General features: G+C 41.5%; 1 protein-coding gene across 1 annotated transcript; it reads right to left on the bottom strand.

Moving 5' to 3' along the window:
• Positions 1-43,112: 43,112 nt before the first annotated feature.
• LOC310875657 (uncharacterized protein) lies at positions 43,113-127,904 on the bottom strand (the record flags this gene model as incomplete). Its single annotated transcript, XM_083788949.1, has 19 exons — positions 43,113-43,260; positions 45,524-45,579; positions 45,782-45,937; positions 112,132-112,261; positions 116,117-116,373; positions 116,479-116,696; positions 117,168-117,420; positions 118,187-118,204; positions 119,251-119,562; positions 120,069-120,179; positions 121,136-121,405; positions 121,713-121,843; positions 122,411-122,630; positions 122,977-123,091; positions 123,661-123,792; positions 124,242-124,338; positions 125,697-126,333; positions 126,990-127,103; positions 127,875-127,904. The coding sequence occupies 19 exons, from the start codon at positions 127,902-127,904 to the stop codon at positions 43,113-43,115; spliced, it is 3,405 nt and encodes a 1,134-aa protein (XP_083645075.1).
• Positions 127,905-144,179: the final 16,275 nt, after the last annotated feature.

The raw sequence follows: 144,179 nt of genomic DNA, 5'->3' as shown, positions 1-144,179 counted from the left end.
GGAAATGTTTTGAAAGGGGAAAGATCTTTTTTTTGGAGGGGATGACAATTTTCGAGGGGGTGACAAAAATAAATCAAGGCTGTGACTTTTTTTTTTAGGAGATGAAAATGTTTTTAAAGTGGAAAGATATGTTTTTTGGAGGGGATGACAATTTTTTTTTAGGAGATGGAAATGTTTTTAAAGTGGAAAGATATGTTTTTTGGAGGGGATGACATTTTTTTTTAGGAGATGAAAATGTTTTGAAAGGGGAAAGATATATTTTTTTGAGGGGATGACAAATCTTTTTTAGGAGATGAAAATGTTTTTAAAGGGGAAATATATATTTTTTGGAGGGGATGACTTTTTTTTTTTGTTAAAGTTTTTTTTTTTCACTTCCAAGTTTTCTTTTCAAACTTTGAAAAAAAAAAAAACTTTGAAAAAAAAAAATAACTTTGAAAAAAAAAAAAGTCATCCCCTCCAAAAAACATTTTCATCTCCTAAAAAAAAACACCTCTTTTTCAAAGTCGTGCGCACGACTTTGAACTCGTGCGCACGACTTTGAAGTAAACAGAAGCACATGGCTACCTGTCAACAGAAGCACATGTCTACTTGACCCCCAGCGACCCCCAAATGGTAACTCTGTCATTCCTCTACCATTTTGGACGGGGGTGGTCTCATTTGAATCGTGCCGCCCCCCTGGAGGTTTCTTTGGGGGTCTCGAGGTTCGGGGACCCCTAGGGACCCCCAGGGACCCCCAAATGGTAACTCTGTCATTTCTCTAGCGTTTTGGACGGGGGTGGTCTCATTTGAATCGTGTCGCCCCCCCTGGAGGTTTCTTTGGGGGTCTCAAGGTTCGGGGACCCCTGGGGACCCCCAAATTGTAACTCTGTCATTTCTCTACCGTTTTGGACGGGGGTGGTCTCATTTGAATCGTGTCGCCCCCCTGGAGGTATCTTTGGGGGTCTTAAGGTTCGGGGACCCCTGGGGACCCCCAGGGACCCCCAAATGGTAACTCTGTCATTTCTCTAGCGTTTTGGACGGGGGTGGTCTCATTTGAATCGTGTCGCCCCCCTGGAGGTTTCTTTGGGGGTCTCAAGGTTCGGGGACCCCTGGGGACCCCTGGGGACCCCCAAATTGTAACTCTGTCATTTCTCTACCGTTTTGGACGGGGGTGGTCTCATTTGAATCGTGTCGCCCCCCTGGAGGTTTCTTTGGGGGTCTCAAGGTTCGGGGACCCCTGGGGATTAATAATAATAAAAATATTAATAATAATAATAATAATAATAATAATAAATACGATGACGCACACGCACGCACGCACGCGCGCGCACACAAGCACCCGTATACGCATGCACGCACGCGCACACGCACGCACGCGCGCGCACACAAGCACCCGTATACGCATGCACGCAAGCGCACACGCACGCACGCGCGCACACGCACAAGCACCCGTATACGCATGCACGCACGCGCACACGCACGCACGCGCGCGCACACAAGCACCCGTATACGCATGCACGCAAGCGCACACGCACGCACGCGCGCACACGCACAAGCACCCGTATACGCATGCACGCACGCGCACACGCACGCACGCACGCACCCCCAGGGGTCCCCGAACCTCGAGACCCCCATAGACGCCCCCGGGGGGGCCACACGATTCAAATGAGACCACCCCCGTCCAAAACGGTAGAGAAATGACAGAGTTACAATGTGGGGGTCCCTGGGGGTCCCCAGGGGTCCCCGAACCTTAAGACCCCCAAAGATACCTCCAGGGGGGCGACACGATTCAAATGAGACCACCCCCGTCCAAAACGCTAGAGAAATGACAGAGTTACCATTTGGGGGTCCCTGGGGGTCCCCAGGGGTCCCCGAACCTCGAGACCCCCAAAGAAACCTCCAGGGGGGCGACACGATTCAAATGAGACCACCCCCGTCCAAAACGCTAGAGAAATGACAGAGTTACCATTTGGGGGTCCCTGGGGGTCCCCAGGGGTCCCCGAACCTCGAGACCCCCAAAGAAACCTCCAGGGGGGCGACACGATTCAAATGAGACCACCCCCGTCCAAAACGCTAGAGAAATGACAGAGTTACCATTTGGGGGTCCCTGGGGGTCCCCAGGGGTCCCCGAACCTCGAGACCCCCAAAGAAACCTCCAGGGGGGCGACACGATTCAAATGAGACCACCCCCGTCCAAAACGCTAGAGAAATGACAGAGTTACCATTTGGGGGTCCCTGGGGGTCCCCAGGGGTCCCCGAACCTCGAGACCCCCAAAGAAACCTCCAGGGGGGCGACACGATTCAAATGAGACCACCCCCGTCCAAAACGGTAGAGAAATGACAGAGTTACAATTTGGGGGTCCCTGGGGGTCCCCAGGGGTCCCCGAACCTTGAGACCCCCAAAGAAACCTCCAGGGGGGCGACACGATTCAAATGAGACCACCCACGTTCAAAATGGTACATCAATTACAGAGTTACCATTTGGGGGTCCCTGGGGGTCCCCAGGGGTCCCCGAACCTTAAGACCCCCAAAGATACCTCCAGGGGGGCGACACGATTCAAATGAGACCACCCCCGTCCAAAACGGTAGAGAAATGACAGAGTTACAATTTGGGGGTCCCCAGGGGTCCCCGAACCTTGAGACCCCCAAAGAAACCTCCAGGGGGGGCGACACGATTCAAATGAGACCACCCCCGTCCAAAACGCTAGAGAAATGACAGAGTTACCATTTGGGGGTCCCTGGGGGTCCCTAGGGGTCCCCGAACCTCGAGACCCCCAAAGAAACCTCCAGGGGGGCGGCACGATTCAAATGAGACCACCCCCGTCCAAAACGCTAGAGAAATGACAGAGTTACCATTTGGGGGTCCCTGGGGGTCCCCAGGGGTCCCCGAACCTTAAGACCCCCAAAGATACCTCCAGGGGGGCGACACGATTCAAATGAGACCACCCCCGTCCAAAACGGTAGAGAAATGACAGAGTTACAATGTGGGGGTCCCTGGGGGCCCCCAGGGGTCCCCGAACCTCGAGACCCCCATAGACGCCCCCGGGGGGGGGCACACGATTCAAATGAGACCACCCCCGTCCAAAACGGTAGAGAAATGACAGAGTTACAATGTGGGGGTCCCTGGGGGCCCCCAGGGGTCCCCGAACCTCGAGTCCCCCATAGACGCCCCCGGGGGGGCCACACGATTCAAATGAGACCACCCCCGTCCAAAACGGTAGAGAAATGACAGAGTTACAATGTGGGGGTCCCTGGGGGCCCCCAGGGGTCCCCGAACCTCGAGACCCCCATAGACGCCCCCGGGGGGGCCACACGATTCAAATGAGACCACCCCCGTCCAAAACGGTAGAGGAATGACAGAGTTACCATTTGGGGGTCGCTGGGGGTCAAGTAGACATGTGCTTCTGTTGACAGGTAGCCATGTGCTTCTGTTTACTTCAAAGTCGTGCGCACGAGTTCAAAGTCGTGCGCACGACTTTGAAAAAGAGGTGTTTTTTTTTAGGAGATGAAAATGTTTTTTGGAGGGGATGACTTTTTTTTTTTTCAAAGTTATTTTTTTTTTTCAAAGTTTTTTTTTTTTTCAAAGTTTGAAAAGAAAACTTGGAAGTGAAAAAAAAAAACTTTAACAAAAAAAAAAAGTCATCCCCTCCAAAAAATATATATTTCCCCTTTAAAAACATTTTCATCTCCTAAAAAAGATTTGTCATCCCCTCAAAAAAATATATCTTTCCCCTTTCAAAACATTTTCATCTCCTAAAAAAAAATGTCATCCCCTCCAAAAAACATATCTTTCCACTTTAAAAACATTTCCATCTCCTAAAAAAAAATTGTCATCCCCTCCAAAAAACATATCTTTCCACTTTAAAAACATTTTCATCTCCTAAAAAAAAAAGTCACAGCCTTGATTTATTTTTGTCACCCCCTCGAAAATTGTCATCCCCTCCAAAAAAAAGATCTTTCCCCTTTCAAAACATTTCCATCTCCTAAAAGAAAAATGTTATAGCCTTGTTTTTTCCTGCCAACATCTAAAATGTTTTTCCATACCAGAAAACATAAACCACCATCTCTTAAATAATCTACCTAGAAATGTCCCCTAGGGGGCTCCGTATACCTCAGTGTGTCAGGAGAAGCAGTAATGCTTGTGGTAGCTGAAGCCAGGTTTCAATGAGAGGGTTTACAAGCCTGTGTGAGTGAGTGAGTGAAAGCACGATGTGATTGAGAATGATGAGTGTGTGTGTCAGTGAACGAATGAATGGCTGTAGTATGCTTCATACAAAATTAACTTTAAGAAGGCTCTGGCTATGTTCAGGATAAATATCACTAGTAGAAACTATTCTACAAGTGATAGTTATATGGGTGATTCGTACAGAGCTAGGTATTAGCATATCGGGGGGCAATTTTGGCATGCTTCAACATAAGGTTTTGGGCTGTAGGGGAGGGGGTGAGCCGACGCCTGAATCAACACTGTTTCAGGAGGAAAGAGCCCTTTATGACTAGGGTTAACCTTATCTCCTCTCCTTTCATCTTAAGAAACCTATTATGAGCAGCTGTTTATTGCTATAGTTAAGTTTATTACGTCCTTTCTGTAGTAAGATGGCATGCAGCAATACTAGCTGACAAATGTTTTTATATTTTAGCCACCAAATGGCATATTTGTTACAATGTATCCTACATCTCGTTCTGAGAGGTTTTTTCATGTCACTTTAAGGTGATGTGTGGTTGACATTTCATTTGGGGTTGCATGTGAGGGGGTTGAGGGACAGTGTAATAATCATTTCCACCACGTAGTGGGTTATCTGTCCATATGTTGACAAAACGTGTCATCACTTCTCTGTGCCGAGTACATGTCTGTTAAATCCGTTACTAATTATACATCCCTCTGGGGTGATTAAGTAGTAACGTTTTTTGTTTTTATTTCTTTCAGTTGCATGCATGGTGGACAATATGTGGGTGAGTATTGGAAAGGCCTTCACTTTGATAAGGTTTTTGCTTTAAATTTGAACAACTGGTAGAAATATTCCCAGGTGTTTGGTGTGTATACTCAAATTCATAGTATACATTTTGATTAGGAGGCCATCCGATACTCCATTCATAATATAGCCACAATTTTGTAACTCATTTTTAGCCCATAATTGAATTATAGTTGGACTTTTAATCCCATTCTCACGTTTTTCTTTTAAAAAGTATAACCATTTGGGAGCCCATCTGGAAATTGGATATACGTGAGTTTTGGGTGTATGGATTCCTTCCCGTCTTTTGTTTTAAATTTCTATATTAACTTGCATGGGTGGTGGTGATGTAACTGGACATTATTCTGTCATTTTCAACTCACAGCATAACCTCATCTTGAAACATTCAGTGTGTGATATGTTCTAACAATTTGTCTGATTTGTTTGTTTTTGACTTTAAATAGGGGTTACTGTGGGCATTTGATAACACAGTAGGGTTGTTGGGAAGTCACTAACACGTGTGCTTTTCCGGTTAATGACATCCTCTGTTACAGTAGGTTATAGGAGGAACCTTTGAGTTTCGTAATAGGTTGATTTGGTTTCTGTCTCAGGACACCTAAATTTTGTTGCTTTTAACTCCGTACATAGTTACGTATTTCTTAATCTATTCATGTGCATTGTATATAGCTGTACAGTTCACGTTGTACATGCTTTCTGTGATAACACCCTTAATAACTGGTTTTTAGGTTGACCGTTGTGAAATCTGTGTGTTCCCTTGGGGTGGTGACAACTAATATATGAAGTGATTTTGTATCACGGGTAGGTGTGTACTTATAGTAGCAATAAAGTGGCTATAATTGTGATTTAATATTCTCTATACTACTTAAATAGCTTCAGTATGAATAGGTCAAATACACACGCATGTTCCTTCCAACCACAGGATGGACTGAGGACTGAATTATCAGTATTAGATATGTTCTGTAAGGAAGGCCCCAATGTCAGTGAGTCAGTGCCGGACATGAAGCAACAGTGCATTGACATTGTGGACCACGGCAATGATGTGCTCTCAGCAAAGGCTGAGGTGCAAGTTACATCAAAGCAACAGCCAGAGGACAGCGACGCTCAACGCTCTGTTAAGAAAGGGCTGGAACGGGTACGTTGCCTGAAAGAGGACTTGACCAGTGAATTACGGACACACAGACAGTATATGCGTTCTATGGAGACACGTTTGAGTGTACTTCTGATGAAAGAGGCACATCTGCTCCTTGACCTGGGTGACATGCAGGATGAGGCTGCGCACAGCCACCGAGACAGTTCACATGGAGGTGACGACATCTACAGAAGCTATTTTCCGGTGGCTGCGCCAAGGGGCAAGAAGACTTTGATTATAGCTCAAGTGGAGGGATGTACGGCACATGCAGGGGATGCGGTCCCGCAGCCTCAGACCTGTGCGGGTCCACCAGTCGTCCAGGCACCTCTCAGGGGGGTGGTGCCACGTGACGTGCCGCTGCTTGCCAACCAAACTGTTTTTCCTAGAGATTTCCAGCCTCATCAACGGTGTCGGCGTTTTCGCAGGTGTCAATACAGCGGCTGCTTCACATGTGGTAGTTTGCTGCATTTGGCACGGTATTGTACCGGGCATGGACAGCCGTTGCAGGGACCAGGATCTGGATGGCGTGAGAGGCTGGCGCCCGTCCAGCCGTTGCGAACCTGTCGGCCGACACCACCACGTGACCCCCAGTGAAGAGTTCCTGCAGCTGGAGTTTGCAGGGCGGAGATCTGTGGTCTACAACTAGGACGGCTGAGGTAATCTGTGTCATTGATCGTCTATTTTGTTTGACATTTTTCTGAAAGGACTGTTGACTGGCACATGCCGTTCCCACAGGATTATCTGGGATTTTATTCTTTTTTGGACATTATGGTCGGGAACATTTGGGGCGAGTGTGTTTTTACTGCTTGTGCGTGACCAAGAGCTCACGTTCCCTTTTGTGACTCAAAAAAGAAGATTCCATCCCTCTGTGTTCTTACATTTTACTTTAATATAGGTATTTGGTAGTTGTGATTTTTAGTTAACAATAATGGCGGTTTATACTTCAATATAGGTGGTTGGTCCGGTCAAGGGGGGTGGCAGGTGTGTGTGGTTATTTTCTCTGTATTTTCCTGGGGATGTTAGATTCCCAGGGAAATAAGGGGGGGTAGTAGTATAATTTTATGTTAATACAAAACAGTGAGATTGAGGTCAGAGAAAGTCACACTAAATTGTTTAAATTGTTTTAGGGTTGTCAAAATAACAAGGGGAACATGCTATGATTTGCAATTGCGTTGATGCTTTGAGGGGAATTAAATTACATTTGAGATATATAAATGAGAAGTTAAAACGAGGACTAATGTGTTAACACACTTTCTTGATTTTTGAATGGATGACTAATATTCTAACCGCATGATTTGCAAGGGGACTTTTAACTTTCTTTGGAGGGGGGCAGCATGTCACCCTTTTCAATAGGTGAACATGGGAGAGGGTTCCATTCTGGTCATCTACACCGGAGTGATTTCCTGCTCCAGGGTCGTGTCAACAACTGACAGCTGACAGCACCAGAAAGGGGGAGTGGCAACCTGACAGCATCCAGGGGGGCGTGTCAACAGGCAGCTGTCATCACAACAGAATGCTTCTCACCTAGCCTCTACCGTCAGATCGACACAGCAGGTGACCATCACAGCCATTGAGATAGTTGGTGAGGTGTCAACCCGACCATTATCCTGCAGCTGTGATTCCAAGGAGCACCTAAGTTCTCACTGGAGAAGGGCTGTTTGTTCTCTGCAGGCTGAGGAGGAGGGAGAGTTGAAATGCGGCAGCCATGATTGACACAGCTGTACGCAAATGTGCTGTCATTCAGAGCCTTGTGATGCTTAAAAGAAGTTGTCTTCTGCCTACGATAAGTCCACTTTGCCCGGCCTCCCCGAACCTGAGAGATCTGCGTCCCATCATCGGTCAGTGCAAACCTGTGCTGAGTTCTGTGAGATCAAGGATTTCCCCAAGCGTTGTTATTCTATAGGCGAAAAAATGATTGTGGGAACCGATTCCTACCGCGTGTCTGACCGTCTGAACACTTTGCGTCATGGAGAAAAAATCGTGGTTAATCTGAAATTGTGACTAATGTTGTACAATGTTGTTTTAATGTTTTTATGTTTGTTGTTTTCTTTGCTGATACAGTTCGGACAGATTTAACAAAGTACTGATCTGGTACTATTTTTAGGGATGTTTGTTTTTTGTTGTTTAATCCATTTCTTGTTTTGAATGATTAACTTTGTATTTACAGGTATTTGAATTTGATTTGGTCTAAATAGGATTTTAGGAGTTTAATTTCTATGATACAAGGGGCTCCTGAGTCAAGGGGGGTCCTAATTTGAGTTGTCTTTCACATCGGAACTATGGTTTAAGGATTAATTTTGGATTTTGGGAAAACGAAGAAAAAAAAAGTGTATTTTTTGGAAATATTAATTTTGGACATTTATGAAATATGAATTATGTCTGGGGAATATGTAATTCCCCAAGGGGGGCTATGATGTATATTTCCATAAGCATATGCCTTAATACATGTAATAATTGTACACCTCATAACACTTCAGCTTACAGTTCACCGGGACAGCTAGTCAGCTGAGCTCAGAAGACAGCTGTTACTATACTGCATGTGGTTATTTCAGTCAGTTTGCTCAAACAGTGATCCCTCGAAGATAGGAGAGTTATTTATGGAGCCACCTGGGATAACAGAGCTTTATTTTAGGGGTGTAATTAAACCCCAGGGTCTGTGTGAACTCTTATCTACTGCAGTTATAGTTTCAGCAGTCAGAGCTCATCTCTGGGTCATATATATACTCTGTTTTGTCTGTCATAAATACAACATATCCTTGCCAAATATGCATCTAGAACTAAGAATACAATTATATCTAATTATTTCATTACATGGTAATCAATGTCCTGTTTATTTGATATGGTACATACATTTCATTCTTATAGTTACATGTTTAAATTTGTTAAACAGTTCTCATCAAGATGTCTGAGTGTCACTCAGAATAGCCCTAGTCACTGATTGGTCAGGAAAAGCAAGGACACTTTAAGTCCCACCTCCTTGATGTGAGGAGGGACTTTTTGACTTTCTAAGTTTCTGTAGTATAAATACAATACGTTTTTGTCTATACGGTGTGACAGACAGATACAAGTTGATTCGAGTGGACTTTGTCGTGTGTCTCCATTCTTGTCGTGGGCCGTTGTCCCCACGTTGCCTTGTTCATTGAGCCGTGCTTGTGTCAATAAAACTGCGATACAACACTGGGATTGAAACTTTGCCTGGTTCATTGAGGGTCGCCTCACTTTGCTCCTCTACACACAACAGCGCCGTGATCCAGAAACATCATGATCATTAACAGGTGATCTGTCCAATGCCAGACAACCAGTGACCATTAACACGTTTAAACTCTGCATTTGAATGCATTGTCTATAGTGATTGAAACATCAGTCATCATCATTTAGCCTGTTTACATTTTAACCTGGGGAAATAATGTGGGGTTTGTTAATTATTTAGCATTTGAAAAACATTGAATAAAAGTGCAGTCATCATAAATAAAATATGACATTGTAAAATATGTGAAGCCCTTCACATTGTGCCTACTATTTATGAAGACTGTCAAATTGAACTTACATTGCAACTTAAAAAAGATAGTACAGGAGATGCTGAAGTATAAGACTATCTGCAATCATTTAGGGGCAGTTTGTGATTTGGAAAACAAATAGACCTAACTGTTTCTTTGTAATGATGTAAATCACAGTATGAGCAGTTGTTTCTTCACCAGAGCTGGTTCTACTTGGTTCTGATGTTACTGAAAGAATGTAGAGCGATCCTATTTGACTCAGCTGAATTAATTGATATCCACTTATATTATTCAATCAATACTGTTAGACATATACCATCCAGATACTCATTGCATGTACATAATATCTATAGCATATCATTTGTGAACCTCAGTCTCCAGTAGGAGTCCCAATGGAGAGAGTTTGGTAGGAACTACTCCTTTGTGGTTTTTAAGGTTTATTATAAACCAGCTGTTTTTATGCATCACATCAAGCAGGTATGCTGGCACTCTTATTTATGTTACAATTAAACACTGTTCTGTTTCCCACTGCATTTGATTGAGTTTGACTTTCTTTCTCTTCTCTGATGTAATGTTTTATTTATTTTGTTTCAGTTATTTGTTTCTGATTTACCAATAACTAAATAATCATGTTTTCTATATTATATGCTTTGACTCTAATTTGGGATTTATGCTGACTCCTGCATTTATTTTACTCACGTCCACATAGCCTAATAGGATGTACGTATGTCCATACATCAATGTATTATAATTTGGATATAGTTTAGCTTCATTAAATATGAAGCTTACAAAGCAATATCACAGTTAGCAGATTATTTCTAGAATGTTGCATATAGCATGGCCTGAGGGAAGAGCTACAGAGGGGTGGAGCACATAACCGAGGGAGGAGCTAGAGAGGGTGGAGCACATGCAGCAGTGTGTTAGGTTGTGATTGGTGGATACATGTCTATTGTTCTTTTTGGCCAATCAACACCAAGCAGTTAGTGGTTCCACCTCAGACTCTCTAGTATAAGATGAGTTTTTAGTTGTCAGTTCTCCACAACTCCTCCAGGATATCCATCATTTCTGATCACATCTGACTGTGGACTCCAGACTTCAGCTGAAGATGAACTCTCTCAACAATGATGCTCAACAGGGAGGACCCAAGGACCATCAAGACCTCTGTAAGTTACTTATTGTGTCTATATGGATATACAGCATGCCATAAGGATGTTTTTATTTTGTTGGTGGGCTGGTAAAAATATCAATTGTGGTAATTATCTAGTTTTTGCTATTTTACGTTTATGTAGTAGTGTCCTCTAAACAATATTTAATTTGTCTTTGTCCAGTGTTGCGTCATCAGTCTGGCTGAATCACGAGCCAGTTTATTATAACTCTGTTCATCCCCAGATGTTCACACTAATACTGTATGTACTGTACATCACATGATGTCACATCCAGGCTTATATAGCTCTAGCCTCTAAAGACCTATACTGTGCCTGTAACCTGTGTTGTTTTCGTCGACTAAAACTAAGACAAAAAATGTTCATCGACTACCTTTTTCCACTGACGAAAACTAAATTAAAACTAAGCTACGAGGACTGAAACTAAGACTAAATTATACTGACAATGTTGTAGACAAATACAAACTAGACTAAAATGCTAGGAAGGGACTATAGTGGACAAGAGATCCAGTATAAGTCATTTTACACTTTACACTTGGTTGCATGCTGAAAATAACCAATATACAAACACTAAAAAATTCCAGGTGACTAAAATGTGACTGAAATTAAATTAAAACTATTGAAGAGACTTTGACTAAAACTAAAATCAAAATTTGCTGGCAAAAACAACACTGACTGTTAATCTGCCTCCCGTTTAGTTATACAATTAGACCATTCGTCCGGAAACAGTGTCACGAGCAGTGGTGGAAAGTACATTTACTTGTTGCGGTGCAACACATTGTGAGCTTGTAGATTGGCTATTTTAAAGCAGTTTTTAAACTGGAAATGGGACATTCTGCAATATGAGTTTTTTTTACTTGTATTAAGGATTATTTGGATGCCGACACGTTCTACTTTTACGTCCAGTATGTGACAGTACTTGACAGCCATATAAAGGAGCATTCAGTGATTTGGGGGAAAAAAAACCCAGTAATTCCCCCTTCATATTACTGTTGATCAATTGTACTTTTAACATAATTCACATTATGAAACAGTAATAAAAAATGTTAGTGAAGTAGGTATGGAGGCATGGGAAGACCTCTGTTACTCAACAAACAATATATCAATGATTTACTAGAGCCATTTTAACAAAACATATCCCGTACAGCACCTTTAACATTTCACAAAGGAAGTTCTGTAGTTCTGCTGAAACTCATCAGAGTCAAAGAGGTGTAAACTGGTCTCAGTTCATCCATAATGTGATCATTAACAGGTGATCTGTCCAATGCCAGACAACCAGTGACCATTAACACGTATAATCTCTGCATTTGAATGCATTGTCTATAGTGATTGAAACATCAGTCATCATCATTTAGCCTGTTTACATTTTAACCTGGGGAAATAATGTGGGGTTTGTTAATTATTTAGCATTTGAAAAACATTGAATAAAAGTGCAGTCATCATAAATAAAATATGACATTGTAAAATATGTGAAGCCCTTCACATTGTGCCTACTATTTATGAAGACTGTCAAATTGAACTTACATTGCAACTTAAAAAAGATAGTACAGGAGATGCTGAAGTATAAGACTATCTGCAATCATTTAGGGGCAGTTTGTGATTTGGAAAACAAATAGACCTAACTGTTTCTTTGTAATGATGTAAATCACAGTATGAGTAGTTGTTTCTTCACCAGAGCTGGTTCTACTTGGTTCTGATGTTACTGAAAGAATGTAGAGCGATCCTATTTGACTCAGCTGAATTAATTGATATCCACTTATATTATTCAATCAATACTGTTAGACATATACCATCCAGATACTCATTGCATGTACATAATATCTATAGCATATCATTTGTGAACCTCAGTCTCCAGTAGGAGTCCCAATGGAGAGAGTTTGGTAGGAACTACTCCTTTGTGGTTTTTAAGGTTTATTATAAACCAGCTGTTTTTATGCATCACATCAAGCAGGTATGCTGGCACTCTTATTTATGTTACAATTAAACACTGTTCTGTTTCCCACTGCATTTGATTGAGTTTGACTTTCTTTCTCTTCTCTGATGTAATGTTTTATTTATTTTGTTTCAGTTATTTGTTTCTGATTTACCAATAACTAAATAATCATGTTTTCTATATTATATGCTTTGACTCTAATTTGGGATTTATGCTGACTCCTGCATTTATTTTACTCACGTCCACATAGCCTAATAGGATGTACGTATGTCCATACATCAATGTATTATAATTTGGATATAGTTTAGCTTCATTAAATATGAAGCTTACAAAGCAATATCACAGTTAGCAGATTATTTCTAGAATGTTGCATATAGCATGGCCTGAGGGAGGAGCTACAGAGGGGTGGAGCACATGCAGCAGTGTGTTAGGTTGTGATTGGTGGATACATGTCTATTGTTCTTTTTGGCCAATCAACACCAAGCAGTTAGTGGTTCCACCTCAGACTCTCTAGTATAAGATGAGTTTTTAGTTGTCAGTTCTCCACAACTCCTCCAGGATATCCATCATTTCTGATCACATCTGACTGTGGACTCCAGACTTCAGCTGAAGATGAACTCTCTCAACAATGATGCTCAACAGGGAGGACCCAAGGACCATCAAGACCTCTGTAAGTTACTTATTGTGTCTATATGGATATACAGCATGCCATAAGGATGTTTTTATTTTGTTGGTGGGCTGGTAAAAATATCAATTGTGGTAATTATCTAGTTTTTGCTATTTTACGTTTATGAAGTAGTGTCCTCTAAACAATATTTAATTTGTCTTTGTCCAGTGTTGCGTCATCAGTCTGGCTTCCCTGCTCTACCAGAGGTGAAGGAACACATAAGCTTGGCTAAGCAACAACACCACTGCTGTGATCAGTGTGGTAAACGCTTCCCATCAATGTCCAGCCTTAAAACCCACCAGAGAATTCACACTGGAGAGAACCCCTATGGATGTGATCAGTGTGGACAACAATTCTCTCTTTTGGCCAACCTTAAAAGACACCAGATAATTCATATTTATCATTTAGACGATTTTTGTTGTATGTCGGATGTAAATGTCCGGATTAATTGAAAATGGAGAACCCTGGTGTACAATTTTGTTGTTTATTTTTCCTCGTATCAGGTTTTTTGTTTTGACCTGTACTTTTGTTGAACTGTACCCATTCTACAAACTGAATAAAATGTTGAATCAATCGTTTGTCCGTGCTTTACAAAAATATAGAATATCATTAATTGTTGTTACTCAACACTAAAACAAACTGCCTATGTATTTAGTTACGATGGATATTCCAAATGCTATTATGAAAGGTTGTTTTTTCTTCCTGTTTTGTTCTCCTTAGTATATCTTTAAAGCTTGGTCTATAGTTAAACAAATCATCTTAGTAAATGTGTAGATGTTAAAATCCCCCAAACATGTTTGAAAGTGAAACATCCATTTAAACATGCAGTCTTTGTTCAGTACCAGGAGTCTGCCCATCGCACAATCTCTTTGGTAAACATGTGGGTTGCAAATTCCATCCTAAAGGAGCGAGAACCCTCCAAAGATTTATCAGCTTGTGTTTTAGTTAAATTTCTTCCAGTTTCCCTTACAGTTTCACTTATATTCTGTATGTATCCTATATGGAGACATGGGAAGACCTCTGTTACTGAACAAACAATTATCAATGATTACTAGAGCTATTTTAACTACACATATCCCTTACAACACCTTTAACATTTCACAAAGGGTAATATTAAGTTCTGTGTGATAGACCTAACAGGTGATCTGTCCAATGCCAGACAACCAGTAACCATTAACACGTTTAATCTCTGCATTTGAATGCTTGTCTAGTGAATGAATCATAAGCCATCATCATTTAGCCTGTTTACATTTTAACCTGGGGTAAGAATGTGTTTTTATTTATTTATTATTTAACATTTGAAGAAAAACATTGAATAAAAGTGCAGTCATCACAACCCTATTGAAACTAATTCCACAAACCAGAGTGCTCCTCATTCCATCAGAGCAACCTGAACAATGTTCAGGTTTGTCCAGGTTTCCCAGGTTTACACAAATACAGTTCTTGCTGTTATTGTGTCTCTGTTGTTAATAACAATGTAATTGTGAATATAGGATATATATGATTATTATTATGAGGATTTATCCTGACTTATCCTGATCATGAATTAATAATACTGTATGGACACATGTTTCTGCACAGGCCTACACATTACACAATGGGCTATGAGACTAAGAGGATTTGACAATAATGTGTTGTTAGGCCTTGATCAGTTTTGTACAGAAACCAGACCACTGTCTTCTATACTAAAGTGGAAACAAACTGAACTTACATTGCACCGTAATAAAATAATAATAATAAAAGTACAGGGGGTGTGGTAGTATACTGATATACATGATGTGAAGGCTTGTGTACTATTTATGAAGACTGTCTTCACTGTCATTTTAGGGGTGAGTGGCAGTTTGTGTTTAGGAAAACAAATAGGCCTAACTGTTTTTCTTTGTAAGATGCTGGGATGTAAATCACAGTATGAGCAGTTGTTTCTTCACCAGAGCTGGTTCTACTTGGTTCTGATGTTACTGAAATAATGTAGAGCAATCCTCTTTGACTCTGCTGTATTAATTAATATCCACTTATATTATCCAGATACTCATTGCATGTACATAATATCCATAGCATATCATTTGTGAATATCAGTCTCCAGTAGGAGTCCCAATGGAGAGTGTTTGGTGTTTTAAGGTTTATTATAAACCAGCAGTTTTTATGCACCACATATGGAAAAACTTGGTTGTATAGATCTAATAGGTCTGTTGTGACAATTCTCGTGCTTTGGGTTGGAATGGTTAAGCATGCAGGCCTATGCTGTGCATTAGACAGATATTGTAGTGGATGTTTGGGAGGCTAAGAATAAGCATGTTAGATGCAGGGGCGCAGTCAGCCAGATATTTCGTGAAGCCTCATTTGAAATCGGTAGTTCATATAATGGCCTGTTGTGGCGCTGGACTGGACCCAAAAAGCCCCATAGCTCCATAGAGGCCCATGTATTTTGGCCCAACTTCACCTAGACTGTATTACCTTAATAAACATGGTCATGAATACTTTCTTCTTCCAGTCACTAGTTTAAAGTCTCATTTCTAATGTCATAATATTCTTTTTGGAAAATTATGGTCCCATTAATTAAAATAATGACCATAAAGTCGCGTATGTTCTGAGGGGCGTGGCTACCGTTACAGTCTATGATCGGGATTCCCCTCCCACTCGAGAGTCTTCTCCTCCCACTCGAGTCAAAATAAAAACCAACGGAGAAGAAGGGGGGAAGTCCCGCCTCGTTGTCTGGGCAGCCAATGGCCAGCTGGACCCAGCTGGACCTAGGATCTAGAAAGATGGCGACTTACAGTGCAGGAATAACGTGTGGTTACTTTGTAACCTATGTTCTCTGAGTGAAGAGACTATCTCTCCACCCAACATATTTCATATGTATGGGGAATGTCCCCACCTCACTTGTGACGTGGATATCTCTTTAAGACACCCCAGTTGTACTGGCACGCACGGGTATATAAGGCCCAGGTGTGCGTGATTACACTGGTTTACTTGATCGACACCGCTTCTGAGCGACATCGAGGTGGAGAGATAGTCTCTTCACTCAGAGAACATAGGTTACAAAGTAACCACACGTTCTCTATCGTATCAGAGACTATCTCTCCACCCAACATATTTCATATGTATGGGGAACTCTGTAAGACACCTCGTGAGGAAGCGAAGCAGTCCCAGAACCCCAAAGACAACACCAGTGGGCTCCGACCCAGCACATACTGAATTTGGAATGATTTATCATGTATGTTCAATGTAATGTATTTACAACCCCTGGAACGGCCGGACAGCCAGACGCCATCCGCCGCCAAATGCTCAGGCGCTAGGATGCCACTCAGAGCCCGGCCCCGCAAGACGCTAAGGCCAGAGACCACAGGGGTGAAGGGCCGCCCAAGCCAACCCACCAGACGCAAGGTTGGCTTGACCGGTGAAGGTGACAATGACACCCACCGCTGAGTAGCATGCGATACCAACTCCCCGAAGGGAGCGAACGCTGCATGTTCAGCCGGTATAACCGGGTGAATGTACATTAGACGGAGTAGGCTATGTCGCCGCTGTGCAGGTCGGTCAGAGACGTACCTTTCCACAGCGTCCCCAGGTGGAGTGTGCCTGCCCTCCAGGCGGCACTGGTACTCCTACCTGTTTGTGTGCTGGATAACCTCTGTAATCCATGCACTCTCACTTGAAGCACTCAAAGAGCTGGTTCGTTACTCTGTGGGCCTTGTGTGGCCCTGGCATACGAATCTAATGCTCCAATAGGGCAGAGTGGGGATCGACTCCTTCTCTGTACGTCGACTGTCTGTATGACGATGGTAGGACAGAGCTCAATCACCTGATTGAGACGTGCCCTTTTGTGAACATTGGGGAGAAAGGCCGGTTTGGGGCATAAGACTATACCATCATCCGGCATAGGCCTGCAGAGGTCATTATGGAATGACAGAGCCCGCAACTCCCCCATTTCTCCTTGCAGATGTGACGCCGACAAGACTGCTGTCTTGAGCATGTCACGCTCACTGACTAAATGTTGTAGAGCCTCCAGAGCTAACCCCAGATGGGCCTGATTGGGTCCCTAACCTGAGCTCCTCTGGGCCTCAGGGCACCCTTCAACACTCGGTCAGCTGACTGTTGGAGCCCTGTTCTCCGAACCGGAATGATCCTTATGTCACATCACAGTTTTACAAGTCAAAAGTGGATGGCCTTCGTCTTTGTGCATAGTTCCCATCGCGTTTATGCTGCGGAGCTAAGCACACACCCAGTGAGAAGGGTGCTGGCTGCCACACTGATACCACATAATGGTAGAACCTGATAAATGCTGACAGCGTCAATCAAGAGGCTGTCCCACAGATCTCAGATTTGAGGGCACCTCACCGTAAGCCCATGCGGCAGCGAGGCCCTGTGTGGAATGTGCACATGTTCCTGTTGGGGCTGGCCTGCCTGCCCACCTATATGCCTGCTGGATTGTTTCACAAGCCAATGAGTGAAGTCCAGTCTTGGAGACTATCTGCCTAAGACAGTTAGGCCCATTTACCCTGCTTCACCACCCTGCTTAGGAGGGTGGGAAGGGTGAAAATCAATAGACTGACTGGCTCACACTCCGATCAGGCCGTAGGGCAAAATGCAGGGATTGATGGCGACAACACCTAAGCATTGCCATGTAGGAAGCGGCAGCACCCCTCACTGACAGGGACATTCTTGTGGCTGACACTGCAGTGCTAACAGCAAGAATGCTGTCCTGTCTCCACGGGCTTAATTGGCTCATGCCGTAAGGCAGACAGTACCACTCCCCGAGGAGGGACTGCTGGCCTATTGTGTGAGGGATGAACGGTATGAGGACCAACTGGGTGACTATTGTGTCGCCCTTGTGTGGGACAGCGGCCCGCCATGTTGCCAGATCCCTGGCCTAGCCACACGATTACCTCTGGATGAGGAGGGAGCTCAACCGGTCTCCAACACACAGAATTACACCCAGGTGTTTAAACGGCCATGCCGTAATACAACCTTATGGTGGTCCTGCTCACCCCTGACAGTCTCGTCACATTCTGCTGTGTGAACAGCAGTGTGCATTCGCTGGAACAACGTGGAACGTGTAAACTGACGCTGTCAACGATACGCCCACGTAGTGCATGACTGTGAATGACAGATAATGCACTGGCCGCATGTTCAGAAGAGCCGGAGGCACAAAGTGCACCATGATTGCCCTCAGCCCTAAGGGGCGGAGGCACAACCTGAGGGTGGCCCGACTCACTAGAGCAAGGGACAGAGTCCCTGCTTTGCCCTCTAACACATGCCGAGGAGCGCTGCGGACTGTGAGAGTTGACGCCTGCAAGGCCTCATGTCGAGGTGCCGGCCTAGGTACCCAAAGTGCTGCAGGTGCCTGGCCACGTTGTTGTGGCACTGCACCTCTGAGCGAGCACACACCATTCAGTTATCCAAATTAGGATGCAAAGGCCCTCCCGCCAAGGACTATGTCCAATCGGGGGGCTAGACATATGCCGAATGGGAGGACACGGGACTCGAAGGTTCTGTCATCTAAGACAAGCCGGTCAGTGCGTCAGACCCGGGATCTGAGAATAAACATCCCCGGTCGAGCATGACAAGCCAGTCGCCTTGGAGGATGGCCTGTAAGACCCTCAGCCTTTCCTTGCCAGGAGTGCTGTAAGCAGCACCCCACCCTCCCGAAGACATAGTGGAACCCACCCAGGGGTCCACCTGAATTGTCTTCCAGGACAACCGCTGTCCCGAGAGACAGCGGGTGGGGTCTGGGGCCTTAACTGTCAGGACTGAGGGATGGGCTTAGCCCGCCGAGCACATTTTAGCCATACCCTGCCGGTTGGCCTGTAACCGGACCCGTAGGTCCCTGGAACTGCCAAACCTGACTGGGGTTGCACAGCCTGAGGGGTGACCGAGGCAGGCTACTCATGGCCTTGCCGGAGCATTCCTGCACCTCCTGTGCACCTCCACAGCCTCCTTGGGATGCTGTAGCAAAGCACTGGCCTTTTGGCCAAACATGGCCGACGGCTCAATAGGCAGCGTGGGGGAGCTTGTCCTCCTATCGCAGCTTGGCCTGGGGCTGCCACAGACGGCGCCTCACCAAAGGGCATCAATAGCATTGCCCGCTGCCTGGGGAGCCTGAAAGCCGGTCGCTGCAGCTCCTAAATAAGGTCCGGGCCCTTATGGTCACATAAGCGCCGTATATAAGCCGGTGCTGAAGCAGTGACAGAATAGCCCTGTGTTAGCTAGCTGCGCCTAGATAGCCATAGTGCATTCTCGGGATGAGAAGGAGCTTACTTTGTGGTTTCGACCCAGTAACTGGATTATACCATGCAAGTTTACACCTATAGGTGCGTGAACGGCCTTGCCGTGATGCACCGTACAGAGTATTCCGCCCGACAGCCGCGGCACACTCGAGTTGCCGAAATTGGCGAAACTACATCACGGACGCGTGAGCTGACACTGTCAGCAATACGCCATATATACAGTAGTGTGCAAATGGCTGTGATTTCAGGGCTTGCTCCTGGCAGACTCAGCACGTCCTGTCTGTGTAACTGAACCAAGTTCCACAGACGGAACTACACCACGGTCACGTCAACTGACCGTATAGTGCGCTACTACACCTGAACGCGGAAGCTGGCTGCCACGGCAGCGATACGCTCATCCTGTCTATGACAGGACCCACGGTTCGGAGGATGAGCTTGCTCCGTGGTGTTCCCCGTCCGTACGGGTTCTACCACGCAGTCTACACCGGAGTGCGTGAACGGCTTTAGCTGCAATACACTCAAGTGAGCTCTCTCTCACGAGGTGAGGCAAAAAAACACAGCACTAAAGACGCGGAAGCCGCCCCAGCGACAATACGCCTGTATACTATACAGTGTATAGTGTGCTGTGTTAAATGAGCTTGCTCCGCGGCTTCCCCCGTCCGTACGGGTTCTACCACGCAGTCTACACCGGAGTGCGTGAACAGCTTTAGCTGCAATACACTCAAGTGAGCTCTCTCTCACGAGGCGAAGCAAAAAGACAGCACTACAGATGCGGAAGTCGCCCTAGCGACAATACGCCTGTATAGTGCGTTTTAATGCTATAGCCTGGCCGGGCTGTTGTTTTGATTGATTGATTTACTAACAGTTTGCAGAATTACAGCACATTTCAAGTACGACTCAATACAAATACTGTTAACAGTGAGTGGACGACACCATAAAGCATAGGGCCCACCATTTTCAATTCATCAAAACATTTAGAGACGTACGAATATACACAACTATATTCACTGCGCACTCGCAGGTCCACTCCAGCCCACAGAATATGCAGCATGGATGCGTGAATTGACGCCATGCCAATAATACACCCGTATAGTGCGTTTTATTCCACTGCCTTTAACCCATTCTGACCTGAGATCAGATTCTATAAACGTCTTCTACATCCTGACAGTTTTCTGATAAAGCTATGTTTCTATGTCAGTCGTTCTTCGATTTTTCAAAAATAGCAGACCTACGATATGAGCTTGTAGATCTGCTATTTTTCAATAGCTAAAGCATTACATGATGCTGACACCAAAATGGGTGCCCGGTCAGAATGGGTTAAGGATTACCGGGCCACTGGTCCTGTCTGTGTCACTGCACTCAGATCGACAGACAGGCTACACCACAGGAGCGTAAACTGGCGCCCCACCAGCAATACCCCTGTATAGTGTGTTATATGGCCGTCGGATTCCTTCATTCATAGCCTCCTAGCCTCAACTGGCAAGAGGAAGAAATTCATACAGGAGTCAGGATCTTCATGAGCTGCTATCGCATGACCAGGGAACCCACAGGTCACCCACTGGTCATGGCACATATGCCATGGGCATATGTGCCCCACACAGCCCCAGAGAAACCCCTGCTGTTTCCATTTAATTCAATACCTATATACACTATTATTTTAATATGTTATATTAAATGAATACAAATTTAACTGTTTAAACATGCTCAAAAAACGGGGAGTATAGTAATGTGCTTGAGAAGTGAGGGCACAATTTACCCTATGTGCAATTTACACTGCTGTCTCTCAGTCACATATTGATATTCATGTGTTGTTGTTTTGTTTTGTTTTTTCTCTTGGTAACATGTTTCATGTGGACCCCAAAAGACTAGCTGACTGCCATGGCATCAGCTAATGGGGATCTTTCCAAATAGAAAAATAACTAAACAACAGCCACTGAGTTTCTATGTCTCTCTCTCTCTCTCTCTCTGGAGGAGGTTGCACCTGAATTTCCTAGCTGCACTGAGACACAGAGTGTTTGAGTTGGAGACAAACACTCTGCTCCAAACGTTTTGCATTATATAGTGTATATACGTATGCCAAATAATAAATTCCACTGTTTGGTCCACTAGAACAGTCCGCTCGACTTTCCAGGCAACAATTTACCCTACGATATATCACCGTGCTCTGGAGACCAAACTTTGTTTGTTGTGGAATTAGCTCGTCCTGTCTATGACTGACAGGACCCACGGTTCGGAGGATAAGCTTGCTCCGTGGCTTCCCCCGTCCGTACGGGTTCTACCACGCAGTCTACACCAGGGTGTGTGAACGGCTTTAGCCGCAATACACCCCAGGGAGCTCTGTCTCTCACGAGGCGAGGCAAAAAAACACAGCACCAAAGACGCGGAAGCCGCCCCAGCGACAATACGCCTGTATACTATACAGTGTATAGTGTGCTGTGTTAAATGATAAGCCTATAGCGGGGCTGATGTTTCGCTGCGCCAAACGCAGGTCCACTCCAGCCCACGGAATATGCATCACGGATGCGTTAACTGACACCAAGCCAGTGATACAAACATATAAATGCGATTATTCCGCTGCTTTACAGGATTACGGAGCCAATGGTCCTGTCTGTGTCCCTGCCTACAGGTCGACAGACAGGCTACACCACAGGACGCGTAAACTAACACTATGTCAGCAATACGCCTGTAACGGTGTTTTGGCTGGTTACCCTGTTTTTGTTTGCTATACGTACAAACGAGCTGTGTGACAGCAATCCAGAGAGGAGCGATCCACGCCAGCTCTCTAACCTGCCTCCAGCAGTGGATTAATCCGGCTGCCAGAACTCGTGAGTAGTTGCTTTTCAAAAAGTCTAAAAAATGCAGTTATTGTTGATAACTTGCTCTGCACTTCCGTTGAGGAGACCACGTCTTGGACTGCTCGGTGGAGATCAAAAAAGCAGTGTAATCACGCACACCTGGGCCTTATATACCCGTGCGTGCCAGTGCAACTGGTGTGTCTTAAAGAGATATCCACGTCACAAGTGAGGTGGGGACATTGCCCATACATATGAAATATGTTGGGTGGAGAGATAGTCTCTGATACGATAGAGAACAAGAGTTACACTCTTAACAAGAGTTTATTCTGCTTGGAGTCACTTTAATCTCTGCTAGTTGTTAAGAGCTGAACTTCTCCTTTCTACACTAGCTGAAGCATTTAGTTTTGGTTCTACTTTAAACTTTAGTACTTTAGCTTTTCGGTCTTTAAAATAGATCTAGTATCAGTTTGTTTGAGCCGGTTTTGAGTTATGGCTTTACTACAAACATTGAAGTCCATGGTCAACCAGAGACTATCTGCTGCTGCTGAGGAGATATTTGGGGTCATTGGAAGAATTCTAACAGAGTACGAGGATGAAGCTTTCCACATCAAGCAAGAAACTGACCGCCAATGCAGACTACTGGATATGGTTTTACAACCAATCGTCAAACTACACAGAGCAGGTTGGTAAAACCTTTACTACGTTAACCTTTACTATGTTAACTGTTAAAGGCTTGAACATGTTTGAACACAGTTGGAACTCAATCCATTCATGTTACGGTTAAACTGACAGCAATAGGTTGTAGCTAATGAAAAAATATATTTGAGGAACAGGGAGAGGCTTGATTTAGAAGTGAAGCATTGTTGAGGTAAGAAACAATCATTTGTGTGACACTGGAATCAATACAAACATTAGGACAGATATGGAAATAACAGCAGAAGTTTCATGTTAAAACATGTAATAATATTTTTCTCTTCTCTATCTTCTGTCTAGACTCCATACACCTCCTTGTGTGTAAAGAGGAGGTATTCACTGATGAACCAGAGTCTCTACAGATTAAAGGAGAACAAGAGAGAACCTCCAGTCTGATCAAAGAGGAACCAGAGTATCCACAGATTAAAGGGGAACACGATGAGCTACTTCAAAGATCAGAGGAGGATGGTGGATCAACAGAGACATTACTATCTGTGAAACATGAAGATGATGAAAACATGCTAACAGAACCTGTAGCCAGCACCTCATCTAAAAGCATGGAAACACAATCTGATGTAGAGGACTGTGGAACATCACAACCAACTAGTGATGACCAGCTCCTCTCTTCACACTGTTCTGAATCGGACATCACTGAAGACAGTGATGAGTGGGATGACACCACGGATGACCAGTCTGGTTTAAACACACTGAAATCACACAATACACAACACATGGGAGGAAATAGTTTGTCTTTGAACAACAAGCTGCTCCATGACCTCAAATCATCAAAAGAAAGTCACTCCATGAGGAGTCACACAGGTAAGAAATGTTTTAGTTGTGCAGATTGTGGCAAAATGTTTAGCCTAAAGGCAAATCTGAAGATGCATGCAATGATTCATTCAGGGGAAAGGCCATTTGCTTGCACAGTGTGTGGCAAGGGTTGTATTCATACTGGGAATCTAAAACAACACATGATGACTCACACAGGGGAAAAACCCTTTACGTGTGCAGTTTGTGACAAGGGTTGTACTCTTAATGGGGATTTAAAAATACACATGAGGACTCATACAGGGGAAAGGCCCTTTGTGTGTACAGTTTGTGGCAAGGGCTGTATTCATAATGGGGATTTAAAAATACACATGAGGACTCATACAGGGGAAAAACCCTTTATGTGTACAGTTTGTGGCAAGGCCTGTCGTCGAAATGGTGATCTAAAAATACACATGAGGACTCATACAGGGGAAAGACCCTTTATGTGTACAGTTTGTGGCAAAGAATGTAGTCAAATGAGTAATCTAAAAAAACATATGATGACTCATACAGGGGAAAGGCCCTTTACGTGTACAGTTTGTGGCAAGGGCTGCCGTCACACTGGGGAGTTAAATGTACACATGAGGACTCATACGTGGGAAAAACCCTTTGAGTGTAAAATGTGCAAAAAGGGCTTTACTCAGACTGGTAGTCTAGAAACACTCATGAAGACACACAAAGAGGAAAAAGCTGTAAATGATGATTGGCTGGCCAGGGGGAGGCAGTTTAGAGACCAGGATTACTGCATGTTTTTGTGAGGGTACCTACCCTAGGGGACACGGGGAGAACATGCAAACTCCACACAGAAAGGCCCTTTCGCCAACCCCGCCTTCGGGTATGGGCACTGATGACGCGGAGGAGGAAACACGCCGCCAGCACCCACAGCGCCCCGAGCGGGAATCGAACCCAGGACCTTCTAGCTGTGAGGCGACAGCACTACCAACTGTGCCACCGTGCCCCTATGATTGCTAATGAGAGAGGCACTGATCACCCCATAGTGATGATTGGCTGAGCAAAGTATATATATTGAAGATAAAAGTGAGGGCAGGAATTTTAAGACGCCAAAACATATTGTGTTGATTTTATAGCTTGAGATTAAAATGTCATATTCATTCATATTCATACACTAGTGGTGCAATTGTACCTAGTATATTTCAATCACTTAGTTAGACTTAGATTTTCTTTATAGAATGCATTGTAACAGAAAATGTGTACTATGTCATACCTACGGAGCCCCTAAAGTGACATAGAGCAGATATATTTTTATGTCGTGCGAACGTCATATATGAAGTGGGCACGTCATATAAGACGTGCGCTCGAGATCCTTATGTCGTTCAAACGACTTATTATGACGTACGCTCGAGATCCTTATGTCGTTCGAACGTCTTAACAAGACGTGCGCTCGAGATCCTTATGTCGTTCGAACGTCTTAACAAGACGTGCGCTCGAGATCCGCATGTTGTGATCACGAGATGATAATGGAACTTCAGCATTGGCATTAAGGATGCAACGAGCAAATCCACTGAGCTGTTCAAGCTCTTCTTCTACAACAAAATTAATCTGTATTCATTTTCATACTTACAATGTATAGATCTATCAGACTTATTGCAAATTGAATGTAGCGTTAAACAAACAATGCTGTCTGAATTCAGTTGATGTTAAAACTCCATGCAGGCTGGCTATAGTTTACCTGGCTACTTCCAGGCAGGCCGCCAGTGTAGCTTCCAATATGACACATTTAACTGTTTTAGCCACCATTTTTCTACCGGGAATGTAGGCTATATGCAATCGATTGAACATGTAGCCTACTGATAATGCCACTATGACTATGCTAGTATATTTCCAGCCTAACGTTAACGCAAGCGTGGAAACACGTTAGTGGAAACATGCAACTGCAGAATACCAAAACCCGGGCCTCGCCCCAAAACACAGTCGCCCCGGGGCAATTCAAAAACGTTACTGTAATATATTGGGTTCTGTAGTATTTATGAATGGACACGGGCAGTGCTTCTGTTTGGATGCCGGGTTATTTACTGAATGAATACAAGCGGGAGCATACATAGGCTGGTGCACATGCGCAGTTGTGCTGGAATGCACCATCAACAGTTGTCAACAGGGGGAGCCCTGGTATAGCATAATATGTATTAAAGCCAATACATTACAGTTACCTCAGTAAACTATGCCTAAAACCTAACCTTATTCCTAAACTTAACCTCAGTTAAATGGTGCCAAAACTTAACCTTATTCCTATTCAGTAAAACTGTGGCTTCCCCCCCCCCCCCCCCCTTTTCCCCTCACTGTATCTGTATCTTTTCCCTTTTTGCTTCCTTTATGATGAATTCCTGTTCTGCTCATTAACTATATAGAAGTGTCTAATTGTATGTCTCTAAATGTTTTGATGAATTGAACAATGTGGGCCCTGTTGTAAACAAGTGTAATGCTTAATTGGGTCGTCCACTCACAGTTAACAGTCTCTGTATTGAGTTTGTGCTGGAAATGTACTGTAATTCTACAAACTGTTAATACATATTTCAATCAATCAATCAAAAACGTATTTCTAACCTTATCCCCCCCCAGTAAAACATATGCAAGAATACAAGAACTGCTGGCACGGGGGGAAATGGGGGTGAGCGTGTTTTGGGGCGAGTCTTCCGTCTACCAGTGTGAAAACACGCAAATTACGCATAGTATCGCCGTAGTCATGGGCTGCTTAGGTCAACCATTAAGTTGATGGTTTGTCTGTGAGTAGCTCTGGTCCAGAAAACTCCTAGGCTATGGACCAGAGCTAGCCTACGAGCATCCCATGAGCATGATTATAGGCTATACTATACGTAATTTGACTGCAAGTTCACTGGCTGAAATGACAGTTCAGAGAAAGATGATGATTGCTAGTCGTGATGTTAATGTGAGTTACGTGACACGCAAATTACGCAAAGTGTAACCAAGGGCAAGGCCCATTCATCAGGCTTTACAAAATGTGGGATGAAACGTGTTGCCCCATATCAGACTATTAACACATCAATGTTACTCTTAGGGACATGGAGTGCCATCCTCTGTTGGAGTTCCTTCGTGAACGGAATATTGATGAACAAAACATCGCCAGGGTTCATGAAGACAAGGTACATTTATTTATTTTCAGTTAATACTGTTCAATTTGCTGCTGTTCCCTGTCAATTGATCTTAAGCTATATAATTCCCCTATTTATGTCACTATAGCGTTTTGTGTAGGCCTATGTTTTAATCAATTGTTTCTTGTATTAAATCAAAAGTTACAGAAACGAGTCACAGAAACAATAATACAGCTCAAATTCTAGTCTTGTTTATTGTCACAAAACCAAAATATATCTAGACAAAATACCACAAATTGCTGATAAAATGTTGTTATGCATTAGATTTTTCAATAGGTAATGATTAGCTGATTAGACCAGGGGTCTTCAACAGGGGGTCCGGGACCCCTAGCGGGTCCTCAGAGAAACTAAGGGGGTCTGCCAAATCTTTGTGTCATGGGGAACATTAGACAAAAATAGCAGTTCTACAAGCTCACAAAGCCTGGCACTGTGAGGCGTTGTGAGCTTGTAGATCGGCTATTTCCGGAGAGTTGGTGTAGAGCAGTGTTTTTTTTTTTTTTTTTTTTTTGGGGGGGGGGGTCTCCAGTTAAAAAAATTGGGGTGGTCCCCAGTTCAAATATGATTATTTTGGGGGGTCCCCAGTTCGAATATGATTATTTTGGGGGGTCCCCAGTTCGAATATGATTATTTTGGGGGGTTGCGGCCTGAAAAGGTTGAGAACCACTGGTGTAGTGCAGACCAAGTACAGAGCCGACGGTCAAGTTGACTAAATATTGAGGGTTTAAACCTTGAACTGTCTGAAAATACACATTAACATGAATCCAACATATTAATTGAAAAGATAATTTATGACTATTAAGCTATCTATGCAATCTATGAAAAAGTTTAATCTGCAACGCAATGTTATAATATAGTGGGGGTCTTCACTGCTTCATATCTCTCTGCCTGAAAATGTTGAAGACCCCTGCATTAGACTAATGGGCCATACTGTTGAAGAAGACCTTGAGCAGTTTAGCTGCATGTCATTTTAAGCCCCCATTTAATTACACATTTCACAAACACATTTCCAGAAAACACAAGCTTATGACGGAGCACTTCCCCCATTTCAACCATATCTTCATATCCTCACTAATGTTCATTATACAACAAGTATAGCCCATAGTGTAGCCCAGAATAGAGTCCTGGGGTACTCCGGTCAACTAAGTATTTTAAAACTAAACTCTTAATTAGGCCTATTTTGGACTTAATTAACCTTTACTTATTTTTCACTCTAGCTTACATTCTTACTTGTACTTTTTGGACTGTACCTAATTATGCTAATTATAATAACAATAATAATAATATTTATTATTATTGTTATTATTAAGTTTTGATTTGAGTAGTTTCCACACAAAAAAAGTAGGGCCTAATCTTAAATTAAAAACACGTGTTTAATGTCGTCCGTTTTTGTTTGTATATCATTGCAATAAAATGTGAATGCATGATGGAATTACAATTTGTAGTCTAACCTATACTAACCCTTTCAAACCTTTACTTTCCATAGATTGATGTCTCTGTGATTCTGTCGTAAGCAACAGTCTACAGATGGACAAACAGAAAGGAAGAGTAACTTGTTGGAGAGATTAAGATCAAAACTCTGTAATCCAAATCCAAACCCCAAGGAAATGCAGAGACATGAACTTTCAAAGAAATATGTGGGAAACTCAAGTGCCAAGAGGATGGAAAGGCGAGTGGAAATTGGCTGGATGAACTACAGTGAGAAAGACCGAGATTTTAAGCAAGTTAGATCAACAAAAGGAGGAGGGACAAGGCATGTCATCCTAGGCAGACATATAACAGTAGAAGAAATCCAAAAAACAGCAGAAGAGCTTTTTTTTCCAAATGGAAAGTCTAAGTATTTGCAGCTCAAAGATCTTCACTGTGACATTGGGGACATCTCTCAGAAAAGTCTTGACCCGGGATGTACTGTTGAAGACTTATACGAAGCAACTAAGGTGAAAATGCTCAGGCTGTATCTTCTCACAAGAAAACACATGGACAATTCTCATGTATCAGATGAAGAGGCACCTGAGATAGAGGCTGTGTCAGCTGTACTTCCCCAGGCTGATAACCAGCAGTTGCTAACAATTGACATGACCATTTTAGCGGAGGGACACTTTTCAGAGACAAATTTTGACACAGAGGATCCACAAGACCTAACTAGAGTTAATGCAGTCAGAGGAAATGAGTGAGCACACAGAACAGGCCATGGCGATGGGCCACTGGCAGGAGACCCTCCAGGGACCCCATCAGGCAATTCAACTAGGAGAAGATATCCAGGAGCCAGTGGAGTTCATCTTAGCCAATGCACACAGCAGTCCGATCACTGTGAGAAGAGAGAGAAGTGACTCTTCTGATAATGAGGTCATAATTGGAGCAGGATTTAATGAATCACAAAATCTAGATGACACTATTCCTGTGGATGATCCTGTGGTGGATAATTATACAGTGGTTGTAGTGCGAAGAGGATTCGTTCTCACTGACCTAATGAGCATATTCAGTGACCCAGCTATTATGGAGAAAGAATTGTCTGTCCGCATGAAACTTCCCAATGGACGGTTGGAACTGGGATATGGCAATGGTGTTTTCCGTGACTGCTTATGTGAATTCTGGAGTGAATTCTACAGCAGGTGCACTTTAGGTGCAGATGTCAGGGCCCCCTTCCTAAGACATGAGTACCAAATACATGAATGGCAATCTATTGCAAGAATTCTTGTTAAAGGGTGGCTTGCCGTGGGGTATTTCCCCATACATCTATCCCTTCCATTTCTGGAGGTAGCCTTCTATGGTACCACCTACAGCAGTATCAGAGATTCATTCATGCACTACATATCAAAACAGGAGAAGGAAATCCTTGAGCAGGCATTGGACAACTTTCAATCTGTTGACCAAGAATCACTCATTGATACCCTAGATGCACATGAATGTCACCAGATTCCCACAGAAGAAAATCTTTCAGCACTTCTGTCACAGTTGGGTCACAAAGCCCTCATACAAACTCCTATGTTTGTGATCGAATCTTGGAGGCCTATTCTGAGGGATCTTGCTGAAACTTTGACACCACAGAGACTAGCAGAGGTCATGCTAGAGCGAGTTCCAACACCTAAGCGTGTGAGAGAAATCCTGAAGTTTCCAGAAGCCATGAGTGACACAAAGAGCAGAGTGGCAAGACACCTTAAGAGATATATTGGGGAGATGGATGACAACACTTTAAGGCTCTTCCTCCGCTTCTGTACTGGAGCTGATCTTCTATTGGGAAAAGACATCACAGTGTCCTTCATTGAAACCAGTGAATTCCAGTGTCGCCCCCAAGCTCATACATGTGGATGTTATCTCATGCTACCAGTCAATTATCAGAACTACCCAGACCTCCGCAGTGACTTCAATAGCATTCTGAACAGCGCGATCTGGGTGATGGATATTGCGTAAATCATGAACTGCCTAACTACACAAGTTAGTGTATGCTGTCTTCTGAGAGGGACTAATCACAGTGAGGTGTATTACAATACTGTAGCTATTCATTGACAAATAAGGTTGCATAAAATAAGCTATCGAATATGGCTTTATAAGGGATTGACAGAATGTTATAATCCGGATATTCAGGGCAGGCTACAGTGTTACTATAGAAATGTATATATATTACAGCCAGGTTGCCAATTTAAGTATGAAGTATACATCTACTGTAGATGCATTGATGTAGCATACAGGCTTTTACTCAGTAATTTACGAAATTTAAGGAATGTGCACTAAGGAATGCACATGTGACTTTGTAGCCTATTTCACCAGGTCAGTATTTTGTGTTTGGTGTGGTTGTAGTCAGGTTCCAGACTGCTGCTACTGTACTTTAGTGCCTTAGTTCTCTGCAACCCTGTTTTGTACCTTTTGCCAAAGATTTATGTTAAGATAATTGTTTATGTTCAATTTAATGTTAAAGTTTTAAGAAGTACATGCAAGTATATCCACTCAGCAGGAAAAACACTGAGAAGCACAAAACGTTGCAAATATTATTGATGTGCTCAATTTATTTAGTTTCTCTTTCTTGAAATGTCTGATGGTTATCACAAGTTTCATGAAGTTTACACATTAAATAGTTGTAACACATGCAGCCAGGTAAGACAGAGTTGGGTATCACAAGTTCCATGAAGTTTACACATTAAATAGTTGTAACACATGCAGCCAGGTAAGACAGAGTTGGGTTATCACAAGTTCCATGAAGTTTACACATTAAATAGTTGTAACACATGCAGCCAGGTAAGACAGAGTTGGGTTATCACAAGTTCCATGAAGTTTACACATTAAATAGTTGTAACACATGCAGCCAGGTAAGACAGAGTTGTAACACATTTACTACGAGACACTGAAAGATACTGTTTGAACAATGACTGCTTAGACATGGATTCATTATAAGTCTACGACATCTTCATAGAATTCTGAAAGCAAAGGGCTTCGCCGTCGTACTTTTGCTGACCTTGGGACAATTATAGATTTCATTGTCAGTCAACTAGATGGCCCAGGGCGTCTCCATGGTTACCGTTGGATGCACACTAAATGCTTGGAAAATGGTATTCGAGCCAGAAAAGAGGATGTTCGGATGATAAGATGAATGTTCCCTTCGAGTTCTAATTATGGTTGAATTGTTTATTTACCTGAAATGTATAAACTGTAAAAGAAAATCTAACTAAAAAAATTAATATAGTTATTAGAGCTTTCAAGAAGAATACACAATCAGGTGCTTTGTACTGATAAACAGCTGTTATACTGTATGTGGTGTACAGTAAACTCACTGATCTGGAGGCTTTATGGCTCATTGTGGAGAAAATTGTTTTAATTAGTATTGATGTGGACATTTGAACCAATTTCAACAGCTATTACATTCTTCTTGAAATGTCTGGATTTTTTTACTATTTTATTTTGTAGTTTGAGGGGTTGGTGTGATGTTAAAAGTTGTAACAGACTAATGCACAGTTTTACTATTGGGGGTCTACATAGAGTGATTAGACATTGACAGATACTGACATATCTTATATATTTTTTATGACTCATTAGGATGTCATTAATTGCCTTACAATTGTTATTGCTTGCATTTAATGTTTTATTTTTTTACATATGTATGTACATTACATATCCTTGGGCAGAAACCTTGTTTGTCCATTCAACTGTATATGTTTTCATATTATTTTTTACCTTGTGTGACAAAGTAAAATAGTGAAAACAGCAAAGTTATTTGGTATTATAATTATTTTCAACAAACAAAATATATAACAAATATTCTAAATTGTCGCCTATTGACATGACCCATGACAATGACACCAGGTAGAATGTGGTTTTATAAATATTGAATCAATGAAAAGTACTAACAAGAGCTTGCGACTACATTATAACTGCATTGGATCCATTAGAAGACATTCAGTTTTATTGTTTTGGACATGTATACAAGATTTCTGCCCAACAGGGAAATTGTTCAAATGTTACTGTGACTCAAATTCTTAGGTCAAGTGTTCCTCAAGAAGTGAAACAGCACTTTATAGTTGAATGTATTCAATATAGGCAAAAAATCTGCAAGACATGATGTGCAATGCTGCACACATTATATAATTGAGCACTTGTATAATTGAGCACTTGTTTATGCAGAAATATGTTGATGTATGTATTTTTGACCTGTATTAAAATATTTACAACTGCCTCTGTTTTTGATCATGTTATTATAAGTTGGCTAAACATAAATTATGTTTATTTTTGATTAACAGCATAGTGTATAACATACAGTAAGTAACAAGGCTTTTCACTTCATTCTTCAATGTCAACGCACTTTCATTGGCATTTAACTGATTTATTCCTAAGACACATACATTTGCAGAACATTAGCAGAATTTTGATTTAAAAGGTAATACGTTTGTTAAGACTGAATAAGTCATAAGTTATCTCAAGTATGAATATAGTTACATGTATGTATTACATTTATGAATTCTTTAATACATTAATAAATTAGTAAATTGAATAATATCGAGTAATCTATATTTAGATTAAAATTAACTAATTATATATATATATACTATATAATATACCTCGTTCCTTGGCTGCTTGATATGGAAAATAGGTTATTGATTCTTTGAAAGTCCTTAGAACAGGGGTCTTCAACGTTTTGCAGGCCACGGACCCCCTAGTTGAGAGAGAGATGAAGCAGTGACCCCCTCTATATTGTATAACATTGGGTTTTCAGATTAAACTTGATCTGCTCTTTTTTGCCAAAAATAGCAGATCTACTATACAACAACCCTTGCAGTGCGAGGCGTTGTTGTGAGCCTGTAGATCTGCTATATTTGGCCAAAGTTCTCCTCAGAAAAGGGATGCTTTAAGGCATTGGTTCTCAAAGTGGGGTCCCCAGGGGTCCTTGAGGGAGTTCCAGGGGGTCCCCAGCTAAATGATAGATTAGGCACCAAATGGACCCTTATGGGTCTGTAACTCTGAGAGTGTACAAATGGTACACTCTCAGAGTTAAATTGACATAGATTTTACAATATAAATTGCTGTCCAAGTGATGGAAATGTCATTAAATGGGGGTCCGTAGCCCTAATGCATGTCAAACTGGGGGTCCTTGAAATTAAAATGGTTGAGAATCACTGCTAGAGCCGTACAAACTCTTCTCTTATGGGGGTCCCTGGCATATCTTTTGAAATGGGGTCCGCGGGCTAATAAGTTTCAATTTGGGGGTCCTTGACATGAAAAAGTTTGAGAACCACTGCTTTAGGGTTCAAGCGGTTAATACAAAAAAAAGATATGTCACAAAAAGACTTGGCGGTCCCGCTGTAGTAACTCAGAGGACCCCCTAGGCGTCCCGGAACCCCTGTTGAATGACCCCTGCCTTATGTCCTTTTGATAGTCTGCTTCAGACGTCTTTAAATCCTTTTAGCAGTGTGTTATCACATTAAGCAAGTTTAATGAGCTTCATCAAACAGGTTTAGCCTATACTTCACCTGGCTTATGAGTGACATGACATGTATCAATCTAATAGAGGTCCAGTATGTTACTGAGTACTGACAGACAGATAACTTTCGTTCCAAATGTTTTAATCACATGTTTTACATTTTTAACCTTCCATGAAATCAACTATGAACCATTTTTTTATTTATCAAATTATTATTAATTATGCTTTATGAACTTATGAGTCATGACCATTCATTTTTATATTTAGCAATTTTAAAATGATTATGGTTTGTATTTAATATTAATTATATGAATATAAATAATTAATTGAATATTGTATTTAATAATAATAATAATAATAATAATAATACATTTTATTTATAAGGTGCCTTTCAGGGCACTCAATGTCGCCGTACAGATTAAAAGCAGTACAAGAACACAGTTAAAAAGCAGGAACAAATAAAACTAGGGCACAGCTTGCAGCAGAAGGTCACACCGAGTCATAGGCCTGCCTAAACAGGTGGGTTTTGAGGTGGGTTTGAAAAATGGTGATGGAGTCCATGTTTCTGATGTCAGGGGGGGAGGGAATTCCGGAGGTGAGGGGCAGAGCTGCTGAAGGCTCATGAGCCCATGGTGGAGAGACGGGCTGGGAGGACCTTCAGGGTGAGGTTATGGATGGCCTTGAATGTGTGGAGAAGGATTTTGAAGTTGATACGGTATTTGATGGGGAGCCAGTGGAGTTGGTGTAAAACAGGGGTGATGTGACTGGTGACAGGGGTTCTGGTGACGATACGGGCAGCAGCGTTCTGGACTAGTTGGAGTTTATGGAGGAGTTTGTGGGGGAGACCAAAGAGAAGGGAATTACAGTATTCCAGGCGGGAAGTGACAAGAGAGTGAACCAGGATAGCGGCACTGTGGGGAGTTAGGGAGGGGCGGAGGCGGTTGATGTTTCTGAGGTGGAAGTATTTAATGAACAGCACTTATAAGTAGCCTAAGTAACAGCAGCTTAGCCTGTAGTGATCTGATCGAACGCAAATAGGTTTTGGTTATGGCGCTCTCCATGGTGCTGAACCGAGCTAGCCCTACTTGTCACATTTCTCATGTAGGTACGATGACGTCATCGCGCATTCGCACATGGTCGTTATAATAATAAATAACAATACATAAACACCCAACCGCTCATGGTTATTATAATAATAAATGGAGAGAGAGAGAGAGCAACACTGCAGTCTATGAAACCAGGCACGCTCATTTATGGCAAAAGTATTGGCATCAAAATATACTTAAAGTAGAAAGTAGGCTATAGCTATACTCATTATGCCGAATGTCACGTTTTTCCGCAATTATTATGAAGCTTTGAAACATGCTGTAACTCATTCACTGTGACGAAAACCCTCTTTCTGCGCCGAGTAGCGCACGGTGCACACACTGGTTGAATGCGGGGTCGATTTAGAGATTATTTTTGGCCAATTCTGACAGACAGCACTAGGCTACTAAGCACGGACATGTGCAAAAATAATGCATGTATTCCAAACAGACAGGAGCATTCGGAATAAAGTGTTTATATGGTCAATTCCGATTGGTAGGCTATATACCGATTCAAACGGTATATACAACCCCTCCAAACCCAAATTAATTCGGGTCAGACCGGAATGGAATATTTATTCTATTCCAATATTCTATAACACTACATGAGCATTTCTGGGGGGCGCTTTTCACAGGGGGCCAGTTCCGAATTGCAGCCATGTAAGTGGTTTTGAAGTAGGTTAAGGATTCACACTTTTTTATAACCATTGGTAGGGCATTCCACATTTTTCCAGGAATTTACAAATAGCCTATATATTAATGAGGGGGTCCTTGACATGAAAATGTTTGAGAACCACTGGTTCAAACAACATTAGGAAACAAGGCAACTAAAAGCGAGGCCAAAAAAACAGAAAAGTCTCCTATGGACAAGTGGTGAAAACTAGCACTCGTGCTAACACACTGTAAATGATGCATCTACAAGTTGTACAATTGTGCAATGAGCAATGTGATTGTTATGTCCATATCAAAGAAATAAACATAAACATAAACCCACAACTATTATTTAGAAGCAACTTTACAGAAAAAACAAGCCCAAAGTCGCTTATAATAAACAGACATGGCAACACTGGTTAGACGGCTAGGACTTGCTTTCCAAAGCCCTGATTTTGGATTATTAATCTACAATGCACTCAGGGATGCTATCCGCCCCCAGGTAAAGTTCTACAGCCTGGTGTCTGTCATTGGGAAAACTCAAATTCTGCTCATCCATTACAGTTGTACATAGGTCAAAAACGTCTTCATCACAAGGTACTGCAGTAAGGAATATGCATGCCTCTTTGGCTCTCTGTAGATCAGCGGTGTCTGGTGAGACCATGAAGTCATCTGTCCCCCATAGCTGAGGTACCATGAACATGGCATTTGGGATCCCACAAGGACTGTGTGGGTTCTTCGTTGGCCGGATCCGGTGCGCAAACTGGGTCTCATCATGGGTTCTTCACATATATAAGTATAAGGTAGTAGCAAACCTAAACCTAACCGCAAGCACGGGAGCAGTGCATGTTCGGACTAACGGGACTTCAGGTCTATGGGCAGTTTCCCAGAGAGCTGCGGGGTGCATTCTGACACCGTTATAATCGTGCCAGGGAAGCCCTCTGTGGATTCGTCTATACACTGTAGGCTACTAGACAAGTTATACAACCACAAAATTCTGTACACACCTGGATTATGTTTTTAAAGCACAACTGCACTAATGCCTTGTCCAGGAAATCTCCACCAAATAGGCCCTCGTCTTTCAGCTCTCCAAAGAACTCGATCCAGTATTCAGCCCCTTGTCTCCGCAGCATACCCCACCAACTTTCAATGCGTTGATTTGCAGTACTGGCACCTGCTATGTAGCTCATGTCCCCTGCCCTGTCGTCTTCTCCGTCACGTCTGAAGAACCTTTGGATGTCTCGCACAGTCCCATTCTCAGTTCCAAAATCAGTCCGTATAATTCTCGGGCATCCACCAAACCTCTCCACAGCATCCATAAAGTAACCTGCAATGACTCGCGGGTTACTGCTTGTGTACGCGGCCCTAAGCCAAATGATCCTACGAGAAAACCCGTCTATACAGCTGTTAATGCAGATTCCGTATGGTTTTAGTTTATCATACGAATCTACATGCCAAATAAAATTGGGTCCTTTGGCAAAATATTGTCTGCGCTGGAGTCGACGGCGACGGCGTAGCGCTACACTCTCTGGGTCAAGTATAGTTGAATGATCATCCGAACATCCTCTTTTCTGGCTCGAATACCATTTTCCAAGCATTTAGTGTGCATCCAACGGTAACCATGGAGACGCCCTGGGCCATCTAGTTGACTGACAATGAAATCTATAATTGTCCCAAGGTCAGCAAAAGTACGACGGCGAAGCTCATTTGCTTTCAGAATTCTATGAAGATGTCGTAGACTTATAATGAATCCATGTCTGGATGCAAGTGAACCAAGGATTTCCTTGTATGTCAGTCCAATATGAAAATAAAACAAAATAGCATCAAGCATTTCCATTGTATGGCAGTCCTATGCAGGGCAGTAGTGAAGGAAATAGCCACCAGCCTGTATGCAGGCTATTATGCTATTAATGTTATGCTTTTGAACGACATAAGGATCTCGAGCGCACGTCTTGTTAAGACGTTCGAACGACATGCGGATCTCGAGCGCACGTCTTGTTAAGACGTTCGAACAACATAAGGATCTCGAGCGCACGTCATAATAAGACGTTCGAACAACATAAGGATCTCGAGCGCACGTCTTATATGATGTGCCCACGTCATATATGACGTTCGCACGACATAAAAAAAATATCTGCTCTATGTCACTTTAGGGGCTCCGTACGAATGGGATGGTTAGGATCTTCCTTATTGAACCTACGCTAAAAGCTACATTTCACTTTATTCACAGATCACAGTGATAGACAGAATATAATAGCAGCATTCGCTGTACATGGTATTAGACATTAAAGTGCAAAAAAGAATAGTGCATTGTACATTATTAAAGTGCAAATCAAAAAACATTGATTTGATAGTAAAGTCCACCCAGCATACACTGCATGGCATATTGGCAAAAAAGCTGACCCACACTCTGAAAGTCAGATTAGCCTCTAGGTGTAGAGCCAGACCGAAATTCTAGTCTTGACAAGAAGCCTGCCTAGCGACCTTTCAAGATGTACTGTAGTGGCCATTCTGAAAGGGTTTTGCTTTGAGAATTATATTGATAGCGATCACAAACAATCTGGTCAAACTTGCACTGACTGTCCTGTAACAACCTGCATGCAGCTTAGAAACGTAGGTATTAGAAAGGCATCCAGGCAAGCAAGACTGAACCATGTTGCTGAATTCAACTATTATTCACAAGAAAATGTGTCACTAAATATGAACCTGTCTGTAATTGCATATTTAAACATTTAAACATGCGGCTGCCAACCGCCAAGGGTGATGGACTGCCCACAACAAGCGCTATAAATTATTAATTCATATTGTTTAAAAATTGTTGTGGAAACTCAAGTGGAGAGTCCACACCACAACTATAAGGAAAATATCTGTGAGGAACAGCGGATGCTCACTTAATTATCATTATAGTTCAGTCAGACAACTCACAAATAGATTTAACCAATATATATTATAGAAGTGTGCACATAATATTTTATCTTGGCGTTCGGCTCTGCAACATTCTCCCTGCTCGGCACAATCAAACACCATCATTAAACATTAAGAGCAGGCAGATAGATATGACTGGGCTGCGCCATGACACTTTCATGGACACTTTCATGGGAGCCAAACTACCCGGAAGTTTGGCAGAATGCACTGGAGTAAATGAGAGCTCAGTGACCAGCCAGCTCATGAACAAATATTATTTATGAATGACTGAGACCTTTTGAAAAGTAATCACTTCTGGAAAATAACAGAAGACATGTAATACATTATTGTCTGCAGTGTTGCTTTGTGTAAAAGTGTAAAAGTGCATTGGCAGCTTCAAGTAAATTAATCGAAAGCAAGCTGTTATTTTACACAAAAACATTAACTAAATCAGTGGTTTTCAACCAGTGGTCCTTGAGGGGGCTCCAGGTGGTCCCCAGCTGAATGATGTAGAGTTGGTAACCAAAAGGACCCTTATAGATCTTTAATTCTTGAGAGCGTGAAATTAAACCAAATGGACCCATACGGGTCAATTTGGTTTAATTTCACACTCTCAACATGGATTAAAGAATATAATGCCTAGAAAACGTAGGCTACGCTGTTGGCGGGCTGCCAGACTAAAGTTAATCTACACCTTGTACACTTCTGGCGGGCTCCGTATTCAATTGTAGTGGAGATTAGTCTGTTGTCCCGAATGTTTGAGTCATACCTCATACTGTAGATAGGTAATCAACAGGCATGGCACATTAGATCCACAGTGAAGCAATCAGGAACAGTGAGTGGTCATTCAGATTTACAGTTGTAATGCATCTGACAGTAAATAATATTCTTAAGTTTTGTTCAGTTACCAATAACTCTTCACTCACTCTCCGCCTCTGCTGGATCTCGTTAAAGTCATTACGTCATACGCTGGCACGGCGCATACACATCAAACGGCGACATGGACGAAAACTATTACTTGCGCAACAATGATTACTTAACTGAAGTCGCTATTAGAGCCGAATTGCTATCATATTGATATATTTCGCCAGTCTGGCTTGTTTTTTGCTTAACCAGCATGTGTAATTTTAAAGTAGCCAATCGCTTAATAATCTTTCTTGTGATGTGACAAGGAGGGAGCCAGGTGGTAGTGGTGTCCATCCACCTCATGATCACATCCAAAGGCTTCTCAGTTGTGAGGAGTGCCTGGTGTTCGTTCATGAGGTGGTGGAGCCTCATGCAAATGATGCACAGCTGTGGATGGGTGGACCAGTTTCCCTTTGCTCTTCACTGTAGTGAGTACTGCCTCTGACTCCACGGGGTGGAGGCTGTGGTAGCCATGCTCACTGAGGGCACTGCTTGAGAGGCAGTACTCACTACAGGCTTCACCTGCCCTTGTATCAAGGTTCTGTTGCTCATTTGAGGCCTGAGCTGGCAACTCCACAATGTCAACTGGCTGCTCTGTGTGGGCCAAGGTGTCGATGTATTCGACCATTGTGGTGTCGGATGAGGCGCCCTTGCCTTCATACTGGGTGAGGGCAATAGCCTTCAATCTGGCATGGCAGGTTTTGGCGCTGGGGTGGATGACATTATCTGCCCTCAACTGCGAATGCAGATTTTCATTTGCATCCGTGGAGATGCGCCCAGTATGGAAATTGTTGAGGGCTGATACCTGTCCTGTCAGCTGCACCATCCAGCCCCTGTTTGCTGGAAGGAAGGAAGGGGGGACTGATGGCAGTTGCTGCTCCAGTTCCTCTGGGAACAGTGCAGCACCTGCCATCACCAGCATGGTGGTGGTTGCCATTCTCACCCCAGTCTGAGATGGCTTCCAGGCTGTGAATAAAATTGATACATTTAGTATTGTAAGTCTCATAACTGCTGCCATTAATTCTGCTTTTAATTGTTTGTCTCAGAGGCACTTACGCTGTTGTGTTCCCTTTTTTTTAGCGAAACACTATGGCAGTGAATGTTCGCATGAACTCCTGCAGCCTCTCCAATTTCCAGGTCGCCCCAGCAGTGGCGTTAGGTGGATATAGTGCTGCGTAAATCAAACATATTTCATTAGTGTCAAACAGAAGGAGCAAGCACTGCCTGGGTTCAGTGGCATTCTTAAACAGGTGTTCTTCACTGAAACAGGTAGGTGTGTGTGTGTGTGTGTGTGTGTGTGTGTGTGTGTGTGTGTGTGTGTGTGTGTGTGTGTGTGTGTGTGTGTGTGTGTGTGTGTGTGAGAGACATTATGTGTAACATTATGTGTAGTGTTGTTGGTGTACAGGTAATAGAGCATGCACCTCCACTCTAGCCAGTAGGCAGTACAAGAGTAAAAAATAGAGTCCGCAACACTGGACACTTGATTCAACGTTTCGATCACTAGGATCTTCTTCAGGAATGAATTAATTGAACGTTTCGAAACGTTGAATCCAGTGTTGCGGACTAAATTCTTTCCTAGTGTTGTAGTGTAACATGCACAATCACACACCTTTTGTTCATTGTTTCTTGCTAGTTATAATAATGTTGTTTCTGTCAGGCTGCCGACCCGGAGTATGTGTGTGGAACCAAGCAGGAGATCGAACACAAGAATGACTGATATAAAACACTTTACTTAACTTAGGAATCAAAAGAACACAGGAAACGCCACACAGGGCAGGAACTAAAACATACAGGAACAGCAGCGCAAAGCTGGCGTAGAACCAAACTATAAACCGACACAGAGTCCCACAAACACACCACTTAAATCCCAAAGTCATTAGTAGGCACAAGTGTCCACAGCTGTGTTCCCAGGAGGAAACTGTCTCTCAGGTAGGCTGGGGGAGGGGAACACACAGGGTAGGTAGGAGAGAACATAAGGGTGGCAGACCAGGCATGGGACGTTCTGGGACAGGACGTGACAGCACCCCCTCTCCAAAGGCCCGCTCCCCAGGGACCGAAGAAGGAGACAGGGGGGGCAAAGCCAACCTGGAGACCAGGATACGGAATCCTCGTGGGGGGGGAGGGTGGGGTAAGGGTGGGGAAAACTGCCAGGGGTGGGTAGGAACCGCGCCCCAGCGCAGTGACTGGCGCCGGTTAACCGGACCACGGGGCCCAGCAGACATGCCCGGATGGCACCCCCGACAACGGCCGCATGGCAGGAACCCCCCTGGCATCGACCACGGCGAAGGTGGGAGTCGTCCTGCCACCGACATGAGCCGGGAGCCCACCGGACAGAGGAAGGGGAGAGCAGAGGGGAAAGGCCGTGTCCAGCATCGGGGCCAGGGAGAAGGGAGGACGAGGAGGACCGGGGGAAAGGGGACCGGGCAGCGGTGAGTCCTTGACGACTGAAGGCAGGCTGCCGAGTGCGGACCCCCCTCAGTCAGAACACAGGGGACGAGGCGAGGGCCGCTACCCCCGAACGAAGACCCCAGCAGCCTGTCAGCATCTCGTCATCGCCGACCCGGGAGGAAAGGACTAAACAGCGGACAGCACACACACCAAGCAAACAGGGCACAGTAACCACATACTCAGGAACCCATACACACACACACTCCAACAACACTCATACGAAAAACAGGAGAGAAAAGACAAGAGGTGAGAGACAAATTCAACACAACACATACAGCTCAAATGAAAAAAGCCTCGCAGGACTAAAAAAAACTAAACACAGTAGAAAAAAACCACTCAGGGCTACGTAGAACAAACTAAAACAACCCCCTCGGGGCACTCAGGAGCTCTCCGTAGGAGAAACGCTTAGAACTAAAGCCTCGCACGGCACAACTAGCGTTTACCAATAAAACAGAAATAACAAAAAAGGCGTCAAAGCTTAAACGTGCCTTACGGGTCTGACAGGGTAGCGGATGATGACAGTGGCCAGGTAGGCTGCAGTATACGCAGAGGCCTTCCCTGAGCCGTAGGTCCCTCTTGTTGTCTGGATGCCGACCTCCCTCTCCGGGCTGGAAATCCATGGAACGCCGCTGACTGAAACTCGCCTTCTCTCTCTCGACGGAAGGACCCCAGGACGGCTCCGCCGCACTGATCCCCGGAGAACCGAAGACGAAGGTGCCTCTCCTGACCTCCTCCACTGGCACGGTTTGTGTCGCAGCATTACGCACAGTCGGCACGGTTTGCGTTACCACTTCCCTAGTGGGAACTCGACGTACCGCCGGATTGAAGTTGAGCCCCCGGAGCGACAGCATCATAAGGGTGAGGGGACCGGCGATTCTCGCTTCTAACGCCGCAAAGCGTTCGTCCAAAATCCGCTCCAAACCACCCTCCTGGTGGTCCTCGCAGCTCTCCCCCTCCGACCCGCTCCATGCTGGTTCCATATTATGGTCGGTTTATACTGTCAGGCTGCCGACCCGGAGTATGTGTGTGGAACCAAGCAGGAGATCGAACACAAGAATGACTGATATAAAACACTTTACTTAACTTAGGAATCAAAAGAACACAGGAAACGCCACACAGGGCAGGAACTAAAACATACAGGAACAGCAGCGCAAAGCTGGCGTAGAACCAAACTATAAACCGACACAGAGTCCCACAAACACACCACTTAAATCCCAAAGTCATTAGTAGGCACAAGTGTCCACAGCTGTGTTCCCAGGAGGAAACTGTCTCTCAGGTAGGCTGGGGGAGGGGAACACACAGGGTAGGTAGGAGAGAACATAAGGGTGGCAGACCAGGCATGGGACGTTCTGGGACAGGACGTGACAGTTTCTGTGTAATACAGATGGAGTGCACAGGAGTTCAAGCCAGAGGAATGCCAGTAAGTAAGGTGAGTGAGTGAGCGTGTGATTGTGCATGCGCTGACCATAAAGGGGACCTCTCGATGTCATCAGGTCGAACCAGTCATTCACCAAATCAATGAACCAGGCTGTGCTTAAGGCCTCAGTTGGCAGTTGTTGACAGTGCACCAGCATTCGTATGGCACTTGCAGTGCTGTGCAAATACACCTTACATGCAGGTAGGACCTGAAAAGAACATAACTGTTAAGTATAGAAAATACTGCACATACAGTAAGTACCCTGTCTGTCTGTCTGTATATAGATCTACCTGGTCATTGTATGTCATAGAAAGAGAAGGCACTTTCAGTATTTTATACTCTCAGAGCCAGATTTATTAAGCCTTTTGGACCTAATTTTAGATACTGTCTGCACTTAAATTTCATTTAAGATGCAAGGCCTTTGTACATATACCAAACTGTAAATGTGTGTTGTTAGTGCAACATACTTTCATTTTATCGATGCTGTTGCGTGTTGATATGGCTCTTTGTGTCAGACCAGGCACCGGTTTCTCTGCCATGTCAGCCTGCACAGAGATCACCTTCTCAATGGCAAGTATAGACATTAATAAATGTACTCACTGTATCACCAGGCAAGCTGTTGTTCCTGACTATGTCATCTGGTATGACAAAGTCGTGGTTACACAGTGCCGTTTTCATGCATTTGAGCAGGTGGGGGGTGTCAGGACAAAAGAACAAATATGCTCCATCAAAACATGGATGGGCAATGTATGTCCTGTCCATCGATTGGCCGTTATGAAGGCCAGCCTCCCGCCACATCGCCTGGTTGGATGAGTCCATGTCAGAACACTAGAAGGTGAAGGTGAAGGTAAGAACATTCATTGACATAATTTTAATAGCAAAGCTAAGAATTAAGCTTTTACAAAGCCAATAACTGGTTTGTTCATAGGATGTGGTGGTAAATTAAAGGCTAAAGCCTGAACGTACCACAGCAACGACTTGTATGCCGCGCTCTCCACATGCCACAATGATGGATTTCATGCAGGCCCAGAGATCTTTCCCTGACATTGAAGGCCCAGTATAGTCGTAAGCCACAACCTGCTTAAAATATTTCGTTAAGGAGGCCAGAATCGTCGTCAGCACTTTAGTGGCCAACATCCCATTTTTTGGGGGGGGCAAGGTTACTGTACCCAAAATAGTTTTGCTCCCTGCGTCATATTGCATTTCTTTTTTGATGGCCATTTCATCAATCTATTAAAAAAAGGAGAAAAATATATATATTCCATTAAAATGTGCAGATGAAACAAAATACTTTATAGGCTATGGGAGTGAAACAATTTCTTGTCAATAAGCAACATGACTAAGTTCAACAGTGTGCAGTCATAAGTCTGTATGTCTGTTCTGTAAGTGTGTCTTTTGGAAAATACTATACTGTGTATGTATTTGTTGTTAATCATTCTGATTTTAACGTACTGATGAAACTACCGGTATACAAATTAACTATACATTTTTATTTGAAGGTACCTTCAGGACAGCAAGGCGGGCACTGGGAGGAAGATGCTGCAGTTTCAGCACCATTAAGTCCAGGATTTCCTTTTGGATTCCTGGTGCGAATGCTATGGCCTCCAGGCGCCTACTGAGTGTCCGGTAGGATGGCATGGGCAAATTCATCTCTAGAATGTGTAAAGATATTTTATCAAAGTTAGTACCTTGTTGTCTCTTCGTGTTAGAAAGATGTAAATATGTTATAACAAGTCTAGGGTTCTTACCTTTTCTCAAATATTCATAGCCACTGATCCCTGTGGCAACTCTGACTTTTAAGCATTTGCTTATAGTTGCAGATGACCATTTACTGACCCTGTCTGCAGACTCTGCTGGTTGAAATCTACAGTATACCCGGCGTGAAGGGAATATGGAGAGACATGAACAGGCAAGCACTGGCAGTGACTGTCACCCTTATATCACACCCTACCAATAATTCAGCAGTGGCTTGGTTGTGTGTTGTAAATCAGTTTGTTTACTGTATTAGTATGGTTGTATGGAATTAACGTATGGTGCATACGTTAATCCCATCTCCCAATCATCCCCTATGTTCAGACCACTGATTTCCCTCTGGTCGTCAGCCTTGTTGACATGCACTTCTTCACTTCCTTTGACCCAGAAATGAGTTGGGTAAAACTGCTTCTGTTACTACCTTGCTTTATAGCACTGTAAGTTGTGATGTGGTTATTATCTCACCTGCTTTCCAGGCTCTGAAGTTGGTCAGGATTGAAGACCAGGCTAAGCATCTTATTCTGAAAGAGGAATATTGAAAAATGAAAAGAGAAGCCTTTTTGCAATAATGAAGGTTTTGAAACATTGCAGTTAAAAAGCTCCTGGATCTCGGGATCAAGCTGATGGTACGCCGACAGGCGAGCCCACCGTCCGTCCCAGGCCTTCTGGCGCCTCCCGAATGTCCTGCTTGGGGTCTGGAGCATAAATAAAGCATAATAATACCTTCATCTCTAGCTCAACTTTGAGTTCAGCGATCCCTCGTCTGCGTGTGTCTCTGTCTATTTCCTCTGCAGGTTCTTCGTCTTGTTCTGCATTCAGGAAAGTGGACAGTGGCAGCGACAACCTCAGCATGGCTGTGATGGAAGGTGTCTGGTGCATCTAGGTTTCAAAGACCATGGTATTGCATGTGCTTTGGCAGAAAGTCACTGAATAAATTACAAGTGTGGCAACATTTCAAAAGTAGGGAAATGGGTTACCTTTTCCCAAATTTATCAGTAATGTGTAATGTGACTGCCACTGTCTTACCCCTTGTCCCTACACTTCTTTGCCTTTTAAAAATAAATATATTTAAAACAAATAGTTCAAATAGCTGATCTACAAGCTCACAATGTGTCGATGTAGATCTGGCTATTATTTAAATAGCCAGTATAGCCAGAGTATTTTTAAAAAGGTTATCTTTGAAAAATAAAGAAGGGTCCCGCACACTGCCAGAAACTTGACAAAAATGTTGCTCTTTATTGGTCAACGTTTCGGTCTATTCGACCTTCATCAGGACAGACAATATTTGGAGTATTTTAAAATGTGTTTCAAAATATTAAAGGCAAAGCAGTTTAGGCATAAGAGGTAAGGCACCGGCGAAAATAAGGCCCAAGGTCCTTTTAATAAACATGACATTTTTGTTCATGTTTGATGTTCATGTTATGTACACTTAATTACAAATGTTATGTTCTGCATGTCTGTATCCCATGTCGCTTTACCTGTTAATTTATTGGTGTAAGTGTGATCCAGCTGTGTTCTGCAAGTGCTCCCAGTCATGCAGATGCCCTCAATAATACGGGGATTGCTCATTTGATCACTGACTGAAGTAGGGAGAAAACAGACTTTTAAAACTGGGTGATTGAAAAGTGATCCTTAGTATGTTCTCAGGCAAATCGGAGCTCTCTGTCTCACAGGGGGTCTCTGTCTCACTGGGGGTCTCTGTCTCACAGGGGGTCTCTGTCACACAGGGGGTCTCTGTCACACTGGGGGTCTCTGTCACACTGGGGGTCTCGGTCACACTGGGGGTCTCTGTCACACTGGGGGTCTCGGTCACACAGGGGGTCTCTGTCACACTGGGGGTCTCTGTCACACTGGGGGTCTCTGTCACACTGGGGGTCTCTGTCACACTGGGGGTCTCTGTCACACTGGGGGTCTCTGTCACACTGGGGGTCTCTGTCTCACTGGGGGTCTCTGTCACACTGGGGGTCTCTGTCACACTGGGGGTCTCTGTCACACTGGGGGTCTCTGTCACACTGGGGGTCTCTGTCACACTGGGGGTCTCTGTCACACTGGGGGTCTCTGTCTCACTGGGGGTCTCTGTCACACTGGGGGTCTCTGTCACACTGGGGGTCTCTGTCTCACTGGGGGTCTCTGTCACACTGGGGGTCTCTGTCACACTGGGGGTCTCGGTCACACAGGGGGTCTCTGTCACACTGGGGGTCTCTGTCACACTGGGGGTCTCTGTCTCACTGGGGGTCTCTGTCACACTGGGGGTCTCTGTCACACTGGGGGTCTCTGTCTCACTGGGGGTCTCTGTCACACTGGGGGTCTCTGTCACACTGGGGGTCTCGGTCACACTGGGGGTCTCTGTCACACTGGGGGTCTCTGTCTCACTGGGGGTCTCTGTCACTTTTGAAAAGTGATCCTAGTTTTGAGAAGAAAAGAAGAATTATGAACTGGGACAGGGAGAGTCAGACCGTTACTGAACAAATACTATAGCAATGATTACGATCGGAATACAGAGCTTTAACAACGTTTATAATAATTATATATATATAAATAATACTGTATATAAATGTAAAAAACATTATTGACAAATATTGAAAACTTAAACGGAACGGTTAACACCATTTGTTTAATGACTAATGAGTGCCGTTTTGGACATACAAGGTTATCACCAAACAGCAACAATGTATAGACTAATATAGTAGGCCTAGAAAGATTGTACTTTTTACATCGATCGAACCAGCTGGACAACCCGTCCCCATAATTTGCTGCGCCAATTAGGCTAAATGAAGCTTGGTGCAGCTGCACGGCACAGCTTGGTGAATCCGATAGATTCTACAATTATAACAATATATGCTAATGCTATTACATGAAATGAAACAATGTAGGCCTAATAAATTGTAATAGGCCTAGTACTATTCTCAATTTCATTGAGCACGCGATATATCCTCCCTGCCAATGAGCAATAGTCAAAAGACCATATTGGTTTTAATTCAACAACATTACAAACTAAATAGCGTCTTAAAATGCTGAAAATAACGTTTTTTGCAAATTGCAATGGCAGTGGTGCTGGATGAAATATTAATACGTTTTTTTCTTCACTCAAGTAAAAGTTGCCTAACAGTAGGCTATCTCAAAGTAATATAGCTCTTACAACTTACAAGTACCTAGTAACAATACATTAACTAGCCATACAGACAGTCTATTGTTGTAATAACAGGCCTAATACATTAGTTTTATACGTAGTAAGTCTAGTAATGACTATAATAATTGTAGTGAAAGTACAATATTTGTATGTGAAACGTAGAGGTAATTTAAGTGTCATGTCCCTCAAAATAGTAGCAATACAGTACTTGAATAAAAATGCTTAGTTGGCACTGCAGGTCAGTTCTTTAAATTAATTTAATTTCATAATATTTATGCATGCATTTACAAATATTTCCATAACAAGATATAGACCTACTTACTTTGTTGCTCGTCCAACTCCTACTGAAAATGGATTAGAGCTGGCAACAGGTGTTTGGATTGATTTGCAGACAGCTGTCAATCAGTGACTGTAAACACTCAGTCTATCAACACTCAGCTGCATGCTGTTTGGATAGCTAAATAAAATTATGTAGGTGTGTACATCTAAAAACAAGACAGTCGAAAGCAATGTGTGACATATGTCTTTTACTTTCCAGAAATGATTATTTTACAATGGTCACAAACGTTTGTCCACTCGGCTCCATTCGGTTGATTATTTTATTCACACACAAAAGAAAATCAACCTTGTTTCTAAAATAATTATACTCAAAGCAAAAGCCTATAACCTGCTGTTTAGATTGATGGGAATTTATCGAACAGATCTCCAGTGAGCTGATTTGCTATAACTTAAGTCTCTCCATTCCTCTCTCAACCTAGTTCCCATATATGGGGGACATGGGGAGAGCAACGGACTTGAACTCATGCTTCCTTCATGCCTGAGTGTCCAAGTTGCTCCTTACACCTGACAGGGGGGAGTTTCTCTGGTTGGACGTAGCGCGTGGAAGGAACACGTTATTCCAACCAGTTCCTTTCCCCTCCACCAGGCGCCCCGGCTGGCCAGGGGGAGGCAGTTTAGTGACCAGGATTACTGCATGTTTTTTGTGAGGGTACCCCATGTTTCATGACAGCAGCCCAGATTACTTTATATTTAAACATAGATTAACTGATCCTGCACGGCTTTCATGTTTGACATGTCTTTAGAGATCCACTCTGACAACATTCCCTTCCTCAACGCTCCACTGGGAAGCTAAGAACAGTCATCAATGGCAGCAAACATATGAAATAAATCATTTTTCACTGCCAGCTTCACGCTCAGAAGGGAATATCACAACTCTTCATCGTGGTTAGCGAGACCAAACACTTTAGAAACTCATCTCTCAAGTTGAAAACTATAGAAATGATCCCTGAAAGTATAGTCTTAACATGAAAGTGAGTGGAAACGACTAGTGATGCATGTGAATGTCACTTAAGTAATGGTTGGCAATGGTCACTATACTGTCAGTGAGAAATCCTGAAAAAGCATTTCAACGTGATTTGTCCACACAAGATGTGAACAAACAGGCCACATCTCAGTTCTGTGCATAACATGTGTAATGTGATGACTCTTGAACTGTGGCTGGTAGCCTATTCCATCATGCTCTCTGTAAGAGGAGCTGTGTAGTATTGTCAATGTATGGTGTGATCTCTCTATGTATTGTGTATTTATGTGCTGTGATTTATTTGTATCCTGAATTCATTGTCTGTCTGTCTGTCTGTCTGTCTGTCTGTCTGTCTGTCTGTCTGTCTGTCTGTCTGTCTGTCTGTCTGTCTGTCTGTCTGTCTGTCTGTCTGTCTGTCTGTCTGTCTGTCTGTCTATCTATCCACAATTTGTAATGAGGAAGTAGCTCTGAACATACTACTAGCAATCAGTTAATTAATTGTGAATTATTACCGTATGACTACTCTCAAAGGCTACGATTAATATATCATGTTTAACCACAATACACAACTCATCCATTCTATGTTTAAAACAGAGTTAAAACCTTTCACGGTGCACAATGGGTAAATTACATTTGTACAATGTCAACCAGAAGATCAATAAATTCATTATCTGTTAGGCCCTCTACTTTTAAGTACCATCATCATGGGACATAGGGCCCGACTTTACAGTAAGCTTCTACCATCATGATGGGTCACTGTTCCCCCTCCAACTTACCCCATTGTCAACTGTATTTAGTTATATTTTAATACTTTCTTTGGCATTGAAACATATGCTTTCTCATGCCAATGAAGCTCATTTGAATTTAATTGGATAATAATACACTTTATGTGTATGCTATAGCATGTTTCATGACAGCAGCCCACATTACTTTACATTAAAACATAGATGAACTGATCCTGCACGGCTTTCATGTTTGACATGTCTTTAGAGATCCACTCTGACAACATTCCCTTCCTCAACGCTCCACTGGGAAGCTAAGAACAGTCATCAATGGCAGCAAACATATGAAATAAATCATTTTTCACTGCCAGCTTCACGCTCAGAAGGGAATATCACAACTCTTCATCGTGGTTAGCGAGACCAAACACTTTAGAAACTCATCTCTCAAGTTGAAAACTATAGAAATGATCCCTGAAAGTATAGTCTTAACATGAAAGTGAGTGGAAACAACTAGTGATTCATGTGAATGTCACTTTGAGAAATGGTTGGCAATGGTCACTATACTGTCAGTGAGAAATTCTGAAAAAGCATTTCAACGTGATTTGTCCACACAAGATGTGAACAAACAGGCCACATCTCAGTTCTATGCATAACATGTGTAATGTGATGACTCTTGAACTGTGGCTGGTAGCCTATTCCATCATGCTCTCTGTAAGAGGAGCTGTGTAGTATTGTCAATGTATGGTGTGATCTCTCTATGTATTGTGTATTTATTGTGCTGTGATTTCTTTGTATCCTGAATTCATTGTCTGTCTGTCTGTCTGTCTGCCTGTCTGCCTTCCTGCCTTCCTGCCTTCCTGCCTGCCTGCCTGCCTGCCTGCCTGCCTGCCTGCCTGCCTGCCTGCCTGCCTGCCTGCCTGCCTGCCTGCCTGCCTGCCTGCCTGCCTGACTGCCTGCCTGCCTGTCTGTCTGTCTGTCTGTCTGTCCACAATTTGTAATGAGGAAGTAGCTCTGAACATACTACTAGCAATCAGTTAATTAATTGTGCATTATTACCGTATGACTACTCTCAAAGGCTACTATTAATATATCATGTTTAACCACAATACACAACTCATCCATTCTATGTTTAAAACAGGGTTAAAACCTTTCACGTTGCACAATGGGTAAATTACATTTGTACAATGTCAACCAGAAGATCAATAAATTCACTATCTGTTAGGCCGTCTACTTTTAAGTACCATCATCATGGGACATAGGGCCCGACTTTACAATAAGCTTCTACCATCATGATGGGTCACTGTTCCCCCTCCAACTTACCCCATTGTCAACTGTATTTAGTTATATTTTCACACTTTCTTTGGCATTGCAAACATATGCTTTCTCATGCCAATGAAGCTCATTTGAATTTAATTGGATAATAATACACTTTATGTGTATGCTATAGCATGTTTCATGACAGCAGCCCATATTACTTTACATTAAAACATAGATGAACTGATCCTGCACGGTTTTCATGTTTGACATGTCTTTAGAGATCCACTCTGACAACATTGCCTTCCTCAAGGCTCCACTGGGAAGCTAAGAACAGTCATCAATGGCAGCAAACATATGAAATAAATCATTTTTCACTGCCAGCTTCACACTCAGAAGGGAATATCACAACTCTTCATCGTGGTTAGCGAGACCAAACACTTTAGAAACTCATCTCTCAAGTTGAAAACTATAGAAATGATCCCTGAAAGTATAGTCTTAACATGAAAGTGAGTGGAAACAACTAGTGATTCATGTGAATGTCACTTAGAGTAATGGTTGGCAATGGTCACTATACTGTCAGTGAGAAATCCTGAAAAAGCATTTCAACGTGATTTGTCCACACAAGATGTGAACAAACAGGCCACATCTCAGTTCTATGCATAACATGTGTAATGTGATGACTCTTGAACTGTGGCTGGTAGCCTATTCCATCATGCTCTCTGTAAGAGGAGCTGTGTAGTATTGTCAATGTATGGTGTGATCTCTCTATGTATTGTGTATTTATTGTGCTGTGATTTCTTTGTATCCTGAATTCATTGTCTGTCTGTCTGTCTGCCTGTCTGCCTTCCTGCCTTCCTGCCTTCCTGCCTGCCTGCCTGCCTGCCTGCCTGCCTGCCTGCCTGCCTGCCTGCCTGCCTGACTGCCTGCCTGCCTGCCTGCCTGCCTGCCTGCCTGTCTGTCTGTCTGTCTGTCTGTCTGTCTGTCTGTCTGTCTGTCTGTCCACAATTTGTAATGAGGAAGTAGCTCTGAACATACTACTAGCAATCAGTTAATTAATTGTGCATTATTACCGTATGACTACTCTCAAAGGCTACTATTAATATATCATGTTTAACCACAATACACAACTCATCCATTCTATGTTTAAAACAGGGTTAAAACCTTTAACGTTGCACAATGGGTAAATTACATTTGTACAATGTCAACCAGAAGATCAATGAATTAATTATCTGTTAGGCCGTCTACTTTTAAGTACCATCATCATGGGACATAGGGCCCGACTTTACAGTAAGCTTCTACCATCATGATGGGTCACTGTTCCCCCTCCAACTTACCCCATTGTCAACTGTATTTAGTTATATTTTAATACTTTCTTTGGCATTGAAACATATGCTTTCTCATGCCAATGAAGCTCATTTGAATTTAATTGGATAATAATACACTTTATGTGTATGCTATAGCATGTTTCATGACAGCAGCCCACATTACTTTACATTAAAACATAGATGAACTGATCCTGCATGGCTTTCATGTTTGACATGTCTTTAGAGATCCACTCTGACAACATTCCCTTCCTCAACGCTCCACTGGGAAGCTAAGAACAGTCATCAATGGCAGCAAACATATGAAATAAATCATTTTTCACTGCCAGCTTCACGCTCAGAAGGGAATATCACAACTCTTCATCGTGGTTAGCGAGACCAAACACTTTAGAAACTCATCTCTCAAGTTGAAAACTATAGAAATGATCCCTGAAAGTATAGTCTTAACATGAAAGTGAGTGGAAACAACTAGTGATTCATGTGAATGTCACTTAGAGTAATGGTTGGCAATGGTCACTATACTGTCAGTGAGAAATCCTGAAAAAGCATTTCAACGTGATTTGTCCACACAAGATGTGAACAAACAGGCCACATCTCAGTTCTATGCATAACATGTGTAATGTGATGACTCTTGAACTGTGGCTGGTAGCCTATTCCATCATGCTCTCTGTAAGAGGAGCTGTGTAGTATTGTCAATGTATGGTGTGATCTCTCTATGTATTGTGTATTTATTGTGCTGTGATTTCTTTGTATCCTGAATTCATTGTCTGTCTGTCTGTCTGTCTGTCTGTCTGCCTGTCTGCCTTCCTGCCTTCCTGCCTTCCTGCCTGCCTGCCTGCCTGCCTGCCTGCCTGCCTGCCTGCCTGCCTGACTGCCTGCCTGCCTGTCTGTCTGTCTGTCTGTCTGTCTGTCTGTCTGTCTGTCTGTCTGTCTGTCTGTCTGTCTGTCTGTCTGTCTGTCTGTCCACAATTTGTAATGAGGAAGTAGCTCTGAACATACTACTAGCAATCAGTTAATTAATTGTGCATTATTACCGTATGACTACTCTCAAAGGCTACTATTAATATATCATGTTTAACCACAATACACAACTCATCCATTCTATGTTTAAAACAGGGTTAAAACCTTTAACGTTGCACAATGGGTAAATTACATTTGTACAATGTCAACCAGAAGATCAATGAATTAATTATCTGTTAGGCCGTCTACTTTTAAGTACCATCATCATGGGACATAGGGCCCGACTTTACAGTAAGCTTCTACCATCATGATGGGTCACTGTTCCCCCTCCAACTTACCCCATTGTCAACTGTATTTAGTTATATTTTCACACTTTCTTTGGCATTGCAAACATATGCTTTCTCATGCCAATGAAGCTCATTTGAATTAAATTGGATAATAATACACTTTATGTGTATGCTATAGCATGTTTCATGACAGCAGCCCAGATTACTTTACATTAAAACATAGATGAACTGATCCTGCACGGCTTTCATGTTTGACATGTCTTTAGAGATCCACTCTGACAACATTCCCTTCCTCAAGGCTCCACTGGGAAGCTAAGAACAGTCATCAATGGCAGCAAACATATGAAATAAATCATTTTTCACTGCCAGCTTCACGCTCAGAAGGGAATATCACAACTCTTCATCGTGGTTAGCGAGACCAAACACTTTAGAAACTCATCTCTCAACTTGAAAACTATAGAAATGATCCCTGAAAGTATAGTCTTAACATGAAAGTGAGTGGAAACAACTAGTGATTCATGTGAATGTCACTTTGAGTAATGGTTGGCAATGGTCACTATACTGTCAGTGAGAAATCCTGAAAAAGCATTTCAACGTGATTTGTCCACACAAGATGTGAACAAACAGGCCACATCTCAGTTCTGTGCATAACATGTGTAATGTGATGACTCTTGAACTGTGGCTGGTAGCCTATTCTCTGTAAGAGGAGCTGTGTAGTATTGTCAATGTATGGTGTGATCTCTCTATGTATTGTGTATTTATTGTGCTGTGATTTCTTTGTATCCTGAATTAATTGTATGTCTGTCTGTCTGCCTGTCTGTCTGCCTGTCTGCCTGTCTGCCTTCCTGCCTTCCTGCCTGCCTGCCTGCCTGCCTGCCTGACTGCCTGCCTGCCTGCCTGTCTGTCCACAATTTGTAATGAGGAAGTAGCTCTGAACATACTACTAGCAATCAGTTAATTAATTGTGAATTATTACCGTATGACTACTCTCAAAGGCTACGATTAATATATCATGTTTAACCACAATACACAACTCATCCATTCTATGTTTAAAACAGAGTTAAAACCTTTCACGATGCACAATGGGTAAATTACATTTGTACAATGTCAACCAGAAGATCAATAAATTCACTATCTGTTAGGCCGTCTACTTTTAAGTACCATCATCATGGGACATAGGGCCCGACTTTACAATAAGCTTCTACCATCATGATGGGTCACTGTTCCCCCTCCAACTTACCCCATTGTCAACTGTATTTAGTTATATTTTAACACTTTCTTTGGCATTGAAACATATGCTTTCTCATGCCAATGAAGCTCATTTGGATTTAATTGGATAATAATACACTTTATGTGTATGCTATAGCATGTTTCATGACAGCAGCCCAGACTACTTTACATTAAAACATAGATGAACTGATCCTGCACGGCTTTCATGTTTGACATGTCTTTAGAGATCCAGTCTGACAACATTCCCTTCCTCAAGGCTCCACTGGGAAGCTAAGAACAGTCATCAATGGCAGCAAACATATGAAATAAATCATTTTTCACTGCCAGCTTCAAGCTCAGAAGGGAATATCACAACTCTTCATCGTGGTTAGCGAGACCAAACACTTTAGAAACTCATCTCTCAAGTTGAAAACTATAGAAATGATCCCTGAAAGTATAGTCTTAACATGAAAGTGAGTGGAAACAACTAGTGATTCATGTGAATGTCACTTAGAGTAATGGTTGGCAATGGTCACTATACTGTCAGTGAGAAATCCTGAAAAAGCATTTCAACATGATTTGTCCACACAAGATGTGAACAAACAGGCCACATCTCAGTTCTGTGCATAACATGTGTAATGTGATGACTCTTGAACTGTGGCTGGTAGCCTATTCCATCATGCTCTCTGTAAGAGGAGCTGTGTAGTATTGTCAATGTATGGTGTGATCTCTCTATGTATTGTGTATTTATTGTGCTGTGATTTCTTTGTATCCTGAATTAATTGTCTGTCTGTCTGTCTGTCTGTCTGTCTGTCTGTCTGCCTGTCTGCCTTCCTGCCTTCCTGCCTGCCTGCCTGCCTGCCTGCCTGCCTGCCTGCCTGCCTGACTGCCTGCCTGCCTGCCTGTCTGTCCACAATTTGTAATGAGGAAGTAGCTCTGAACATACTACTAGCAATCAGTTAATTAATTGTGAATTATTACCGTATGACTACTCTCAAAGGCTACGATTAATATATCATGTTTAACCACAATACACAACTCATCCATTCTATGTTTAAAACAGAGTTAAAACCTTTCACGATGCACAATGGGTAAATTACATTTGTACAATGTCAACCAGAAGATCAATAAATTCATTATCTGTTAGGCCCTCTACTTTTAAGTACCATCATCATGGGACATAGGGCCTGACTTTACAGTAAGCTTCTACCATCATGATGGGTCACTGTTCCCCCTCCAACTTACCCCATTGTCAACTGTATTTAGTTATATTTTAATACTTTCTTTGGCATTGAAACATATGCTTTCTCATGCCAATGAAGCTCATTTGAATTTAATTGGATAATAATACACTTTATGTGTATGCTATAGCATGTTTCATGACAGCAGCCCACATTACTTTACATTAAAACATAGATGAACTGATCCTGCACGGCTTTCATGTTTGACATGTCTTTAGAGATCCACTCTGACAACATTCCCTTCCTCAACGCTCCACTGGGAAGCTAAGAACAGTCATCAATGGCAGCAAACATATGAAATAAATCATTTTTCACTGCCAGCTTCACGCTCAGAAGGGAATATCACAACTCTTCATCGTGGTTAGCGAGACCAAACACTTTAGAAACTCATCTCTCAAGTTGAAAACTATAGAAATGATCCCTGAAAGTATAGTCTTAACATGAAAGTGAGTGGAAACGACTAGTGATGCATGTGAATGTCACTTAAGTAATGGTTGGCAATGGTCACTATACTGTCAGTGAGAAATCCTGAAAAAGCATTTCAACGTGATTTGTCCACACAAGATGTGAACAAACAGGCCACATCTCAGTTCTGTGCATAACATGTGTAATGTGATGACTCTTGAACTGTGGCTGGTAGCCTATTCCATCATGCTCTCTGTAAGAGGAGCTGTGTAGTATTGTCAATGTATGGTGTGATCTCTCTATGTATTGTGTATTTATGTGCTGTGATTTATTTGTATCCTGAATTCATTGTCTGTCTGTCTGTCTGTCTGTCTGTCTGTCTGTCTGTCTGTCTGTCTGTCTGTCTGTCTGTCTGTCTATCCACAATTTGTAATGAGGAAGTAGCTCTGAACATACTACTAGCAATCAGTTAATTAATTGTGAATTATTACCGTATGACTACTCTCAAAGGCTACGATTAATATATCATGTTTAACCACAATACACAACTCATCCATTCTATGTTTAAAACAGAGTTAAAACCTTTCACGTTGCACAATGGGTAAATTACATTTGTACAATGTCAACCAGAAGATCAATAAATTCATTATCTGTTAGGCCCTCTACTTTTAAGTACCATCATCATGGGACATAGGGCCCGACTTTACAGTAAGCTTCTACCATCATGATGGGTCACTGTTCCCCCTCCAACTTACCCCATTGTCAACTGTATTTAGTTATATTTTAATACTTTCTTTGGCATTGAAACATATGCTTTCTCATGCCAATGAAGCTCATTTGAATTTAATTGGATAATAATACACTTTATGTGTATGCTATAGCATGTTTCATGACAGCAGCCCACATTACTTTACATTAAAACATAGATGAACTGATCCTGCACGGCTTTCATGTTTGACATGTCTTTAGAGATCCACTCTGACAACATTCCCTTCCTCAACGCTCCACTGGGAAGCTAAGAACAGTCATCAATGGCAGCAAACATATGAAATAAATCATTTTTCACTGCCAGCTTCACGCTCAGAAGGGAATATCACAACTCTTCATCGTGGTTAGCGAGACCAAACACTTTAGAAACTCATCTCTCAAGTTGAAAACTATAGAAATGATCCCTGAAAGTATAGTCTTAACATGAAAGTGAGTGGAAACAACTAGTGATTCATGTGAATGTCACTTAGAGTAATGGTTGGCAATGGTCACTATACTGTCAGTGAGAAATCCTGAAAAAGCATTTCAACGTGATTTGTCCACACAAGATGTGAACAAACAGGCCACATCTCAGTTCTATGCATAACATGTGTAATGTGATGACTCTTGAACTGTGGCTGGTAGCCTATTCCATCATGCTCTCTGTAAGAGGAGCTGTGTAGTATTGTCAATGTATGGTGTGATCTCTCTATGTATTGTGTATTTATTGTGCTGTGATTTCTTTGTATCCTGAATTCATTGTCTGTCTGTCTGTCTGCCTGTCTGCCTTCCTGCCTTCCTGCCTTCCTGCCTGCCTGCCTGCCTGCCTGCCTGCCTGCCTGCCTGCCTGCCTGCCTGCCTGCCTGCCTGCCTGACTGCCTGCCTGCCTGCCTGCCTGCCTGCCTGTCTGTCTGTCTGTCTGTCTGTCTGTCTGTCTGTCTGTCTGTCTGTCTGTCCACAATTTGTAATGAGGAAGTAGCTCTGAACATACTACTAGCAATCAGTTAATTAATTGTGCATTATTACCGTATGACTACTCTCAAAGGCTACTATTAATATATCATGTTTAACCACAATACACAACTCATCCATTCTATGTTTAAAACAGGGTTAAAACCTTTAACGTTGCACAATGGGTAAATTACATTTGTACAATGTCAACCAGAAGATCAATGAATTAATTATCTGTTAGGCCGTCTACTTTTAAGTACCATCATCATGGGACATAGGGCCCGACTTTACAGTAAGCTTCTACCATCATGATGGGTCACTGTTCCCCCTCCAACTTACCCCATTGTCAACTGTATTTAGTTATATTTTAATACTTTCTTTGGCATTGAAACATATGCTTTCTCATGCCAATGAAGCTCATTTGAATTTAATTGGATAATAATACACTTTATGTGTATGCTATAGCATGTTTCATGACAGCAGCCCACATTACTTTACATTAAAACATAGATGAACTGATCCTGCACGGCTTTCATGTTTGACATGTCTTTAGAGATCCACTCTGACAACATTCCCTTCCTCAACGCTCCACTGGGAAGCTAAGAACAGTCATCAATGGCAGCAAACATATGAAATAAATCATTTTTCACTGCCAGCTTCACGCTCAGAAGGGAATATCACAACTCTTCATCGTGGTTAGCGAGACCAAACACTTTAGAAACTCATCTCTCAAGTTGAAAACTATAGAAATGATCCCTGAAAGTATAGTCTTAACATGAAAGTGAGTGGAAACAACTAGTGATTCATGTGAATGTCACTTTGAGTAATGGTTGGCAATGGTCACTATACTGTCAGTGAGAAATCCTGAAAAAGCATTTCAACGTGATTTGTCCACACAAGATGTGAACAAACAGGCCACATCTCAGTTCTATGCATAACATGTGTAATGTGATGACTCTTGAACTGTGGCTGGTAGCCTATTCCATCATGCTCTCTGTAAGAGGAGCTGTGTAGTATTGTCAATGTATGGTGTGATCTCTCTATGTATTGTGTATTTATTGTGCTGTGATTTCTTTGTATCCTGAATTCATTGTCTGTCTGTCTGTCTGTCTGCCTGTCTGCCTGCCTGCCTGCCTGCCTGCCTGCCTGCCTGCCTGCCTGCCTGCCTGCCTGCCTGCCTGCCTGCCTGCCTGCCTGCCTGCCTGCCTGACTGCCTGCCTGCCTGTCTGTCTGTCTGTCTGTCTGTCTGTCTGTCTGTCTGTCTGTCTGTCTGTCCACAATTTGTAATGAGGAAGTAGCTCTGAACATACTACTAGCAATCAGTTAATTAATTGTGCATTATTACCGTATGACTACTCTCAAAGGCTACTATTAATATATCATGTTTAACCACAATACACAACTCATCCATTCTATGTTTAAAACAGGGTTAAAACCTTTCACGTTGCACAATGGGTAAATTACATTTGTACAATGTCAACCAGAAGATCAATAAATTCACTATCTGTTAGGCCGTCTACTTTTAAGTACCATCATCATGGGACATAGGGCCCGACTTTACAATAAGCTTCTACCATCATGATGGGTCACTGTTCCCCCTCCAACTTACCCCATTGTCAACTGTATTTAGTTATATTTTCACACTTTCTTTGGCATTGCAAACATATGCTTTCTCATGCCAATGAAGCTCATTTGAATTTAATTGGATAATAATACACTTTATGTGTATGCTATAGCATGTTTCATGACAGCAGCCCATATTACTTTACATTAAAACATAGATGAACTGATCCTGCACGGCTTTCATGTTTGACATGTCTTTAGAGATCCACTCTGACAACATTCCCTTCCTCAACGCTCCACTGGGAAGCTAAGAACAGTCATCAATGGCAGCAAACATATGAAATAAATCATTTTTCACTGCCAGCTTCACGCTCAGAAGGGAATATCACAACTCTTCATCGTGGTTAGCGAGACCAAACACTTTAGAAACTCATCTCTCAAGTTGAAAACTATAGAAATGATCCCTGAAAGTATAGTCTTAACATGAAAGTGAGTGGAAACGACTAGTGATGCATGTGAATGTCACTTAAGTAATGGTTGGCAATGGTCACTATACTGTCAGTGAGAAATCCTGAAAAAGCATTTCAACGTGATTTGTCCACACAAGATGTGAACAAACAGGCCACATCTCAGTTCTGTGCATAACATGTGTAATGTGATGACTCTTGAACTGTGGCTGGTAGCCTATTCCATCATGCTCTCTGTAAGAGGAGCTGTGTAGTATTGTCAATGTATGGTGTGATCTCTCTATGTATTGTGTATTTATGTGCTGTGATTTATTTGTATCCTGAATTCATTGTCTGTCTGTCTGTCTGTCTGTCTGTCTGTCTGTCTGTCTGTCTGTCTGTCTGTCTGTCTGTCTGTCTGTCTGTCTATCCACAATTTGTAATGAGGAAGTAGCTCTGAACATACTACTAGCAATCAGTTAATTAATTGTGAATTATTACCGTATGACTACTCTCAAAGGCTACGATTAATATATCATGTTTAACCACAATACACAACTCATCCATTCTATGTTTAAAACAGAGTTAAAACCTTTCACGTTGCACAATGGGTAAATTACATTTGTACAATGTCAACCAGAAGATCAATAAATTCATTATCTGTTAGGCCCTCTACTTTTAAGTACCATCATCATGGGACATAGGGCCCGACTTTACAGTAAGCTTCTACCATCATGATGGGTCACTGTTCCCCCTCCAACTTACCCCATTGTCAACTGTATTTAGTTATATTTTAATACTTTCTTTGGCATTGAAACATATGCTTTCTCATGCCAATGAAGCTCATTTGAATTTAATTGGATAATAATACACTTTATGTGTATGCTATAGCATGTTTCATGACAGCAGCCCACATTACTTTACATTAAAACATAGATGAACTGATCCTGCACGGCTTTCATGTTTGACATGTCTTTAGAGATCCACTCTGACAACATTCCCTTCCTCAACGCTCCACTGGGAAGCTAAGAACAGTCATCAATGGCAGCAAACATATGAAATAAATCATTTTTCACTGCCAGCTTCACGCTCAGAAGGGAATATCACAACTCTTCATCGTGGTTAGCGAGACCAAACACTTTAGAAACTCATCTCTCAAGTTGAAAACTATAGAAATGATCCCTGAAAGTATAGTCTTAACATGAAAGTGAGTGGAAACAACTAGTGATTCATGTGAATGTCACTTAGAGTAATGGTTGGCAATGGTCACTATACTGTCAGTGAGAAATCCTGAAAAAGCATTTCAACGTGATTTGTCCACACAAGATGTGAACAAACAGGCCACATCTCAGTTCTATGCATAACATGTGTAATGTGATGACTCTTGAACTGTGGCTGGTAGCCTATTCCATCATGCTCTCTGTAAGAGGAGCTGTGTAGTATTGTCAATGTATGGTGTGATCTCTCTATGTATTGTGTATTTATTGTGCTGTGATTTCTTTGTATCCTGAATTCATTGTCTGTCTGTCTGTCTGCCTGTCTGCCTTCCTGCCTTCCTGCCTTCCTGCCTGCCTGCCTGCCTGCCTGCCTGCCTGCCTGCCTGCCTGCCTGCCTGCCTGCCTGCCTGCCTGACTGCCTGCCTGCCTGCCTGCCTGCCTGCCTGTCTGTCTGTCTGTCTGTCTGTCTGTCTGTCTGTCTGTCTGTCTGTCTGTCCACAATTTGTAATGAGGAAGTAGCTCTGAACATACTACTAGCAATCAGTTAATTAATTGTGCATTATTACCGTATGACTACTCTCAAAGGCTACTATTAATATATCATGTTTAACCACAATACACAACTCATCCATTCTATGTTTAAAACAGGGTTAAAACCTTTAACGTTGCACAATGGGTAAATTACATTTGTACAATGTCAACCAGAAGATCAATGAATTAATTATCTGTTAGGCCGTCTACTTTTAAGTACCATCATCATGGGACATAGGGCCCGACTTTACAGTAAGCTTCTACCATCATGATGGGTCACTGTTCCCCCTCCAACTTACCCCATTGTCAACTGTATTTAGTTATATTTTAATACTTTCTTTGGCATTGAAACATATGCTTTCTCATGCCAATGAAGCTCATTTGAATTTAATTGGATAATAATACACTTTATGTGTATGCTATAGCATGTTTCATGACAGCAGCCCACATTACTTTACATTAAAACATAGATGAACTGATCCTGCACGGCTTTCATGTTTGACATGTCTTTAGAGATCCACTCTGACAACATTCCCTTCCTCAACGCTCCACTGGGAAGCTAAGAACAGTCATCAATGGCAGCAAACATATGAAATAAATCATTTTTCACTGCCAGCTTCACGCTCAGAAGGGAATATCACAACTCTTCATCGTGGTTAGCGAGACCAAACACTTTAGAAACTCATCTCTCAAGTTGAAAACTATAGAAATGATCCCTGAAAGTATAGTCTTAACATGAAAGTGAGTGGAAACAACTAGTGATTCATGTGAATGTCACTTTGAGTAATGGTTGGCAATGGTCACTATACTGTCAGTGAGAAATCCTGAAAAAGCATTTCAACGTGATTTGTCCACACAAGATGTGAACAAACAGGCCACATCTCAGTTCTATGCATAACATGTGTAATGTGATGACTCTTGAACTGTGGCTGGTAGCCTATTCCATCATGCTCTCTGTAAGAGGAGCTGTGTAGTATTGTCAATGTATGGTGTGATCTCTCTATGTATTGTGTATTTATTGTGCTGTGATTTCTTTGTATCCTGAATTCATTGTCTGTCTGTCTGTCTGTCTGCCTGTCTGCCTGCCTGCCTGCCTGCCTGCCTGCCTGCCTGCCTGCCTGCCTGCCTGCCTGCCTGCCTGCCTGCCTGCCTGCCTGCCTGCCTGCCTGCCTGACTGCCTGCCTGCCTGTCTGTCTGTCTGTCTGTCTGTCTGTCTGTCTGTCTGTCTGTCTGTCCACAATTTGTAATGAGGAAGTAGCTCTGAACATACTACTAGCAATCAGTTAATTAATTGTGCATTATTACCGTATGACTACTCTCAAAGGCTACTATTAATATATCATGTTTAACCACAATACACAACTCATCCATTCTATGTTTAAAACAGGGTTAAAACCTTTCACGTTGCACAATGGGTAAATTACATTTGTACAATGTCAACCAGAAGATCAATAAATTCACTATCTGTTAGGCCGTCTACTTTTAAGTACCATCATCATGGGACATAGGGCCCGACTTTACAATAAGCTTCTACCATCATGATGGGTCACTGTTCCCCCTCCAACTTACCCCATTGTCAACTGTATTTAGTTATATTTTCACACTTTCTTTGGCATTGCAAACATATGCTTTCTCATGCCAATGAAGCTCATTTGAATTTAATTGGATAATAATACACTTTATGTGTATGCTATAGCATGTTTCATGACAGCAGCCCATATTACTTTACATTAAAACATAGATGAACTGCTCCTGCACAGTTTTCATGTTTGACATGTCTTTAGAGATCCACTCTGACAACATTGCCTTCCTCAAGGCTCCACTGGGAAGCTAAGAACAGTAATCAATGGCAGCAAACATATGAAATAAATAATTTTTCACTGCCAGCTTCACACTCAGAAGGGAATATCACAACTCTTCATCATGGTTAGCGAGACCAAACACTTTAGAAACTCATCTCTCAAGTTGAAAACTATAGAAATGATCCCTGAAAGTATAGTCTTAACATGAAAGTGAGTGGAAACAACTAGTGATTCATGTGAATGTCACTTAGAGTAATGGTTGGCAATGGTCACTATACTGTCAGTGAGAAATCCTGAAAAAGCATTTCAACGTGATTTGTCCACACAAGATGTGAACAAACAGGCCACATCTCAGTTCTATGCATAACATGTGTAATGTGATGACTCTTGAACTGTGGCTGGTAGCCTATTCCATCATGCTCTCTGTAAGAGGAGCTGTGTAGTATTGTCAATGTATGGTGTGATCTCTCTATGTATTGTGTATTTATTGTGCTGTGATTTCTTTGTATCCTGAATTCATTGTCTGTCTGTCTGTCTGTCTGCCTGTCTGCCTTCCTGCCTTCCTGCCTGCCTGCCTGCCTGCCTGCCTGCCTGCCTGCCTGCCTGCCTGCCTGCCTGCCTGCCTGCCTGCCTGCCTGACTGCCTGCCTGCCTGCCTGCCTGTCTGTCTGTCTGTCTGTCTGTCTGTCTGTCTGTCTGTCTGTCCACAATTTGTAATGAGGAAGTAGCTCTGAACATACTACTAGCAATCAGTTAATTAATTGTGCATTATTACCGTATGACTACTCTCAAAGGCTACTATTAATATATCATGTTTAACCACAATACACAACTCATCCATTCTATGTTTAAAACAGGGTTAAAACCTTTAACGTTGCACAATGGGTAAATTACATTTGTACAATGTCAACCAGAAGATCAATGAATTAATTATCTGTTAGGCCGTCTACTTTTAAGTACCATCATCATGGGACATAGGGCCCGACTTTACAGTAAGCTTCTACCATCATGATGGGTCACTGTTCCCCCTCCAACTTACCCCATTGTCAACTGTATTTAGTTATATTTTCACACTTTCTTTGGCATTGCAAACATATGCTTTCTCATGCCAATGAAGCTCATTTGAATTAAATTGGATAATAATACACTTTATGTGTATGCTATAGCATGTTTCATGACAGCAGCCCAGATTACTTTACATTAAAACATAGATGAACTGATCCTGCACGGCTTTCATGTTTGACATGTCTTTAGAGATCCACTCTGACAACATTCCCTTCCTCAAGGCTCCACTGGGAAGCTAAGAACAGTCATCAATGGCAGCAAACATATGAAAAAAATCATTTTTCACTGCCAGCTTCACGCTCAGAAGGGAATATCACAACTCTTCATCGTGGTTAGCGAGACCAAACACTTTAGAAACTCATCTCTCAAGTTGAAAACTATAGAAATGATCCCTGAAAGTATAGTCTTAACATGAAAGTGAGTGGAAACAACTAGTGATTCATGTGAATGTCACTTTGAGTAATGGTTGGCAATGGTCACTATACTGTCAGTGAGAAATCCTGAAAAAGCATTTCAACGTGATTTGTCCACACAAGATGTGAACAAACAGGCCACATCTCAGTTCTGTGCATAACATGTGTAATGTGATGACTCTTGAACTGTGGCTGGTAGCCTATTCTCTGTAAGAGGAGCTGTGTAGTATTGTCAATGTATGGTGTGATCTCTCTATGTATTGTGTATTTATTGTGCTGTGATTTCTTTGTATCCTGAATTAATTGTATGTCTGTCTGTCTGCCTGTCTGTCTGCCTGTCTGCCTGTCTGCCTTCCTGCCTTCCTGCCTGCCTGCCTGCCTGCCTGCCTGCCTGACTGCCTGCCTGCCTGCCTGCCTGTCTGTCCACAATTTGTAATGAGGAAGTAGCTCTGAACATACTACTAGCAATCAGTTAATTAATTGTGAATTATTACCGTATGACTACTCTCAAAGGCTACGATTAATATATCATGTTTAACCACAATACACAACTCATCCATTCTATGTTTAAAACAGAGTTAAAACCTTTCACGATGCACAATGGGTAAATTACATTTGTACAATGTCAACCAGAAGATCAATAAATTCACTATCTGTTAGGCCGTCTACTTTTAAGTACCATCATCATGGGACATAGGGCCCGACTTTACAATAAGCTTCTACCATCATGATGGGTCACTGTTCCCCCTCCAACTTACCCCATTGTCAACTGTATTTAGTTATATTTTAACACTTTCTTTGGCATTGAAACATATGCTTTCTCATGCCAATGAAGCTCATTTGGATTTAATTGGATAATAATACACTTTATGTGTATGCTATAGCATGTTTCATGACAGCAGCCCAGACTACTTTACATTAAAACATAGATGAACTGATCCTGCACGGCTTTCATGTTTGACATGTCTTTAGAGATCCAGTCTGACAACATTCCCTTCCTCAAGGCTCCACTGGGAAGCTAAGAACAGTCATCAATGGCAGCAAACATATGAAATAAATCATTTTTCACTGCCAGCTTCAAGCTCAGAAGGGAATATCACAACTCTTCATCGTGGTTAGCGAGACCAAACACTTTAGAAACTCATCTCTCAAGTTGAAAACTATAGAAATGATCCCTGAAAGTATAGTCTTAACATGAAAGTGAGTGGAAACAACTAGTGATTCATGTGAATGTCACTTTGAGTAATGGTTGGCAATGGTCACTATACTGTCAGTGAGAAATCCTGAAAAAGCATTTCAACGTGATTTGTCCACACAAGATGTGAACAAACAGGCCACATCTCAGTTCTGTGCATAACATGTGTAATGTGATGACTCTTGAACTGTGGCTGGTAGCCTATTCCATCATGCTCTCTGTAAGAGGAGCTGTGTAGTATTGTCAATGTATGGTGTGATCTCTCTATGTATTGTGTATTTATTGTGCTGTGATTTCTTTGTATCCTGAATTAATTGTCTGTCTGTCTGTCTGTCTGTCTGTCTGTCTGTCTGCCTGTCTGCCTTCCTGCCTTCCTGCCTGCCTGCCTGCCTGCCTGCCTGCCTGCCTGCCTGCCTGACTGCCTGCCTGCCTGTCTGTCCACAATTTGTAATGAGGAAGTAGCTCTGAACATACTACTAGCAATCAGTTAATTAATTGTGAATTATTACCGTATGACTACTCTCAAAGGCTACGATTAATATATCATGTTTAACCACAATACACAACTCATCCATTCTATGTTTAAAACAGAGTTAAAACCTTTCACGATGCACAATGGGTAAATTACATTTGTACAATGTCAACCAGAAGATCAATAAATTCATTATCTGTTAGGCCCTCTACTTTTAAGTACCATCATCATGGGACATAGGGCCCGACTTTACAGTAAGCTTCTACCATCATGATGGGTCACTGTTCCCCCTCCAACTTACCCCATTGTCAACTGTATTTAGTTATATTTTAATACTTTCTTTGGCATTGAAACATATGCTTTCTCATGCCAATGAAGCTCATTTGAATTTAATTGGATAATAATACACTTTATGTGTATGCTATAGCATGTTTCATGACAGCAGCCCACATTACTTTACATTAAAACATAGATGAACTGATCCTGCACGGCTTTCATGTTTGACATGTCTTTAGAGATCCACTCTGACAACATTCCCTTCCTCAACGCTCCACTGGGAAGCTAAGAACAGTCATCAATGGCAGCAAACATATGAAATAAATCATTTTTCACTGCCAGCTTCACGCTTAGAAGGGAATATCACAACTCTTCATCGTGGTTAGCGAGACCAAACACTTTAGAAACTCATCTCTCAAGTTGAAAACTATAGAAATGATCCCTGAAAGTATAGTCTTAACATGAAAGTGAGTGGAAACGACTAGTGATGCATGTGAATGTCACTTAAGTAATGGTTGGCAATGGTCACTATACTGTCAGTGAGAAATCCTGAAAAAGCATTTCAACGTGATTTGTCCACACAAGATGTGAACAAACAGGCCACATCTCAGTTCTGTGCATAACATGTGTAATGTGATGACTCTTGAACTGTGGCTGGTAGCCTATTCCATCATGCTCTCTGTAAGAGGAGCTGTGTAGTATTGTCAATGTATGGTGTGATCTCTCTATGTATTGTGTATTTATGTGCTGTGATTTATTTGTATCCTGAATTCATTGTCTGTCTGTCTGTCTGTCTGTCTGTCTGTCTGTCTGTCTGTCTGTCTGTCTGTCTGTCTGTCTGTCTGTCTGTCTGTCTGTCTGTCTGTCTGTCTGTCTGTCTGTCTATCCACAATTTGTAATGAGGAAGTAGCTCTGAACATACTACTAGCAATCAGTTAATTAATTGTGAATTATTACCGTATGACTACTCTCAAAGGCTACGATTAATATATCATGTTTAACCACAATACACAACTCATCCATTCTATGTTTAAAACAGAGTTAAAACCTTTCACGTTGCACAATGGGTAAATTACATTTGTACAATGTCAACCAGAAGATCAATAAATTCATTATCTGTTAGGCCCTCTACTTTTAAGTACCATCATCATGGGACATAGGGCCCGACTTTACAGTAAGCTTCTACCATCATGATGGGTCACTGTTCCCCCTCCAACTTACCCCATTGTCAACTGTATTTAGTTATATTTTAATACTTTCTTTGGCATTGAAACATATGCTTTCTCATGCCAATGAAGCTCATTTGAATTTAATTGGATAATAATACACTTTATGTGTATGCTATAGCATGTTTCATGACAGCAGCCCACATTACTTTACATTAAAACATAGATGAACTGATCCTGCACGGCTTTCATGTTTGACATGTCTTTAGAGATCCACTCTGACAACATTCCCTTCCTCAACGCTCCACTGGGAAGCTAAGAACAGTCATCAATGGCAGCAAACATATGAAATAAATCATTTTTCACTGCCAGCTTCACGCTCAGAAGGGAATATCACAACTCTTCATCGTGGTTAGCGAGACCAAACACTTTAGAAACTCATCTCTCAAGTTGAAAACTATAGAAATGATCCCTGAAAGTATAGTCTTAACATGAAAGTGAGTGGAAACAACTAGTGATTCATGTGAATGTCACTTAGAGTAATGGTTGGCAATGGTCACTATACTGTCAGTGAGAAATCCTGAAAAAGCATTTCAACGTGATTTGTCCACACAAGATGTGAACAAACAGGCCACATCTCAGTTCTATGCATAACATGTGTAATGTGATGACTCTTGAACTGTGGCTGGTAGCCTATTCCATCATGCTCTCTGTAAGAGGAGCTGTGTAGTATTGTCAATGTATGGTGTGATCTCTCTATGTATTGTGTATTTATTGTGCTGTGATTTCTTTGTATCCTGAATTCATTGTCTGTCTGTCTGTCTGTCTGTCTGCCTGTCTGCCTTCCTGCCTTCCTGCCTGCCTGCCTGCCTGCCTGCCTGCCTGCCTGCCTGCCTGCCTGCCTGCCTGCCTGCCTGACTGCCTGCCTGCCTGCCTGCCTGCCTGTCTGTCTGTCTGTCTGTCTGTCTGTCTGTCTGTCTGTCTGTCTGTCTGTCTGTCTGTCTGTCTGTCTGTCCACAATTTGTAATGAGGAAGTAGCTCTGAACATACTACTAGCAATCAGTTAATTAATTGTGCATTATTACCGTATGACTACTCTCAAAGGCTACTATTAATATATCATGTTTAACCACAATACACAACTCATCCATTCTATGTTTAAAACAGGGTTAAAACCTTTAACGTTGCACAATGGGTAAATTACATTTGTACAATGTCAACCAGAAGATCAATGAATTAATTATCTGTTAGGCCGTCTACTTTTAAGTACCATCATCATGGGACATAGGGCCCGACTTTACAGTAAGCTTCTACCATCATGATGGGTCACTGTTCCCCCTCCAACTTACCCCATTGTCAACTGTATTTAGTTATATTTTCACACTTTCTTTGGCATTGCAAACATATGCTTTCTCATGCCAATGAAGCTCATTTGAATTAAATTGGATAATAATACACTTTATGTGTATGCTATAGCATGTTTCATGACAGCAGCCCAGATTACTTTACATTAAAACATAGATGAACTGATCCTGCACGGCTTTCATGTTTGACATGTCTTTAGAGATCCACTCTGACAACATTCCCTTCCTCAAGGCTCCACTGGGAAGCTAAGAACAGTCATCAATGGCAGCAAACATATGAAATAAATCATTTTTCACTGCCAGCTTCACGCTCAGAAGGGAATATCACAACTCTTCATCGTGGTTAGCGAGAACAAACACTTTAGAAACTCATCTCTCAAGTTGAAAACTATAGAAATGATCCCTGAAAGTATAGTCTTAACATGAAAGTGAGTGGAAACAACTAGTGATTCATGTGAATGTCACTTTGAGTAATGGTTGGCAATGGTCACTATACTGTCAGTGAGAAATCCTGAAAAAGCATTTCAACGTGATTTGTCCACACAAGATGTGAACAAACAGGCCACATCTCAGTTCTATGCATAACATGTGTAATGTGATGACTCTTGAACTGTGGCTGGTAGCCTATTCCATCATGCTCTCTGTAAGAGGAGCTGTGTAGTATTGTCAATGTATGGTGTGATCTCTCTATGTATTGTGTATTTATTGTGCTGTGATTTCTTTGTATCCTGAATTCATTGTCTGTCTGTCTGTCTGTCTGCCTGTCTGCCTTCCTGCCTTCCTGCCTGCCTGCCTGCCTGCCTGCCTGCCTGCCTGCCTGCCTGCCTGCCTGCCTGCCTGCCTGCCTGCCTGCCTGCCTGCCTGCCTGCCTGCCTGCCTGCCTGACTGCCTGCCTGCCTGCCTGCCTGCCTGCCTGTCTGTCTGTCTGTCTGTCTGTCTGTCTGTCTGTCTGTCTGTCTGTCTGTCTGTCTGTCCACAATTTGTAATGAGGAAGTAGCTCTGAACATACTACTAGCAATCAGTTAATTAATTGTGCATTATTACCGTATGACTACTCTCAAAGGCTACTATTAATATATCATGTTTAACCACAATACACAACTCATCCATTCTATGTTTAAAACAGGGTTAAAACCTTTAACGTTGCACAATGGGTAAATTACATTTGTACAATGTCAACCAGAAGATCAATGAATTAATTATCTGTTAGGCCGTCTACTTTTAAGTACCATCATCATGGGACATAGGGCCCGACTTTACAGTAAGCTTCTACCATCATGATGGGTCACTGTTCCCCCTCCAACTTACCCCATTGTCAACTGTATTTAGTTATATTTTCACACTTTCTTTGGCATTGCAAACATATGCTTTCTCATGCCAATGAAGCTCATTTGAATTAAATTGGATAATAATACACTTTATGTGTATGCTATAGCATGTTTCATGACAGCAGCCCAGATTACTTTACATTAAAACATAGATGAACTGATCCTGCACGGCTTTCATGTTTGACATGTCTTTAGAGATCCACTCTGACAACATTCCCTTCCTCAAGGCTCCACTGGGAAGCTAAGAACAGTCATCAATGGCAGCAAACATATGAAATAAATCATTTTTCACTGCCAGCTTCACGCTCAGAAGGGAATATCACAACTCTTCATCGTGGTTAGCGAGAACAAACACTTTAGAAACTCATCTCTCAAGTTGAAAACTATAGAAATGATCCCTGAAAGTATAGTCTTAACATGAAAGTGAGTGGAAACAACTAGTGATTCATGTGAATGTCACTTTGAGTAATGGTTGGCAATGGTCACTATACTGTCAGTGAGAAATCCTGAAAAAGCATTTCAACGTGATTTGTCCACACAAGATGTGAACAAACAGGCCACATCTCAGTTCTGTGCATAACATGTGTAATGTGATGACTCTTGAACTGTGGCTGGTAGCCTATTCTCTGTAAGAGGAGCTGTGTAGTATTGTCAATGTATGGTGTGATCTCTCTATGTATTGTGTATTTATTGTGCTGTGATTTCTTTGTATCCTGAATTAATTGTATGTCTGTCTGTCTGCCTGTCTGTCTGCCTGTCTGCCTTCCTGCCTTCCTGCCTGCCTGCCTGCCTGCCTGCCTGCCTGACTGCCTGCCTGCCTGCCTGCCTGTCTGTCCACAATTTGTAATGAGGAAGTAGCTCTGAACATACTACTAGCAATCAGTTAATTAATTGTGAATTATTACCGTATGACTACTCTCAAAGGCTACGATTAATATATCATGTTTAACCACAATACACAACTCATCCATTCTATGTTTAAAACAGAGTTAAAACCTTTCACGATGCACAATGGGTAAATTACATTTGTACAATGTCAACCAGAAGATCAATAAATTCACTATCTGTTAGGCCGTCTACTTTTAAGTACCATCATCATGGGACATAGGGCCCGACTTTACAATAAGCTTCTACCATCATGATGGGTCACTGTTCCCCCTCCAACTTACCCCATTGTCAACTGTATTTAGTTATATTTTAACACTTTCTTTGGCATTGAAACATATGCTTTCTCATGCCAATGAAGCTCATTTGGATTTAATTGGATAATAATACACTTTATGTGTATGCTATAGCATGTTTCATGACAGCAGCCCAGACTACTTTACATTAAAACATAGATGAACTGATCCTGCACGGCTTTCATGTTTGACATGTCTTTAGAGATCCACTCTGACAACATTCCCTTCCTCAATGCTCCACTGGGAAGCTAAGAACAGTCATCAATGGCAGCAAACATATGAAATAAATAATTTTTCACTGCCAGCTTCACGCTCAGAAGGGAATATCACAACTCTTCATCGTGGTTAGCGAGACCAAACACTTTAGAAACTCATCTCTCAAGTTGAAAACTATAGAAATGATCCCTGAAAGTATAGTCTTAACATGAAAGTGAGTGGAAACAACTAGTGATTCATGTGAATGTCACTTAGAGTAATGGTTGGCAATGGTCACTATACTGTCAGTGAGAAATCCTGAAAAAGCATTTCAACGTGATTTGTCCACACAAGATGTGAACAAACAGGCCACATCTCAGTTCTATGCATAACATGTGTAATGTGATGACTCTTGAACTGTGGCTGGTAGCCTATTCCATCATGCTCTCTGTAAGAGGAGCTGTGTAGTATTGTCAATGTATGGTGTGATCTCTCTATGTATTGTGTATTTATTGTGCTGTGATTTCTTTGTATCCTGAATTCATTGTCTGTCTGTCTGTCTGTCTGTCTGCCTGTCTGCCTTCCTGCCTTCCTGCCTGCCTGCCTGCCTGCCTGCCTGCCTGCCTGCCTGCCTGCCTGCCTGCCTGACTGCCTGCCTGCCTGCCTGCCTGCCTGCCTGTCTGTCTGTCTGTCTGTCTGTCTGTCTGTCTGTCTGTCTGTCTGTCTGTCTGTCTGTCCACAATTTGTAATGAGGAAGTAGCTCTGAACATACTACTAGCAATCAGTTAATTAATTGTGCATTATTACCGTATGACTACTCTCAAAGGCTACTATTAATATATCATGTTTAACCACAATACACAACTCATCCATTCTATGTTTAAAACAGGGTTAAAACCTTTAACGTTGCACAATGGGTAAATTACATTTGTACAATGTCAACCAGAAGATCAATGAATTAATTATCTGTTAGGCCGTCTACTTTTAAGTACCATCATCATGGGACATAGGGCCCGACTTTACAGTAAGCTTCTACCATCATGATGGGTCACTGTTCCCCCTCCAACTTACCCCATTGTCAACTGTATTTAGTTATATTTTAATACTTTCTTTGGCATTGAAACATATGCTTTCTCATGCCAATGAAGCTCATTTGAATTTAATTGGATAATAATACACTTTATGTGTATGCTATAGCATGTTTCATGACAGCAGCCCACATTACTTTACATTAAAACATAGATGAACTGATCCTGCACGGCTTTCATGTTTGACATGTCTTTAGAGATCCACTCTGACAACATTCCCTTCCTCAACGCTCCACTGGGAAGCTAAGAACAGTCATCAATGGCAGCAAACATATGAAATAAATCATTTTTCACTGCCAGCTTCACGCTCAGAAGGGAATATCACAACTCTTCATCGTGGTTAGCGAGACCAAACACTTTAGAAACTCATCTCTCAAGTTGAAAACTATAGAAATGATCCCTGAAAGTATAGTCTTAACATGAAAGTGAGTGGAAACAACTAGTGATTCATGTGAATGTCACTTAGAGTAATGGTTGGCAATGGTCACTATACTGTCAGTGAGAAATCCTGAAAAAGCATTTCAACGTGATTTGTCCACACAAGATGTGAACAAACAGGCCACATCTCAGTTCTATGCATAACATGTGTAATGTGATGACTCTTGAACTGTGGCTGGTAGCCTATTCCATCATGCTCTCTGTAAGAGGAGCTGTGTAGTATTGTCAATGTATGGTGTGATCTCTCTATGTATTGTGTATTTATTGTGCTGTGATTTCTTTGTATCCTGAATTCATTGTCTGTCTGTCTGTCTGTCTGCCTGTCTGCCTTCCTGCCTTCCTGCCTGCCTGCCTGCCTGCCTGCCTGCCTGCCTGCCTGCCTGCCTGCCTGCCTGCCTGCCTGCCTGACTGCCTGCCTGCCTGCCTGCCTGTCTGTCTGTCTGTCTGTCTGTCTGTCTGTCTGTCTGTCTGTCTGTCCACAATTTGTAATGAGGAAGTAGCTCTGAACATACTACTAGCAATCAGTTAATTAATTGTGCATTATTACCGTATGACTACTCTCAAAGGCTACTATTAATATATCATGTTTAACCACAATACACAACTCATCCATTCTATGTTTAAAACAGGGTTAAAACCTTTAACGTTGCACAATGGGTAAATTACATTTGTACAATGTCAACCAGAAGATCAATGAATTAATTATCTGTTAGGCCGTCTACTTTTAAGTACCATCATCATGGGACATAGGGCCCGACTTTACAGTAAGCTTCTACCATCATGATGGGTCACTGTTCCCCCTCCAACTTACCCCATTGTCAACTGTATTTAGTTATATTTTCACACTTTCTTTGGCATTGCAAACATATGCTTTCTCATGCCAATGAAGCTCATTTGAATTAAATTGGATAATAATACACTTTATGTGTATGCTATAGCATGTTTCATGACAGCAGCCCAGATTACTTTACATTAAAACATAGATGAACTGATCCTGCACGGCTTTCATGTTTGACATGTCTTTAGAGATCCACTCTGACAACATTCCCTTCCTCAAGGCTCCACTGGGAAGCTAAGAACAGTCATCAATGGCAGCAAACATATGAAAAAAATCATTTTTCACTGCCAGCTTCACGCTCAGAAGGGAATATCACAACTCTTCATCGTGGTTAGCGAGACCAAACACTTTAGAAACTCATCTCTCAAGTTGAAAACTATAGAAATGATCCCTGAAAGTATAGTCTTAACATGAAAGTGAGTGGAAACAACTAGTGATTCATGTGAATGTCACTTTGAGTAATGGTTGGCAATGGTCACTATACTGTCAGTGAGAAATCCTGAAAAAGCATTTCAACGTGATTTGTCCACACAAGATGTGAACAAACAGGCCACATCTCAGTTCTGTGCATAACATGTGTAATGTGATGACTCTTGAACTGTGGCTGGTAGCCTATTCTCTGTAAGAGGAGCTGTGTAGTATTGTCAATGTATGGTGTGATCTCTCTATGTATTGTGTATTTATTGTGCTGTGATTTCTTTGTATCCTGAATTAATTGTATGTCTGTCTGTCTGCCTGTCTGTCTGCCTGTCTGCCTGTCTGCCTTCCTGCCTTCCTGCCTGCCTGCCTGCCTGCCTGCCTGCCTGACTGCCTGCCTGCCTGCCTGCCTGTCTGTCCACAATTTGTAATGAGGAAGTAGCTCTGAACATACTACTAGCAATCAGTTAATTAATTGTGAATTATTACCGTATGACTACTCTCAAAGGCTACGATTAATATATCATGTTTAACCACAATACACAACTCATCCATTCTATGTTTAAAACAGAGTTAAAACCTTTCACGATGCACAATGGGTAAATTACATTTGTACAATGTCAACCAGAAGATCAATAAATTCACTATCTGTTAGGCCGTCTACTTTTAAGTACCATCATCATGGGACATAGGGCCCGACTTTACAATAAGCTTCTACCATCATGATGGGTCACTGTTCCCCCTCCAACTTACCCCATTGTCAACTGTATTTAGTTATATTTTAACACTTTCTTTGGCATTGAAACATATGCTTTCTCATGCCAATGAAGCTCATTTGGATTTAATTGGATAATAATACACTTTATGTGTATGCTATAGCATGTTTCATGACAGCAGCCCAGACTACTTTACATTAAAACATAGATGAACTGATCCTGCACGGCTTTCATGTTTGACATGTCTTTAGAGATCCAGTCTGACAACATTCCCTTCCTCAAGGCTCCACTGGGAAGCTAAGAACAGTCATCAATGGCAGCAAACATATGAAATAAATCATTTTTCACTGCCAGCTTCAAGCTCAGAAGGGAATATCACAACTCTTCATCGTGGTTAGCGAGACCAAACACTTTAGAAACTCATCTCTCAAGTTGAAAACTATAGAAATGATCCCTGAAAGTATAGTCTTAACATGAAAGTGAGTGGAAACAACTAGTGATTCATGTGAATGTCACTTTGAGTAATGGTTGGCAATGGTCACTATACTGTCAGTGAGAAATCCTGAAAAAGCATTTCAACGTGATTTGTCCACACAAGATGTGAACAAACAGGCCACATCTCAGTTCTGTGCATAACATGTGTAATGTGATGACTCTTGAACTGTGGCTGGTAGCCTATTCCATCATGCTCTCTGTAAGAGGAGCTGTGTAGTATTGTCAATGTATGGTGTGATCTCTCTATGTATTGTGTATTTATTGTGCTGTGATTTCTTTGTATCCTGAATTAATTGTCTGTCTGTCTGTCTGTCTGTCTGTCTGCCTGTCTGCCTTCCTGCCTTCCTGCCTGCCTGCCTGCCTGCCTGCCTGCCTGCCTGCCTGCCTGCCTGCCTGACTGCCTGCCTGCCTGTCTGTCCACAATTTGTAATGAGGAAGTAGCTCTGAACATACTACTAGCAATCAGTTAATTAATTGTGAATTATTACCGTATGACTACTCTCAAAGGCTACGATTAATATATAATGTTTAACCACAATACACAACTCATCCATTCTATGTTTAAAACAGAGTTAAAACCTTTCACGATGCACAATGGGTAAATTACATTTGTACAATGTCAACCAGAAGATCAATAAATTCATTATCTGTTAGGCCCTCTACTTTTAAGTACCATCATCATGGGACATAGGGCCCGACTTTACAGTAAGCTTCTACCATCATGATGGGTCACTGTTCCCCCTCCAACTTACCCCATTGTCAACTGTATTTAGTTATATTTTAATACTTTCTTTGGCATTGAAACATATGCTTTCTCATGCCAATGAAGCTCATTTGAATTTAATTGGATAATAATACACTTTATGTGTATGCTATAGCATGTTTCATGACAGCAGCCCACATTACTTTACATTAAAACATAGATGAACTGATCCTGCACGGCTTTCATGTTTGACATGTCTTTAGAGATCCACTCTGACAACATTCCCTTCCTCAACGCTCCACTGGGAAGCTAAGAACAGTCATCAATGGCAGCAAACATATGAAATAAATCATTTTTCACTGCCAGCTTCACGCTTAGAAGGGAATATCACAACTCTTCATCGTGGTTAGCGAGACCAAACACTTTAGAAACTCATCTCTCAAGTTGAAAACTATAGAAATGATCCCTGAAAGTATAGTCTTAACATGAAAGTGAGTGGAAACGACTAGTGATGCATGTGAATGTCACTTAAGTAATGGTTGGCAATGGTCACTATACTGTCAGTGAGAAATCCTGAAAAAGCATTTCAACGTGATTTGTCCACACAAGATGTGAACAAACAGGCCACATCTCAGTTCTGTGCATAACATGTGTAATGTGATGACTCTTGAACTGTGGCTGGTAGCCTATTCCATCATGCTCTCTGTAAGAGGAGCTGTGTAGTATTGTCAATGTATGGTGTGATCTCTCTATGTATTGTGTATTTATGTGCTGTGATTTATTTGTATCCTGAATTCATTGTCTGTCTGTCTGTCTGTCTGTCTGTCTGTCTGTCTGTCTGTCTGTCTGTCTGTCTGTCTGTCTGTCTGTCTGTCTGTCTATCCACAATTTGTAATGAGGAAGTAGCTCTGAACATACTACTAGCAATCAGTTAATTAATTGTGAATTATTACCGTATGACTACTCTCAAAGGCTACGATTAATATATCATGTTTAACCACAATACACAACTCATCCATTCTATGTTTAAAACAGAGTTAAAACCTTTCACGTTGCACAATGGGTAAATTACATTTGTACAATGTCAACCAGAAGATCAATAAATTCATTATCTGTTAGGCCCTCTACTTTTAAGTACCATCATCATGGGACATAGGGCCCGACTTTACAGTAAGCTTCTACCATCATGATGGGTCACTGTTCCCCCTCCAACTTACCCCATTGTCAACTGTATTTAGTTATATTTTAATACTTTCTTTGGCATTGAAACATATGCTTTCTCATGCCAATGAAGCTCATTTGAATTTAATTGGATAATAATACACTTTATGTGTATGCTATAGCATGTTTCATGACAGCAGCCCACATTACTTTACATTAAAACATAGATGAACTGATCCTGCACGGCTTTCATGTTTGACATGTCTTTAGAGATCCACTCTGACAACATTCCCTTCCTCAACGCTCCACTGGGAAGCTAAGAACAGTCATCAATGGCAGCAAACATATGAAATAAATCATTTTTCACTGCCAGCTTCACGCTCAGAAGGGAATATCACAACTCTTCATCGTGGTTAGCGAGACCAAACACTTTAGAAACTCATCTCTCAAGTTGAAAACTATAGAAATGATCCCTGAAAGTATAGTCTTAACATGAAAGTGAGTGGAAACAACTAGTGATTCATGTGAATGTCACTTAGAGTAATGGTTGGCAATGGTCACTATACTGTCAGTGAGAAATCCTGAAAAAGCATTTCAACGTGATTTGTCCACACAAGATGTGAACAAACAGGCCACATCTCAGTTCTATGCATAACATGTGTAATGTGATGACTCTTGAACTGTGGCTGGTAGCCTATTCCATCATGCTCTCTGTAAGAGGAGCTGTGTAGTATTGTCAATGTATGGTGTGATCTCTCTATGTATTGTGTATTTATTGTGCTGTGATTTCTTTGTATCCTGAATTCATTGTCTGTCTGTCTGTCTGTCTGTCTGCCTGTCTGCCTTCCTGCCTTCCTGCCTGCCTGCCTGCCTGCCTGCCTGCCTGCCTGCCTGCCTGCCTGCCTGCCTGCCTGCCTGCCTGCCTGACTGCCTGCCTGCCTGCCTGCCTGCCTGTCTGTCTGTCTGTCTGTCTGTCTGTCTGTCTGTCTGTCTGTCTGTCTGTCTGTCTGTCCACAATTTGTAATGAGGAAGTAGCTCTGAACATACTACTAGCAATCAGTTAATTAATTGTGCATTATTACCGTATGACTACTCTCAAAGGCTACTATTAATATATCATGTTTAACCACAATACACAACTCATCCATTCTATGTTTAAAACAGGGTTAAAACCTTTAACGTTGCACAATGGGTAAATTACATTTGTACAATGTCAACCAGAAGATCAATGAATTAATTATCTGTTAGGCCGTCTACTTTTAAGTACCATCATCATGGGACATAGGGCCCGACTTTACAGTAAGCTTCTACCATCATGATGGGTCACTGTTCCCCCTCCAACTTACCCCATTGTCAACTGTATTTAGTTATATTTTCACACTTTCTTTGGCATTGCAAACATATGCTTTCTCATGCCAATGAAGCTCATTTGAATTAAATTGGATAATAATACACTTTATGTGTATGCTATAGCATGTTTCATGACAGCAGCCCAGATTACTTTACATTAAAACATAGATGAACTGATCCTGCACGGCTTTCATGTTTGACATGTCTTTAGAGATCCACTCTGACAACATTCCCTTCCTCAAGGCTCCACTGGGAAGCTAAGAACAGTCATCAATGGCAGCAAACATATGAAATAAATCATTTTTCACTGCCAGCTTCACGCTCAGAAGGGAATATCACAACTCTTCATCGTGGTTAGCGAGAACAAACACTTTAGAAACTCATCTCTCAAGTTGAAAACTATAGAAATGATCCCTGAAAGTATAGTCTTAACATGAAAGTGAGTGGAAACAACTAGTGATTCATGTGAATGTCACTTTGAGTAATGGTTGGCAATGGTCACTATACTGTCAGTGAGAAATCCTGAAAAAGCATTTCAACGTGATTTGTCCACACAAGATGTGAACAAACAGGCCACATCTCAGTTCTATGCATAACATGTGTAATGTGATGACTCTTGAACTGTGGCTGGTAGCCTATTCCATCATGCTCTCTGTAAGAGGAGCTGTGTAGTATTGTCAATGTATGGTGTGATCTCTCTATGTATTGTGTATTTATTGTGCTGTGATTTCTTTGTATCCTGAATTCATTGTCTGTCTGTCTGTCTGTCTGCCTGTCTGCCTTCCTGCCTTCCTGCCTGCCTGCCTGCCTGCCTGCCTGCCTGCCTGCCTGCCTGCCTGCCTGCCTGCCTGCCTGCCTGCCTGCCTGCCTGCCTGCCTGACTGCCTGCCTGCCTGCCTGCCTGTCTGTCTGTCTGTCTGTCTGTCTGTCTGTCTGTCTGTCTGTCTGTCTGTCTGTCTGTCTGTCTGTCCACAATTTGTAATGAGGAAGTAGCTCTGAACATACTACTAGCAATCAGTTAATTAATTGTGCATTATTACCGTATGACTACTCTCAAAGGCTACTATTAATATATCATGTTTAACCACAATACACAACTCATCCATTCTATGTTTAAAACAGGGTTAAAACCTTTAACGTTGCACAATGGGTAAATTACATTTGTACAATGTCAACCAGAAGATCAATGAATTAATTATCTGTTAGGCCGTCTACTTTTAAGTACCATCATCATGGGACATAGGGCCCGACTTTACAGTAAGCTTCTACCATCATGATGGGTCACTGTTCCCCCTCCAACTTACCCCATTGTCAACTGTATTTAGTTATATTTTCACACTTTCTTTGGCATTGCAAACATATGCTTTCTCATGCCAATGAAGCTCATTTGAATTAAATTGGATAATAATACACTTTATGTGTATGCTATAGCATGTTTCATGACAGCAGCCCAGATTACTTTACATTAAAACATAGATGAACTGATCCTGCACGGCTTTCATGTTTGACATGTCTTTAGAGATCCACTCTGACAACATTCCCTTCCTCAAGGCTCCACTGGGAAGCTAAGAACAGTCATCAATGGCAGCAAACATATGAAATAAATCATTTTTCACTGCCAGCTTCACGCTCAGAAGGGAATATCACAACTCTTCATCGTGGTTAGCGAGAACAAACACTTTAGAAACTCATCTCTCAAGTTGAAAACTATAGAAATGATCCCTGAAAGTATAGTCTTAACATGAAAGTGAGTGGAAACAACTAGTGATTCATGTGAATGTCACTTTGAGTAATGGTTGGCAATGGTCACTATACTGTCAGTGAGAAATCCTGAAAAAGCATTTCAACGTGATTTGTCCACACAAGATGTGAACAAACAGGCCACATCTCAGTTCTGTGCATAACATGTGTAATGTGATGACTCTTGAACTGTGGCTGGTAGCCTATTCTCTGTAAGAGGAGCTGTGTAGTATTGTCAATGTATGGTGTGATCTCTCTATGTATTGTGTATTTATTGTGCTGTGATTTCTTTGTATCCTGAATTAATTGTATGTCTGTCTGTCTGCCTGTCTGTCTGCCTGTCTGCCTTCCTGCCTTCCTGCCTGCCTGCCTGCCTGCCTGCCTGCCTGACTGCCTGCCTGCCTGCCTGCCTGTCTGTCCACAATTTGTAATGAGGAAGTAGCTCTGAACATACTACTAGCAATCAGTTAATTAATTGTGAATTATTACCGTATGACTACTCTCAAAGGCTACGATTAATATATCATGTTTAACCACAATACACAACTCATCCATTCTATGTTTAAAACAGAGTTAAAACCTTTCACGATGCACAATGGGTAAATTACATTTGTACAATGTCAACCAGAAGATCAATAAATTCACTATCTGTTAGGCCGTCTACTTTTAAGTACCATCATCATGGGACATAGGGCCCGACTTTACAATAAGCTTCTACCATCATGATGGGTCACTGTTCCCCCTCCAACTTACCCCATTGTCAACTGTATTTAGTTATATTTTAACACTTTCTTTGGCATTGAAACATATGCTTTCTCATGCCAATGAAGCTCATTTGGATTTAATTGGATAATAATACACTTTATGTGTATGCTATAGCATGTTTCATGACAGCAGCCCAGACTACTTTACATTAAAACATAGATGAACTGATCCTGCACGGCTTTCATGTTTGACATGTCTTTAGAGATCCACTCTGACAACATTCCCTTCCTCAACGCTCCACTGGGAAGCTAAGAACAGTCATCAATGGCAGCAAACATATGAAATAAATAATTTTTCACTGCCAGCTTCACGCTCAGAAGGGAATATCACAACTCTTCATCGTGGTTATCGAGACCAAACACTTTAGAAACTCATCTCTCAAGTTGAAAACTATAGAAATGATCCCTGAAAGTATAGTCTTAACATGAAAGTGAGTGGAAACAACTAGTGATTCATGTGAATGTCACTTAGAGTAATGGTTGGCAATGGTCACTATACTGTCAGTGAGAAATCCTGAAAAAGCATTTCAACGTGATTTGTCCACACAAGATGTGAACAAACAGGCCACATCTCAGTTCTATGCATAACATGTGTAATGTGATGACTCTTGAACTGTGGCTGGTAGCCTATTCCATCATGCTCTCTGTAAGAGGAGCTGTGTAGTATTGTCAATGTATGGTGTGATCTCTCTATGTATTGTGTATTTATTGTGCTGTGATTTCTTTGTATCCTGAATTCATTGTCTGTCTGTCTGTCTGTCTGTCTGCCTGTCTGCCTTCCTGCCTTCCTGCCTGCCTGCCTGCCTGCCTGCCTGCCTGCCTGCCTGCCTGCCTGCCTGCCTGCCTGCCTGCCTGCCTGCCTGACTGCCTGCCTGCCTGCCTGCCTGCCTGTCTGTCTGTCTGTCTGTCTGTCTGTCTGTCTGTCTGTCTGTCTGTCTGTCTGTCTGTCTGTCTGTCCACAATTTGTAATGAGGAAGTAGCTCTGAACATACTACTAGCAATCAGTTAATTAATTGTGCATTATTACCGTATGACTACTCTCAAAGGCTACTATTAATATATCATGTTTAACCACAATACACAACTCATCCATTCTATGTTTAAAACAGGGTTAAAACCTTTAACGTTGCACAATGGGTAAATTACATTTGTACAATGTCAACCAGAAGATCAATGAATTAATTATCTGTTAGGCCGTCTACTTTTAAGTACCATCATCATGGGACATAGGGCCCGACTTTACAGTAAGCTTCTACCATCATGATGGGTCACTGTTCCCCCTCCAACTTACCCCATTGTCAACTGTATTTAGTTATATTTTCACACTTTCTTTGGCATTGCAAACATATGCTTTCTCATGCCAATGAAGCTCATTTGAATTAAATTGGATAATAATACACTTTATGTGTATGCTATAGCATGTTTCATGACAGCAGCCCAGATTACTTTACATTAAAACATAGATGAACTGATCCTGCACGGCTTTCATGTTTGACATGTCTTTAGAGATCCACTCTGACAACATTCCCTTCCTCAAGGCTCCACTGGGAAGCTAAGAACAGTCATCAATGGCAGCAAACATATGAAATAAATCATTTTTCACTGCCAGCTTCACGCTCAGAAGGGAATATCACAACTCTTCATCGTGGTTAGCGAGAACAAACACTTTAGAAACTCATCTCTCAAGTTGAAAACTATAGAAATGATCCCTGAAAGTATAGTCTTAACATGAAAGTGAGTGGAAACAACTAGTGATTCATGTGAATGTCACTTTGAGTAATGGTTGGCAATGGTCACTATACTGTCAGTGAGAAATCCTGAAAAAGCATTTCAACGTGATTTGTCCACACAAGATGTGAACAAACAGGCCACATCTCAGTTCTATGCATAACATGTGTAATGTGATGACTCTTGAACTGTGGCTGGTAGCCTATTCCATCATGCTCTCTGTAAGAGGAGCTGTGTAGTATTGTCAATGTATGGTGTGATCTCTCTATGTATTGTGTATTTATTGTGCTGTGATTTCTTTGTATCCTGAATTCATTGTCTGTCTGTCTGTCTGTCTGCCTGTCTGCCTTCCTGCCTTCCTGCCTGCCTGCCTGCCTGCCTGCCTGCCTGCCTGCCTGCCTGCCTGCCTGCCTGCCTGCCTGCCTGCCTGCCTGCCTGACTGCCTGCCTGCCTGCCTGCCTGCCTGTCTGTCTGTCTGTCTGTCTGTCTGTCTGTCTGTCTGTCTGTCTGTCTGTCTGTCTGTCTGTCCACAATTTGTAATGAGGAAGTAGCTCTGAACATACTACTAGCAATCAGTTAATTAATTGTGCATTATTACCGTATGACTACTCTCAAAGGCTACTATTAATATATCATGTTTAACCACAATACACAACTCATCCATTCTATGTTTAAAACAGGGTTAAAACCTTTAACGTTGCACAATGGGTAAATTACATTTGTACAATGTCAACCAGAAGATCAATGAATTAATTATCTGTTAGGCCGTCTACTTTTAAGTACCATCATCATGGGACATAGGGCCCGACTTTACAGTAAGCTTCTACCATCATGATGGGTCACTGTTCCCCCTCCAACTTACCCCATTGTCAACTGTATTTAGTTATATTTTCACACTTTCTTTGGCATTGCAAACATATGCTTTCTCATGCCAATGAAGCTCATTTGAATTAAATTGGATAATAATACACTTTATGTGTATGCTATAGCATGTTTCATGACAGCAGCCCAGATTACTTTACATTAAAACATAGATGAACTGATCCTGCACGGCTTTCATGTTTGACATGTCTTTAGAGATCCACTCTGACAACATTCCCTTCCTCAAGGCTCCACTGGGAAGCTAAGAACAGTCATCAATGGCAGCAAACATATGAAATAAATCATTTTTCACTGCCAGCTTCACGCTAAGAAGGGAATATCACAACTCTTCATCGTGGTTAGCGAGAACAAACACTTTAGAAACTCATCTCTCAAGTTGAAAACTATAGAAATGATCCCTGAAAGTATAGTCTTAACATGAAAGTGAGTGGAAACAACTAGTGATTCATGTGAATGTCACTTTGAGTAATGGTTGGCAATGGTCACTATACTGTCAGTGAGAAATCCTGAAAAAGCATTTCAACGTGATTTGTCCACACAAGATGTGAACAAACAGGCCACATCTCAGTTCTGTGCATAACATGTGTAATGTGATGACTCTTGAACTGTGGCTGGTAGCCTATTCTCTGTAAGAGGAGCTGTGTAGTATTGTCAATGTATGGTGTGATCTCTCTATGTATTGTGTATTTATTGTGCTGTGATTTCTTTGTATCCTGAATTAATTGTATGTCTGTCTGTCTGCCTGTCTGTCTGCCTGTCTGCCTTCCTGCCTTCCTGCCTGCCTGCCTGCCTGCCTGCCTGCCTGACTGCCTGCCTGCCTGCCTGCCTGTCTGTCCACAATTTGTAATGAGGAAGTAGCTCTGAACATACTACTAGCAATCAGTTAATTAATTGTGAATTATTACCGTATGACTACTCTCAAAGGCTACGATTAATATATCATGTTTAACCACAATACACAACTCATCCATTCTATGTTTAAAACAGAGTTAAAACCTTTCACGATGCACAATGGGTAAATTACATTTGTACAATGTCAACCAGAAGATCAATAAATTCACTATCTGTTAGGCCGTCTACTTTTAAGTACCATCATCATGGGACATAGGGCCCGACTTTACAATAAGCTTCTACCATCATGATGGGTCACTGTTCCCCCTCCAACTTACCCCATTGTCAACTGTATTTAGTTATATTTTAACACTTTCTTTGGCATTGAAACATATGCTTTCTCATGCCAATGAAGCTCATTTGGATTTAATTGGATAATAATACACTTTATGTGTATGCTATAGCATGTTTCATGACAGCAGCCCAGACTACTTTACATTAAAACATAGATGAACTGATCCTGCACGGCTTTCATGTTTGACATGTCTTTAGAGATCCAGTCTGACAACATTCCCTTCCTCAAGGCTCCACTGGGAAGCTAAGAACAGTCATCAATGGCAGCAAACATATGAAATAAATCATTTTTCACTGCCAGCTTCAAGCTCAGAAGGGAATATCACAACTCTTCATCGTGGTTAGCGAGACCAAACACTTTAGAAACTCATCTCTCAAGTTGAAAACTATAGAAATGATCCCTGAAAGTATAGTCTTAACATGAAAGTGAGTGGAAACAACTAGTGATTCATGTGAATGTCACTTTGAGTAATGGTTGGCAATGGTCACTATACTGTCAGTGAGAAATCCTGAAAAAGCATTTCAACGTGATTTGTCCACACAAGATGTGAACAAACAGGCCACATCTCAGTTCTGTGCATAACATGTGTAATGTGATGACTCTTGAACTGTGGCTGGTAGCCTATTCCATCATGCTCTCTGTAAGAGGAGCTGTGTAGTATTGTCAATGTATGGTGTGATCTCTCTATGTATTGTGTATTTATTGTGCTGTGATTTCTTTGTATCCTGAATTCATTGTCTGTCTGTCTGTCTGCCTGTCTGCCTTCCTGCCTTCCTGCCTTCCTGCCTGCCTGCCTGCCTGCCTGCCTGCCTGCCTGCCTGCCTGCCTGCCTGCCTGCCTGCCTGCCTGACTGCCTGCCTGCCTGCCTGCCTGCCTGCCTGTCTGTCTGTCTGTCTGTCTGTCTGTCTGTCTGTCTGTCTGTCTGTCTGTCCACAATTTGTAATGAGGAAGTAGCTCTGAACATACTACTAGCAATCAGTTAATTAATTGTGCATTATTACCGTATGACTACTCTCAAAGGCTACTATTAATATATCATGTTTAACCACAATACACAACTCATCCATTCTATGTTTAAAACAGGGTTAAAACCTTTAACGTTGCACAATGGGTAAATTACATTTGTACAATGTCAACCAGAAGATCAATGAATTAATTATCTGTTAGGCCGTCTACTTTTAAGTACCATCATCATGGGACATAGGGCCCGACTTTACAGTAAGCTTCTACCATCATGATGGGTCACTGTTCCCCCTCCAACTTACCCCATTGTCAACTGTATTTAGTTATATTTTAATACTTTCTTTGGCATTGAAACATATGCTTTCTCATGCCAATGAAGCTCATTTGAATTTAATTGGATAATAATACACTTTATGTGTATGCTATAGCATGTTTCATGACAGCAGCCCACATTACTTTACATTAAAACATAGATGAACTGATCCTGCACGGCTTTCATGTTTGACATGTCTTTAGAGATCCACTCTGACAACATTCCCTTCCTCAACGCTCCACTGGGAAGCTAAGAACAGTCATCAATGGCAGCAAACATATGAAATAAATCATTTTTCACTGCCAGCTTCACGCTCAGAAGGGAATATCACAACTCTTCATCGTGGTTAGCGAGACCAAACACTTTAGAAACTCATCTCTCAAGTTGAAAACTATAGAAATGATCCCTGAAAGTATAGTCTTAACATGAAAGTGAGTGGAAACAACTAGTGATTCATGTGAATGTCACTTTGAGTAATGGTTGGCAATGGTCACTATACTGTCAGTGAGAAATCCTGAAAAAGCATTTCAACGTGATTTGTCCACACAAGATGTGAACAAACAGGCCACATCTCAGTTCTATGCATAACATGTGTAATGTGATGACTCTTGAACTGTGGCTGGTAGCCTATTCCATCATGCTCTCTGTAAGAGGAGCTGTGTAGTATTGTCAATGTATGGTGTGATCTCTCTATGTATTGTGTATTTATTGTGCTGTGATTTCTTTGTATCCTGAATTCATTGTCTGTCTGTCTGTCTGTCTGCCTGTCTGCCTGCCTGCCTGCCTGCCTGCCTGCCTGCCTGCCTGCCTGCCTGCCTGCCTGCCTGCCTGCCTGCCTGCCTGCCTGCCTGCCTGCCTGCCTGACTGCCTGCCTGCCTGTCTGTCTGTCTGTCTGTCTGTCTGTCTGTCTGTCTGTCTGTCTGTCCACAATTTGTAATGAGGAAGTAGCTCTGAACATACTACTAGCAATCAGTTAATTAATTGTGCATTATTACCGTATGACTACTCTCAAAGGCTACTATTAATATATCATGTTTAACCACAATACACAACTCATCCATTCTATGTTTAAAACAGGGTTAAAACCTTTCACGTTGCACAATGGGTAAATTACATTTGTACAATGTCAACCAGAAGATCAATAAATTCACTATCTGTTAGGCCGTCTACTTTTAAGTACCATCATCATGGGACATAGGGCCCGACTTTACAATAAGCTTCTACCATCATGATGGGTCACTGTTCCCCCTCCAACTTACCCCATTGTCAACTGTATTTAGTTATATTTTCACACTTTCTTTGGCATTGCAAACATATGCTTTCTCATGCCAATGAAGCTCATTTGAATTTAATTGGATAATAATACACTTTATGTGTATGCTATAGCATGTTTCATGACAGCAGCCCATATTACTTTACATTAAAACATAGATGAACTGCTCCTGCACAGTTTTCATGTTTGACATGTCTTTAGAGATCCACTCTGACAACATTGCCTTCCTCAAGGCTCCACTGGGAAGCTAAGAACAGTAATCAATGGCAGCAAACATATGAAATAAATAATTTTTCACTGCCAGCTTCACACTCAGAAGGGAATATCACAACTCTTCATCATGGTTAGCGAGACCAAACACTTTAGAAACTCATCTCTCAAGTTGAAAACTATAGAAATGATCCCTGAAAGTATAGTCTTAACATGAAAGTGAGTGGAAACAACTAGTGATTCATGTGAATGTCACTTAGAGTAATGGTTGGCAATGGTCACTATACTGTCAGTGAGAAATCCTGAAAAAGCATTTCAACGTGATTTGTCCACACAAGATGTGAACAAACAGGCCACATCTCAGTTCTATGCATAACATGTGTAATGTGATGACTCTTGAACTGTGGCTGGTAGCCTATTCCATCATGCTCTCTGTAAGAGGAGCTGTGTAGTATTGTCAATGTATGGTGTGATCTCTCTATGTATTGTGTATTTATTGTGCTGTGATTTCTTTGTATCCTGAATTCATTGTCTGTCTGTCTGTCTGTCTGCCTGTCTGCCTTCCTGCCTTCCTGCCTGCCTGCCTGCCTGCCTGCCTGCCTGCCTGCCTGCCTGCCTGCCTGCCTGCCTGCCTGCCTGCCTGCCTGACTGCCTGCCTGCCTGCCTGCCTGTCTGTCTGTCTGTCTGTCTGTCTGTCTGTCTGTCTGTCTGTCTGTCCACAATTTGTAATGAGGAAGTAGCTCTGAACATACTACTAGCAATCAGTTAATTAATTGTGCATTATTACCGTATGACTACTCTCAAAGGCTACTATTAATATATCATGTTTAACCACAATACACAACTCATCCATTCTATGTTTAAAACAGGGTTAAAACCTTTAACGTTGCACAATGGGTAAATTACATTTGTACAATGTCAACCAGAAGATCAATGAATTAATTATCTGTTAGGCCGTCTACTTTTAAGTACCATCATCATGGGACATAGGGCCCGACTTTACAGTAAGCTTCTACCATCATGATGGGTCACTGTTCCCCCTCCAACTTACCCCATTGTCAACTGTATTTAGTTATATTTTCACACTTTCTTTGGCATTGCAAACATATGCTTTCTCATGCCAATGAAGCTCATTTGAATTAAATTGGATAATAATACACTTTATGTGTATGCTATAGCATGTTTCATGACAGCAGCCCAGATTACTTTACATTAAAACATAGATGAACTGATCCTGCACGGCTTTCATGTTTGACATGTCTTTAGAGATCCACTCTGACAACATTCCCTTCCTCAAGGCTCCACTGGGAAGCTAAGAACAGTCATCAATGGCAGCAAACATATGAAAAAAATCATTTTTCACTGCCAGCTTCACGCTCAGAAGGGAATATCACAACTCTTCATCGTGGTTAGCGAGACCAAACACTTTAGAAACTCATCTCTCAAGTTGAAAACTATAGAAATGATCCCTGAAAGTATAGTCTTAACATGAAAGTGAGTGGAAACAACTAGTGATTCATGTGAATGTCACTTTGAGTAATGGTTGGCAATGGTCACTATACTGTCAGTGAGAAATCCTGAAAAAGCATTTCAACGTGATTTGTCCACACAAGATGTGAACAAACAGGCCACATCTCAGTTCTGTGCATAACATGTGTAATGTGATGACTCTTGAACTGTGGCTGGTAGCCTATTCTCTGTAAGAGGAGCTGTGTAGTATTGTCAATGTATGGTGTGATCTCTCTATGTATTGTGTATTTATTGTGCTGTGATTTCTTTGTATCCTGAATTAATTGTATGTCTGTCTGTCTGCCTGTCTGTCTGCCTGTCTGCCTGTCTGCCTTCCTGCCTTCCTGCCTGCCTGCCTGCCTGCCTGCCTGCCTGACTGCCTGCCTGCCTGCCTGCCTGTCTGTCCACAATTTGTAATGAGGAAGTAGCTCTGAACATACTACTAGCAATCAGTTAATTAATTGTGAATTATTACCGTATGACTACTCTCAAAGGCTACGATTAATATATCATGTTTAACCACAATACACAACTCATCCATTCTATGTTTAAAACAGAGTTAAAACCTTTCACGATGCACAATGGGTAAATTACATTTGTACAATGTCAACCAGAAGATCAATAAATTCACTATCTGTTAGGCCGTCTACTTTTAAGTACCATCATCATGGGACATAGGGCCCGACTTTACAATAAGCTTCTACCATCATGATGGGTCACTGTTCCCCCTCCAACTTACCCCATTGTCAACTGTATTTAGTTATATTTTAACACTTTCTTTGGCATTGAAACATATGCTTTCTCATGCCAATGAAGCTCATTTGGATTTAATTGGATAATAATACACTTTATGTGTATGCTATAGCATGTTTCATGACAGCAGCCCAGACTACTTTACATTAAAACATAGATGAACTGATCCTGCACGGCTTTCATGTTTGACATGTCTTTAGAGATCCAGTCTGACAACATTCCCTTCCTCAAGGCTCCACTGGGAAGCTAAGAACAGTCATCAATGGCAGCAAACATATGAAATAAATCATTTTTCACTGCCAGCTTCAAGCTCAGAAGGGAATATCACAACTCTTCATCGTGGTTAGCGAGACCAAACACTTTAGAAACTCATCTCTCAAGTTGAAAACTATAGAAATGATCCCTGAAAGTATAGTCTTAACATGAAAGTGAGTGGAAACAACTAGTGATTCATGTGAATGTCACTTTGAGTAATGGTTGGCAATGGTCACTATACTGTCAGTGAGAAATCCTGAAAAAGCATTTCAACGTGATTTGTCCACACAAGATGTGAACAAACAGGCCACATCTCAGTTCTGTGCATAACATGTGTAATGTGATGACTCTTGAACTGTGGCTGGTAGCCTATTCCATCATGCTCTCTGTAAGAGGAGCTGTGTAGTATTGTCAATGTATGGTGTGATCTCTCTATGTATTGTGTATTTATTGTGCTGTGATTTCTTTGTATCCTGAATTAATTGTCTGTCTGTCTGTCTGTCTGTCTGTCTGTCTGTCTGCCTGTCTGCCTTCCTGCCTTCCTGCCTGCCTGCCTGCCTGCCTGCCTGCCTGCCTGCCTGCCTGACTGCCTGCCTGCCTGTCTGTCCACAATTTGTAATGAGGAAGTAGCTCTGAACATACTACTAGCAATCAGTTAATTAATTGTGAATTATTACCGTATGACTACTCTCAAAGGCTACGATTAATATATCATGTTTAACCACAATACACAACTCATCCATTCTATGTTTAAAACAGAGTTAAAACCTTTCACGATGCACAATGGGTAAATTACATTTGTACAATGTCAACCAGAAGATCAATAAATTCATTATCTGTTAGGCCCTCTACTTTTAAGTACCATCATCATGGGACATAGGGCCCGACTTTACAGTAAGCTTCTACCATCATGATGGGTCACTGTTCCCCCTCCAACTTACCCCATTGTCAACTGTATTTAGTTATATTTTAATACTTTCTTTGGCATTGAAACATATGCTTTCTCATGCCAATGAAGCTCATTTGAATTTAATTGGATAATAATACACTTTATGTGTATGCTATAGCATGTTTCATGACAGCAGCCCACATTACTTTACATTAAAACATAGATGAACTGATCCTGCACGGCTTTCATGTTTGACATGTCTTTAGAGATCCACTCTGACAACATTCCCTTCCTCAACGCTCCACTGGGAAGCTAAGAACAGTCATCAATGGCAGCAAACATATGAAATAAATCATTTTTCACTGCCAGCTTCACGCTTAGAAGGGAATATCACAACTCTTCATCGTGGTTAGCGAGACCAAACACTTTAGAAACTCATCTCTCAAGTTGAAAACTATAGAAATGATCCCTGAAAGTATAGTCTTAACATGAAAGTGAGTGGAAACGACTAGTGATGCATGTGAATGTCACTTAAGTAATGGTTGGCAATGGTCACTATACTGTCAGTGAGAAATCCTGAAAAAGCATTTCAACGTGATTTGTCCACACAAGATGTGAACAAACAGGCCACATCTCAGTTCTGTGCATAACATGTGTAATGTGATGACTCTTGAACTGTGGCTGGTAGCCTATTCCATCATGCTCTCTGTAAGAGGAGCTGTGTAGTATTGTCAATGTATGGTGTGATCTCTCTATGTATTGTGTATTTATGTGCTGTGATTTATTTGTATCCTGAATTCATTGTCTGTCTGTCTGTCTGTCTGTCTGTCTGTCTGTCTGTCTGTCTGTCTGTCTGTCTGTCTGTCTGTCTGTCTGTCTGTCTGTCTGTCTGTCTGTCTGTCTGTCTGTCTGTCTATCCACAATTTGTAATGAGGAAGTAGCTCTGAACATACTACTAGCAATCAGTTAATTAATTGTGAATTATTACCGTATGACTACTCTCAAAGGCTACGATTAATATATCATGTTTAACCACAATACACAACTCATCCATTCTATGTTTAAAACAGAGTTAAAACCTTTCACGTTGCACAATGGGTAAATTACATTTGTACAATGTCAACCAGAAGATCAATAAATTCATTATCTGTTAGGCCCTCTACTTTTAAGTACCATCATCATGGGACATAGGGCCCGACTTTACAGTAAGCTTCTACCATCATGATGGGTCACTGTTCCCCCTCCAACTTACCCCATTGTCAACTGTATTTAGTTATATTTTAATACTTTCTTTGGCATTGAAACATATGCTTTCTCATGCCAATGAAGCTCATTTGAATTTAATTGGATAATAATACACTTTATGTGTATGCTATAGCATGTTTCATGACAGCAGCCCACATTACTTTACATTAAAACATAGATGAACTGATCCTGCACGGCTTTCATGTTTGACATGTCTTTAGAGATCCACTCTGACAACATTCCCTTCCTCAACGCTCCACTGGGAAGCTAAGAACAGTCATCAATGGCAGCAAACATATGAAATAAATCATTTTTCACTGCCAGCTTCACGCTCAGAAGGGAATATCACAACTCTTCATCGTGGTTAGCGAGACCAAACACTTTAGAAACTCATCTCTCAAGTTGAAAACTATAGAAATGATCCCTGAAAGTATAGTCTTAACATGAAAGTGAGTGGAAACAACTAGTGATTCATGTGAATGTCACTTAGAGTAATGGTTGGCAATGGTCACTATACTGTCAGTGAGAAATCCTGAAAAAGCATTTCAACGTGATTTGTCCACACAAGATGTGAACAAACAGGCCACATCTCAGTTCTATGCATAACATGTGTAATGTGATGACTCTTGAACTGTGGCTGGTAGCCTATTCCATCATGCTCTCTGTAAGAGGAGCTGTGTAGTATTGTCAATGTATGGTGTGATCTCTCTATGTATTGTGTATTTATTGTGCTGTGATTTCTTTGTATCCTGAATGCATTGTCTGTCTGTCTGTCTGTCTGCCTGTCTGCCTTCCTGCCTTCCTGCCTGCCTGCCTGCCTGCCTGCCTGCCTGCCTGCCTGCCTGACTGCCTGCCTGCCTGCCTGCCTGCCTGCCTGCCTGTCTGTCTGTCTGTCTGTCTGTCTGTCTGTCTGTCTGTCTGTCTGTCTGTCTGTCTGTCTGTCTGTCTGTCTGTCTGTCTGTCTGTCTGTCCACAATTTGTAATGAGGAAGTAGCTCTGAACATACTACTAGCAATCAGTTAATTAATTGTGCATTATTACCGTATGACTACTCTCAAAGGCTACTATTAATATATCATGTTTAACCACAATACACAACTCATCCATTCTATGTTTAAAACAGGGTTAAAACCTTTAACGTTGCACAATGGGTAAATTACATTTGTACAATGTCAACCAGAAGATCAATGAATTAATTATCTGTTAGGCCGTCTACTTTTAAGTACCATCATCATGGGACATAGGGCCCGACTTTACAGTAAGCTTCTACCATCATGATGGGTCACTGTTCCCCCTCCAACTTACCCCATTGTCAACTGTATTTAGTTATATTTTCACACTTTCTTTGGCATTGCAAACATATGCTTTCTCATGCCAATGAAGCTCATTTGAATTTAATTGGATAATAATACACTTTATGTGTATGCTATAGCATGTTTCATGACAGCAGCCCATATTACTTTACATTAAAACATAGATGAACTGCTCCTGCACGGTTTTCATGTTTGACATGTCTTTAGAGATCCACTCTGACAACATTCCCTTCCTCAACGCTCCACTGGGAAGCTAAGAACAGTCATCAATGGCAGCAAACATATTATGAAATAAATCATTTTTCACTGCCAGCTTCACGATCAGAAGGGAATATCACAACTGTTCATCGTGGTTAGCCAGAACAAACACTTTAGAAACTCATCTCTCAAGTTGAAAACTATAGAAATGATCCCTGAAAGTATAGTCTTAACATGAAAGTGAGTGGAAACGACTAGTGATTCATGTGAATGTCACTTAAGTAATGGTTGGCAATGGTCACTATACTGTCAGTGAAAAATCCTGAAAAAGCATTTCAACGTGATTTGTCCACACAAGATGTGAACAAACAGGCCACATCTCAGTTCTGTGCATAACATGTGTAATGTGATGACTCTTGAACTGTGGCTGGTAGCCTATTCCAGCATGCTCTCTGTAAGAGGAGCTGTGTAGTATTGTCAATGTATGGTGTGATCTCTCTATGTATTGTGTATTTATTGTGCTGTGATTTCTTTGTATCCTGAATTCATTGTCTGTCTGTCTGTCTGTCTGTCTGTCCATAATTTGTAATGAAGAAGTAGCTCTGAACATACTACTAGCAATCAGTTAATTCATTGTGCATTATTACCGTATGACTACTCTCAAAGGCTACGATTAATATATCATGTTTAACCACAATACACAACTCATCCATTCTATGTTTAAAACAGGGTTAAAACCTTTCACGTTGCACAATGGGTAAATTACATTTGTACAATGTCAACCAGAAGATCAATAAATTCATTATCTGTTAGGCCGTCTACTTTTAAGTACCATCATCATGGGACATAGGGCCCGACTTTACAGTAAGCTTCTACCATCATGATGGGTCACTGTTCCCCCTCCAACTTACCCCATTGTCAACTGTATTTAGTTATATTTTAACACTTTCTTTGGCATTGAAACATATGCTTTCTCATGCCAATGAAGCTCATTTGAATTTAATTGGATAATAATACACTTAATGTGTATGCTATAGCATGTTTCATGACAGCAGCCCAGACTACTTTACATTAAAACATAGATGAACTGATCCTGCACGGCTTTCATGTTTGACATGTCTTTAGAGATCCACTCTGACAACATTCCCTTCCTCAAGGCTCTACTGGGAAGCTAAGAACAGTCATCAATGGCAGCAAACATATGAAATAAATCATTTTTCACTGCCAGCTTCACGCTCAGAAGGGAATATCACAACTCTTCATCGTGGTAGCGAGAACAAACACTTTAGAAACTCATCTATCAAGTTGAAAACTATAGAAATGATCCCTGGAAGTATAGTCTTAACTTGAAAGAGAGTGGAAACAACTATTGATTCATGTGAATGTCACTTAGAGTAATGGTTGGCAATGGTCACTATACTGTCAGTGAGAAATCCTGAAAAAGCATTTCAACGTGATTTGTCCACACAAGATGTGAACAAACAGGCCACATCTCAGTTCTGTGCATAACATGTGTAATGTGATGACTCTTGAACTGTGGCTGGTAGCCTATTCCATCATGCTCTCTGTAAGAGGAGCTGTGTAGTATTGTCAATGTATGGTGTGATCTCTCTATGTATTGTGTATTTATTGTGCTGTGATTTCTTTGTATCCTGAATTCATTGTCTGTCTGTCTGTCTGTCTGTCTGTCTGTCTGTCTGTCTGTCTGTCTGTCTGTCTGTCTGTCTGTCCATAATTTGTAATGAGGAAGTAGCTCTGAACATACTACTAGCAATCAGTTAATTCATTGTGCATTATTACCGTATGACTACTCTCAAAGGCTACGATTAATATATCATGTTTAACCACATTACACAACTCATCCATTCTATGTTTAAAATAGGGTTAAAACCTTTCACGTTGCACAATGGGTAAATTACATTTGTACAATGTCAACCAGAAGATCAATAAATTAATTATCTGTTAGGCCGTCTACTTTTAAGTACCAACATCATGGGACATAGGGCCCGACTTTACAGTAAGCTTCTACCATCATGATGGGTCACTGTTCCCCCTCCAACTTACCCCATTGTCAACTGTATTTAGTTATATTTTCACACTTTCTTTGGCATTGAAACATATGCTTTCTCATGCCAATGAAGCTCATTTGAATTTAATTGGATAATAATACACTTAATGTGTATGCTATAGCATGTTTCATGACAGCAGCCCAGATTACTTTACATTAAAACATAGATGAACTGATCCTGCACGGCTTTCATGTTTGACATGTCTTTAGAGATCCACTCTGACAACATTCCCTTCCTCAAGGCTCCACTGGGAAGCTAAGAACAGTCATCAATGGCAGCAAACATATGAAATAAATCATTTTTCACTGCCAGCTTCACGCTCAGAAGGGAATATCACAACTCTTCATTGTGGTAAGCGAGAACAAACACTTTAGAAACTCATCTCTCAAGTTGAAAACTATAGAAATGATCCCTGAAAGTATAGTCTTAACATGAAAGTGAGTGGAAACGACTAGTGATTCATGTGAATGTCACTTAAGTAATGGTTGGCAATGGTCACTATACTTTCAGTGAGAAATCCTGAAAAAGCATTTCAACGAGATTTGTCCACACAAGATGTGAACAAACAGGCCACATCGCAGTTCTGTGCATAACATGTGTAATGTAATGACTCTTGAACTGTGGCTGGTAGCCTATTCCATCATGCTCTCTGTAAGAGGAGCTGTGTAGTATTGTCAATGTATGGTGTGATCTCTCTATGTATTGTGTATTTATTGTGCTGTGATTTCTTTGTATCCTGAATTCATTGTCTGTCTGTCTGTCTGTCTGTCTGTCTGTCTGTCTGTCTGTCTGTCCATAATTTGTAATGAGGAAGTAGCTCTGAACATACTACTAGCAATCAGTTAATTCATTGTGCATTATTACCGTATGACTACTCTCAAAGGCTACGATTAATATATCATGTTTAAACACAATACACAACTCATCCATTCTATGTTTAAAACAGGGTTAAAACCTTTCACGTTGCACAATGGGTAAATTACATTTGTACAATGTCAACCAGAAGATCAATAAATTCATTATCTGTTAGGCCGTCTACTTTTAAGTACCATCATCATGGGACATAGGGCCCGACTTTACAGTAAGCTTCTACCATCATGATGGGTCACTGTTCCCCCTCCAACTTACCCCATTGTCAACTGTATTTAGTTATATTTTAACACTTTCTTTGGCATTGAAACATATGCTTTCTCATGCCAATGAAGCTCATTTGAATTTAATTGGATAATAATACACTTAATGTGTATGCTATAGCATGTTTCATGACAGCAGCCCAGACTACTTTACATTAAAACATAGATGAACTGATCCTGCACGGCTTTCATGTTTGACATGTCTTTAGAGATCCACTCTGACAACATTCCCTTCCTCAAGGCTCCACTGGGAAGCTAAGAACAGTCATCAATGGCAGCAAACATATGAAATAAATCATTTTTCACTGCCAGCTTCACGCTCAGAAGGGAATATCACAACTCTTCATCGTGGTAGCGAGAACAAACACTTTAGAAACTCATCTATCAAGTTGAAAACTATAGAAATGATCCCTGGAAGTATAGTCTTAACTTGAAAGTGAGTGGAAACAACTATTGATTCATGTGAATGTCACTTAGAGTAATGGTTGGCAATGGTCACTATACTGTCAGTGAGAAATCCTGAAAAAGCATTTCAACGTGATTTGTCCACACAAGATGTGAACAAACAGGCCACATCTCAGTTCTGTGCATAACATGTGTAATGTGATGACTCTTGAACTGTGGCTGGTAGCCTATTCCATCATGCTCTCTGTAAGAGGAGCTGTGTAGTATTGTCAATGTATGGTGTGATCTCTCTATGTATTGTGTATTTATTGTGCTGTGATTTCTTTGTATCCTGAATTCATTGTCTGTCTGTCTGTCTGTCTGTCTGTCTGTCTGTCTGTCTGTCTGTCTGTCTGTCTGTCCATAATTTGTAATGAGGAAGTAGCTCTGAACATACTACTAGCAATCAGTTAATTCATTGTGCATTATTACCGTATGACTACTCTCAAAGGCTACGATTAATATATCATGTTTAAACACAATACACAACTCATCCATTCTATGTTTAAAACAGGGATAAAACCTTTCACGTTGCACAATGGGTAAATTACATTTGTACAATGTCAACCAGAAGATCAATAAATTCATTATCTGTTAGGCCGTCTACTTTTAAGTACCATCATCATGGGACATAGGGCCCGACTTTACAGTAAGCTTCTACCATCATGATGGGTCACTGTTCCCCCTCCAACTTACCCCATTGTCAACTGTATTTAGTTATATTTTAACACTTTCTTTGGCATTGAAACATATGCTTTCTCATGCCAATGAAGCTCATTTGAATTTAATTGGATAATAATACACTTTATGTGTATGCTATAGCATGTTTCATGACAGCAGCCCAGATTACTTTACATTAAAACATAGATGAACTGATCCTGCACGGCTTTCACGTTTTACATCATCCTCCACTCCGGCACAAACGACCGCCAGTCAGAACAAGCAAAAATCCATTTTGAACAAATCTTCAACCTCCTCCGTCAGTCTGGAAAATCAATATACATGTCCGGCCCATTGCCCACGATCGGTCGCGGTGACGTCTCCTTCAGCAGACTGTCCGCTCTTCACTATTGGCTCCAGTTCGCCTGCTTCAAATACAGCATAAACTATATATCCAACTTCTTTCTTTTCTGCAACCGCCCCCGCTTCTACGCCCGTGACGGCCTCCATCCTAGCCGCTTTGGCAACGAAATGCTGGCTCACAACCTCCGCAAATCGCTAGCTGCTCAATCAATACCTCACACAAATCAACACGCAAATTGACTAGTAGTTTCAGCTGATCACCACCCTGGTCCGTTAACAACAACAACATCAAACCCCCAAAACTCCCCCATCGCCCCCTCTAGCGACACCTACTGCCTGCCTATTAGAACACACCCCAGACAGCAGAAAATCAATTCATATTATATGCCCATTAGAACAGACCAAGTCATATTAGCTCTTTGGAACAAATACAGCATTAATAATGCCAAAATACCTGTTCATATCACATGCAGATTGTTTGACCCTCATTTCCAACCACCCAGCTGCATTAATCACAATAACCTGATTGCTATTCAACCACTACCACCACCCTCCCCCCCCCCCCCCATACACCCACTAGATTTGGACTACTAAATCCAAGATCTCTCAACAATAAAACTTTTCTTGTTCATGATTTCATTTTAGAAAACAAAATAGATTTTTTCTTAATAACAGAGTCCTGGCAAACAGACTCTGTAAATTTGATTCAGGCCACCCCCCCAAATTATTCATTCTTTCATGAACCTAGACGGTCTAGTCGTGGTGGCGGAATAGCAGCCATACATAAAGTCTCCTCCAAATGCTCACCCGCAAACTCACTTGGTACATTCACCTCCTTTGAAATGCTCAGTTTTATCATTCATGCTAAGGTTCCTGTTCTCTGCATTGTAATTTATAGGCCCCCCAAGTACAACGCCCGCTTCCTAGACGAATTCTCTGAGTTACTGTCATTTATAACCCCCAAACATGACAAAATAATAATTATCGGCGACGTGAACGTACACGTATGCGGTCCATCTCACCCAATGGTTAAGGATTTTATCACCCTGACAGAATCTTTTAACTTCATCCAATCTATAAATGAACCCACTCACAATAAGGGACACACTCTCGACCTTGTTCTGTCCTTGGGCGTGTCTCCTTCCATCCTCAAAATTACAGACTTCCCTCCATCAGACCATAAAGCCATTGTTTTCGAAATCCAGATTGCCCCCTCCAGCTCAACCGTCCATCACCCAGCTCATCTGGCACGCGTCATTGATTCTACAACAGCCACCAAATTCTCAGAATTATTCCAGTCCTCCGCAACTTCCCCAACCGTTAACTCCTTTTCCCATGACCCAGCTGCATTGATCGATTATTTTAATAACACCTCCCTAGCCATTCTTGACTGCATCGCACCCCGCAAGGCAGTTAAGCCTCGTACAACAGGGACACCCTGGCTAAACGATGAGACCCGCCTCTTGAAGAGGTGCTGCAGAAAAGCAGAAAGAAAATGGAAAGCAGACAACCTGCACGTCTCCCTTGAGATCCTGAAAACTCTAATGGCGGACTATCAATCCGCTATTAGAGTTGCAAGAGAGAAATACTTCTCCAACATAGTCAAAAACAACAGCCATAACCCAAGATCACTATTCAAAGTAATAGACTCAGTCACAAATCCGGCCCCTATTCTTAATACTCAACTATCCCAGGAAAAATGTGAGGACTTTCTCAATTATTTCATAGATAAGATCCACAAAATAAGAACCCAAATAACCCCCAACAATAACACCTCCCACACCGCTCCAACCATCTCAGCTTATCTACATAACTTTCAACACGTCACATCTCACACATTAGGAAATATTATTCTTTCAATGAAATCCTCCACCTCGCAATTGGACTCTATACCAACCAAACTGCTAAAGGAAGTGCTCACCACAGTCTTACCCCACCTCCTTGCCATTATAAATGCCTCCCTATCCACTGCTATTTTCCCCGCTGTCTTCAAACACGCCATAGTACAACCCCTCTTAAAGAAGCCTAACCTAGATGCCTCGGAGCTACATAACTACAGGCCCATCTCCAAACTGTCATTTCTGTCAAAAGTTCTAGAAAAGGTCATATGCTCCCAGTTAACAACTTTCATGAACAACAATAACCTATTTGAAAATTTTCAGTCAGGTTTCAGAGCCCATCATAGCACAGAGACAGCACTCATAAAGGTCACCAATGACCTACTTCTCACCACCGATAACGGAGATTGTGCAGTACTGGTTCTGTTGGACTTGAGTGCTGCCTTCGACACGGTGGACCACCCCATCTTGCTCAACCGCCTGCAGACATGGGTTGGTTTGCAGGGAACAGCCCTGGAACTTATCCGATCATACCTGGCAAATAGGACTTTTTGCGTCACGTCCGGAGATGCCTCCTCCTCCATAGCCCCACTCACCTGTGGTGTCCCCCAGGGCTCCATACTTGGTCCCCTACTGTTTTCAGTCTACATGCTCTCCCTAGGTGTCATTATCCATAAACATAACCTCACTTTCCATTGCTATGCAGACGACACCCAAATATACGTCCCCATAAAGTCCCCTACCCCTGACAGTCTAGTCGCCCTTAAGGCATGTCTCCTGGACATAAATAGTTGGATGTCCCAAAACTTTCTCCAGCTCAATGCAAATAAAACAGAAATAGTTCTCTTTGGCCCACCAAGCGACACCGACATCTTAAAAAACAGCCTAGCAGACATGGCTATGAACATCACACCGGTAGCAAAAAACCTTGGGGTTTTCATTGACTCAGGCCTTAGCTTTAACACCCAAATTAAGAAAACCGTACAAGCATGCTTCTTCCAACTAAGAAGCATAGCTAAAATCAAGCCATTTTTAACAGTCCCCGACCTTGAAAAAGTTATTCATGCATTCATCACATCACGCTTAGATTATTGTAACGCACTATACACAGGCCTAACCCATAAATCAATTTCCCGCTTACAACTTGTCCAAAACGCTGCCGCCAGACTCCTGACAAACACCAGGAAACGGGACCACATCACTCCGGTCCTGGCTACACTTCACTGGCTCCCTGTTGTTTTTAGAATTGATTTTAAAATCCTTTTACTAACATTTAAGGTACAAATGGGCCAGGCACCCCAATATCTTGCCGATCTCCTACACCCCTATAACCCTCCCCGTACCCTTAGGTCCTCAGACGGGGCTCTCCTAAAGGTTCCCGAGAAATTTCATCGGGTAAACAAGGGAGAACGAGCCTTCTCTGTCCGTGCCCCTAAAATCTGGAACACCCTCCCCAAAACCATCCGACAAGCAGATACCATTGCATCTTTTAAAACTCTTCTTAAAACATACTTGTTCAGAAAAGCATTCCCCCCCTAGCCCCTTTGAATGTTTGTTCACTGAATTCTGTCGGTATTTTTATTTTTATTTTTATCTATTACATTGTTGTTGTTTTTATATTGTATATGAATATGCTTTCTGCTATGGGTTCTTCATTTACTGTGCTGCATCCGTTTGGATGTGTTCGATTTTCCTGTGAATTTGTTGTGCAGCACTTTGGGACTTTGTCCAGAAAAGTGCTATATAAATAAAGTTATTATTATTATTATTTAGAGATCCACTCTGACAACATTCCCTTCCTCAAGGCTCCACTGGGAAGCTAAGAACAGTCATCAATGGCAGCAAACATATGAAATAAATCATTTTTCACTGCCAGCTTCACGCTCAGAAGGGAATATCACAACTCTTCATTGTGGTAAGCGAGAACAAACACTTTAGAAACTCATCTCTCAAGTTGAAAACTATAGAAATGATCCCTGGAAGTATAGTCTTAACATGAAAGTGAGTGGAAACGACTAGTGATTCATGTGAATGTCACTTAAGTAATGGTTGGCAATGGTCACTATACTTTCAGTGAGAAATCCTGAAAAAGCATTTCAACGAGATTTGTCCACACAAGATGTGAACAAACAGGCCACATCGCAGTTCTGTGCATAACATGTGTAATGTAATGACTCTTGAACTGTGGCTGGTAGCCTATTCCATCATGCTCTCTGTAAGAGGAGCTGTGTAGTATTGTCAATGTATGGTGTGATCTCTCTATGTATTGTGTATTTATTGTGCTGTGATTTCTTTGTATCCTGAATTCATTGTCTGTCTGTCTGTCTGTCTGTCTGTCTGTCTGTCTGTCTGTCTGTCTGTCTGTCTGTCTGTCTGTCTGTCTGTCTGTCTGTCCATAATTTGTAATGAGGAAGTAGCTCTGAACATACTACTAGCAATCAGTTAATTCATTGTGCATTATTACCGTATGACTACTCTCAAAGGCTACGATTAATATATCATGTTTAAACACAATACACAACTCATCCATTCTATGTTTAAAACAGGGTTAAAACCTTTCACGTTGCACAATGGGTAAATTACATTTGTACAATGTCAACCAGAAGATCAATAAATTCATTATCTGTTAGGCCGTCTACTTTTAAGTACCATCATCATGGGACATAGGGCCCGACTTTACAGTAAGCTTCTACCATCATGATGGGTCACTGTTCCCCCTCCAACTTACCCCATTGTCAACTGTATTTAGTTATATTTTAACACTTTCTTTGGCATTGAAACATATGCTTTCTCATGCCAATGAAGCTCATTTGAATTTAATTGGATAATAATACACTTAATGTGTATGCTATAGCATGTTTCATGACAGCAGCCCAGACTACTTTACATTAAAACATAGATGAACTGATCCTGCACGGCTTTCATGTTTGACATGTCTTTAGAGATCCACTCTGACAACATTCCCTTCCTCAAGGCTCCACTGGGAAGCTAAGAACAGTCATCAATGGCAGCAAACATATGAAATAAATCATTTTTCACTGCCAGCTTCACGCTCAGAAGGGAATATCACAACTCTTCATCGTGGTAGCGAGAACAAACACTTTAGAAACTCATCTATCAAGTTGAAAACTATAGAAATGATCCCTGGAAGTATAGTCTTAACTTGAAAGTGAGTGGAAACAACTATTGATTCATGTGAATGTCACTTAGAGTAATGGTTGGCAATGGTCACTATACTGTCAGTGAGAAATCCTGAAAAAGCATTTCAACGTGATTTGTCCACACAAGATGTGAACAAACAGGCCACATCTCAGTTCTGTGCATAACATGTGTAATGTGATGACTCTTGAACTGTGGCTGGTAGCCTATTCCATCATGCTCTCTGTAAGAGGAGCTGTGTAGTATTGTCAATGTATGGTGTGATCTCTCTATGTATTGTGTATTTATTGTGCTGTGATTTCTTTGTATCCTGAATTCATTGTCTGTCTGTCTGTCTGTCTGTCTGTCTGTCTGTCTGTCCATAATTTGTAATGAGGAAGTAGCTCTGAACATACTACTAGCAATCAGTTAATTCATTGTGCATTATTACCGTATGACTACTCTCAAAGGCTACGATTAATATATCATGTTTAACCACATTACACAACTCATCCATTCTATGTTTAAAACAGTGTTAAAACCTTTCACGCTGCACAATGGGTAAATTACATTTGTACAATGTCAACCAGAAGATCAATAAATTAATTATCTGTTAGGCCGTCTACTTTTAAGTACCAACATCATGGGACATAGGGCCCGACTTTACAGTAAGCTTCTACCATCATGATGGGTCACTGTTCCCCCTCCAACTTACCCCATTGTCAACTGTATTTAGTTATATTTTCACACTTTCTTTGGCATTGAAACATATGCTTTCTCATGCCAATGAAGCTCATTTGAATTTAATTGGATAATAATACACTTTATGTGTATGCTATAGCATGTTTCATGACAGCAGCCCAGATTACTTTACATTAAAACATAGATTAACTGATCCTGCACAGCTTTCATGTTGGACATGTCTTTAGAGATCCACTCTGACAACATCCGTTCCTCAACGCTCCACTTGGAAGCTAAGGACAGTCATCAATGGCAGCAAACATATGAAATAAAGCATTTTTCACTGCCAGCTTCACGCTCAGAAAGGAATATCACAACTCTTCATCGTGGTTAGCAAGACCAAACACTTTAGAAACTCATCTCTCAAGTTGAAAACTATAGAATTGATCCCTGAAAGTATAGTCTTAACATGAAAGTGAGTGGAAACGACTAGTGATTCATGTGAATGTCACTTAAGTAATGGTTGGCAATGGTCACTTACTGTCAGTGAGAAATCCTGAAAAAGCATTTCAACGTGATTTGTCCACACAAGATGTGAACAAACAGGCCACATCGCAGTTCTGTGCATAACATGTGTAATGTAATGACTCTTGAACTGTGGCTCGTAGCCTATTCCATCATGCTCTCTGTAAGAGGAGCTGTGTAGTATTGTCAATGTATGGTGTGATCTCTCTATGTATTGTGTATTTATTGTGCTGTGATTTCTTTGTATCCTGAATTCATTGTCTGTCTGTCTGTCTGTCTGTCTGTCTGTCTGTCTGTCTGTCTGTCTGTCTGTCTGTCTGTCTGTCCATAATTTGTAATGAGGAAGTAGCTCTGAACATACTACTAGCAATCAGTTAATTCATTGTGCATTATTACCGTATGACTACTCTCAAAGGCTACGATTAATATATCATGTTTAACCACATTACACAACTCATCCATTCTATATTTAAAACAGGGTTAAAACCTTTCACATTGCACAATGGGTAAATTACATTTGTACAATGTCAACCAGAAGATCAATAAATTAATTATCTGTTAGGCCGTCTACTTTTAAGCACCATCATCATGGGACAAGCTTCTACCATCATGATGGGTCACTGTCCCCCCTCCAACTTACCCCATTGTCAACTGTATTTAGTTATATTTTCACACTTTCTTTGGCATTGCAAACATATGCTTTCTCATGCCAATGAAGCTCATTTGAATTTAATTGGATAATAATACACTTTATGTGTATGCTATAGCATGTTTCATGACAGCAGCCCAGATTACTTTACATTAAAACATAGATGAACTGATCCTGCACGGTTTTCATGTTTGACATGTCTTTAGAGATCCACTCTGACAACATTCCCTTCCTCAAGGCTCCACTGGGAAGCTAAGAACAGTCATCTATGGCAGCTTAGTAATGTGTTGGAAATTGGAATATGATCTATATTATGTATATATATGCTTTATTCTGAAGTGCCCGGAGTGCTACCCGGAAGTGCCCATTAACGTGAGTGTATATATTGGCTAAATAAACGCCTCTCGTCAGTGTTCTGTTGTGTGTCAACAAGCTGACGAGGGGATGATGTGAACTGACGCTGCTGCCTACTCGTGTCTTATTTATTTCCTCCTTATATACCGACCAGTCTCCATGCTATCAAGACTCTTCCTACACTACAATGATAGCTCTGCTAACATGTGGGGTGCCTGTGTGTGGCCGGGTGGAGGGGACCAACACGAGGGGCACAATTTGTCAGGCCGGGGGGTTGTCGAGTGACTGAGTGTGCGATTGTTAACAAGAGTTCCCTCCTGTAATGACAGCTGTCATCTCCTACACCAGCTGAACCACAATACACGCAAACAATTTGGGGGTAATTGAAGAGTAACATTCCCTACTGCTGTATTATCCACTTTGGAAAATAAGATTGCTCCCTGATGTTCATCGCTCTATATTTTAAAAGACACATAAGACCCCCAATTACAAGAAAATGAATACAGGCTTCATGATGAAAAGTGTTAAGCAAATCCGTACGGTGTCAATCTTATCCCTACAGAGGAATATGTGCCCTGAAAAGCTGCTATTTGGTAAAGGTTAATAGCTAATAACATTGATAGTCAATAGATGGCTGTTATGTGAAGTCACGTTTTTTTAAACTGGGGCAATCTCATGGGAATGGAACTCTTCAATTGGATTTATAGTGTGGGAAGTTCTTTGTTGAGTTAACTGATTCAGAATATGAAAAAACATATAATGAAATTAATGTCGTAAGATTACACAACTGTATTACATATAACTTTGCAAGTGCTTTTATTTTTATGAATTTATTTATTTTTAACATAAATAAGGCTCTTATGTGTGGGACATGTTTTTTCCACTTTTGTCCCTCATCTCAAGAATGAGTGATATATATAAAAGAAAATTAATAAAGTAAAAAAAACAAAAAAAACAATGAATACCGACTTCTGGGCGGTTGACCACAAGACCAGGTCCGGCCTGAGGTTATAGGCGGGAAGACGAGTTTCTTGTCTAAGTAGTGTTACGCAGAGAAATATGACTTTTGGTCACGTTCTGACCATGTGATTGTGGCCTTTGTTGAATTTTAGACAAAGTTGTTCAAGTCCATATGAAATCACACTCATGGCATCGGATGCGTCTTTGAAAGGCCTTTCTTAGTGTATGTGGTTCAGTGCTATAGTATACTCCAAGCCGGAGAAACAAATACAAAGCTAACCCTTTGAAACTTGTAAACATTGCAACTGACAGATCATGCTAGGGTTAAATTAAAAGCACACCTGCTGTTCATTCCTGATTGCAGGTGTTGCCCCACCCAACACCCCTATAAAAGCCTTCCAGTACCACACTCCTGCTTTCTCAAATTCTCAGTCATTCAATGCACTGAATGCAGCACAGAACTGTGGCATGTCCTCATTGTCCTGTTACACTCATGTGACTTTTAGTTTAGATGTCTTTAGTTCAGGAGAGTGGTTAGAATGGTCCTATGTGGGACTTGCCTAGCTCCTCTCCTTTCTTTTCTCTTCCATTTTGGCTGACATATCCAATTTTGGTTATTCTTCTGATTGACTCCTGAGTTTAAATTCTACTTTAAAATTAGTCATTCTGAATGAAGTGCATGTCATGAGAGTGACTAAAACATATTTTTCACTCTGCCCAAATTAAATCCATGAAATCTGTATTAGCATTAGTTTTTTGGTAAACTCAATATTGCAGTGGGGAGTGAATCAGAGCAGTGCAGGGCTAAGTCACTGGCAGGTGCTTCCAGTTGTCTTAATTGTGCTGTCCTGATTCTACCAATGCCTTCAGTATAGTTCTCAAACTTTCGTGCCAAGGGACCCCCAAAATTATATTTATGGCTGTGGACCCCCATCTGAAGATTTGTGCCAGGGACCCCCCAGAAGTGAACATTATTGATTCTTCAATATTCAACATAGTTTGTGAAAGAAATGTTAAATAATGGCCGATCTACAGCCTTAATTTCAGCGCAAGTGGCTATTTTCTTCAGAGCCATGCACTGTTTTAAAGAGTTTTCAGAAAATCATATGTTGCTATATTGCTAAAATCCCAAAAGGCTGATGCTTTCCCGGTTTTAAAATTTCAAATATAAAGGGTTTTCACAGACAGGTTTAGGAACAGTTTCTAAGACTTCAGACTTGTGGACATTGAAAAAAGGAAATCCCATTGGGATAAATAGGTTTTAACATTAAACAAAGACCTCTTGAACCAAATGTCGGAAAAATATGTTGCTTGCACCTTTAGAAGCACGTGTTTCAGACCTTTCATTTTAAATAAGCTAACCCTATGGCTAGTAGTAGTGTTACGCAGAGAAATATGACTTTTGGTCACGTTCTGACCATGTGATTGTGGCCTTTGTTGAATTTGACAAAGTTGTTCAAGTCCATATGAAATCACACTCATGGCATCAGATGCGTCTTTGAAAGGCCTTTCTTAGTGTATGTGGTTCAGTGCTATAGTATACTCCAAGCCGGAGAAACAAATACAAAACTAACCCTTTGAAACTTGTAAACATTGCAACTGACAGATCATGCTAAGGGTTAAAATCTGGTCAACTAGCTTGTGCTCCTTATTAGGCTGCACACCTGCTGTTCATTACTGATTGCAGGTGTTGCCCCGCCCAACACCCCTATAAAAGCCTTCCAGTACCACACTCCTGCTTTCTCAAATTCTCACTCAGTCAGTCAATGCAGCACAGAACAGCAGCATGTCCTCATTGTCCTGTTAGTTACACTCATGTGATTTTTAGTTTAGTCATTTGTAGTTGAGAGTGGTTAGAATGGTCCTATGTGGGACTTGCCTAGCTACTCTCCTTTCTTTTCTCTTCCATTTTGGCTGACATATCCAGTCACTTTATTTTATTTTTTATTCCTGAGTTTAAATTCTACTTTAAAATGAGTCATTCTGAAGGAAGTGCATGTCATGAGAGTGACTAAGACATATTTTTCACTCTGCCCAAATTAAATCCATGAAATCTATTTATTAGCATTTTTTGGTCAACTCAAGATTGCAGTGGGGAGTGAATCAGAGCAGTGCCATGGGCTATGTCACTGGCGGCAGGTGCTTCCAGTTGTCTAATTGTGCTGTCCTGATTCTACCAATGCCTTCAGTATAGTTCTCAAACTTTAGTGCCAAGGAACCCCCAAAATGATATGTATGGCTGTGGACCCCATCTGAAGATTTGTGCCAGGGACCCCCCAGAAATGAACATTAATTAAAATGTTTAGAAAAATGGTTTCAATTGGATTATTTTTGCCCAGATTTAGACCTATGCCATGCAGCAGTTATTTGTTTACAATGCATTATATAAAATAAATGAAGCCTGTTACCGTTATTAATTATTATTATTACATCCCATCCCTGCACATGTGCAGGTTTTCTGCATGCTTGGGTTCCTTGCCACCGGATCCTTCCAAAGATTGGTAGCCGATCGATCCGGTATATCTCAGCCATCCCTCAGCCGCACGCTCCCCAAGGTGCTGGATGGCATCATCCGCATTATGGTTCCCCAATATACGTATATCATTCCCCTACACAGCCGAACAACAGCGACCAATAAAACAGGACTTTAATTTAACAGCAGGATTTCCCAATGTCACCGGGGCAATAGACTGTACACATGTGAGCATCAGGGCGCCTGTGGACCCATATCCCTTTTTAAATAGAAAAGGATACCATTTATAACCGCTCCTATCCAGCAGAATAACAAACGCTCCAACTGATATCTCAAGGTTGTTTATTTCCCCAACACAACGTGAAAAACTGCAACACAAAACATAATATTCTTTTAAACACAATGAAACATGAAATATGAATGCCCTTGTTGTCAGTCAATCATGATGTCGGTATTATATGTAAACAAACACAATGGGATGTACACAAACAATTAAACGATCGACAGAATTACAACACTGTTTACAAACAAAGAAAACAACCACATGTAACATACCGTGTGCGCCTTCTGCAGATTATTTTAGGAGCTATATTATATATTATATATATTATATTCTCTATTTAAGGACACTCTTTTTAGACGTGGGAAGAGCTCCTTGCACCACTGAAACTCAGCTTGTTCCGAGTTCAGCTCAATGCTGCCTCACTCTAATCACAGGGCTCTGCTCCTGCATGCCCTTCTAGGTCATAATGAACAGCAATAAAGGACCAGGCACCACACAAAGCATACAAATACAATATGTACCCAAATAAACATACATATAATGTTCACATATTATACATTTCCAGAAAGGTAAGCAATAAAATAGGATATTAGAAAATACCCATTGCTGGGACAGCTACATCATTCGATTAATGTGCAGTTGATTTGTGACGCACACATGATCATTTTAAATGCCCGTTGGGGGGGCGGCAGCCATGACTCCTTCATACTACAAAACAGCAGTGTGGGCATGGGTATAGTGGGTATGAATATAGTTTAATTTAATTAATCATTTTAGTTTATGTTTTTTTCGTCTCTCTAATTCAGTTAGTTTTAAATAGTTTAGCGGATTTGATATAGGCAGTTTGTTTCTTTTTTTTATATATATTTTTTTTATCCCACGATTTTGTATCCCATTTTTCACCCCTGTGTCAATCATCTAATGTGATCCTGGGCTCTACACACCCTCCACCAACCTAATCCCCATATATGGGGGACAAGGGGAGAGCAACGGACTTGAACTCATGCTTCCTTCATGCCTGAGTGTCCAAGTTGCTCCTTTACAACTGACAAGGGGGAGTTTCCCTGGTTGGATGTAGCGCGTGGAAGGAACACGTTATTCCCCTCCATCAGGCGCCCCGGCTGGCCAGAGGGAGGCAGTTTGAGGTGCCAGTTTGTTTCTTGATCACATGGTAATAGTTACACAATACAGTTTCGTATCGGTTTTGTTTTCGTTAGTTTTAGTTAACTATATAACCTTGAAGAAGTAGACGCATGGAGCAAATTCAACATTTTGTTTAATTTATTTCTTCATTTCTCCTCCTGGCTATGAATTTGAGGGCTGCGATCCTGACCAGAATCCCCACACCCCTCTCCACCGCCCTCACACCCTCCTCCACGACAGACGCGACCCTCTCCACCGCCCTCAGCGAATGCTCCTGGTTCTGCAAGACCTCGGCTGATATTACTTCCACCCGTACCATACTGATGTTATAATATAGAATGGAACTTTCAGGGAAGACGGTGATAAACTACACAATGGTTCTTGCATTTATGGTCGGGCTGGATTGCTTAGAACAGACAGAGGCCAATGAATTTAGGCACAATGATAATTATGTACCATGCACATTCATTTTCAAATAACACTTTGGACAAAATAGCCAAAGTGCCCAGATGTCCAGACGTTGCTGGGAACTATTAGTATTTAAAAGTATTTAAAACCTTTTTATTCTTCTGTAACATGATTCAAAAAGTGAAACTTTAATATATTCTCAATTCATTGTGCATAAAGTGAAGTATTTAAAACCTTTTTTTGTTTTAATCTTGATGATCAAAAAATCCTATCTCAATGAATTAGAATATTTTACGAGGCCACAAAAACAATTATTTTTTAAACAAGAAATGTCGACCATCTGAAAAGTATATTAATGTATTCAGTTAATTCTTGGTCTGGGCTACTTTTGAACAAATTATTTCATCAATCGGGTGTGGCATGGAGGTGATCAGTCTGTGATGTGTTATGGAAGCCCAGGTTTGCTTTGATAACAGCCGTAAATTAATTTGTATTGTTCAGTCTCATGTCTCACACCTTCCTCTTGACAATATAACCTAGATTCTCTGTGGGGTTCAGGCCAGGCCAGTTGGCTGGTCAGTTAAGAAAAGGTGGATAATTTCTCTATGTCACATGTGAAGTGTAAAACTGGGAATTTCACCCAAGGAATCCATGATGAAGTGCTAAGATAACCACAATAATAACCCAGATTCGTATTGACGTGCTTACCGAGATAATCAAAATGCTTTCATTTTAAACCATCCTCTGAATTAAAACATTGGGTTCTGCAAAAGTCACAGATCAAATTGCAATGACTTTTAAAATAATCTATTAATCACAATGGATAAACAAGTGATTTGATTGCCAGGGTTTTTTGTGGATTTATGGTCATGGACTAGATTAACCTCTAGTAGAACATACACTAAACTCAGTTACAAAACTTCCTCAAATATGTAATTTCAGCTACCATTTTGATGATACGCTAAGTGTTAAGCCAACTCGTCTTAATATTAGTAATGGTGTTGTCTAACATCTACCGATAACTGTTTTCTGATAACTTAACAAAAATCTACTAAGCCGGTAATGGCATATGACTTGCCATGACAAACATTGGAGTCAAGAAGACAGTGTAAAAAAAGTGAATTTATTGAATTAGGCCTAATGACAGGAACTAAAATTATAACCAGGAAATCAACATAAGGCCTAAGAACATATAATAAGGATCCTATGATGTGTGGAGTCAGTAATCAGTGGTGTAAATGTGGATGTGTGAGACATAGTGTGGTGTGTGAGTGGATGGAAAGAATAAAGCATAAAGAAAGCCAGCATGGGCATACAGAACAACAAACACAAAAAGAAAAGGGCAGGGATGGAGTTTCCCCATCATGGAGCTCCAAAATCAAAACCTCTGCTAGTGGGAACACCATGGGGATGGCATGGCATGGCATAGCCTATACTGGCTCACCTGAGTTGACCCTGCTGACAGGTGCTACCATGGCAGTCATCCATGCTGTTGAGTAGTGCTCTGTACAAATCTTCTACATTCTCCGCACACACAAAAGAGTCTGGGGACCCATTGGCCTGCACACCTGCTGTAAAGCACACTCTTTGTGTATGTGTGTGTGTGTGTGTGTGTGTGTGTGTGTGTGTGTGTGTGTGTGCATGCGCGTGCGCAATGTGTTAGTAAGATCAATAGTTGTATGGGAGGCCCAGTTCACAGCTGCTGGAAGCAGAAACCAGGTGCACACATGGCTCATGGCTGAGCAATTATTTCTGAATGGCTTCTGAATATCAGTTAGAATTAATCTGTAAACATGAATATATCACGGAAGTCCAGGGACTGCAGATTTTTAAATTGGTGAGGAGGATGTTTGGTGCTGCTCAATTGCTCTCTCTCTCTCTCTCTCTCTCGATTCACATTTGGGCGAGAATCGTTTCGGAACTATTTCAGATGTTTGTTCAGTTACTGTATGTCTGCCTGCATTGGTTCACTTGATGTTCAATAGCCATTTCTACTGTGGTTACAGTCAGAACTTTGCACTGTGTTGCTGTATAGCTCTCAATTTAGGAGTCTTGGATTCAATCACCTGTTTGAAAACCATCTGGGACCACTCTAGGAATATTTTGTATTATTACTGTTATTAATAATTGCCATCATGGCATTTGTAGCAATGAAGTAACCTCACTAATGTAACCACCCTGTACTGTACTGTACTATACGCCAACATATACTGCAAATGATTGCTGAACTTTGCTCTGTTTAAAGAGAGAAATTTCTCAGCACATGTGTCTGTATATAGGTTATAATAGAATGGGATGAGACTGCACCTTAAACTCTCTTGTGTTCATCTCTGCTGACATTGGCAGCTGTACATAGTCAACTAAGTGAGACTGCTTTTTTCTTCAGAACAAAGTGCAACACGCTGGATTCAAGCCCTCTTGTACAAGTTTTAGTGCAGCTATGTTTCTTCCCTCCCCACTTTTTCAAGTGAGCAGGGAGTTTCATTCTTGTCTGTTGTATTTCACTTTGGTTATGGAGATGCCTTTCACACAAGTTCTATTTCATGTAGGGTTTTAAATGTTTGCTTAATGGAAGTTGCCTCCATCCCTCCCGTCTTTCCCTGTCACTCAGTCGTAAAGTCTTTATTTTAGTTGAAACAGCGGAGAGATGCTGTGAACAAAATGTTTTTATCCCACTAGTTATGCAATTGTTTGTTAATGTTTTGTTGTTTTTTTGTTTATGGTCTATAAGGGAGGGATGTCTGCAGGCTGTAAAAAGATAATATAGTAATGTTACACGGCTTATTGCTCCCTTTTAAATCTTTTTCAGGATTTGTATTTTTGTACACTGAAATAATAAATGCTATTCAATATGGAACTTATAACTTGCTTTGTTTGGTAGTGAAACTCAAAGAAGTGATTAAATGCCTCAAAATGTTATTGTTACTTCCACATTTGACCACTCTATCTGTTGTCTGATAGGTGTACTACCTCAGTGGCAAAACAAAATAGAATATTATATGAAATGAGCTAATGTTTGAAGATACATCATGCAGGTTTACCGTAACTTGGATATCCAACTGGGTGAATACATCCAACCTGAAACCAACTTCACTGCGGTTAAAGGATGGAAGAGTGTTTAACGTCAATCAGGTGGAAACCTCATGCCTGTTTCACTACTGCTGTTAATGCTATTCACTAGTACAGACCACACATACAATCGAACATCGTTTAACATGGTTTAGCATTTATTTAGAAAAGGTGGAACATGAGAAGGAATGAGATGCATTGAATGAATGATGCATTGGAATGATGCATGAGTGGATTGATGCATAGGTGGATTGATGCATAGGTCAGCAGTCAGAACTGCAGCATCACTCCCAATCTTCCGCCGTAGTCTGAAAACCCACCTTTTTAGACTCCGTCATGGCCCATAGCACTTACCCTACCCCCTTAGATAGCATTTCTGTAGACTTAGATAGCATCTGATACAGACTTATAGCATGTTATGTAGACGGCACTATAATTGCATTGTATATAGTCATAGCACGCCATAGTACATATGTATAGCATAGTAGTGTATATATATAGTTTATATGTATAGTCTCATAATATAGATATTCCACTGTTACTTTCTTAGCTTACGCATGTTTTATGATAAATGCTTTTGTGATGTATTCCCATGCTTTTGTTCTTGATCATTGTAAGTCGCTCTGGATTAAGAGCGTCTGCTAAATGCCTAAATTGTAATTGTAAATTGTAGGTGATATGCATTGGATGGCCTTGACTGTTCGTGAGAGATGTGTCCCGTTTGGGAAGGGGTAAGGGAGGAGGATGTCGGGTTGGGAAGAGGGGAAGGGTAGGGGGTGTGAGGATGTAGGAGGTTTCCGAGGGGCCGGATGAATGAGTGAAAGGGGATCTTGAGGGAGTGAGGGGATGTTAGTGAGACTAGGCCCCTGGGAGGGAAGTGGAGGATGATAGGGCGTGGCCCTGTGGGTCGAGGGGGTGTCGAAGGCCCGTTTCCGGGGGGAACCCCCGTCGGAACCTGAAACTGGAGAACGAGAGTTGAGTTAGTAAGAGAAGCGGGAGGGAGGGAGGGTTACGAGATACGATGCACGAGTGGCATGGTGAAACAGGCTGGCATATATACTCTTCCCTTGATGCAGCGAGGGCGGCGATAGGGCAGAGAGCTGGCGGTTGCCATGGCAGTGAGGTCTCGGTGAGTAGTGAGGGTGGAGCTGGCGTTGGTAACCATGGCAGGTAAATGGTGTAGATGATTGAGCTTGGTACCTGAGGCTAGGGATAGAGTTAGCGTGGCATGGTGGCAGAGGAGGCCAACGATCTTAGCTTGTAAGCGTGGTCTTCCTCCTGAACATGCGTTGTACCAACTTCAATTACACCTGAATTTCCTCTGAAAGATTTATCTTAGAAAGTTTAATCACTACATTCATCCATGTGGTTGGTATAATGGCCACTTTGGCACATGTTCCTGGGAATTTGCACTTTCACACAGAATTAAACTCTATAGCAAAAGTGTGTGAAACATCATTGCATCTGATTTGACCTGGGAAATTTGTAGAAGACATAGCAAGACATGTAATAGTTAAAAATGAGGATAATAGAAAACCATGTTATTGAGGGTTGAAAGTTAGATACACGTTTCCGTTCATTCATATGCATGTAGTAATGTATTGTAATGGCTTGAGCCAAATATATATATAAATATATGGATATAACTCTTTAATAGGAATATTGGGGTGGCTCTTAAAAGAGCCTTTGGGTTTTGGACTGGACTGGATGACTAGGCCACATGATCTTGCCAGGAAACGGCACCCACACCAGAGAAGAAGGATGTGAAGCATCTTCTTCTGAACAGGGGCTCCTGTCCAGCGTTGTTGCTTCCCACCCTTCCAATCCGACGGAGACCTGGAACCTCTCCCTCCACGGGCCGATCCACAGCTGGTGTTGGAGCAGCAGCACGGCCACGGATCCTGCCTCTCCTGAGGAGGTTGTGCAGGACGCACGTAGCCTTGATGCAGGCCTCTGCATTGGCCGGGATGAGAGGGATGGTGCGGTGGTACATCCTCTCCCCCTATCCACAAGGAGGAGCAGTGCACCAAAGAATTATGGGAATTGTAGTCCAGGAAGGTAGTGAGACCAGTGTCCATGACATCAGAGACAACAGGCTCACTGCTACAATCTAAAATAACTAAAACCACATATTACACACATAAATACCCCCAGGAAAGTGATCTAAAGCTTCTAAACGTCATTAACATATATTTTTTTGCAAAAAGGGTGAAGTGTCCCTTTAAGCATTCTGGGTGGTCCCTGGAACATTATATTTTGAGATGGGGTCGGGAGCCAAATACAGATTATTCTGGGGCTCCTTGACACTAGTGAACAAGTTTGAGCACCACCGATATAGAAAGAGGTTTTTCAGAAGACATTTGTAGAATCGACCTCAGGTCTAAATGGGTTAAATTGATATTAAAAAAATTGGTATCGGCCAAGAATGTCCATATTGGTGCATCCCTCCCTTTTTCCTATATCACTTCACCACATCTATGGAGATTTAGATTCTGTCACTATCCCAAAATGTTACCAATTGATTTTGGATCAGGATTTACAAGATGTTTTTATAATTGGTCTCTAGTCTAAATGTGTTACGGGTTGGTTTGTTCAATTATTCCGTGCATCTCCTGCATCATACAAAACAGACGCAAGGTTTTAAAACTTTAAATCTTTATTAGAAAAAAATTAAAATGTGCCCCCATACACACAACTAAAATTACACAGAGGTGTACGGTATAACTTGTAGTCAGGGGTGAGAAATCAAACATATGAATACAGTATACACAGTTGGGCCTCATCATCTGTGAAGGAAATCAAAATTAATACACATTAATGAGCATACAGACACAAGTTAAGCTAAAACATTAACGTGCGTGTGTGTGTGTAGTTTATCCATTTTTGGCCAATGTTCCCCCAGAATATAGTTTGTTTGAACCACATCAAACACTGACCATTGTGTTCATTTATAAATCTAAACCAAAGACCGTGGCAATGCAAAATGACGTGCTTTACAACAAGGAAACGCAAGCAAACAGACTGTGGGAAATAAAATTACTTCTATAAGTGAACAAAGAGGAATCTAGGCGTTTGTCTTGTAGTAATACTTTCTCAAAATCTGAGGAAAATATAGCATGTTTTTTACTCTATATCTAGATTACTGAGCCATATATATATATTTAGATGCCAATACCTTTGTAATTTTACTCAAGTAAACTACCAATAGCACAATGTAGAAATACCGTAGTGTATATTCAAACATTTTAAGTGAAGAGAAAAAAGAAACTTCCACCACACCAAGACCCATAGACCAAAAATAAGAGCTTTGCGCTAGACCTGCTGTCACTCTCTCTTGTCCATTGCAGCAGACAGGTCAGTGTCAGGGCCCTACAAAGTGTTCAATACCAGGGATTAGGAAAAGCAAGCGAAATATTGGTGAGTCTGTAACTCTGTATACGAATGGAAGCAAATGGACACATTTCGTTCCATTTGTACACTTGACTCAGTCAGGGTTTTAGATTTGTAGACTGGGGCCCCAGAGATAAAAAAGTATAACAAACGGGGGTCTAATTTGGCCTTATTCATATGAAACTTGGTTGCATGCTTGCAGTGCAACCGGACATGAAATTACTTTTTAGTTCTACTGGATCTCTTCTCCACTAGTCCTCCCTAACATTTTAGTCTAGTTTTTATTAGTTTACAAAAATTGTCAATATATTTAGTCTTAGTTTAGTCATAGCTTAGTTTCCATTTAGTTTATTTAATTTTCTTTTAGTAGACGAAAACACTGCAGGGCCTAAAAATGAACTGAAGAAAAGGGGCGAGTCATGTAGAGTAGATGTGCGCTCACCTTGCGTGCGCTGGCCGTCAGGCCTGCTGTGCTGCTGGCGGTAGCTCGAGGTGACCTCTGCCGTCCTCCGGGTGCCCCAGGCACAGGGGGTGAGGAGGTGACCCTGCCAGCCTTTGTGGTCTGAGCACGGGACGCCGCCGCCACACTCCGTGGCGATTTGGTGCGAGTCGCGCCAGCGGCAGGTGACTTCCGCGAACCTTTGCCGGGGGATTTGCGTGTGGAGCTGCGCAGCCTGTTGAGACCTTTCTGCAGGTAGTTGTTCTTCTTTGGTGTGTTTGCTATGTAGAAACGCATAGTCTCCCTGCGGTGAACCTTTAAAATAAATACAGTGAACTTTACTGCGGTGAACCTTTAAAAGAAATACAGTGAACTTTACTAAAGAGCAAGCATACAAGTCAGTGTTTCCCCAAACATTGGGGAGGGACCATTTGTGGGTTGAAGGCACAGTTCTCCAGTCATTTAACAGAAACAATGTCTTGTTTGACACCGAGATACTGTAGTATGACGAAGTAGGGTGTTTTTACAAAAAAATACAAAATAAATTAAATATGGAGATGAGGTTTATGCACTGAATTTTTGACCGTTGAAGAGAAAACAATCCCCAATAAAGGTTTTAGTCCCCAGTTGAGTACAATGACAATGCAAATGGGGACACAACAGTGGTTAAGTCCATCTGTGAGTTTTATAAATATTTAGCCAATGAAAAGTATTAGCTTGTGACTAAACTGCATTGGTTCTCCCCCATTTTATGCAAATGTATTGTACATACAAAATTGTATTAAAGACAGCAAAGATATGCATGGATTTGTGAGACTTACAGGGCTGAGTGGCACACGCAGTTCAGAGCGGGAGGATGACGCTCCACCGCCGATCTGTCTAGATTTAGGGGTGAGCGGTCGTGGGAAGCAGCTGGTGGCCATCCGTTTTGACTGTTTGAGTGACAATAGTAAGAATGAGACGCAGTAAAGACAAGAAAATATACATTCATATATTGTGTTTTCAATCACACATATACATCTTTATTTATTTAAACCATATTTCTTTTGCCTTTAATTAAGACGGAGTCTACAAACTAAATCAGTTTTCACACTTTGCACACACAAAAATAGATAGACAATAGAAGACAAGCTGGTGCAAGCTTGTACGTCTCCCATTTATTTAATAGCCAACGCAAAGATAAAGAAATGAAATGTGAAAGTGAGGGGCGCTAATATATTAAAGTCTAACTCATGTTGATATGGTGATGTAATGGTGATGTAAAAACGGTGCCAACACAAACATTAAATGCCATTAACAACAAAGACAATATGACGTAATGAGGGACAATATGACAATATTAAAACATTGAACTAAAACCAAACATTAAACCTGTATATAAGAGCGGCTAGCGCCCCTCAAAAATGATGCATGATTTCCCGGTCTTAGGAGCACTTCAGCCCATTTCAACCCAATCATCATGATTGGTCCTCTTTGGTGGGCTATAGACAGTTGTTCAGAGACCTGTCTGCATTATGACATCAACAGGGATGTCGAGCCAATAGAAATAACAGACATTCTGTTACTGGAAAGTCAGCGTGCTGAACTAGAAGCCACTGTTCTACAATCTAGTAGAATAAGTTTTATATATATTATTTGAATATGACCAAAACTGTCAGGTTTCTGAGTGGTGCACAGCCCTTTCTTTTGAGAATACAAATTATACGATGACAGATTTGAAAATGGGTGGTCCAGGAAGATTCTAAAAAGGCCTTCTAAATACTAAGCTTTAAGTCTTTACCCCTACCATATTGGACTTTATGTGCAAGGAATCTATTCTAGAATATATGAAAGTTTCACCTTTCTGTAATTCACGGGACATTAATAATGAATGTGAAGGTAATGTTACCTCAGGAGAAAGCTGGGACTCGTTGGCTGCAGGCCTCTTGGAGCCTCTTTGGCTCTCCTGGCGTGATGAAGCGGCCGCAGTGTTCCTTGGAAGATGCCCGGGCATCAGAGAATGACGCCCGGCACCAGGAGGTCCCATGTAGGAGAGGCGGTGAGAGGCCAGGGAGTCCTGCAGCTGACCTGGCATGAGGGTTGCCCGCCTCATCGTCTCCATTGGGTCTCCCGTCCGAAGCTCCTCTTCCGAGACTGTGAAATCTGGACAGAGGCTAGGCTGGAGGGGAAGAAAAAGGTTTAAAGGTATATTCAGTGATTTCACTTACTAGTGGGACAGGGAGTGGTCGAGTATAGCAAGTGGGCCCCACAATAATTTGACAAAGATTTTAATATAAAAATAAATGGCAATAGTATTTTTATCAAGCCAGAACACAATACATTATTTGATCAAATACAGACAAAAATATTTCGTTTGCGTGATGTTTGACAAATTTAACGAAATATTTACGGACGTGGCTCCACGGGCAAGTACCGACTTGGGTGTCCTTGACATGAAAAGGTTAGAGACCCAGTTCTTCACTCACCCGGGGCTCCAGAGGGTAGCTGCATTTCAGGTGAGGCAGCTGCCTCTTGTTCCTCGCCTGCAGCTCGGCGATCCTCATCCAGTCCTCCGACGCACCATCAGGCTCGTTCTCCACCCCGTCGTACAGAGAACCTGGAGGAGGAATAGTACATGAGAAGTTAATTGACATCAGAGCTCATAGAATGATGCTAAATCAAACCTCATGACATGGAAAAAGGAATCTGCCATTTGTGAAACAGCATGAAATGATCTCCACTAGATCAGTTCCTAAACATTATAGCACAATATGTATACGTAACTTATGACGTTCTTAAAACTATTCGTTCTCGCTCTTTCTACACCCAACCAGTTGAAGACATTTCAAATTGAGGCTTTTAACCTTCGCATTTATGAAACATCCTAGGGTTTTATGGAAGATTCTTCTGAACATGCATTATTCTATCATGTAATATACAATCAATTCAAATACAATTAATCTTCCAATTAGAACAGCCAATCTACAAGCTCAGTGTGTCGCAATGTGACGCTTGTAGATGAGATTAGACTTTGAAATGCAAAATTTGTCTTTGTACTAATTTGCAATACAAATACAACCAGGTGGACAGTTTCGACGTACACATTCCGTAATGTTTTTGACCGATTGTGACAAAATGCTAAATCTGGTTAATGTTCTCATTTGAGAACTTAGTGGTTACTCACCCCGGGGTGGGACGGCAGCGCTTCTCCGGCGGTAACCGGGCAGGCTGAGCAGGTGGTCTTCATCACCGCTGGAGGGTCTGGCAGGTGTGGCAAATGGCTCCGTTGCCACGGGCCGTGACCGTGAGGCACCATGATCATCAGATGAGGAGGTGAGGTTGGGATGGGAGTGGGCCGGGGCCAGGCTGTGGAAAGTCTCCTCACCGGCAAACCCAGGGCGCTTCTACAAGTGCACAAGTTAACGATCACTCAGTGAACAATTGTGAGATAAAGTTTAAAGGGCAAAGCACTATAAAAATCTATCCATTTTGATAACATTTATTTTTGCACCATTTATTTATGAAAATGTGCCGTCTTTTAGAAGAAAAAGAAAAAAAAGAAACTCAAGACAATCTTGTTGTGAATTGATGCTGTTGGGTGGAAACCTTATGTCCAAAAGGTTTGGGTTAAAAAAAAAAAAGGTCAAAAAGATGAAATATGGAGATACAAGAGGGGAAGGATTGTCGGACAGAAAACTTGTGTGTCCACATGCGAAAGGCTTTAGAAATGGTGTAGAGTATTAAGTCAACCTTGCTCATGGTGATGGTGGTCCGGCGCCGTTTCACCGACGAGGATGGGTTCCTCCTGGCCGAGTCCAGGCCCAGGTCAGCTAGAGAAGTCAGGCTGCTCTCCAGCTTGCTGCTTCTGCAGTTCCACCATTAAAGAGACAAAAGGCTTAAACTTAACAACGTATAAACCAGGATCTCATTAGAATGAAAGAATTGCACATTTAGGTGGCCTAAGTGATGTTTTTTAAATTTGCATAAGTAATTGGTTATAGTTCAGCAACGGTGGACTTCTGTCTGTCCCTTTAATAGAAAATACATTCTCAGGTGGGTTGCCAATTTCATCCCATTAGGCGAAAGTACCCATCTATTAGCTTAAAGGAGAATTCATCTTTAACCATTTTCTTAATCTTACCTTAATCGGATATAAGTCCCCCCCCCCCCCCCCCCCCCAGTGATCAAAATAAGTGATTTAGCCAGCGACCCAGCGCACAGTCAGAGCTGCGGATCGCTCTGGATGTTGTCATTTTTCACCTGTACCACTTGTTATTGGATAAAACATCAGATTAATTCTCCTTTAAATGTTAGTGTTCCAGTTTCCATTTATTCTCATCTCCACTTTTACCGTTATCGTATGCAAGTGCTCATGCCATTAGTAGACAAGTCAGGAGAGAAGGCATCACAGCCATGGTTATGTATAAACCCCACCTATTGGATTTTCTGGTATTCATGGGGGTGAAGTAGAGAGTTTCCAGTGACGCTGCTCCCCGGAGTTTGGCCGCCAAACGTTTACTCCTGCGAACCAGAGGGGTGCTGGACTCCTCTGGTCCCGATGGCATCCTGCACGGGAAAGGAGCACAGAATGCATGGATTAAAGCAAAAATAAAAGCTCACGACTGAAAAGGTTTGTATGGCCAGTTGGCCACACCCTAATGTGTGATACCATACAATACTGGTGTCGTTTTCTGTAAAACACCTTTAACCTTTGCTTTAAAATGTTCCAATCTTAAAAATAATCGAAAATAGCCCAGCTGCACACTCAGTGTGTCGCAGACACATTGACGACTTGTAGATCAGCTATTTTCCCTGTGCAAGATGCTTCATGCTGGCTTCTATGGAATCCAAATGACTGAAATAAGACCAAGTACTTTTAATCCATGACAAAAGGTTATTGGGGGATGAGTGAAGGCGAAGTATGCATCATATACATAAAGAGGGGAAAGTCTGAACACAACCTAAAAAAACTAAACATAATATGTCCATGTCATTTCAACTGGATTTGGCATTACCTTGTTGAATTGAGAGAGTCATCAAGGTCACTGTCAGAACTGCTAGTCTGCCTGGACTGAACAGTTGTTGGAAGTGGAACCGCAAAGTAGGCAGACACTCTCCCTTCACCCCCATGGAGCCTGCTGTTCTCCCTGAGGTTACGGCTGGCGAAGGCAAGCTGAGATGGACATAGGAAAGAATAGAGAAAGGGTATAATCCTTTTTTCCCATACTCCATGGAAATGCTAGGAACTTAATCATGGCCAAGAGGTGACTTGATATAGTTTATAATTATGCTCAAGAGCAGCAACTTCTGACACTGTAAAATAAAAATTACTCGTGTGAAGTGAGGGGCACTCTTCTCATCATACATCACATTAAATGCTCAGCAATCAGCTGAGCACATTCCGTGTTGAACACCCAACGTTGCAATAATAAAACATTTCTTCACCTAAACGTCATTGATGTTCATTGAAATGCCATTGATTGGTCATATTTGCATAGAAATACCCCACTGAACATTTGTTCTTTTTTATAAACATAATTTCCTATACAAAGTCCTAGTAGTCCAAGTAGTAGTACGGTTGAAATCTCTTTTTTGCAAGTAGAAATATATCCAGGTGTTACAGGGTTAAACAAACAGACATACTAAAACATTAAAGCTATAAACGGCCATAGACACTTGCGATGGCCGTTTTTAGCCCAAGATGTGCTAAAGTTTGACCTATTACATGCTACTTAAATTAGAATTACATTTTGAAAATTGTGCCTGCATATAGGTTCTAGGTTCCCCAACTTTCAGCAGCAGTGGCATAAGTATCCCCAGCTCCCCAAAGACACGATAGTAGACATCTTTTTGAACACATTTGTGAAGAAAGCTATTGGCAAGCATGCATTTTGCAGATTGGTCACACATCTCACTAAATAGCCCAAACTAACTGCTTTATCCAAGAGAGAAAAAACACCAACCTGCGTTTCCAGACTGGAAATGCTTGCCTGGAGGCGCTGCTCATTGCTGTGAGCCTGCTCCAGGTCTGTCTGCAGCAGCTTGACTTCGTCCTCCTTTTCCGCCAGGGAGCGATGCAATTCAGAGACCTGCTCCTTGCTTTGCTGGAGAAGCTCCTTCTTCCTGCTGTAGTGGCTCACAGCCTTGTCCATCTGGGGATGATGGGAGTTGGTGAAGATAGCTTTTTTAAGACCAAATATTATAGGGCTAAAGACTGAGCCTGGCTGACTGAAGGCACTTCACTGAAGCATGAAGTCCAAGAGTTTAATGTAAAACTAGGAGTGCAGCATGTAAAAAATAAATAAAAAGTTTTACATTAATGCTGACCACTAAATGAAATGTGACAGTTTGACATGAATGCTTTGCCACTAAACAATGAAAAGTGATTGTGTTTTGACTACATTAATGCCGGCCACTAAACAATGAAAAGTGATCCAATATAGGCATCTGAAAATATTCTGTAGTTAGACCAACCTGTGCCTTGTAGTGCTTGGCAGCCTTCGATTTAGCTGCAAGCTGCATTTCTAGAGCCCTCTGGATTTTGTCTTGATGCTTGGAGTTCTCTTGTATGTGCTCCATTTGTTTTTTTAAGCCTTCGGTCTCCTGTTCAAACAGTTGAGAATGTGAAGAGCTCGCATCCTTCAGCAGGGTAAGCTGACCCTCTTGAGATTTGATTTCGTCACGCAGTGTCTTCACCTCTTCTTGTGAGGCTGCCATCTGCTCCTCAAGCATGACCCTCTTTCGAGCATTCTCTTCTTCATTTATAGCCAAAAGGTCGTCCTTGGCCTGGGCTTCCTTCACAGCGTTTGTGAGAGACTCCTCTGTGCTTTCCACTTGTTTTTTAAGGGCTTGTAACTCCTGCTGTAGCACTTCAGAATGTGCAGAGGTCTCATCTTTCAAGACAACCAGCTGGTGTTCTTTTGATAGGATCTCTTCTTTCATGCACCGAACATGCTCTTCAGATGCCGAAAGTTGTTGCTGAAGTTCTTTCTGATGAGCATGGAACATATCCCTCTCTAGAGTACTCTCCCGTTGCGTTTCAGCCAAAATGTCTAGTTTTGCCTGGATGTCCTTTTCAGCCGCTTTGAGTTGGTCCTCCAACTCCCTCTGCTTAGAGAAAAAAAAATAGTTATATATAAAATGGACACAATATTTAAAACCGGACACAATATTTAAAACCTACAACTTTCAAAAGTATGACAACTAAGAGTCTAAAAGCCCCTGGCAGCACATGGAGGCTCTGCTGGCCTTACACTAAAGGGGACCAAGTGGTTTTGAGCTGATTAATAGGCAGCTTTTGTAGTTCTTTCCAATTCAGGTTCAAAACTGCAAGCCAAAGGTCACACATGTGTGAAGTGAGGGGCGGATTTGGGGGCACGCACAAAACCATAAAGTCCATAGACTTGGCTGCCACATGGCGTAACAGGAGGCCCAGTACAAGCCCATAAAACAAGGCAGATAATCATGTTAGATGTAGGTGTGACCCGAGACACTGAGCTACAAATGTCCAAGCTTAAACATCATACTTATGGACTGTCTTCATAAGAGGACAGGTCCCTTTCCTATTCTTTGGGAACTTGAATCTTTGCTTCTGGGGGTCCCTTGAACAACATTTTGGCATGCAATCGTTTTTGGGGTTCTTGGCCTGAATAAGTATGACCATAGTACACCATACTATGAAAAACCTGAAATGTTTCAGAAGAATGCTAGGCTTTAGAAGCCTTTTTGTAGAATAGGCCTCATGTGTTAATGGGTTAACTCACCTCCATGACAGGCCCCATGTTCTCTCCTCTCTCCTCCTTGATGGCACGCTGTAGATCATCCTCCAAACACTTCACCTTGCTGCCGAGGATCTGGACCTGCTCCTCAAGGTTGGCCTGGTTAAACAAAGAACACATCACAAACGGGAAGCAAAAGCATGTTACCTCACAAAACAATATAAAACAATATAGTCTCAGAACCCAAAATGTTGGCCTGGGAACCCAATCTACTAAAAATGGCAGATCTGCAAGCTTGCAGATCGTATTTTCACTACTTCTTAAACATTAGTTTTCTAAATTAGAAAAAAAAAAAAAAAAAATTCATCATAGTATTAGTCAACGTAATAACCACGGCTACCAGGCCAAGGAATCTGTGCTGGAATTGACACTACTGAACTTCTGGGCATGCGGTTAGAGATATAATAAACTAGTCAATGTCCAATATAGGTTTGATTGATGACCTTGGCACGCCCCCCTTATGATTAGACAATCAATTAATCAATTAATTAGACAATGGGTCCATCTATCTTTTGTCCTAGAGGTCACCAAGGTCGTGGGAACATCAAGTTCAAAGCTATGGTTATACAATGGCACGCGTGCGCATGCAGGCCACGCACACGCCCACACTCGCAGGCCACACCCACCCCAGTTCAGTTCCCCCCGCCTCCTTGTCAGCAACCCGCTTTAAATACCGTAGACTGGATTGGAGTTGATGTCATATAAATCAGAAAATAAAATAATAAAATAAAATAAAAAAGAGAAGAGAAGGAAAATGCAGTCCAAAGGTTTGATCTATCGCAGTGATGATAAGAATATATGGCAGCTGGTCCGCTCCCGAAGACTGCTATGCCTCTACATGCCGTGCTATGGTAGATCACCATGGGTTACCTTGAAGACTGTTGAAGCTGGAGAGAGCATGTATGTGGAAAATCAGCAAGAGCTGCGGGTGTATGCAGCAGAATTTGAAACACTGAAGGAGTCGATCCTGGAGTTTTGTGATTACCTACAGACTGGTCAAATGGAGCAGTACCGAGAATACAAGCGTTCTCATATGGTAGAGGTGGATTCAGAGGCCGTCGGACGTGGAGGGAGAGAGCAGGCTTTCATTGTCGACTGTTCCAGATCATTTAAATGGCTTCTGGTGAGATTCAGGAAGGATGGTCAAGATTCAGAACACATACCTGCGACTGTCATGCAGAAGGAGAGGGGGTATCCTATTCATCTAGCATTCCATCTGGATGATATCTGGATTGTGCGTCAGTTAATGAAAGAACTTGAGGTTTACTTTGGAAGTCTGAGAGTGGAAGGGGTGAAAATGGCTCTGCTGGAGAGACGTTTCATCTGTGGAAATCGGGCGGGTGAGAATATGCTCGATAATAATGGTGCAAAGAAACGGAAAACCGTAAGACGTGTGCAGCTCGCCCCTGCAGGGTTTTCAGACACAGTCATGAATGAGGTTACCATGGGTTATGAGGCTGATGTGGAAACTGATGGCCCCGGTGCATCATTATGGGCTTGAATCTAGATTCTAGGCCGTAATGTTACATCTAGTCCGTCAGTTTCACACTTTTATTTTATTTTATTTTCTACATAATTCTTCCTGCTGTAAACTGTATATAGGGTTACGATTAGACTTCTGGATGTTCAGACATACAGATTTCCCTGCTTTTCAACATGGCAACAGTGCCACTATCCCTTAAAGAGGACTGTCATGAAGCAGCTGGAGTTGATAAATCTACCCCTTCTCCCTTAAATTCAACTCTAACCATGGATCAACCTGATGGTCTGTTAGGTGAGCTCTTTCTGGAGACATTAAAAGCTGGAATTGATTCAGTGCTGGGTGATGAAATTAGGTTTACATGTAATTGTTGTCAAAATGGCCACCCAACTCAACAGGAACATCCCTGTCTGGACCCTCTTGAGGATGACTTCAGATCATTAATGAAGAGACTGTGGACGGAGCGTTTCATTCCTGGACTCGTACGTCTTCTCCGTTCTTTTTACATCTGCAAGCAGAATCCAAGGAGCCTGTGAGGCTATTTTTTTTTGAGCTGTAGAATTCTAAGGATATTCAAGAAAAACATCGTTGTGGGTTAGAATCTAGGTCTAGGGTTAGGCTATGACTATCATAGCCCCTCCCATGTTTATCATAACTCCGCCCATATCGTGCTTTTACATAATTCTCCCTGTTGGGGAAACTATATATATGAGAGGGTTAGACATGTGGCTGTTCAGACAACCTGCCATCCCCTGCTTTTCAAAACGGTGAAGGTTGAGCTAATCAACATGGCAACAGTCCCGCTATTCGATATCAACGGACCAACAGTCCCGCTATTCCGAGAAGAACCTGAAGGAGAGAGCAATGAGACACTCTATATCGACATGGCAACAGTCCCGCTATTCACAGAAGAACCTGAAGGAGAGAGCAATGGTGCAATCCATTTCAACCCTTTCGCAGATCCTGAAGTCATGTTTTACCGGCCTGGAGGAGGGGGCAATGAGACACTCCATTTCAACCCTATCAGCGATCCTGAACTCCTGTTATACCGGCGATGTGACTACAGCGATTCACCGTCTTCCCCTCTGTTCAGTATTGTAGAGGCAGTTGAGGTAGCTGAAGCAGTTGCTGAATCTACCCTGTCTCCTTTAAATACAACTCTAACCACGGATCACCCTGATGGCATGTTTGACGATCTCTTTCTGGAGACAATAAAGACAGGGATTGTCTCAATTCTGCTTATCGTCATAGGTGAACAGATGAAGCATACCTGTTATGGATGTCAGACTGATCACCCATCTCAACGGGAGCACGCTTGTCTATTTCCTCTAGAGCATGACTTCTACAATCAATGGTTCGATCCATTGATGAAGAGGCTGTGGACTGACCGTTTCATTCCCGGACTCGCACGTCTCCTGGAAACACGCGGTTTTTCTACAGATGCAATCCGTATCCAGGGAGCCTGTGAAGCTATTCTTTTTGAGCTGAAGAAATCTGATGATATTCAAGGCACTCTCGATGATATCCTGGAGGAGTTTGTGGGGCTAGACACGGCTAAGAAAGATGATATGGACACCTTAGTCACATTCTGGATGTACCCTGCTGCTTCGGTGGGAGGAGGAGGAGGCGTGGCTACAGTTACATAGTGAAAAGACTATGGGGAACTGGGTTTCATCATTACCCCGATATATGTTTGGTGGGTTTCTGTCGTCGGAAATCAATTCGAGGTTAAAGCTTATAATTGCTAATAAAGTCAATGATGTCACTCTCTATAAAGGACCCTGTAAAGACAGCTCTGATTATATATCACACTTTGAAACACTTATAATGCTTGCTAGAGCGACAGGGGAAATACATGAGTGGGATCTTATGGTTATAAAGTTATCAAATACTAATGATTTTGAGAAATCGTTGTATCTGATTTTGAATAATATAATCTCTTATCCAACTTTTCAATTAGCTCATCTTTTTTCTTTTTATACTCTGCTTGTAGATGTCATAGCTTATAAACTGCAGCATAGTCAGACTGTGGATGTTGATAATGTGTTCAAGCTAGTGCATTCATATATTATTGAACAGAATGGTGTGGCTATTTTATTCAGTGTTATTCCGTTATTGTAATTACTTTTTTTTTAAATGTATTATGTGTAATGAAGAATTCTTTTTTAATAAATAATCCCCATTTAGGATACAATGGAGTAACCGTCTGACATTATTTTCATACAGTTGTGTGTGTGTGTGTGTGTGTGTGTGTGTGTGTGTGTGTGTGTGTGTGTGTAAAGTATAAATATACTATGATTAGCTCACTCAGCATGACATCGCAATACAATGGCTTCAAAGAAGGTGCAAAATGTAATGGAGCAGATATATTATGATCCAAGGAATCCGGGGTCATTTGGGGGGACTCAAAGATTGACTGATGCCTTAAAAAAGCGTACAGGCAGAAAAGTTAAACCTGAACATGTAGTAGACTTTCTGGCAGGTCAGGATGCTTATAGCTTACACCGTGCTGCTAGAAAAACATTTCCCAGGAATCGTGTGTTTGTTCCACGTGCATTATACCAATTTCAAGCGGATCTTGTGGATGTCAGTGCATTATCGAAGCATAATGATAATTATAAATTTTTACTAACGGTAATAGACCTATTCTCTAAAAAAGCATGGGTTCGCCCTTTAAAAAACAAGACAGGCATACATGTGACAGATGCTTTTAGGACTGTTCTAGCGGAGAGTACAGCCCCAGTCAAAATTCAAACTGATGCAGGCGGCGAATTCTTCAATAAACATTTTAATACACTTATGAGGAAGCATAAAATTATACATTTCGCTACAGGGAGTAATCTGAAATCGCAAACGGTAGAGAGATATAATCGAACTCTTAAAGAGAGAATGTGGCGATTTTTTACTGCTAAGAATACACATAGGTATATAGAAGTACTTCAGGATTTAGTCCATAGCTATAATAACAGCTATCACAGTAGTATACAAATGAAACCAATTGAGGTTACTGTTGAAAACACAAAACGTGTGTTTGAGAATTTATATGGAAATATACCTATAAGGAGTGTATTAGTCAAATATAAATTCAGAGAAGGTGATATAGTACGTATATCGAAATATAGGTCTGTGTTTGATAAGATGTATGAGAAATCATTCACTGATGAGCATTTCATAGTTAATGAGTGTATCCCTCGCGAGCCAGTGGTTTATACATTAAGGGATATACATGGTGAAATTATTAAAGGTACATTTTATGAGAAGGAGCTGCAGAAAGTTAAAATTTCACCTAGTAAGACTTTCCAGATAGCGCAAATCTTAGATACACAGATGAAAAATGGTCAGAAAATGGCACTGGTGCAGTGGAAGGGGTGGGCACCGCGCTTTAACTCATGGATTGCATTTAAAGACATCAAGGATATTGAGAACAACAACAACAACATGGTGAAGAAGAAGAAGAAGAAGAAGAAGAAATAGCTGAACAGCACTCCATATGAAAAGCTATGATTTTCAACACAGCACCCTCAGTACTAAAATACTCTGCTATTGGAAGGAAATCAAAAAAGGAGTTCGAGGATGGACGAAAATAAATCTTTCTATCTGACATTGCCATCAAATGCATGTCATAACATCTTTCCCGATAATACTAGTTCAGATTATACAATAACGCTGTCACAGTCTATAGAATTACAAGGTCAATATGAGGTGGCATTAGCTGAAATTATGTACTGTCATACATGGAACAATATAGTCAGCCGGGAATGCAGTTACCATGTTTTGGATCACTCTATAGAAGGTAACCTTCCCTTGATTCAGAAAATTAAATCTGGACATTATGATAACATTAGCCAGCTGGCATTAGAAATGAATACCCTGTTTACTGATTCAGGCCTGGGTATATCTATTGAGTATAATTCAATCCTTAAAAAGGTGCTTGTGCATGCATCTGAAAAATATTCAATTCGCTTTAAGGCGCCCTTGGCTTATATGTTAGGTTTCGAACCTTGGACATGGGTGAGATTAAAAAAGCTGTATATCGCACACCTCCCCAGTGATATACATGCAGGGCAATATTGCTTTTATGTCTACAGCAATATATGTGAGGCTCAGCATTGTGGAGAATTTCAAGCACCCCTTCTGAGAATAGTTGAAAAGCAGGGGTCTTATGGGGAGCCTGTCATAATTTCCTATAATAGGCTCCACTACGTACCTGTAAATAAGAAGATTTTGGACAGTATTAAAATTGAGATAAAAAGCGACCTGAATAAACTGATTAACTTCACTTACGGGAAAACGTATTGTAAACTTCACCTGCGTCCTGCATCAAATTCAACCCTATAACCAGTGTAAAAAAGAAAAAAAAAAAAAAGAAAAAGAAAAAAAAAAAAAAAAAAAAAAAAAATGGATCAGCAGCGTTTTGTTTCATATTATACAAACCAGGCCGGTCATGGTTTACCTGGATTTATTGGAACACCTACAATGTACGGGAGAGGTTTAGGGTCTATGCTAAGCAGGGCATTTAGATTCGTGTTGCCTTTTCTTAAACGTGGCGCAAGTCTCGCAAAGCCTCACTTATCTACAGCAGCTAAAGGCATCGCTTCAGATGTTGTTTCAGCTGTAACAACCCGTTTGATGAGAGGCCCTGACACAAAGCAGGAAGGATCCGGGATAATGCGGCTGTCACAGAGAAAACGGAAAAAGAAAAGATCTGCTCTAGCCGCTGCTACACATAAAAAGCATAAGTCCTGCAAGACTCAGTCACAAACACGTCCCGCGAAGAAACGTAAGGGTCGAGGGAAACACTGGCGTGGAGGTCGGGATATATTTTAAACAAAGATGTCTCTACCACACTCCATGTCAACTGAGTGTACGAAATCAGAGCTTGACATTTTTTCTTCACCGATGATTCAATTATCAATTAATGACACTAATTATGTGGAGATTAATCCATTGAACACGATTTCTGACTCTGACTTTATAGAGTTTTTAATTCCTGGAAATGGTGACCGTTATCTCGATCTAAACTCCACCTTGCTATATTTACGTCTTAAGATAACAAACCCGGATGGCTCAAGTCTGAGACCTGAGGATGGCGTGGGCATAATTCAATATCCCCTTAACTGTATGTTCTCACAGGTTGACATCTCTTTAAATGACGTCCTCATCTCGGCGTCTTCAGCAACACATCCCTATAGAGCAATAATTGAAACGCTGTTAAACTTCTCACCTGACACGTTAAAGAGCCAGTTTTCAGCAGGGCTATGGTACAAAGATGAAAATGAATTGGATTCCATCAATGTTGCAGAGGATGGCCCAAATCCTGGACTTGTTAATCGTGCTCTGTTCTGTAAAGAATCACAAGAGTTTGTCCTACTAGGGCCCTTACATTCGGATATATTCTTCACAGACCGGCTTCTCTTAAATAATGTGGATGTAAGGCTGAAACTCGTAAAAGCTAAAAGTGCTTTTACACTCATGTGTCCGGCCGATAAAACATATGAACTGAAAATTCTATCAGCCAGTATTTTTGCAAAGAAAGTCGAAGTGGCGCCACCTGTTATGCTAGGACATGCAGCCGCATTGGCGAAATCGAATGCCTTATATCCAATAAGCCGAGTGATTGTTAAAAATTATACAATACCAGCACAGTCACGGGTGTGTTCTCAAGACAATTTATTCCTGGGGCGTCTCCCTCGATATATTGTCGTAGGATTAGTTGACCATGTGGCTTTTGTGGGCTCGCGTAACAGGAACCCTTTCAGGTATGTTTTATAATTATATGAATATATATATATATATATATATTACACTTGATATAAAACAAATAATATTTAAAAAATAATAATAATAATAATATATATATATATTTTTTTTTCTTACAGATTTCAACATTTTGACCTTGAATATTTAAGTTTATCTGTCAACGGACGTCACGTGCCAAGCAAACCTTTCACACCCAATTTTACTCTGCATCACACTGTCAGAGAGTTTTACAATATCTTCTTGGCTACAAACAGACACATGAAAGACAGCCCCCTGTGTATTGACAGAAAGGATTTCGAAAACGGATATTCCCTGTTTGTTCTTAATCTATCAAGAGACGATGAGCTAGACAGTGAAAGCGTCTCAGCTGGCGTTGATGGAACCTGCCGCTTAGATATGCGATTCAGAACAGCTCTACCACGTACAGTAAGCATGGTCGTCTATTCGTGTTACGACAGCATGATTCAGATTAACTCTAGGCGCCAGGTTCTGATGGAATATTGATGATCTCTTCATCATATAAAAAAGAGTGAGGCATGATCTGTGTGAGAGAGAGAGAGAGAGAGAGAGAGAGAGATGGACAGCTATCAGATCGAGGCTATTCTGACACCTATTCTAGGACCTGCGTTCGGAGGCGTATATCCATGCGACCAACTACCATCTAAAATTGAAAAACGCCCCTTATACATGGTTGTAAACACGGACGATAGCGGAAAGAAAGGAGAGCACTGGGTGGCGATTATTTTGGAGGCTGAAGAAGAGAAAGCATGCTTCTTTGACTCCTATGGACACCGCCCTGACGCCATATTCTACCCTGCTGCTTTCTTAACTTTTCTAGCGCAACATGCGTCAGAAATGAGATATACTATACGTCAAGTACAATCCAATTTTTCTACCACATGCGGGGCACATGCTATTTTTTTCCTATGCCAGCGTTTTAAAGGATTATCTTTTCAAGAAACGATGAGACTTTATTCTGATGACTTGCGAAAAAATGACATTCTAGTGACCCGTTTTGTAAAAAGAATCTGGAAATGTAAAAAAAGAACTAACTATGATGATATTCATTGTCAAAATGCCTGTAGTCTAAAGCTATTTAAAAAATGTCACAATTTTATGAAATGAAAACAGCATACACATGTTTGTATCAATAAATACTTTTTATTGACTGTCATATCATGTGGACATTATTATTATTATTATCATTATTCATAACATATAGATGTATATGTATAGTATTTATGATTCGTTGAAGGCTAGCCATTGTTGAGGCGGTGTGCGGAAGGACGGGCTATGGGGCATCTTTTTTTTCTTTTTCTTCCTACTAGGAGGCCTTGTAGCTGAAGGCGTAGTGGGAGACATGTCCATTGACTCTTTCAGGTCCTGTAAATGTCGCCGTGCATATAGATTGGAGACAGTTGTAAGAGGGATATTTAACTCTGAAATTATATTTATAAATGCGTCCCATCCTGTAGGATTATTATCCCCCCGTGACCTTTGGTATGTTAGGGTCCTTAATAAATCTACAATATGTGAGCCCTTAATGGCTACCCCCTTTATAATGATCTCTCCTGAAGAATTCCATTCCATGCCATCAGAATCATGTAGCCTCTGTAAAATAAAACCAGCATTTTTCTGACTCCGGATGGGTAGATGTTGTAAGATGCCTTCATTCTGTGACGGTTGAACCGTGCTGTCTTCAGTCTTCTGGGATTCTTCAGGGCTTGAAGCTTTTTTCACCGTTTCCAGTTCACTTTCTGCCGCTCTACGCATAAGCCCTTGTAACTTCTGCAATAATATATTATAATGACGGGCTTTTTCATAAGAGGTTACACCCTGAGACCATCATTTCATCCACACAGCAGGATTTGGAGAAGAAAATGCAGACTGTATTGAATGAGCAGGGTGTAACCTCTTATGAAAAAGCCCGTCATTATAATATATTATTGCAGAAGTTACAAGGGCTTATGCGTAGAGCGGCAGAAAGTGAACTGGAAACGGTGAAAAAAGCTTCAAGCCCTGAAGAATCCCAGAAGACTGAAGACAGCACGGTTCAACCGTCACAGAATGAAGGCATCTTACAACATCTACCCATCCGGAGTCAGAAAAATGCTGGTTTTATTTTACAGAGGCTACATGATTCTGATGGCATGGAATGGAATTCTTCAGGAGAGATCATTATAAAGGGGGTAGCCATTAAGGGCTCACATATTGTAGATTTATTAAGGACCCTAACATACCAAAGGTCACGGGGGGATAATAATCCTACAGGATGGGACGCATTTATAAATATAATTTCAGAGTTAAATATCCCTCTTACAACTGTCTCCAATCTATATGCACGGCGACATTTACAGGACCTGAAAGAGTCAATGGACATGTCTCCCACTACGCCTTCAGCTACAAGGCCTCCTAGTAGGAAGAAAAAGAAAAAAAAGATGCCCCATAGCCCGTCCTTCCGCACACCGCCTCAACAATGGCTAGCCTTCAACGAATCATAAATACTATACATATACATCTATATGTTATGAATAATGATAATAATAATAATAATGTCCACATGATATGACAGTCAATAAAAAGTATTTATTGATACAAACATGTGTATGCTGTTTTCATTTCATAAAATTGTGACATTTTTTAAATAGCTTTAGACTACAGGCATTTTGACAATGAATATCATCATAGTTAGTTCTTTTTTTACATTTCCAGATTCTTTTTACAAAACGGGTCACTAGAATGTCATTTTTTCGCAAGTCATCAGAATAAAGTCTCATCGTTTCTTGAAAAGATAATCCTTTAAAACGCTGGCATAGGAAAAAAATAGCATGTGCCCCGCATGTGGTAGAAAAATTGGATTGTACTTGACGTATAGTATATCTCATTTCTGACGCATGTTGCGCTAGAAAAGTTAAGAAAGCAGCAGGGTAGAATATGGCGTCAGGGCGGTGTCCATAGGAGTCAAAGAAGCATGCTTTCTCTTCTTCAGCCTCCAAAATAATCGCCACCCAGTGCTCTCCTTTCTTTCCGCTATCGTCCGTGTTTACAACCATGTATAAGGGGCGTTTTTCAATTTTAGATGGTAGTTGGTCGCATGGATATACGCCTCCGAACGCAGGTCCTAGAATAGGTGTCAGAATAGCCTCGATCTGATAGCTGTCCATCTCTCTCTCTCTCTCTCTCTCTCTCTCTCACACAGATCATGCCTCACTCTTTTTTATATGATGAAGAGATCATCAATATTCCATCAGAACCTGGCGCCTAGAGTTAATCTGAATCATGCTGTCGTAACACGAATAGACGACCATGCTTACTGTACGTGGTAGAGCTGTTCTGAATCGCATATCTAAGCGGCAGGTTCCATCAACGCCAGCTGAGACGCTTTCACTGTCTAGCTCATCGTCTCTTGATAGATTAAGAACAAACAGGGAATATCCGTTTTCGAAATCCTTTCTGTCAATACACAGGGGGCTGTCTTTCATGTGTCTGTTTGTAGCCAAGAAGATATTGTAAAACTCTCTGACAGTGTGATGCAGAGTAAAATTGGGTGTGAAAGGTTTGCTTGGCACGTGACGTCCGTTGACAGATAAACTTAAATATTCAAGGTCAAAATGTTGAAATCTGTAAGAAAAAAAAATATATATATATATTATTATTATTATTATTTTTTAAATATTATTTGTTTTATATCAAGTGTAATATATATATATATATATATATATTCATATAATTATAAAACATACCTGAAAGGGTTCCTGTTACGCGAGCCCACAAAAGCCACATGGTCAACTAATCCTACGACAATATATCGAGGGAGACGCCCCAGGAATAAATTGTCTTGAGAACACACCCGTGACTGTGCTGGTATTGTATAATTTTTAACAATCACTCGGCTTATTGGATATAAGGCATTCGATTTCGCCAATGCGGCTGCATGTCCTAGCATAACAGGTGGCGCCACTTCGACTTTCTTTGCAAAAATACTGGCTGATAGAATTTTCAGTTCATATGTTTTATCGGCCGGACACATGAGTGTAAAAGCACTTTTAGCTTTTACGAGTTTCAGCCTTACATCCACATTATTTAAGAGAAGCCGGTCTGTGAAGAATATATCCGAATGTAAGGGCCCTAGTAGGACAAACTCTTGTGATTCTTTACAGAACAGAGCACGATTAACAAGTCCAGGATTTGGGCCATCCTCTGCAACATTGATGGAATCCAATTCATTTTCATCTTTGTACCATAGCCCTGCTGAAAACTGGCTCTTTAACGTGTCAGGTGAGAAGTTTAACAGCGTTTCAATTATTGCTCTATAGGGATGTGTTGCTGAAGACGCCGAGATGAGGACGTCATTTAAAGAGATGTCAACCTGTGAGAACATACAGTTAAGGGGATATTGAATTATGCCCACGCCATCCTCAGGTCTCAGACTTGAGCCATCCGGGTTTGTTATCTTAAGACGTAAATATAGCAAGGTGGAGTTTAGATCGAGATAACGGTCACCATTTCCAGGAATTAAAAACTCTATAAAGTCAGAGTCAGAAATCGTGTTCAATGGATTAATCTCCACATAATTAGTGTCATTAATTGATAATTGAATCATCGGTGAAGAAAAAATGTCAAGCTCTGATTTCGTACACTCAGTTGACATGGAGTGTGGTAGAGACATCTTTGTTTAAAATATATCCCGACCTCCACGCCAGTGTTTCCCTCGACCCTTACGTTTCTTCGCGGGACGTGTTTGTGACTGAGTCTTGCAGGACTTATGCTTTTTATGTGTAGCAGCGGCTAGAGCAGATCTTTTCTTTTTCCGTTTTCTCTGTGACAGCCGCATTATCCCGGATCCTTCCTGCTTTGTGTCAGGGCCTCTCATCAAACGGGTTGTTACAGCTGAAACAACATCTGAAGCGATGCCTTTAGCTGCTGTAGATAAGTGAGGCTTTGCGAGACTTGCGCCACGTTTAAGAAAAGGCAACACGAATCTAAATGCCCTGCTTAGCATAGACCCTAAACCTCTCCCGTACATTGTAGGTGTTCCAATAAATCCAGGTAAACCATGACCGGCCTGGTTTGTATAATATGAAACAAAACGCTGCTGATCCATTTTTTTTTTTTTTTTTTTTTTTTTTCTTTTTCTTTTTTTTTTTTTTCTTTTTTACACTGGTTATAGGGTTGAATTTGATGCAGGACGCAGGTGAAGTTTACAATACGTTTTCCCGTAAGTGAAGTTAATCAGTTTATTCAGGTCGCTTTTTATCTCAATTTTAATACTGTCCAAAATCTTCTTATTTACAGGTACGTAGTGGAGCCTATTATAGGAAATTATGACAGGCTCCCCATAAGACCCCTGCTTTTCAACTATTCTCAGAAGGGGTGCTTGAAATTCTCCACAATGCTGAGCCTCACATATATTGCTGTAGACATAAAAGCAATATTGCCCTGCATGTATATCACTGGGGAGGTGTGCGATATACAGCTTTTTTAATCTCACCCATGTCCAAGGTTCGAAACCTAACATATAAGCCAAGGGCGCCTTAAAGCGAATTGAATATTTTTCAGATGCATGCACAAGCACCTTTTTAAGGATTGAATTATACTCAATAGATATACCCAGGCCTGAATCAGTAAACAGGGTATTCATTTCTAATGCCAGCTGGCTAATGTTATCATAATGTCCAGATTTAATTTTCTGAATCAAGGGAAGGTTACCTTCTATAGAGTGATCCAAAACATGGTAACTGCATTCCCGGCTGACTATATTGTTCCATGTATGACAGTACATAATTTCAGCTAATGCCACCTCATATTGACCTTGTAATTCTATAGACTGTGACAGCGTTATTGTATAATCTGAACTAGTATTATCGGGAAAGATGTTATGACATGCATTTGATGGCAATGTCAGATAGAAAGATTTATTTTCGTCCATCCTCGAACTCCTTTTTTGATTTCCTTCCAATAGCAGAGTATTTTAGTACTGAGGGTGCTGTGTTGAAAATCATAGCTTTTCATATGGAGTGCTGTTCAGCTATTTCTTCTTCTTCTTCTTCTTCTTCTTCACCATGTTGTTGTTGTTGTTCTCAATATCCTTGATGTCTTTAAATGCAATCCATGAGTTAAAGCGCGGTGCCCACCCCTTCCACTGCACCAGTGCCATTTTCTGACCATTTTTCATCTGTGTATCTAAGATTTGCGCTATCTGGAAAGTCTTACTAGGTGAAATTTTAACTTTCTGCAGCTCCTTCTCATAAAATGTACCTTTAATAATTTCACCATGTATATCCCTTAATGTATAAACCACTGGCTCGCGAGGGATACACTCATTAACTATGAAATGCTCATCAGTGAATGATTTCTCATACATCTTATCAAACACAGACCTATATTTCGATATACGTACTATATCACCTTCTCTGAATTTATATTTGACTAATACACTCCTTATAGGTATATTTCCATATAAATTCTCAAACACACGTTTTGTGTTTTCAACAGTAACCTCAATTGGTTTCATTTGTATACTACTGTGATAGCTGTTATTATAGCTATGGACTAAATCCTGAAGTACTTCTATATACCTATGTGTATTCTTAGCAGTAAAAAATCGCCACATTCTCTCTTTAAGAGTTCGATTATATCTCTCTACCGTTTGCGATTTCAGATTACTCCCTGTAGCGAAATGTATAATTTTATGCTTCCTCATAAGTGTATTAAAATGTTTATTGAAGAATTCGCCGCCTGCATCAGTTTGAATTTTGACTGGGGCTGTACTCTCCGCTAGAACAGTCCTAAAAGCATCTGTCACATGTATGCCTGTCTTGTTTTTTAAAGGGCGAACCCATGCTTTTTTAGAGAATAGGTCTATTACCGTTAGTAAAAATTTATAATTATCATTATGCTTCGATAATGCACTGACATCCACAAGATCCGCTTGAAATTGGTATAATGCACGTGGAACAAACACACGATTCCTGGGAAATGTTTTTCTAGCAGCACGGTGTAAGCTATAAGCATCCTGACCTGCCAGAAAGTCTACTACATGTTCAGGTTTAACTTTTCTGCCTGTACGCTTTTTTAAGGCATCAGTCAATCTTTGAGTCCCCCCAAATGACCCCGGATTCCTTGGATCATAATATATCTGCTCCATTACATTTTGCACCTTCTTTGAAGCCATTGTATTGCGATGTCATGCTGAGTGAGCTAATCATAGTATATTTATACTTTACACACACACACACACACACACACACACACACACACACACACACACACACACAACTGTATGAAAATAATGTCAGACGGTTACTCCATTGTATCCTAAATGGGGATTATTTATTAAAAAAGAATTCTTCATTACACATAATACATTTAAAAAAAAAGTAATTACAATAACGGAATAACACTGAATAAAATAGCCACACCATTCTGTTCAATAATATATGAATGCACTAGCTTGAACACATTATCAACATCCACAGTCTGACTATGCTGCAGTTTATAAGCTATGACATCTACAAGCAGAGTATAAAAAGAAAAAAGATGAGCTAATTGAAAAGTTGGATAAGAGATTATATTATTCAAAATCAGATACAACGATTTCTCAAAATCATTAGTATTTGATAACTTTATAACCATAAGATCCCACTCATGTATTTCCCCTGTCGCTCTAGCAAGCATTATAAGTGTTTCAAAGTGTGATATATAATCAGAGCTGTCTTTACAGGGTCCTTTATAGAGAGTGACATCATTGACTTTATTAGCAATTATAAGCTTTAACCTCGAATTGATTTCCGACGACAGAAACCCACCAAACATATATCGGGGTAATGATGAAACCCAGTTCCCCATAGTCTTTTCACTATGTAACTGTAGCCACGCCTCCTCCTCCTCCCACCGAAGCAGCAGGGTACATCCAGAATGTGACTAAGGTGTCCATATCATCTTTCTTAGCCGTGTCTAGCCCCACAAACTCCTCCAGGATATCATCGAGAGTGCCTTGAATATCATCAGATTTCTTCAGCTCAAAAAGAATAGCTTCACAGGCTCCCTGGATACGGATTGCATCTGTAGAAAAACCGCGTGTTTCCAGGAGACGTGCGAGTCCGGGAATGAAACGGTCAGTCCACAGCCTCTTCATCAATGGATCGAACCATTGATTGTAGAAGTCATGCTCTAGAGGAAATAGACAAGCGTGCTCCCGTTGAGATGGGTGATCAGTCTGACATCCATAACAGGTATGCTTCATCTGTTCACCTATGACGATAAGCAGAATTGAGACAATCCCTGTCTTTATTGTCTCCAGAAAGAGATCGTCAAACATGCCATCAGGGTGATCCGTGGTTAGAGTTGTATTTAAAGGAGACAGGGTAGATTCAGCAACTGCTTCAGCTACCTCAACTGCCTCTACAATACTGAACAGAGGGGAAGACGGTGAATCGCTGTAGTCACATCGCCGGTATAACAGGAGTTCAGGATCGCTGATAGGGTTGAAATGGAGTGTCTCATTGCCCCCTCCTCCAGGCCGGTAAAACATGACTTCAGGATCTGCGAAAGGGTTGAAATGGATTGCACCATTGCTCTCTCCTTCAGGTTCTTCTGTGAATAGCGGGACTGTTGCCATGTCGATATAGAGTGTCTCATTGCTCTCTCCTTCAGGTTCTTCTCGGAATAGCGGGACTGTTGGTCCGTTGATATCGAATAGCGGGACTGTTGCCATGTTGATTAGCTCAACCTTCACCGTTTTGAAAAGCAGGGGATGGCAGGTTGTCTGAACAGCCACATGTCTAACCCTCTCATATATATAGTTTCCCCAACAGGGAGAATTATGTAAAAGCACGATATGGGCGGAGTTATGATAAACATGGGAGGGGCTATGATAGTCATAGCCTAACCCTAGACCTAGATTCTAACCCACAACGATGTTTTTCTTGAATATCCTTAGAATTCTACAGCTCAAAAAAAAATAGCCTCACAGGCTCCTTGGATTCTGCTTGCAGATGTAAAAAGAACGGAGAAGACGTACGAGTCCAGGAATGAAACGCTCCGTCCACAGTCTCTTCATTAATGATCTGAAGTCATCCTCAAGAGGGTCCAGACAGGGATGTTCCTGTTGAGTTGGGTGGCCATTTTGACAACAATTACATGTAAACCTAATTTCATCACCCAGCACTGAATCAATTCCAGCTTTTAATGTCTCCAGAAAGAGCTCACCTAACAGACCATCAGGTTGATCCATGGTTAGAGTTGAATTTAAGGGAGAAGGGGTAGATTTATCAACTCCAGCTGCTTCATGACAGTCCTCTTTAAGGGATAGTGGCACTGTTGCCATGTTGAAAAGCAGGGAAATCTGTATGTCTGAACATCCAGAAGTCTAATCGTAACCCTATATACAGTTTACAGCAGGAAGAATTATGTAGAAAATAAAATAAAATAAAAGTGTGAAACTGACGGACTAGATGTAACATTACGGCCTAGAATCTAGATTCAAGCCCATAATGATGCACCGGGGCCATCAGTTTCCACATCAGCCTCATAACCCATGGTAACCTCATTCATGACTGTGTCTGAAAACCCTGCAGGGGCGAGCTGCACACGTCTTACGGTTTTCCGTTTCTTTGCACCATTATTATCGAGCATATTCTCACCCGCCCGATTTCCACAGATGAAACGTCTCTCCAGCAGAGCCATTTTCACCCCTTCCACTCTCAGACTTCCAAAGTAAACCTCAAGTTCTTTCATTAACTGACGCACAATCCAGATATCATCCAGATGGAATGCTAGATGAATAGGATACCCCCTCTCCTTCTGCATGACAGTCGCAGGTATGTGTTCTGAATCTTGACCATCCTTCCTGAATCTCACCAGAAGCCATTTAAATGATCTGGAACAGTCGACAATGAAAGCCTGCTCTCTCCCTCCACGTCCGACGGCCTCTG

Source organism: Protomyctophum parallelum, assembly GCF_964188405.1.
Source record: "Protomyctophum parallelum genome assembly, chromosome: 18".
Lineage (NCBI taxonomy): Eukaryota > Metazoa > Chordata > Actinopteri > Myctophiformes > Myctophidae > Protomyctophum > Protomyctophum parallelum.
Note: the sequence above shows the minus strand (reverse complement) of the source record. Positions and strands in the feature narration are given on the sequence as shown.